This window comes from Pseudopodoces humilis, chromosome 9 (genome assembly GCF_049639895.1).
Source record: "Pseudopodoces humilis isolate 2021_Gansu_Grassland_sample_001 chromosome 9, ASM4963989v1, whole genome shotgun sequence".
Taxonomy (NCBI): Eukaryota; Metazoa; Chordata; class Aves; order Passeriformes; family Paridae; genus Pseudopodoces; species Pseudopodoces humilis.
In genome coordinates, this window is record NC_142208.1 from 32,530,359 (window position 1) to 32,667,315 (window position 136,957).

The window sequence follows — 136,957 nt, forward strand, 5'->3', positions numbered from 1 at the left end:
GAAAAGCTGCCAGTGAAAAAAGCCTTATAAAATCTTGTCAATATATCAGAGGTCCAAGGGAATCACAACCCCAAAAGAGCTGTTACCGGGACATAACTTAAGCCTTTAATAGACTGCTTTGCCATAAGGCTTTTAGCCTCTGAGAGAATGAACTGGATGTCTCCTTCCCTGAGCTAGAATAACATTAATGAGCTTTCCAGTATATTTAAATTAGTTGTGCAGAATTTGCAGGTGACACACAAAGAGTTAAGCCCTCAAGTCCAAAATCCCAGCAGAGTAAGGGAGGTGAAACAAAACCAAGCTCTGCAAAAAATATGTATGCTCATGGAAATTCAATGTATTTTTGAACCCAAACTCTTCTGCCCAGCCTGCGGTGAAGATCCAAATATCCTTCGTTAATAAAACAGACATATTTGGTTAGATCATCCCCATATGTATCATAACCTCCTCCCCTGCAGAACTTATTAGAAAGAGCAGAAATGCTACTCTGCTCAGTTTAAAAAAAAAACAAAACTGAACAAACCAAACCCCAAACCGAGCAAGATGCAAAAATCAAATATTGCAATCACAAGATAACAGGATTAATAATGGACATGAATACAACCAGACAAGAATATCCACATAAAATTGCTATAGTAGAGGAAATTATGAAAGATAAAATACTTAGCTAATTGCTAAATGGAAGTTTACAGGGGTGAATGCTCATGTATGACTTTTTATATAGAAGCAGGCACTGACATCTACGTATCATTTTGAAAGCCTTCTGTTCAAGCCTCTATTTTCATCTTTGCTGAGTGAGAAGGAGCCAGCCCAGTTTAAAACAAGAGGAAATTGAAATACCACACATCTAAAAAGAGCAAGTGTGACAAAAGTGATTTCTGCTCTGACATTTTGAAGGAGTACAGGGTAAAGCGAACTAGTTCTATCTAGAGCAGTGTAGATGTGACAGGTGTCACTTATATCACTTATATAGGACCAATATAAAATGTAACATCTAGCAAATTCATCTGCCTTTCCCCCTAAAAATTTGGGAATTAATTTGTTTTACCTGTCTTCAGACAGCCAAGAATATTTGGGGTCTGTAAATTAGTAACTGTCTTCCTTCTTCCTCTGCATTTCAAATATCCAGCGCATTGCCCAGGACAGTTTAAATTCCAGAGTGACAGCACATCATAGATGACATCATAAGAGGTCACCCCGAGGTTAATTCCTTTCTCTGAATAAAAGCCTTCCAGTTCCATCCCCTTCCCACTTGGATACAGGTCCCTAAATCTCCTCAAGAGCTTTCCAAGTCCCCTGAGGAAGAGCAAATTTCCCAAGGCAAAGCAAAGCTCAGGCTTCTATCTCAATTCACAAGGCAGCTCTGATTGCAAACACAATTCTCTTTCAGCTGCTCCAAAAAGCATCCTGGAGAGAAAAGGAAATGGGAAACTGGCACAGGGTGCCCAGAGCAGCTGGGGCTGCCCCTGGATCCCTGGCAGGGTCCAAAGCCAGCTTGGACAGGGCTTGGAGCAGCCTGGGATGGTGGAAGGCGTCCCTGCCCATGGCAGGGTGGATCTGGATGATTTTAAGCTCCCTTCCAAACCAAACCACTCTAATATTCTGTAATATTTCAACAGTTCCTGGAGGCTGAAAATCATTCTTCCTAGAAAAGTTTGAAACCGAAAGGTTGGTTGCAACATTATGGACATACTAATTTAATTCCATTTAAATAAGATGGAATTTTGTTTGTTTAATTGGAGTTTTTCAACATCTCTCAAAGATGTTAATTTTCCCATTAGCTACTCATTTATTCATTAGCATTAAGCAAGAGGTGAGGAATAAAAATAGGTCGAGAAAAAAAAAATCAGGAAACCAAACCAGAAGTCTCTTATTTCTTTAAAAGCATTAAAATGTAGCTAATTAATTTCTGTTAATAAACATTTCCTGGGGTGAGAAATGGCAGTGCAATTAAAATCTAATGCCCAAGCTCTATTTTGAGGCCTCCTTTTTGTCTTTGAGGTAAACCAAATAAAGCAGGTACATCCACGCACTCCCTCCTTTAAAAGAACGCTGTTCTAACAGAGCTCCATATGAAGTGTGACTCAATATCTGCATCACTGATGGTGCTGATAGGGAGTGATTCTAAAATATGAATTGTGAACCAGAGCCCGTGCTGGAATATGTCATTTAACATCCTGCATTTGCCAGAATAACACAGAGGGACCAAGTCACTGAGCTTGCTCATCCCCTAATTGGTCCCCAGGAAGGAAGTTCTCACCTGGCTCCAAAGGAGCTCAGGGAAGGAGAGAGCTCTGCCGTCCACCTACACACACATCCACCCACAAACCTCCCTGACTCAAAGCTTCCCATGGCTTTCTGCTCTTCCCAGCTTGATTTGATTTCCTCAGCTGCCCTAAGAGTCCTTAAAAACCCATCCAGCAGGCAGAAGTGCCAGGAGCACCAGCCATGTGCTTATGGACCTGATGTTTCTTTTATTCCATGAAGCAAAGCAGCAGTGACAGAGACATGAATAATTCACCAGGAGGGCTCTGGGGAGCTGTCCTGTCACTCTCAGCTCGAGGTGGAGCAGTGGAGGGTTTCTCTCCCCACATCCCCAGAGTGGTGGCCCATGAGGAACCACCTGGCTGGCCAGGAGCTCCCAGTTAGCCCCAGTGTGCCACACATGGAACCTGCTGGAGAGGAAGGGGCCAGGCAGGAATCCACTGGCTGATGCTGGTTATCTGGGGCTAGGGGGAGCAGGGGCTGAAGTGAATTAATTTTTGGTCAGTGAAGGTGACAGGGGAGGTGTAAAGGTCACCTCTGACACCCCAAAGAGAGACAGACCTGTGGCTTTTGTCTCCATCAAGCAACGCTGCCAAGGGTTTGTGTAGCACTGGCTGAAGAGAGGCCAAAGTTAACCCCCACGAGTGCCTAAGGAGCTTCCTTGTCTTCCTTGGGCTCCATGGTCTCAGAGTCTGTCTCTGTGATTCCATCCCAGGGTTCCATCCCAGGGTTCCATCCCAGGGTTCCATCCTGGGGAATGGGGAGTGACTGAGCAGTGCTCAGTTGCCAGCTGGGGTTAACCCTCGACAGATGCCCAGCAGATTCTTCCCTGCTGATTTGTAGAAAATGAAGCCATTTCCTGGGTCCATCGTGCTCCCTTAGGTACACATGATAAATAAACCCAGAAGTGTTCAGCCAACCCCCTCTGCTGCAGGGAATAGCAACAGGGGAATTAGTTATGTAAATCACTTGGGCCTTCAGAATACAAAATACACACCGAGACTCAAATTACTCACTGAGAGAAAACTTCTGCTTCCTCCTGATGCCTACCAAGGTTTTCCCCTCGACTGTAGATTTTCCCCCAAATCTGACCTCTCATATTCCATCACAGCTTCACTGAACTCTCTCCTTCTGCCTCCCATTATTTCACATCTATCGCTTAGGGAGAATCCTCTTTTCCCAACTGTCATCCCTAATCCTTTCTCTCCGGGCATGAATTTCCTCCCCCACTGTTCACCCAGGTTTGACACTGATGCCAGACCCCTGTCACAGCAGGGAATTACTCAGGAGCAGAGCTTTTCAATCCTGGAGGCACCACAGCTCACTGGAGGGATAACAGCATGCTGTGTCAGGAAACCACCCTGATAAATCCATGGCCTCGTGCATTGAAGGCAGGGGAAAAACCTGAATTCCCCAGTCCCTGGGCAGCTGGGGGTCTTGCAGGGTTCATTTGAGCCCAGGAGAAGGCTGAGAGTGTGGGAAGAAGAGTCAGGATTCCCCTTGATGCCAAGTGGGAGTGAGATTCCCCTTTACCACTGTCAGAGTTCCTGCCTCTCATACATATATCACCAGGATTTCCCAGTTTTTCCCCCCTGTTCTTCCTAGCATTATTATTTCACACATTTTTCTTCACAGTGGCTCCCAGCACCTCCCTGTGGTCCTGCAGCTGCCTTTGCCTGCTGAGCTTTAGGGTGTTAAGCTGTCCCTGAGTGTCCCTTGGATACCCTGCTCAGGCTGCTGATGCCCTCTCAGCAGGGCTGTTGCCTCCTGCCCAAGGAGCAAACTTGCTGAGGTTCTGGTGCTGTGAAGCAGCAGAAAAACCTTCATTTTCTCCCTCATGTACTTAGTCCACCTCTTCCAAGAGGGCAACAACCCCTTGTATTTAAAGAAGGGGTCACCTTTAGGCTTCTCCCATGGAATCACTGAGGTTGGAAAACCCCTCTGAGATCCAGCCATCAACCCAACACCACCACCAGGTTCACCACTGAGCCACGTCCTCAAATGCCACATCTACACCATTTTTGGACACTTCCAGGGATGGTCAGTCCACCACTTCACTGACTTTGGCAAAGTGACAGACTGGATTTCTCTCCTCATCCCCCCAGTGTGAGGAGTCGTGTTCTGGAAACGGGGAGCTCTCAGGGCTGAGGGACAGACCTGGGCTCTGCACCCCGAGCTGCTCCTCTCACCACTCTATCAGCCCTTTAAAGCCTGGCTTTTGAAAACAAAACAAACCAAAACTGAAGTGAAAGAGGCTTTTTCTCCAAGATGCCAGGCTCTGGCAGCGTGCAGGGTGCCAGCTCTGCTCCTGAGCTGCAGTGAGCAGCTGCTGTTCGTGGAGATGCACAGCTCTGGAAGGAAAACTGCCCGGGCATCGAGCTCTCCTACACGTGCAGAAGCACTTACTAAGCCCCAGTAACTGTGCTGCAGGGTATCTTTTGCCTTCTTATTGTGCAGGGATTAAAGCTTGGCTGCCTTGATCAGAAAGCTGTCCTGATTGCTCACAAACTCTCAGCCTCCCCGGTTAAAACTGATTGAAAGGGACAGGAAAAGCAATGAGAAAACATCTCCCGCTCCGTCCTTTAAAACAAACTTAATTTTGACACCTAATTATGTGCAAGTCAGACTCATTCCTGTTTCCTTTGCCAAGATGCTTTTTAGTTTTGATCTCACAGGGTGCTCACCCCCAGAGGGAGGGAGGCTTTGATTGGGAGGAAGGAGAAACTCTTGGGGAGGAGAAAGGCTGAGTGAATAAAGGTACCTGCAGCACGATGCTGCCTCTGCCCCTCACCTGCTCTGTCACCTTGTGGCTCTGGCATCCGGGCTTTGATTTCCCTGCTTTTAGAGGAGGGGAAATAATCTGTTTCCTCCTCCTCCTCACGGTATTTGGAGACAGCGAACTGCAAAGTGCTGAACCCGAGCAGTAAAACCATTCCTGTAGCCTAATGAGGGCTCCAGAGAAGTAGCAGAATATTTCCATTTTCCCCATCTCTTTAGTCACAGCTAATGAAGAGCAGAGAAAGCTCCTGCCCTGGCTGAGTGCAAGCAGCAGCACTGCAAGTGATGCACCGAAATGTAGGGAACACGCTGGAGCGCAGGAATTCTGTTCCAGGGCTTGTCTGCAAATTAATGGCTAAATCAATTAAATGAAAGCATGGGATTTCTCTTGAGGAAAGTCTAGTCACAGTCGCAAGGAGAAGGGGAGGGGTTGTGGATGGATGACATAATCACGTTTGCGAATCACCAGCACTGTGCCTGCTTTAATCCATTAATGGGGTTTTTATCTGTGATCATAAAAAGCAGGTTACATTCAGCCTGGAAGGGAGTGAGGGTTGGAGGAGAGGGGAGGGGAGAGAAAGACAGAGAGGGAGAGAGAGGCAGAAAGCAAGGGAGAAAGAGAGCACAATTCACTCGGTGGATTGCTTGCAAGCTTGGGGCTGCTAATTAGGGATCTCAGGAGAGCAGCTTCTCAGAATAGCGTGCTCTCCTCAAAATGGACCGACGGGAGACAGTGGTTCAGTCCTGCTGATATTTTTTAAGCCCTCCTTGCAGTTTGATGGGCATTCCCAGTGCTTTTGTGCACGTCTCGGGAAGCGTTGACGTGGAAAGGAGCAGCGAGGAGGGGGAGGTTGGAGAAGAAAACTGCAGCTCCTCTAAAAATACGGAGGGCATGCACGGGAGCGAGCAGGCTGGGGAGGAGGGCGAGGTGGGGGCACCTCGCACCATGGTCCCCCGGTGCCGGCGCGGCGCAGTTTCGGAGATGTCCCTCCTGTGACTGGACGCACCATGAGCATCTGGGAGCTGCTCCTGGCTTTCGTGGTGGTGGTGCTGATGCTCGTGGCCCTGCTGGCCAACGTGCTGGTGCTGATGTGCTTCCTGTACAGCGCCGACATCCGCAAGCAGGTCCCGGGATTGTTCATCCTCAACCTCACCTTCTGCAACCTGTTGATGGCCGTCTCAAGCATGCCCCTGACCTTGGCTGGGATCATTTACAAAAGTCAGCCAGGAGGAGATCAGGTCTGCCAAGTTGTGGGCTTCCTGGAGACTTTCCTCACCACCAGCTCCATGCTGAGCATGGCGGCTCTGAGCATTGACAGGTGGATTGCTGTGGTCTTCCCGCTAAGTTATCACTCCAAAATGAGGTACCGAGACGCTGCTCTCATCCTGAGCTACACGTGGTTGCACTCAGCGTCCTTCCCCATAGTGGCAGCTTCTCTCTCCTGGCTGGGTTTCCATCACCTCTACGCCTCCTGCACGCTCTACAGCAAGAGACCAGAGGATAGGACACAGTTTGTGATTTTCACTGGGGTCTTTCACGCCCTCAGCTTCCTCCTCTCCCTCGTGGTCCTGTGTTTCACGTATCTCAAAGTGCTGAAGGTGGCACGGTTCCACTGTAAGCGCATCGACGTGATCACTATGCAGACCCTGGTGCTGCTGGTGGACATCCACCCCAGGTAAGCTTCCTGTGAGTTCAGCTCAGGTGAGGAGGGGGCTCAGTGCTGTGGTAAAGAGAGACCAAGCTGTCTGACAGCAGGGGACGGGGAGGGGGAGAAAATAAACATCCCTCAGCCAGTTTCTATTCTGCGTGTTTCTTTTCACTTGTGTTTAGTTCTCTGATCGCAGAACTCATTTTTTTTGTTGGGCTTAAGGACTTGTTTTGGGAGGGAGAGCAAATGAACGGGCAGTTCTGGCTAAGCATGCACTTCCCTTTGAGACAGTGATCAGATCACTGCCCTTTGTCTCTGAGGGTGGATTCAGTGGTCGATAGCTTTGCATATTTTGGGCACTGTCAACCCAAAACCCGTTGCTGGATCCCTGAGAGGAGAAAGCTGCACATGTCCCTGGGAGTTTGGAAGGGAGGCTGAGCACTGCCTGCAGCTCCTTTTCCCAGCAGCTTCCCCATTGCTGTGCTCTCTGTAACTTTATCATTCCTGAAGGCAGAATCCTTAAGGGAATTACATCTGCAAAATTCATGTGCTCGAATGCCTGTACTTAAACCTTAAAGTGAGAGAAAATTCAGTGGCAATGTTTATGTGACAAGCAAGGGATGTATAAAGCTCATTTCAAATGAGAGATTTTATGTAAGTCCCTTGTGCCTCGAGACAAGAGGAGAAAAGTCCCCAGGGACTGGCAGGATTGTGGGCTGGAAGGCAAGAAGCAAACAGGGAGAGGAATGTATGCAAAAGTCACGCCAGGGATTATGCACAAGCCATAAATCTTGCATGGATAATCGATGTACGGATCTAGAAGGGATGCAGGCTTGGTGTGTGATACAGGGACGAGAGGAGAGCAGAGAGCAGACGGAGAGAGCAGTCCCACACATCCCGTCTGACCATCCCTGCTCCCCTTTGCTCCAGCAGCCTCTCCCTTTGCGGGCAGCCAGGAGCAGAGCTGCAGGGCTCAGAGCACATGTGGCTGTCCTCAAACACGGGTCATGCTTTGGGGATGCCTGAGGCTAAGACAAACAAGTCTGGGCAGCACATTTTAGAAGAACAGAAACATTTGCTCAGAATTCTCCTGCTAAGCTGTTTGAGCTGTCTCTTGACCAAGAATGCAGAGCAGAACTTTGGGCAAGTCTTGTTGCCGTTCTTGAGAAATACAGGTATAAATCATCCCTTATTCACCAAGTCACACTGAGGAACAAACACTCTCTGCCCTACGTGCTGTCTGCTTGATGAACTGTGTCTCGAGTGCCTCAGTTCCTGCAGCAGGAGGAGGTGTGGTGGTTACTCCCAGGGAAGTGCCATAAACCCACCAGCGCTATTTGAAACCCCGTTCGTTTTGCCTAATGCTAAAAGTATGCCTGGACTGCACAGCAAAGTTTAGTAAAAGGGCAAAAATCTCAGTGCTGTTTCTCCTCCCCTGCATTTTTTCTGGCTGAGGTTGATTTGAGGGTGTTTGTGCATTTTGTGATCCTCTCCCTGCGGGATGGATTCAGTGGGGCTGTGGGAATGATGCTTCCTTTCTTCGGGGCAGAGTTGTGCAGGCGCTTTGCTGTGAGCAACCTGCACCGCTGCCTCTACCTCTGGCATCGGGTTATCCTGGTGCCTCTCTCTAAGAAAGGAGACTTTTCGTTTCTTTTCTACCCTACAGAACTGATTTGACCCCTGGAGGGGCTGATTTAGCCTTAAGTGACAGCTCCTGCTGCTGAAAGGGTCTCAGGCCACCTTCCCTGCTGGGAGAGCTGCACGGGGGCTGCAGCTCTGCTGGAAGAGTCAGTGATGCTCAGAAATGTCTGACATAAGGAAGGCATGGTTTGCATTATGTAACAGGCCATTTCTGGGGACTCTGGAGCACCTGGCAGCACAGCCGTGGGTGCTGGCACAGTCCAAAGGAGAGAACAAAGTTTGCAATCCCGCTTGAGACTCCTCTGGCTCTTTGCAGGGTCCAGTTTGAACGCTGGGAAATGCGAATGGACAATTTTCAGTTCCTGTGACTCAGAATCCCCCCGCAGGGGGGGTCCAGTGACAGGCACTGTGACAGATGGCTTTATTACCTGTGACTTAGAAAGACACCAGTGATCTCTCCTGAAGATCAGTCAAGCACAAAGGAAACCTCCAAATACCCTACAAATTCCTGTGAATGTTTAGGGTATGTGGCATTTCAAGTTAGCTGAGGCTTTTCTAGCGGATCCTGCTTTTTCCTTGCTCTTGAGACCAAAATATCTTGGGTATTGTGGGAGATTTGGGCAAAACTTCACTTAAGGGCTTAACCCATGTATTTCCTAATTCAAATTATCTATACTGTCTTTTTGTTGTATCCAGCTCTACACATCTTAAGGTCCAATATCCCATAAACTTTGTTTAAAATACCAAACCTTCAAAGGGATATAGCTCAGATTTCCCAGGATATTAAAATCTTTAAATGAAAGCTTAGTCAATAATCCTGTTCTATTACTGATGTCACTGCTAGAACTCACATGTGTCTTATCTTTGTGCATGAAAGTGTGTGCAAAACCAAAATATTAATCTATGTACATTGTCTGTGTGAAGGAGTGAGATAAAATACCTTCTTCTCTGATGTGGTATTTATTGGATATATCTGGAAAGTCTGAACAAAAGAAATGGGTTAAAGTCTACCAGGACAGTCATGGGCGAGCTCAAGGAGTGAGAGACAGCTTTGCATGTGCCAGAAAGGAAAAGATGTAACTGGGGAAACAGAGACCAAAATTACACCACCCTCTCCTCCCTAACAGCGCCTTAATTGAACCTGCTTTGGACATTCACTTTCCTGTATTGCCATGGGCTTGGGATATCATGAATTTAAGACCACAGGTCTTAAACAAAGCTCATGAAGCTCTCAGATCATTTTTCTGCACATAAAAATACTCCAAGTTCCCCAGCTCCTGCAGAATTGAAAGCACATAGGTTGCCTTGAAAAAGTGGATTTTTTTTCCCCCCTTAGCTGTCATTTCTAGCTGCAAATAACTCACCTCTAGAACATGTAACACCTTAAGAGAAAGACAATTTGTTAGAAGAACAAACTTTTCCTCTGGTATTTATTTTATCACATCCTGATAGCTGCTCTGGGGCCTGGTGATGCAAAACCGGATTTAGAACAGATCACAAGAAATACTTTTTCTTTAACACAACCCAAGGAACTCATTGCCACAGAGAGCACAGAAACAACTGAGATCCTCAGCACACAACATGTGTTTGGATGTTGATAAAACATTTACAGATGAAGTAAATAATGTAAGGGTATGGCCATGAGCCTCAGAGCTGTGAGAGTGTGTGAGCCTGAGAGTGAGTCATCAATTAAAAATTTACAACAAAAATGGAAAGGCCGATGTCAAACAGTCGAGTTTTAAAAAAATAATAAAATAATAATAATTTTTTTTTAAAAAAGTATATGTAAGTACAGGATTTGGGCCAGCCCCATTCAGTTTGCCTGAGAAGTGACTGTCACTGGGAGGTCTGTGCAAAGAGTCAGGGCATGGCAGCTCTGCCATGTGCACAGAGAGGGGTTCAGGATGGCAGTCTGCCTTTGCTGTGCCCTTTCCAAAGGGATTTACTGAGGTACAGCCAGTCCTGGCACCGTGGGAAATACCAGTGCTGCCCAATCCACTGCCTGGAGAAGACAGGAACTCATCAACTTCCCTCAGAAATCATAGGGAGCACAAGAGTCACTCAACCAGACAGAGGAAGAGGATGAGCTTTCACATTAATCACTGTTTTCACAAGTGAATGTGCTGATTTCAGGGATTTTTTTGCACTAAAAGCAAGGTCTCAGCCCTTTCCTCCTTGCTGGCACACCGAGGGGATTCAGAGCTCTCTGGGGGCCTGCTGAGACCACCAGCAGAAAACTCAAAGGAAAAGCTCTTGTCCTAAAATACCATAGGCAGGAAAAAACCCCAAGGTGTGGCTAATTTTCACGTGTTTAGTTAGAAAGAGGGCTGGTTTGAGGTGAGGAATGAGGATACCCCAGGACTGTGGATTTATGAAACAATTCCAGCTTTGTGGAGCATTCAGCACAGCAGCCCTGCAGATCTGATGGGATGTTTATGGCCACACAGCTCACAGCTATGGGACACAGTGACAGCTCCTGCGTTGGGCTGAAGGTTCAGAGTGTTCCTTTTCCCGTTATGATGTTGTTTTGTTGGTTTTCTTGCTGGGAAGTTTCTCCTCTCCAAGGCAGTGGTGTTGGAATTGCTGTTTCTAGGAAAGCAGCGTGCTGCCTATCCCACTCTGGATATTTTCCAAATCTCTGAGTGTCATCTTGCCTGCAAACACAGCTTACAGCGGTTCAAAAAGGAGCTGCAAACTGATTTCAAGGGTGAATTCCACCCATTTTTCTACAGATCAGTTGATATAATGGGGGTGTGTGCACATAAATACACAACCAGGTACCTGTCAGTAACTTTGTGGAGGGTGAGATGAACAGACAATTCATTCAGAGCTGGTATTGTCCCATTTAAGTGCAGCTCACCTGTTACTGGTTTGCACAATTCAAACAGCTCCTTCTCCATCATTCCATGGTGAAGCCATTGCAGATTGTTACCTGATGCTACGATTGATGTTGTTCTCTGTGTTGGATGTCACACAGCGTGCGGGAGCGTTGTCTGGAGGAGCAGAGGAGGCGGAGGCAGCGGGCAACGAAGAAAATCAGTACCTTTATTGGTACTTTCATACTTTGCTTTGCACCTTATGTAATCACAAGGTAAGTGTGAACCTACATGATGGAAAAGGCTGCTGAGATGCACTCCTGGCTCAGGGAAGTGGGGAACTCTGAGCCAGAACAGCATTCCAGTCTCCTGTGAAAATTTGTAACAGAGGTTGTGTGTTTCCTGAGCTAATAAATGATGTAAAATGTCACAGGGCTCCTCCACTCAGTCCTGATGCAGTCTGAGGTCAGACTCTGCTCACTCAGCCCAGACAAAGTGCTGCTTGCATGGGAGGGATTTAGGAAATCAGCCCATGAGGTTTTGCAGACTTTTTTTTGTTGTCACCTACTGCTCTTATTGACTTCCCTGTCCAGGGGTTGATCTCCAGGGAAAGTCTTGCCAGAATAGCTCAGACTGTAAAAATTTGGTCAACAAGATTCAGCCGAGGTGAGAACATGGTCCACAGACTTAAACAACAGTTTTGTCTGGTTGGGTAGGGTTTATTAGTCATAAATATCAAATATCAAAGCTGTGCTGGCTCAAAACTGAAAAATCTTCTCATGATTTATGGTAGATGTCTATCCACCAGCTTATCTTTGGAAATGGCTCCTGTGGGAAACACGAAATTACTCCTATGAGATAAAAAGTGTTAGAAAGTGAGTACATCCAGAAAAAAAAAAAAGTTATCTAGCTGTTGAAGGAAATTTACAGCTTGCATTCCTTATTATAAGATTTTGGGGAAACTGAGATGCTGCTATGAACAGCACAGAAAGAAAGAAAACTAAAAAATAAGGTATTTCTTATTCCAATATTATCAAGTAGAAATTAGTGGGGCTGACCTCAGTCAAACTCAGATCCACCTTGAAAAAAAATCATTGAAAAGTCTGGATTAAGAGTCAATATAATTGAACATTTGGCCAACCTTGAGCTTTTCCTATCCAGTGTAATACTCTGAATTTTCAGAATTAGAAAATCAAAGTAATTTCCTAGAATTACCTTCACTTCCACTTAGTGGCCACAAGACTCCACTGCAAGTCACACACTTACACAGTATGAAAGGACTTGTAATTAAGGACATTCAGCCTTAATTCTCAAGTCATAAGATATTAAGGCATTTGTATTTTTGCAAATGGTTAATTTTCATTTCCTGTTGGGTCTCTGAACTTAAAGAAAATCCTCCCAGTCACAGGATAGTTGGTGTTTCATCCTGAGTAACACTGAATGCTCCAACCAGAGCTGTCAGGAGTATTTTTGTGCTCTTCCAAAGACATCTCAGCACTCAGGCACCACCTCCCCACCTCCTCTTCACTCCGTTTTTGTCCCAGTAGCTTTAAGACACAGAGGAGGGAGTAGAAAAATCCTGAGCCTCCTCCCTTTATTCTGTACAAGGATCACTTTAATGTTCTCCTGCTGATCTCCAGAGGGTGATGGTGAGGAGAGGGAAGATGCAGGGTCCTGGATGCAGGAGGATGTTTTGGGGCAGGTCAGACATGTCAGGAGGGGTGAAATTTCCCACATTCCTGGCCTTTTAAATTCTGACAAATTTAAAATCCCTGCACAACAAGCTAAGGGGAATTCCCTCTTGAGCTCCCTGAGAGACCTTGCTGGACATTTTCAGGGCCCAATGTTCCAGGACACTCATCCTGACCTTCCCTGGGCCTCACACACAGAGCTGGGTGTCTGGGCATTGGGAGAATTTGATTTTAATTGTGTGAGCAAGTAGTATTTCTGGAGCACATCCAGTGCTTTGCATTCTCGAGAGAGACACAATCAATCACAGCTCAAGCAGTGGACAGCAGTCAGGAGAGGGAGTGCCTTGCTCAGTCTCCCCTAATCAGCAGTATATTTCAATTAAACATGCTTTTAAGTACTCTCTGGACTGGGGGCTGACAGCAGCAAATCACAAGGTTTTACTATAACATCTTCCTGTTCCCACACTAAAAATATTCCATGGACGAGTGAAGGGGTTGTGCTCATCACCCCAGACACATGAATGCTTCTCTGGGTAAAGCAGAGTTTTTTAGATCACACTGAGGTAAAAATCAGATCAGACACTTCATTTGTCAAGGGAACACCCTTCTAATTAGTTCAGTGGATGTCCTTAAGTGGTGTATCAGAATCTGATTGTCTTTGATCCAGTGTTTCCACTTTACCAGCATGACAGGTGTAATCCCCCACATTAAAGATTTCTTTCTTTGTAAAATAATCTACTGGTACACATCTCTTCCTTTGCTATATTTATCATTATGCAATTAAACATACTTGTTCCAAACCTCTTTTCTCCAAGGAACTTTTTCACAAGAAAAATGAAGATAAGTCATACAAGTTTCTAATATTCATTTCCAACTCCAGGCATTTCATACTGAAATACAGAACTTTGCTCATGTAAGTCAATAAGTGCTGTCAATGTGTGAGGAAATTTGCCTTAAATTAAAAATCCTGAAGTAATAGCAGGCAGAAGTTCACAGTCCCAAGCCCTCAGGTTACAGAGGAGGATGGTGGAACAGGCAGAAGATGATTAAAATTCTGTTGTATCATCTCTGGGGGATAGGGGGGTAAGCAAACCCTGGTTTTAAACTGTTGTTTGCCCTCTGCATATGCAGATCTTGCTTGGGAACACAGGAAGCTCAGAATTCTTCTGCAATTTGTGTTCTTCAGCATCCCAGCTGGGTGGGCACAGGTGCAGTAAAATATTTTAGTGTGGTGATGAACTGCACACGTAAATAAAGGATTTCCAGTGTGCATTTTGTGTGTAGAGACCAAGGTCACACTCTTCTACATGGCATTCTTGTTTATTTACTGAAGGGGAAATAAAATAATTGGATAGCCATGTCAAATGACACACTCTACAGAGTTAAAAGTTTCTAAAATATGAAGAAAATATCACAGAAAAAGAGCTTACAGCTTTGAAATAAAAAGGGTTTGAAGATCAGACAGAAGAGAGGCTTATGAAAGCAAGCCAGGGAATTATGTAGTTGATACTGTAAAATTTAATTTACAGGTAGCACTGAAATATTAATGTTCCTTCACTGAAAATGTCTTCTTTTAGGCTGAAATGTTTCATGGAAATGGAAGCTGTGCATATAATTTCCCTCAAAAATGAGAAACAAAACCTTTCAAAGGCAATAAATTCTGTGATATGCCTTGGAAGGCTGACATTTAATTGTTTGTACATGAAATGAAAATGCATAGCTCAGGGTTTGGCTACGTTTCTGTGTTTGCTGCTTGATAACAGCAAATGTAATTTACTCTAAAAAATAATACATGAGAATTGAAAAATGTGTAAATGTCAAGGAAGCTTACAGAAAGCAAGGAAAATATTTAAGATTTTGTTAATAAAAGTGTAGGCTTTTCATTTGATCAGTCAATGAAGGTAGAATTAGCAAGTCTAGGCTTGCAACCCTGAAGTGTCTGTTTGATGTGCTTTAAATTGAGATTGTTAATGGCTCATAGAACTGACTGACAGAGCCTCAGACACAAATTTGTCATATTTTGGTTATTCAAGGCATCCACTGAATTTAATTAAACATAATCAAATTCACATCTGTAAAGCACTCAGTAAAAATAAATCATCCGAGTGAAATTCAGTGTGATGAAATTCAAAACATGAAGAAGGCATCAAATAAAGGAAGTGGAAAACAACAAGGATGGCTCATGGTAGATTACAAAGCAAATATGTCCCAGCAGATGATTAATTTCCAGACTGTCAGTTCTCATTTTAGAACACCTTAACTGGATGCCATGAGTTGTATTTTATTAAAGAAGTGAGAATGCACCAGATGAGACCACCTGGAAACTCAAGCAGATGAAAAATATGTCTCAGTTCTGATCTTTGTAGGAAAGATAATGAGCATGAATTACAAGGAGAGGTTGAAAGAACATTTGTGTAGTTGAGATGAGAGAGAAATGGGACAGATGAGGGATCTTTGGGACCTCAGATCTGCTGAGCCAAGCAGCACCAGTGGAGTGGCACAAACAATTCCCAAGTATTTTCATGTGACATTCCCTGGTCACCTGAAATGTCCCTCACGTTGAATGGACTGTGACATCTGTCAGCATTATTTTTAATAATATCTTGTAGTGAAAGGTTATGGAATGGGAATAAAATAACCGAGGAGAAAAAAATCCTCCTCTCTGAACTGCTTGAAGTACCAAAATTATTGTCATTGCTGCTGCAGGAGCCACCCTTCAGAATGCTCCTTGGAAGTGGTGCTTTGTGTGGAGAAACATGAACAACTGAAATATTTCCCAGGCAGATTTAAGAACATCTGCTGCTGCAGACAGGTCCAGCAAAGATCTGATCTGCCGTGTGGGGCTCTGTGGCAGCACACGTGGCTGTTTGACCTCTATAAAAATCAATAGCTTCTGACAGCTATGGAGGCATATTGAACAGAGCTGCCCTTTGATGTTGCTCAAAGACATGGGAAGTTATCAATATTTCCCTGTCAAAAATGCTCTCTCTCAGTACATAGTGAACTATCTGGGCTAGTGTAGGTATGAGGAGTCTATGAAGCTCTTCCCTGTCCCCCTCCCCTAGTGATAAAAGTTTTGTCTTGCCAAATTTGTTGCAAATGTGAATCCTTGCCCTTTGAACTGGCCAGTTTTTTAATTCAAGGTATGATACACCATCTCTGAGTGATGGATTCTCCTTGTGAGCCTCTACAACTCAAACTGTTTAAAGGCATCAAACTGCCCCTGGGAGCTGGGCTGGCCAAGAGAGCTGGGTAACCCTGGTGGGGTGACTCAGATGCTCTAGAGGGGACTTAAAGCCGCGAGTTCAGATGGATGCTGGGGTTTTAGGTTGCTCATGGTAGAGGAATTTGAATCCCATGAGACCAAGCAATGGCATTTTGGCAAACAGGCCTCAAGCTTACATCTGCTGTCCTTAAAATTTGTAACAGGAGGACAACATACACATTTTCATGAGCAGGGCTTTCTTTAGTTTTGTTGCAATTGCCCAGCAATAATTTGAGGGTTTGGGGTGGGTTAATGTAATTTTTAATGTTCACTCTTTCACCCTCCCTCTTTCCCCAGACTTGTTGAATTGTCCTCTGTGGTCCACATCAACTCCCACTGGGGGATCATTTCCAAGTGCTTAGCTTACAGCAAAGCTGTTTCAGACCCTTTTGTGTACTCTTTGCTGCGGCACCAGTACAAGAAGACGTGGAAGGACATCATCAACAAGATCCTCAAGAGAAGCTCCATCAACTCCTCGGCGCTGGTGGGCGAGTCGCACAGCCGGAACCTTCCGCAGCTGAACGAATGAGGAGCCTGGTATGGGACGTCTAAAGTGATATTTGTGAAACAGCAGGAACTGGCCTGTCCCCAGTAGCTCTCCTCAGCTGTCCAGGTTTTGGGAGGCAGCTGTGGGCAGGGTGAAGCCCAGACCATGTCCCTCCAGTAGCCCATGAAACATCCAGGCTGCTCTGGACCGCCTCCCTCTGACTGGAAGAGCGCTATTGATCCGTGGTCCTGCAGGCTCCACAAATACAAATCTCCCATTGATTTCCATCAGCAGCTGCATCTATAGATAATAAACTAATCCTCAGCAGAGGGATTCATGAAAGTAATGGGAGCAAACTGCTGCTGGCGTAAGATTATTCTAAAAAGCTGCACAGGGATATTTGTGCTGTGTTTGTCATTGGCTGCAGGTGAAGCTCCCTCTGATGGAGCTGCCAACGTGGCTTTACAAAAACCACCCCACCCCAGTGGCTTGGGAAGGTTGTGTGTAGAAAATATCCTAATGGGAAAAGCTTAAAAAATCTAAATATTCATCCAGGGCCCAACGCAGTTCAGCCTTTTCTGGTATATATTGTAGGAAGAATCCCATGGAATTGAAGGAAGGGAAAAACCACTTTTGGAGTGTGCTGGATTCAGCCATGTCTTCTCTAAATGTTTTAAGTTATTTACATAGAATCCCACTGACATCCTCCCCATTACATTTCAGGAAAACACAAATGGTAGACAGGGTGGAAAGGTCAGGGTGCCTCCTGCCTACCTTCCATATATCTGAGCTCTGAAGAGCTGGATTTTGCCCAAAGCTGCAGATCTGGGCCCTGTGCCCAGGAGGGAAAACAGCAAATCTCTTTTTCTGAGGAGTTATTAATCATGGTGTTTTTTCCTCCTTGAAGGAAAGATGAGCCTAAATCTGAGTTCCCAGTATAATTTCCAAAGCAAGTGGAGCACAAATCATGGGCTCCCCTCTCCACCATGACAGTGGAGCCAATAATCTGAATCCACATCTGAATGTGCAGATTTCTGGAGGTTTCAGTACAAATCTTTATAGCTCTGGGTTGCAGTTCTGCATAAGAACACTATTAACATTTACCATGCACTCACATGCCTGCCCAGATTTTAAAATAGGCTTGGGTTAATTAGGCTTCATGAATGCAATGGCAGCTTCAATAACAGCTGACACAACTGGCTGTACTGCCATCCATCCCTGATCATATTCCAACTGTCCAGGCCATTCTGAGGAAATAAGGCCTCAAGTTGTAAAAAATGTGGAATTACTTTTTGGTTGCCACCTTCTCTCATGCAAGAAAAGGGCTTGGTATGTTGCAAAAAATGTCCACTGTTGAATTTTCTGGCCTCTGATTCAAAGCCCAGACTGGGGGCTCAGCAAGGGGCTTCACCCCAAAGTCAGTGAATGTGGGGTAACACCTCAGTTATTATCTGAAGATTACCAGCTACCATCTGAAGCTTAATTCTTCATTTCAGTTATAAAAAAATACCATAATTACAATAAAATCCACGAATAATCATAGCCACAAAATTTAAGAAACCCATTTTGAAACCCTGCATTCAAATGAGCTCTTTGCCAGATTAAATAGTCTACCTCATCTTAATCATTTTGCTTCTTAGGCTTAACATAATTTTCTCAGGTGCAATAGATAAAAAGACCCAGTTCAATATTTGTTTCCTAAGAAATTCAAGACACATTGATGATTGGATTGTATTAGAATACAGAATGTTAGGAAGCTGAATATTTACTGAGTTTAAAAAGATAAAAAAGCTCCATATTGAGCATGTTTGACTTAAATTGCACCAGGAAAGTCCACAGCTGTTGTAAGCTTACACATGGAGCTGATGCCAAAGTCAATGGGAGGTTTGTATGTCGATAAGGGCAGCTCCAGAAACATTTAAACCTTCAGATTCAAAGAGAATAAACTAATTTCCCAGGAGAGAAAAAAAAACATAATCCATTTAGGATGTCTAGTAAGAGATGGAGAATACAGCACTGGACTTGTCTCATTATGCTTGTGTATCACAGTCAGTCACTGGTTGATTTATATCCCACCATGAGCAATAAATCTCTCCCCTTGTATGTGTTTAAAAATTTGTCTCTCTTTCATGGTGCCTTTCTTCTATAATTAATCTTCTAACAGAGAATAGATATAATTTCCCCTTCCTTGCATCAGCTCCCTGTCATATTTTGACCATCTGAAGCAAGCAGGAGTTGTAAATGCTGGTGCTTGACAAAATGCCTCAGTACACGAAATAAAAATACCACCCCAGCATTTCCTGATGACATTTTATAGGATACTCGAAATACGATACTGTGGCTTGTTAAGTGCTAGATTTTCAGCTGAATCCTTATAGGCAACTGGCAAAATTTTCTAAAATGTGTGTCTCAGTGATGAATGTAGATATGAGTAACTATCTGTCTGCTGAGTATTATATGTACTATACAACACTCTGACTCGAGTGAGTTAAAATAATGCTGGTAAATGTAATGCACAGTATTTATTATCTCTGCTCACGAAGCAGAGCTGTTCTCTTGTCTAACACATGTGTGTGCAAGGGGGGGGGTGGGGGAATTTCCATTTGTTACTTAAATATTTTTGAAGAAGTTTGTGAAGTTTGGCTGCAACCTGTGCCCAAAAATCTGGAGCTGCATGTGCAAAATCTGGGCAGCTGCTTAGGCAATATGCAGTTTTCTGTTTGTTGTATCTGTGACCCATATGCAATATCTACTCCTCACTCGCATGTTCAATTAACATTTCCTTCATATCTTGTGAATTTGGCAGGCAGAGCACTGGCAGATGATTAAGAGAATGTAGACCACAACGTCGTTTTGTGGATTCTGAGCTTTTTCCTTTGTTCATTTTAACGGTTTTTACATCATTTCAGAGCCCTAACTGTGAACTGTGGTCCTGGTTTCTGTTGTGCTCTCCAGTTTGAATGTCAAGATCTGGGTAATTGCAATTGGCAAAAACCATGAGAGAGTGATAAGGGTGTGTTGAACAATTATTAAGTACCAGGCCCTCTCTTGACATAAATCAAAATATTGGTGGTTTCACCTGAGGATTTGGTCCACTAGATGGCTTTAAACTGGGTTTATAGATTTCTTCTCTATGTGTAGGGCCCTGTTTTTATGGTATTTACAAATGGAAGGATGTGAACAGGATTTAGTGAGTTCCTCTGATGTGCAAGTGCTCACTTCCAAGGTCAGGCAACCACATGACTAAATAAGTTCTATGCCTATTCTTACACTTTGGGTACATGACCCTAAAAACCTCTTTTCAGTAATCCTAAATCAGACTTTTTAGAACTTCTCTTGTGTTGGAAAAAAACCCAAAACCCCTAGAGATTAAACATGCTCCAGACAAATCCTTATGGAGCTTGATGACTGCTGCAGCTGTAGCCACACATATCACAGCATCCCAGACCAGCTGAGATTGGAAGGAACCTCAAAAAGCCCCCCAAAAGCCCCCAAAAGCCACATTCCTACCTCTGGCAGTGCTTTCCCCTCTGTTTTGCCAGCACCTCTGGGAAATGATCTTGGTCTGCTTCAGGTCAACAGTAAAATCTTCTGGCAAGGATATTTCTTTTAAAAATAACTTTGAGAAGATATTTTAAACTAAACTTCAAAAAAACCCCAGCTGTATCAGAACATCTTTAAGAGGTTCCAAAAGTGAGGCAGGAGTGGATGTGAATGGGAGGCTGGGAGGAACAAACTGGCTTTGCTGCAATGATTTGGGGTTCTTTGGTTGCAGTGAGCTTTTCCCAGTGGCCTGTTTCCACCCTGAGAGCTCTCCAAGTCTCTCAGACAATCACTCCTCCCAAAGAAAAAGGTGAAAATCCTGTCAAAGCTGTGCCACAGGTTGGGCTGGGGATGCAAGAGCAGCTCAGCTGCCTTAGAAGGATCCTTTAGGGCTTGGGAAGACTCCAGTGGTTTTCAGATAGTTTATATGGAAACTGCTCACTTTGAATCACCAGAGAGTCTAATTCTTAAAGTCCAAGAGGTTTAAGTCATTTGCAGAATGTGGATTTTTCTGGGCCTACATGCCTAAGGTTTCATAGCTCCCTCACCTCTCTTAATCCTAAATGAAGTAGGCTCTGAATATCTTGTCCTCTACATTTTTACGTGAGTATCTCTGGAACAACCCCTTGGAAATGGCTTTTCACTGCTGTTAGATCTGTCTCCTCCCCACACTCAGTGTTCTTCTGATTAAACAAAGCTTAAAAGCAAAGCCAGAGGCTTCACACCTCTGTCAGCTCGTGTTGACTCTAAAAATCACAGATCAGCACAGAAGGCTCAGTTAGACCCTGGTCCCAGAGTCACTGAGTGTTTGCTTTGCTGGATTGTGAGGGCAAAAAAATCCTGAGCACAGGATTTTGTGTCTGCAGAATCAGGGATTATGTCTTTGTAACCTCCCCAGACTGGAATAAGTGACACCAATGACATCACAGCCTTAAATCTATTCCTTTTTAATTTGCTTTTTATGCTTTCAGCATTCAATATAGTGAAAATTTTCAATGGGTGAAGTTTTGGGTTTTTTTTAGGAAAACCATCCTGCTCCAAAAGGCAGCTGGCCCTGTTGGGAGGGTGTAAAAGTTTACATGGAGAAAAAGAGCTGTTGCAGCCTTTGTGAAATGTCAGCTTCTCACCTGTACTGGTGTGTTTGGTGTAAATATGGATTTAGGATTGTCAGTTTTAAAGCAAATACTGCTGATCTAAAGAACTGGAGAAGTTGCTGTAGTTTATCATACATGTCTGTCTTTCTAAGGAGGAGGATTAGCCCTACAGGCTGTAAGTGCCCTTCACAAATGTGTGTGCCAAGAAGCAGAAGCATCAGGGGTGTGACAGCAGGCAATTGTGGAGTAAAATAACTTTTTTTTTTTGTTGAAGAAATGGTATTTCACATGATTTCTATATACCCAAAGGCACGAGTCCATATGGCTGATTATTTACACACAAAGTCATGTGAGGAAAAGGATTTCCAATTGCAATTATTACTGAGTCATGGAATCATAGAGGGGTGTTGGGTTGGGAGGGAGCTTAAAGCTCATCCAGTGCCACCCCTGCCATGGCAGGGACACCTTCCACTGTCCCAGCTGCTCCAAGCCCCATCCAACCCAGCCTTGGGCACTGCCAGGGATCCAGGGGCAGCCCCAGCTGCTCTGGGCACCTGTGCCAGGGCCTGCCCACCCTCACAGGAACAATTCCTTCCCCAGATCCCATCTAAATCTCTGCCAGTTTGAATCCATTTCCCCTTGTCCTGTCACCCCCTGCTCTCGTCCAAAGTTCCTCTCCATCTTTCTGGCATTAGAAAAATGTTTTCTAGTCACTGTAGTCCCACAATTAGAGCTTTAAAACAGATCTTTTTTTAAAAAGTCACACAAAGAGCAAAAAAAAATCAAAAGTCCCCACTCCCTTGGGATTTGTATCCAGTGCTTTTTAATGAAATGCCAGAGCATCCCAGTGAGATATCAGTGGGAATGCAACCTGGACTGGCTGCAGCCTTCCCCTGTCTGCCCATCCCACTGTCCTGCTCTGTGTTGCACTCCTGTTACTCTGAGCTCTTGAACAAAAACATTAAAAAGCCCTGTCAGAAACCAAAGTGTTTTAATTTACCTCCTGACCACCAAACCCTTGTGCACAGACAGGTAAATTCTCCTCCTGCTTTGCTACTGGGATCAATGACCAACAGAGGGGAAAGAAGAATGCGAAGGAAGAAATTTCATTAATTGAGTGACTTTTGTGAGGAAAAAGCCAGTGAAAAGCTCGGTGCCCTCAGGGTCACACAGCAAACATGTGACAAGGTTGGGGACAAGTTCTCTGTGCTTTGTGCCCAGCCTCATTCGAGTAAAATAAAGCTACCTGCATCAGCCAGACTAAAGAATGGGTCTTTTTATAGCAGAAACCATAGGGCTTCCCAGATAAGACATTTGAAAACTATTATCACGTATTGCCTTGGAAAATAGAAATAGGTAATTAAGAGGTGCCTTGATTAACTTTATTTATACACATTTAGGGCATTTTTCTAATCCTTAGAATTTATTTTTTTTTCCACAGTGTTTTTCTTTTTGAAGATTGTTTTAGGATCACAATTTCCATATATTTGGCAATCACTAATCATTCCCTTCTGAATTCTTGCAGGAATGTAACCTATTACCAATCCTTCCAGATACAGTTGGATATAAACATTTGTCCCAGGGTTAGACTATTAGGAGATTATTTGATTTTTTAAAAAGTTTTTAGGAACTGGTTTTACAACTCCTTGCTGCAAGGACAGTAGGGTTGCTTGGATAAGGATTGTTCATATCATGAGAGGTATAAAAAGTTTGGTCTGTGTGTTTAAAGTATTTGTTTTGTTTTGCAAATATTGAAAATAGCTGGTTTCCTATTTCTAAAAGCACCTAGAGCCAGTCTGAAGGAAGATAGTTGTGAAACAACATTAATAGCTGCTGTAGCTAGGGCATGTTTGATTATAAAATTATAAATATTCCACTATAATTTATTGCATTTAACTTTTTTGTATGACAATGGGGTGTAATTGCAGGGGCTATTTATTTAGGGGGGAATGGGAATATAAATGAAAACCTTTCTAAATTGCATGGATAAAGGGATGCACAGACCTCTTTGTAATGACAACACATTTAAAGAGTGCCATGAATTAACATGGATTTTAGGGTCCCAGGTAAGCTAAACTCTGAGAGTCTTCTAAGAGATGTCCCAGAGAAATTAATCCATTAATGCAGAGGCAGACACATAAAATCCTCTGTGTCTAGAGCATAAAGGAATACAACAAAATAAATATTATTCCCAAGTTCAGATTTTGAATAATGGGGCCTGTGCTGTCTGTTCTGTTTACAATGGCTTGTGCTTTGTGGATACATATCAAATGTTGTAATATATTTTTATTACATAGAGTTAATGGTTAATACAAAGTGACATATATAAATAAATACATACTAAATCTGTATATTGTGATTTTGTTAACTTTACTGTTAATGAAATGTGATTATGACAGATGACTTGGCATGAGCTATTTTTTCATATAAAATTAATGTTTTAAAAAGTCTGTTTTGTTTCATTGTTGCAAAAGTCAAGCCTGTGGTGTCATTGCAATGATCTGACCTGCTCAGTCCCTCCCATTTTTTGGAGAACAGCTACAAAGCCCGTTGCAATGGGAATATTGCTTCATTCCAATATGAGCAGCACAAGTGGAATAATTGGAGAATCTGAATACACAATGCTTATGTCTAGTCACGAATACAGGCTTAGCCTTAGCACACGTGATTCTACTAAAGTTTAGTTATTCCCTGACATCTCTGGCAGCCCTCAGGGTTGGTGTGAAACCAAGGTTGAGGGGATTCCTTTTCCTGCTCCCTGAACATCCTCCCCCATTCAGAATTCCCACAGAAAGGTCTTGGGTTGGAGGCTCTTCCTCAACAGCATGCAAGTGGCAAACCCTGCACAGGGCAAAACTTCTGCTCCTCCCAGAGCAGAGTCTTTCATTTTCCACAGAAAGTCCAAATTCTTGGTCCCCAAATGGTTTCTTTTTCTGTTTTTCAGGGATTGATCATTAACACTTTAATAATTAAAAATGAATTTTGTCAACAACATGGAATCACAGAATAGTTTGGATTGGAGTAGACCTTAAAGGTTATCTCATTCCACACCCTTGGACAGAGACAGCTTCCACTCACTGGAATCAGCAGCATTTTCTTCTCCCTGTGATCTCCAGACAGAGATTTGAGCTGAAGATTAAATTCCACTCCAGTGCACAGATTAGGCCTCTTAAGGGCCCTTTTGCTTCCCATACAGGTGTTAAATCTCCACTGTAGAAAAGCAGAAGAGATCCCAGAAGAGCTGAAAATTCTCAGACATCAAATCATTTCTGATTTAACCAACACGATTCCTTTGTGCTGTGCCTTTTATTCCCACTCCCCTCCATTATTTTAAATAACTATTTTCTCCACCTTTCCCTGTGCCAGGCACACATTAACACGGGTCTCCACAGGTTAACACCCTGCTCTCACACAGACAGCAGGGCTGGGTGAGGTAAATCATTTATTCACCTTCAGCCTGTAGCCACTTTTAATTTGCACTGAGAGCAAGGCACAAATCAGGCTCTGAACGCAAAGATTTCACTGTTATCTTTGAAAGGGGAGGCTGGCTCTGCAAACCTCAGCACAACAATCGTGTTCTCAACGGGGGGAAAGGCATTTCCCAGAATCACAGCTCCATCCTGGGCTCCAGGCTCAAACAAACAGGCAGAGGAAAGCTGCTAACACCATGTGAGTGATTCTGGGACGCTGTTCCCTCTCTGAATCTGTGGGAGGTTTTATTTTGCTCTGGTCTCCATTACAACTTTTTTTTTTCATCCCTCAGGAAGGACCTAAATATTGTCTTTCACAGTACAAAGGCAAATGCAAAGGAATATTAATTCCTGGAAAGTTTCGCCTGGAGATTTAACAGAGACAGAATAATTACCCTGGAAAACGCAAGGCAGCGTAGTTTCAAAGGACTTGCCATCCATACCATTATAGATCTTTTTTCTTTTGCCAGCATCATGCTAGAACCAAGTTAAAATCCTCGTGCCAGCTTCTGCTGGCCTGGCTTTGGGAGGAAAGCAGCTGCAATCCAGCAAGACAGCGGGCACCTTCCCAGCCTGGCAAGGCACCTCAAGCAATGCAAATATTTCTTTGAGTCCTTTGTAGCATGTGCAGTGTGGAAGAGGAGCCCAGCCAGAGCTGCTGGAGTCCCAACACAAAAGGAAGAGCTCAGGTGTGTCCCTGAGCCCCTCTGGTCCCCGGCCCTGGAGCAGCACCAGGGAACACAGAGGCTCTGGAGGGAAAAGTTTGGGAGACATTTATTGGCTTCTGGGACATTTGATGATGAGCTGCTGACTGAAATTGGTATTAGGTCTCTTTGTGTGGTTGCACAGAGTGCTTTCCTGTTGGTGTGCTGGAATATCCTGTGCAAACATGATGGAAATATCCATCTGGATCAGAGGGATGGAGCCCCTCTGCTCTGGGACAGGCTGGGAGAGCTGGGGGGGCTCAGCTGGAGAGGAGAAGCTCCAGAGAGAGCTCAGAGCCCCTTCCAGGGCCTGAAGGGGCCCCAGGAGAGCTGGAGAGGGACTGGGGACAAGGGATGGAGGGACAGGAGCCAGGGAATGGCTCCCAGTGCCAGAGGGCAGGGCTGGATGGGATTTTGGGAAGGAATTTCTCCCTGTGAGTGTGGTGTCAGTAAAAAAAACCATTGTCCCTTGTCCTGTCCCAAGTCTGTATGTAATGTCCCCCTCCCTCACTTTTAGAACCCCCCCTTAAGCTACAGAATAACCCAGACACAAACAGCAAACCTGGCAGGACTCTGAAGGGTCAGAACTGATCCATGCTGAGTTTTTTCTCAACTTGGACAGAAGAGTAGAGCCAGGGTTGCACTTTCCTCCATTAATATTTGCTAAGGCCTACACTTTCTCAGGGTTGCAAATTCTTGTTTTACCACTACGAGAAAAAAACCCTGAGATTCAGAGGTTTTAATACACACAAAGTCAACATTTGTTAATTTTTACAAGGCTACTTTTTCCTTCCATTTTTTCTGGTCTAAAGATTGCTTTCAGTGCTTTGTCATCTGTCCTCATTTAATCCATTTCAAAATTTATCCTTGCAGCATGAAACATTGCTGTTGATCCCATTAACTGTCTTCTAATAATTGCAGGGTTTAAGAAAGCTAAGGACAAAAACTGACTGAAATTAAGCTTGAAATGAATAAGAACATGAAAAAAAATGAGTAGGAGTATGGTAATTACATGCTTATGACTGTGACATTAGGCAAAAGAAAACAGAGCAGCAGATGGTATCTGAATCTAAAGAAAAATGTAAATTATGATGAACTCACACCATTCCCTAAATAATGGTGTGTTTAGCAGCAGGTAGATGTTCCATGTAAAGAAGTGCTGCCTGATAACTCAAGGACATACACCCAATCCATATCAGCATCCTTTATTAGAAGAGAAATTGATGAAAAATGATTATTTTATCCGTTTCTGTGTACTGCAGGGCCTGTGCCTCGCTTTCCTGGCCATCTCTACCATTGTGCTTGTCCATAAACTCACATTTGTGTTGGTATTTCTCACTGGTAGTCACATAAAACCTCATCTTCTCCTCTGACCTTGGTAGCCTTAACACAGCTATTGCAGCCTGAGTCGGTTTGTTAAAGGTATTTTTTCTCCTTCTTTGGCCCTTCTTTGCAATGTGAAAGAAAGAAGAGGAAGGGAATATATTTCTATGCACTTTTTCATATTTATATACTTCTATATTTGTAGCACCTATAAATATGCATGGGCTTTACAACCATATTCCTCCAAAGGAATACTACAAAGGCAATAAAATCTATTATCTGTTAAAAAAACGGGTCAATTAATTTTATAGAAGATATTAGTGTTTTGTAATTATAATTTCCACTTCTTCCACATCAGGAGGACTGAAAGAATATTTCTGCCTAGCAGCAAACAATGAATATACATGGGCACTGAGATCATCTCAGAAGAACTTGGAGTTACTTTGTTTTCCCCTCTATTTTTTGGCCAGCGTTCACAGACTTCTTCCAGGGACTGAGGCATGTTCTTGCTGTGGTAAAAATGAGCAGAGTAGATGGAGTTAAGTGACACAGATATTACCTGTGCCTTCGCAATTTTACTTTTTCTTCCTCCATAACCCAAATTCCATGTGTGTTCCAATAGCTCCATGGATTTTAGGAGGGAGGCAAATACCCAGTGTGGCCCCCTGTGAGCTCCATTACACCATCCCAGCTTGTCTTACACTGAATTTTCTCTTTCCCCTGTCCACCCCAGCTCCCACCAGCTCTTCCCATGCCCCACAGATGGGCTGGCAAATTCCAGCTTGTTATTCCCTATATTTTGCTCTTTTTAATGGATGCAGGTGCACACTCTGCCGCTTTCCCCGGGAGCCCACAGCTCTTAATCATCCCATTAAAGCGATTCCATACTCACCATCATTTTCACATTAAGATGATCTGCTTTAACTGCACACACAGGGATGTTCAAATTGTTTGTTGTGAGCAGCTGAGGGAGTTTAGGTCTGTTTGCTTACAAATTACCCCCTGCCTGCTTGAAGGGTTAGAGGGCTGCTGAGTCACTGGAGTCATCCAAGATATTTCAGGTGTTTGGGGCTATTTGCTGCTTACAGAGAGCTGATGTGACAAATGGTGGCTGGAATGCCAAGGGCTCTTTGCAGGGAGCTCCTCAGCTGGTGGCAATGCCTGATCTTCAGGAGGTCACCTGAGTTTTTAAACTCAGTAATTTGTGTGTGCACAGAGCCTTCTGCAGCAGCAGTGCAAGGGGAGCAGCCTCAGCGCTTCCCACAGGCTCTGTGGACAGAGCACTGAGGTATTAAACCATTAAAAAAATAATATTATTGTCCCTGCTATGGCCACAGGACCAGGGCAGTGCCTGTCCCCTGTGTCACCCTGGATCAAATCCTGTGTCCAGTTCTGGGTCCTTCATGACAAGACATGGAGAGGCTGAAGTGTGTCCAGGGAAGGGAACGGAGCTGGGAAGGGGCTGGAGAATTCCTGAGGAGCTGGGAAGGGGCTGGAGAATTCCTGAGGAGCTGGGAAGGGGCTGGAGAATTCCTGAGGAGCTGGGAAGGGGCTGGAGAATTCCTGAGGGAGCTGGGAAGGGGCTGGAGAATTCCTGAGGAGCTGGGAAGGGGCTGGAGAATTCCTGAGGAGCTGGAAAGGGGCTCAGCCTGGAGCAAAGGAGGCTCAGGGGGAATTTCTGGCTCTGCACAAGTCCCTGGCAGGAGGGGACAGCCGGGGGGATTTGGGATCTGCTCCCAGGGAACAGGGCCAGGAGGAGAGGGAACGGCCTCAGGCTGGGCCAGGGGAGGTTTAGGTTGGATATTGGGACAATTTCTTCATGGAAAGGTTTGTCCAGCCCTGGCACAGCTGCCCAGGGCAGTGCTGGAGTCCCCATCCCTGGAGGGATTTAAAAGCTGTGTGGATGTGGTACCTGGGGACATGGCAGGAGGCATGATCGGACTCAGAGATCTTACAGGGCATTTCCAGCCTGAACAATTCTATTACATGAAAGGCTCCATAAATTTAAGAATACATCTCAAATTACATTTTCACTAGTAGTTTGCTTCCACAATGTGCTGGACCTTTTATAAACATCCAGGTGTGGATGGGTCATGAACTTTGATGTAGAAAATCCTCCTACTTTCCCAGTGGGAATCAGATAAAGGGAAACTCTTGGCAAGCTTTGGGATATTGATAAGAAAGTCTATCAAATGCAGTGACAGAGGGGCTGGGCAGTTTTATCCTGACATCAGCAGGCTTTGTATGGTTTCAGCAGATGAAAACCTGTTACTTCTCTCTAAAGTCTCTTCATAACCTGGCATGAACTGCGGCCAAATTCCCAAATATTTCAAGGTAGCATTTTAAGTCACAGGAGACTCTGGGGTTTCATCATCAGGGCGGGGCTTTTGTTTTGTTTGTTTTCTTTTTCCTTCTTTTCTTTTTTTGGCTGGTGGGAGGGATGTTAGAACCCTGTTTTACATCCTGAGTTCTTAGGCTCACTGAAATCGGAGGAGATGCAATCAGGGAAGCAGATAAACACTGGGGACTCCTACACTCTGCTCTGATTGTTACTATATTAAGGCTGCATTTGTACAATTTGGGGTTTCTAATGTGGAGCAATTGGGAGCTCTGCAGTGCTGATGCCCCCTGAGGGCTGCCTGCCCTCCTCATTTCTTGTGTGCTCACACAAACACACACCCCACTGCTGCTGTGGGTCACAGAGATCCATTTCCACTTCGTTTTTAACACCCTGGTTTGCTCCTTCCTCCCCATCCATTGTTTATATTTCCCTTTCTAATAACAGGCATTTATTTTTATTTGGAAATGGGTGATTTCAACATCCTCAACATTTTAATCAACAGTTGATTGTCAAATCACAAACTCGTTGAAGGAATGCTGCTCTGACCATCCCATTTCCTGCCCTGGGTGTTTAGCAGCTTTGAGGTCCTTTGGTGTGAAAAATACCCACTCAGCTTTCTGCCAGATCCCAAATTTCAGCGTAATTTTCTGTTCTGATAAACTCCTTATCAGTGTTTGCTGAAATATGATTTGCCACCATCTGCTTCTGAACTCTCTGGCTTGGCCTGGCAGTCTTGAAATGCCACCACTTATGTGGTGTTCACCTCAGTGGCTGCTTCAGGAGCAAGGACTATTTGAAAATTCAGGAAAAGCAAATTTATTCAGGAAAAATAGGGGACTAGAAGATTTCAACTGGAATTTTCTTCTCCATCCTTCAGTTTTCCCTCTGTAATTGAAGTTCTGTTTCTCCCACCCCAATCTCACACTTTTTCTGGTCTCATTTCCCAAAAATCTACCAAGTTCCCTGCAGAAGACAGGGATGAGTTCTAGGGAGGCTCTATTGATTTATATTTCTATTAAATCAATCATGCAGCAGTCAAGGCCTTAATAATACGTCTAAAGACTGTGATAATCTGAAAAGTACCCTCTGGAGACTGGTACTGCTTTAAAAATGATACATTAATTCTGAAGCTGAGATGGAAATCAGCAATTAATTTCTGTGGACACTTTTATTAGTGAGAAACTTATTTTAAAATGCTGGATTTTCTCCAAATCAGGTATGTTCTGCACACAATGTCAAGGGTGCATTGACTGAGGGTGCTGCTGGTATCAGGACCATCAGTACCCAAATTTACAGTGACTCAGAGTCATCAAACTGGTCCTTGATTACCTTTTTAGGGCAAAAGTCACACAAAGTGTGCAAATAAAAGCAGATAAATGTCTCTGAAGAACAACTCTCGAAGTCCTAACACTCAAGGAATTTGTTTTAGTATTTAAAGATGACCACATATCAAGAAAGAGTAGCAAAGCCCTCTAGAATTAAACTGAAAAAGGAGATTTAAGAGATTATGTCTCTCTGGTGGAGCTGTTGATTGATTGTCTTGGTCCTTCAGTGCAATCATTGGGGTTTGAATGTTCCCAGAAATCATTATGCTCATTACAGTGGCTCCAGCTGCCCTTCATTAGCCTAATATTGAAAAATAAGGCAGATACAGGGTAGATCATAGAAACAGAATGTTTATCCCTTCATTTCTCACTCCTCTCCCACTTATTCTGTAAATTCACCTCTTCTGCTTGTGAGGGCAACCTTGGAGAGATGATCCCTGAGCTGAGCCAGAGCTTGGCCAACCCAAATTAATGATTCCATTCTCATGTGAGTTCCAGGGCTCACAAAACTGTAATAAATATCAATGTGATTTTAACACTTTTTACACTGAGGCCACGGAACCAGACCCAGATCCTTGTGGTAAGAAACAGATCTCAGATTTAAATCCCCCTGGTGTGGTTAAGTGAGATTCTGCTGCCATGGATCCTTATTAACCCAGGTATTGAATTTCTGTCACATCTAAACCACAAAAAGTAATTCCATTTTTCATATTTTTACTTGCTGGCAATAGGGCTGGATGAATATTTAATTTTTAAATGACAGTTTACTCTGAATGCTCTTTTTTTGTTGCTTTTGGGACAGCAGAGTTAATAAGAATGATTGGGCTGTTGACATAAGTGATGTATTGAATTTTAGGAAGCAGCTGCTGCAAATTTAGGGAGAGAGTTAATGACTAGAATAATTAAAATATCAGGTGGTTGAGATTATTTAGTGCAATAATAGGTGGGAATTGTTACTGCTTTCTCTAAACACCACCAGTATTTCTGAATACACAGGACAGTGCTCTTTTGTAGTGTTTTGGTGGAAACAAAACCAGTTTCAAAAGTGCTGCTGCTGTAATGTGAAAATCCAAGTGGTCTCTCCAGATGGGATGCTGGCACTCCAGCCATGCTCCAGGGACCCTCCCTGATGAAGCTGCACCTTCCCCTGGGAGACAGGAGTGCTTGAAAGGGGGCTGGTCTGAAGATCAGTTTAGTAAAGGGCAGGAAATCGTGGGATATTGGTTAATCCAGCCCGTGGGAATCACCAAACACCAGCGAGGGGAAGGTGGATTTAACATCTCTGAGTGTGACACCCAGCAGGTGAACAATGCCACTCAAACACCTGAAAAGGCAGATGAAGTATTAAAAACATGCACCTGTAAAGTACCTTTGTGTTCACTGCCTGGAGCTTTTTTTACAGGCTGTCAAAAATCCAATTATTGTCATTTTTTACTGATGAAAACATTAATTTACATGTTAAGTTGAAATGCCGTGCCAAAAATCGTTGAGTCAATATGGCTCCTCTGAAATTTGTGAAATGTATAAAAATATCCTTTATCTGCCCAAAGAGCAGATCATGAGCACGTGAGCAATGCTTAAAATCTTAATGGAAACTGTAATCTCCATCAAAATCAAATTGAGTCTCTTGTCAGAGGACAGAGAAGCCACAAAAGTGATCAACAAATTGTCCTGCAAATCTCAGTGTGGACTTGGTGGATCTGTAAACCTCACCTAGCTATCAAGTGACCATGAGTGCTGCAAAATGTTGATTTTATCAATGGGAGATGGCATAGAATGGTTATTTAGTGACAAGATTGCATTCACTGTGATGGCATCATTGAATGTAAATCTTTCTGTTAAAAAATATTACAACATCACAGTGAAACACAAAAATGTCATCTGAAGTTTAATGACCTTCAAGAAGAAATTAAAGACCAGTAAAGACTTCAGATTAAGTGTATAGATATGATTTAAACCTGGAATACTACAGAGATATCAGAAGAAAACACTAAAACTTTTGGATGTTAAACACTTGAAGCCAAAAGGATTCACAGCTTTTTTTTTTTTAAGGACTGGAAAGAGCCCAAAACCCTGTTTGTCTCTGATAACACAAAGCAGCACAAGCAAAAGTGGTCCTAAAAGTATCCATGAAATCAACTATAAAAATCACTGATTCTTTCTCCACATGTGCTGCAGTAGGAGAGGAAAAAAATTTGAAATTTGTGTACTTGGTGAGTGTGGAGCAGCAGAGCTTCCCTGAGCTTGGGTGTGCACAGAGCTCTTTGTCCTGCAGCAGGAGGTGATGCCACCACAATTTATACAATTTGTCCCTGCTTTTACACTTCCTCCTCAGGCTTAGGGCTGCTGCCTAAATTCACCCAGAGCCTGGTTACAAAATAAAAGGTTGAAAAGCTCCAAACTTGGGCTTTTTCAGACCCACAGCAAATGTATCTCATGGCAGTTTTTAAAGGTTAACTAGTGGAAGGCACTGGTGTGAAACCACTTGTATTCTGTTTCAAGTTTGTCCCTGTTTTGGTGTTTCTCATAAAGGTCAACCACCTGCCACAGCCTGATAAAAGAGACAAGGGAATCTGGCTGGATCACTGTCACTCACTGCTGAAATCCACACTTTGGGGAGATGTCCCAAATTCTGTGAAAATAATGAGCTGAAGTCAGAGATAAAAAACCCACAGCTATACACAGATAAGAGAAGGGAAAGTAGATGGTGATAGAAGCTGAAAATATGTGACAGGCTTAAAATATCCAGTGAAAAGATGTGTTTCCTAACCAGCATAGACAATTATTTCACTCACATTCATTTTCATCAGTGTTTTACCCAGAAAAGCTCAACCTCCTGGTAAAAGCCATACTCAGATATTCCAAAAACTCTTCTGCTGCCAGTAAATTAAACTTGGATTAGAGATTACCAAATGACACTATATTTATACCAATGTGTGTAAGCAGATATTGTTTCAGTACATTCCCAACCTGATTCACCCATCCCTGGCAGTGCCCAAGGCGAGTTTGGATGGAGCTTGGAGCAACCTGGGACAGTGGAAGGTGTCCCTGCCCATGGCAGGGGGTAGAATAAGATGGATTTTAAAATCCTTCCAACCCAAAGCAGTGTGGGATTTGCAGCTACTGAAAGCTGTCTTTAAGAGGTTACTGCACTTGTAGTTATCAGGTTGGATGAGAAAAACTCAGATGATAATTAAACCAATAAAAATGAGCAGCTGGATAACCTGACAAGGATAGTTAAGGAGAGGCCAGGCAGCTCCCATTGTGTTTTCTGATTGTCAGGGCTCTGCATGGGAGCAGATGACTGATGGTTGGTATTATCAAGCAGAGTGGAGCATCTCCTGCTTTAACCTTTCATTTGTTTCACCTTTCCTGTGTGGGTGAGGTTGTGCAGCTGAATTTCTTATTACTTGGAAGGGATTGTATTTTTCTCTTTCATATCAGGGATGATCGAGATTTAGCAAAGTTCCCACATAAGAGAACTGCTATAAGCTGTTCAAATGGATCTGTAATTACAAAAGGGCTGAATCCACCCTCCAGTTTTATTTCTTGGCATCTCTGCAGGGTTGTCTGTTTTCCTACAACACTAAAAGGAAAAGAGATTTAAAGCACAGACTTTTTTTAAAAAAAATTACCTGTTCTAAAGAGGTGGGAAAGGCAGATAAATAGAAAACATTGGTATCCAGATTTACTGGTTTGTGGTTTGGATGTGTCTGAAGGTTAAATAATGGTGCTGTGTATTTGAAAGGAAAGGAACATTTTAACTCCCAGGTGCATAACTACAGCAGCAAATAGGGCACACATCAGTTTGACATCATTACATCCAGGGCAGGCATAAACATCTCAGAGCAAGATATTCACACATCTGATATTCCTGGTAAAATTCCTTGGAGCCTGAGTGCTTTCCAGTGCTGGACAATCAGAAAATAATTGCACAGACAAATCCACTTGATAGCTATTAGGCCATTTATTTAGGAATGCCTGGACTAAAATGGAGTAAGGTCACCTGCATTGGTCCCAGTTCTGCTGTGCCCAAACTCGTGTAAGCACTAGTGACAGCCAGGAAAGAACACCAAAGCCACTGTCCCCAGCACCTGAGGCCTTCAGCAATCCAGTCTCAGCTAACAGATGTCCAAGAATTCCCCATCAAATCCATTTCTTGTCATCAAATAAAAAATAATTTCTCATAGAAAGAACCTCAGTTCTGAGAACAAAGCACAGGAACGTCGAGGTTTGTAAAGTTAAACTCTCACAGCATTATCTCAGGGTAGAGAGACCTCACCTGCCAGGACCAAAGCACTGGTTTCCACCTTTAATCCCATTTAAATTTGACTATTTTGTTCCACTGTTGTCAGTGCATTCCAACCACCTTGCAAGATGCCTTTGTGGGACTCCAGAGAGAATCCACCCAAAAAACTCCATTCATAACCCAAAAAATCTTGTGTGCTCTCGATCTATCATGATGGTAATAAAATCTACATACATCAGTGAACAATTCAAATTTAACTGCAAACAAATTGTCTGCTGTCATTACTCCATATTCCAAAATTATTTCACTTTGTTACCTGCACGAAGACTTCATTAATCTCTTCTCACCTCTCAAGAAAATTATCCCTTCTTGACAAACTGCAGTCATATTTGCTACACAAAAATATGTGGTGTACAGGATGCTGTAAGGGTGGTAAAGAGGCTTTATTAGTAAAATATAATTCCAATAATAATGAAATGATTGGATGAGTTGTTTACTTCTGTTACTTAATTGAAACGATACTGACTTGGAGGTGTTCCATAATTCAGTCACAAAGAATTAAAAGTGCACTCTTCTCTTTTATTGGAGCCTTTGCTGTTATTTAATGGTATCTGCAGAACAAGCAGGGGCTGAAATTGCCTAAGAAATTTAAGAATATGATTATTTACTATGCAAGGGCTCATGATTATATTTTTCATTCTGCAGTCTTTTACCTTTTATGCATTTCCTACATTCCTTGACAATAAAAAAATAATTAATACAGATGGCACCTGGTATTTTTATAGTAACTTTTCTACTCGTTCTTTATTTTTTCCTCGGTTTCAATGATATTTTGCTGAAAGTCTTTTCCAAGAATCCTATCAAACTGGCAAAAACTGTAAATAGCAATCAAAATGTTTAAAACAGAATTGTATTTGGAAGAGTATGCTGCAGTCTGCTACCAAGCATGTTAGGAGATGTTTATTTAGCCACAGACTGGCTAAAATCATGAAGCTGACCCTGTTTTTTTAGGTGTAATTTAGGTCAGAATATCAAAGCTAGTGGAGCAAAGTTGTATTTTCAGCACTTTTCCCAGTGTTGATTCTCTCCTAGATGTGTTCTGTGTGTTTCCTGAACCTCAATCCTGTCCTGCTGTACAATTTCATTACTCAAAAGCCACCAATAAAGCACAAATCCTGCTCCCAAAGAGGCACAAGGCCAGAAAAGCAGCAGCAAGATGAGCAGCCTGCAGAGGAACCCAGAACTGTGCATGTCACAGGAGACAGTGGCATGAGATGTGCAGGAGCACAAAAGGCACTTCAAGTCACGCCAAAAATGAAGAAAATAGATGGTATCAGTGGATTTGTGAATTAAGCACCTCCCAGTGAGTGACTAAGCCTTTCCTCTCATACTGGCTGTATCCTCAGGAAAACCTTTGTTCTGGTCCTTCTCCCATATCAGGGAGGAACTGCCACGCCACAGTGCTCCTCATCCCAAAACCTTTTTGCCAGGTTTAGTTCATGGAGTAAAATTGCAGCCTTAAAAATCCAGAGGAGAAAACACTCCTGGCATTAAACTCTGGCAGCACAAAGCATCCTTAAATCTAAACAACCCAAGCAGGAAAGCAAAAGTGGGTTATTCACTGCAGGCTTTTTTCTTGGAATAGAGTGCTTATCAAAAGGGGAATTTTCAGGGAAAGAGAGAAATTTTGACAGAAGTTTCAATCACATTAAACAGAAGTTTTCACCTCTCAGCTTTTCCTCCCGTATGAGAATAAAGCATAAAGAGTGTCAAAACTTTTTTTGAGTTGCAAAAATATACCGATTTTATACTTTAGATACATTTTTCAACTTTTCATTTAGAACACTTCTCATTTATAAGTATCTCGTTTTTTGTTGTTTTTGGTTTTAATCCTTTCTCTTCAATTTTTAAAGGAAACAGATTGACAAAGGATTAAATAACCCAACAAGCAAAACATTTAATTCCAGCTCAACTCAAAACACCTTCCTCCATTCCCCCTGTCTCTCCCCTTAACCGAGGGCTCCTTTTGGTTCGACTTGAACTTCGTTTCCGATTTTTCTTTTTCCCACCAAAAATGAGGAACCGACCCCCACCCCACCCCAGCATCCATCCAGCTCCACTAACAGAAAGGCCTCTTGCAGAGAAAAATGCATGAAGAGATGGGCTATGGAACTCTCACTACGACTACAGCCAGGCTGAGAGAAGCGGAGCTGGGGCCGAGCTCTACCGCCGCTGCCACCGCCGCGCCCGCTGCCGCAGCCGGCGCGCCGCCAGGCTGAGGGGCTGCTTCCCAAACTTCCTCATGATCTCCTTGATCCTGGCCAGGTTGGTCTTGGAGATGGTGAAGTCGCACTGGGTGGCCCCCATGTCGTAGCCCACCTCGCAGGTCTTGGTGGCGGCGGTGTAGCCCTCGGCCTTGACGCCCACCACGTACTCGCCCGGGTTGAGGAGGCGCCAGTAATCCCCGTCGGCTCCTGGTGGGGAGAAAGATGGTTTTCAGGATTTTGGTGCTTTCTCCTTGAGGAAAGTGGTGTTTGTAAAGCCACAGGATCGCTGAGCTTGGGAAACATCTCTAAGATCCTCAAGTCCAACCATCAACCATCTCCATCGTGTTCACCACCAAACCGTGTCCTCACGCGCCACATCCACAGATTTTTTTGGACACTTCCAAAGACAGGGACTCCACCACATCCCTGGGCAGCCTGCTCCAGTTCTTGAAAACCCTTCCCATGAAGAAATTTATCCTCACATCACATCAGAACCTTTCCTGGGTCCATTAAATGAGGACACAGAATCACACGGGGTAAGCTGACTTGGAAGGGACCCACAAGGAGCATCGAGTCCAGCTCCCAGCCCTGCATCATCCCCAGGAGAAGTCCTTGGCCATGGTAAGATGACACCACAGGTAGGACCCTCCATCCTCACACCAGGAGGGTGTCCAAGGGGCTGCCCCCACCACAAGTACCCCTCCTCATCCAGCCAACACTAGAGAAAAACACACCTCAATCAGGTTTTCCAAATGATGACAAAAGGCCCCAATCCAGCTGTAGATTTTCGGCAGCTGGAAAGGCCTGAGGCAAAATCTGGTGATTTCTGTGGGGTAGAAAAGACTTTTCCCAAACTAATCCTAAGTGAGGGATCCAGAGGAGCCCCAGTGGAATATCCACATCACACAACCCTGACCAGACTGTCAGGACACAGACTTTGGTGGTATTTATTAGGAAGAGTGTGTGAATACATAATATCAACTCACTTTGGGGTGTAAGTAAATATTCCCTTCTGTAAAGCCTTACATTGGCATTTATTACACCGATTTTCCTACAAAGTAAATTCACCAGGATGTTTAACCACCTGGTTAAATGTAAATGCACAAACCAAACTCCTGTAATCAACTAAACTACTCATGAAAGTGTATTTTAACACCTCATTGAATCAGGAGTTTTTGGTTTCTTCTTTTTCCCCATAAATGATCTCAGATATACCCATTCTATGTACCCATATGTGCATCAGGATCGTTTTAGGCTTCTTTTAACTATGATTTTAACCACCAAGTATTCTTAGCTGTGAATTGAAAAAGGGGAAAAACTATCACCTAAAATTAGTTTTGCACTCTGTCCTGGAGAAACTCCCTGTGAATGAAAATACATATTCAAATATGCAATTCCATGTAAAAATAGAAATGGAACATCTCCTGCATGAGGAGGGGTTGGGGTTTTTCAGCACTGATGAGACCTGACAGCCTTACTAACACCAGCCTTGGCTCACTGGCAGTGCAGAGTGTAGCAAAAACTGAAGATGATTTGCATAAAAATATTATATTTGGGGAAGGATCAGGCTGGTCAGCCTCTGTTTAAAAGAAACAGCGTTTTAATTTAGGGTTTGGTAAAATAAGAAATGTGCTTGCAAGCAGCAAGTGTTAACAAATGGCAATATTGACTGTGCCCTGATAGTGCAGCCTCTGTGTGTCAGAACTGTACCTGATCAGGTCCATTCTTACAGCCCAATACAATCAGGGGTTTTTAAAATCAATTTGACCACATTTGGGGTGATAATAAAGTCCAAATTTTCTGTTTCTCATGATTTGGGTGTTTTTGGAAAGGCTCCAAGAGAGGCTTTTTATTCAGTTCTCCCTCACCACTGGGTCTGTTGGAAGCTGAACAAAAGGCCAAACCATAAATCTGCCCAAATTCCTCCTATTTATCCCCAAGGGCTCGTTTTTAGCTGTAAATGCTCTGGCAACACCACAGGGCAGGCAAAGAGCTCTGCATCCCCCCGTGTGATCACATCCCTGCTCCCAGGCTGGCTTTAGCCCCGGGACTGCAAACCTGACCCACATTTTCCTGACACATTTAACAGTCAGTTCATCACAACCCCACACAGGGCCAGGAATAAACCTACACATTCACACCCCACTGGGAATTTATTGCAAAGCTGGGTATTAAGCCTTCAGCAGGATGCACTTTCCCTCTTTTCCATTTACAAGCAAGCAGACAGGAGTATTTCTGTCAGCTGTCAGTGCCCAGAATTTAATACCAGGCTAAAGGGTTGGGGTTTTTTCACAATCAGATTAAATCCAGTAGGTAAAAAAATAAATAAAAATATAAATTTCAGAACAAATGGCAAAAAGAAACACAATTAAAAACACAGATAAATTTAGTAAATAATAGGTTTGCTGAAATAATAGGTTCCAGTGGGAGCAGGCTGGAGGCAGACTGCATCCACATCCACCTACTGGGGCTGGGAAAGGATTGCCATGTCTGCTTAGATAAAATAACAATGCATTAAAGGACAAAGATAGCAGTGCTATGAATTTAATATGTCAAATTGCTCCATTAATTCTACAATTAAGAGAAATGTCCTTTGAGCCTGATGGGACAGACCTTAGTTACAATTAAGTAATTGTAAAAAGCAATTTTTACATTTAAATGTACAAAGCTGCAGTGATTTAAATATATTATAAAAATCTTTCTAATGCTTTTTTACCAACAAAAGACTCTCCAGGAAACCTGGCCATAGTGGTGTACACCCAGCTTAACTTTCCTGTGTGGACCAGGCAGCCAGGAGTGAGGCAGGATAGTTGCAATACCAGACTTATGCTTAGCTTAGACTAATTAAATAAATATTTTATATATAAAAATATTTAATATAATAAATATTACTGAATGCTACTTCAAAATCCTTGGGGTTTGGTATATAAGGTATGCTGAAATCACAGCACACTTGCCAAAATATTTGTAAAAATTTCTCTGGACACGTGGTGAAATTAAATTAATTATGCTTTGGTTCAAAAACCACACAGAAACATCTGCATTGGAAGTCTGGCTGTGACACAGGAATGTTTCACCAGGAAGAAACTGCACATTTGTCCATCAATATTTACTTTGTCATTTCCCAAATCACGAGAAGCAACCCCCAAAACTGCCTTGGCACCACGGGAGTGGGGAAAAGGTGCGTTTGTTCACACATCTGAACTCTCTTTCCAGAGGTTTTCTCAGAGAGTCCAGCCCATATCTGACTGTAACGACATGGAATCACTCAGACTTAATCAATAGTTACATCTGCATGGAGGGAAAATGGAATAATTTCCCACAAAGCTCTTGCTCTTGGAATCAATGCCTTCAATCAGCCCATTAATGGTGTGAGCCGAACGCCAGCATCCCGCTCGCTCCATCAGGGACACGGCATCCAGCAGAAACTCAAACCAATGTGCTTTTATTTCAGTCCACAGGAGGAAGCAAAGGAATTTTCTCAAACCTTTAAATGTTATTAGAGGGCTTTTACAGGCAACTTTTGTCTGGCTCTACAGGGCAGCTGACCACGTTAATGTAGGAGTGGAACAGCAGAGCTCAGCTCACTTGAAACAAAACTTATGTGAATAGAGATGGTGGCCATAATTCTTCTCCTGCTTGGCCTATTTTTACATCAAGGCAACTCAGAGGTTTAAATAGACACATTTTTCATTTTAAAAGGTATAAATGAAAGAAGACTGCTGACAATTTGCCTTCTCTCTCTAGAGTTATACATGTCATTTTAGCTTTTTGGCTCCAGTATAAATCCTCTCGTTTCAGGGACTAATGAGACGTGTATTGTTATCTGGATAATATGAAACAAGATAGAACTTTTATGTTCCCATATCCACAGTGATTCCAGAGTGTGAGCTTAAATGTCTCATTAAAAAGAAAAATTAAAGGGAATAAAATAAGTACTTTTATTTTTACTAACAAGTGCAGATGGCCTTGAGCCATAGAGGCTCAGCAATAATTCAAGATGCAAATAGCTGCAAGGTTCCCTGAGTGTTACAAGGTGGATTTTGGGATCTTGCACATTTATTCAACCTTATTTTTTTTTCACATGACAATCCAGAGTACAGAGAGCTGGAGATTAATCACATATTACATTAACTCAGAGCGATACATTAATTTTGTTAACAGAGTGATGCAACCCACACTTTATGGCAGACTTTCAGAACTGCCAAGGCTTCCAAGAGGAGAAAAACCAGCTGATTACTTTAATTCCCACTGTCATTTCCCAGTGGTCCCATTTTGAAATATTTAAGGCAGAATCATTATTGCCTAATTAAGTATCTGTCATTCAATGCTTTCTTTTACAGTGGAGACACAGCAGCAGTGAAATTAATCATAAACTAAGTTAGATATTCCAAAATTCATTACTGGCTCAGATCACCTCTTGTGGCAAACATTAAAGATTTGGAAATCACAAAGCTCTATGATATTCCATGGCCTGAAATCAGTTTATGTGTCCAAATCTGCCACTCTGCACCTCAGTGGCAAAGCACATGGAAGCGGCAGCAAATGAAGAACACAGAACACCAGTAAAGAGATAAAAACACATAAAATTAGCATTCAAAAAACCTGTGGGTGTGGTACTTAGGAACACGGTTCAGTGGGTTTGTTTTTAAACCACAAGTCTGTTCTTTTGCACTGATGTTTTGTATTTTTATTGGTTTTGTTTTTTTTACCTGTGCGAATGTCATGGTTAACACCTTCCACTGAAATAACAGCATTTGGGATTCCCTTTCCATGCACATCTTTCACAATCCCTTTGATGCCACGATGGACCTGTGAAGAGAAGCAAAAAAGCAAGTAAATATTGCACAGAAATGAACAGTAGTATTCCTAGGAACTTACAATGAATCATTATTTCCATAAGTGAATTACAGTTTTATGCTATATATAGTTTTATATATATATATATGTATATTATATTTATATATTATTTATATATATATTTAAATATATATGGTTTATATTTTTATACTATATATAGTCTATATTTATACTATATATATTCTATAGTTTTATACTATATATATTCTACTTTATGGCTCACAACATTGTGGAATATATATTAACCCTGCAACAGCCCTTCAGGCATTAACCTGTGCATCAGTTTGTGAATTTTGTTAGGATTCCTGAGGCATCAAATTCAAGATATAGATAAAAAGAAGAGATGAAACAACAGACACAATATTGGGGTCTTTTTTTTTTTTCCTAGCAAGCTCAGCACCCACATCAAATTTTCAGAAGCTTCATTATTTTATTCCCTGAAGTCAAACCAGCCTGGCTGAAGTGTTATGTCTATCAAAAATCCCAATAACCACGTAATCAGCCATGCAAGGAAGACAGTAAGAATTTTAATCTCTGGGTCTGGAAGGAGCTGCACTGCTGGTGAATACCTGTTCCATAAAAACAATCAGGGACTCGCGGTTGTTTTCCCACTCCTCTGGCAGCTCGCTCTCGTGGGGATATTTGTCACAGCCAACGTAGATGGAGAGCTCAAAGCAGTTGGTGTGCAGGTAGCTGAAGTCATTGATGCCTGTCAGTAGTGGGGAAAAAGGTTACAACTTTATATCCTTTTGAATCTATTGGTCAGCACTGAGCCTTTGTGGAAATTAATGTGACTTCTATAAACACAAGTTGGGTATGCATCCTGCTGGCTTAGCTGGCAGAATTGGAAGGGTAAAGTGTTTTTAGAAATGCCAAATGTTCTGTAACAAAGCGCCAGAGTGCTCGAGGCCAGGTTGGACAGGGCTTGGAGCAACCTGGGATAGTGAAAAGTTGTTCCAAGCAGAGGCTGGAACTCAAAGGGCTTTAAGGTCCCTTCCAACCCAAACCCTTCTGGGATTCTGATGAAGGAGAGGATGGGGACACAACCAGGAGGAGAAAGGTCTCTCCCCACAACAAGAATTTGTGTTTTGCTCTTAAGAAAACACTAAGCATCCCTAATCCTGGACACTGTCCATGGAGCAGCTCTCCCTTATGAGTGCCCTGGGTAGAAATGGAACTGTGTTGTGTGGCAGGGAGGTGCAGCTGTTCACCCAAGCGATGGAGCCCTGAATGCCAGGACACAGAGCTGTGTGCTCACAGGGGTTGTTATGTAAAAGTGATTTATCAGAGCAGTTGGTGAAATAGTTCCTCAGTCTGTTTTCCTCCCTGAGTAATCTAACTGAGAGAAGAGCCAGGAAAATAGAGCTAGTAACAATTATTTTATGTGGTGTCTGTGGTTTTGAAGAAATGATGGGATCTCTTTTCTCCCTATCAGGGTGTTGCAGAAGACTGGGATACTCTGCAATAGGGATTCCCATCACAAGAATGACATAATCAAGCCCCAGGAACCTCAGTGCCTCCAGTCTATGAGGAGCTGCAGTTTAATTCTGCTTTACAGAGACCACTGTAACCTTTGCAAAGGTCTGGAGCACTAAGCAGGACTGTCTTTACATGCAGAGCTACAACATTTCCATCCTCCAGGTTTCTTTCCTGCTTCTCACCATCGTTTTCCCTGCTTATTAGCTCTCCACTCTCACACAGATAACGAGATACAGAACATGAGCACTAGAGGAAGAAATGCTGTGAGTTTCATTTCGTGTTCTACCTGCATTTCTAATAAGAAAGTATTTTAAAATATGTTTGTAAATGATGTTTATTGTTGTGTTTTAAATGGCAAAGATTAGCAGGAGTTGCATTCACCGAGTGCTTCTGACCAAGAAGAGTTAAACCAAAATCTCTGTTCCCATCCAATCACCACAGAGCAGTAGTCAAGTATTTAATGAGCCCTCAGTGCCTTCTGGAAGCAGAGCAGGAGGATTATATAATACAGATGTTAAACTTTTCACTTTTGTTGAAGGGGAAAACCTAAACATCAGCCAGTGGCATATGCTACTCTGCATAAATGTGCTTCCCCTCCACTTGAGAAACAGCCACAATTATTTTCCCCTCACATACTGTATAACATCCTGATTAATCTGCTGTGAAATGTTTTGCCATACACAGTAATTGCTCAGTTTTAATACATGTATTTAAGAAAATGGCTTTGCGTTGCCAAGAGCGACTCTTTCCCAGTGCCTGAACATGCAAATCCAGCCTCAAAAACACAGGAAATAAAATTAAATCAATCTCTGTTTTGCCTCTGTGCAGTTCACCCAGTGCAGAAACTTTATATGTAAAATTGCTGAAGAACTTGCATTCAGTGCAGTCAAAATAATGTGCAGGAAATGTCACGGCTGGGTTTTAAAGGCACGAGAGGTGTTGGATATCTGTGGTGCCCATGCTTCTCTAGGGACTGAAATTCAATTGGAAAAATCCCATCTAAATTTTCCCAGTGAGAAGTTTCTGGGCAGGACCACTGCAAGGAATCAGGTGGATGAGGAGAGGGGGGACAGGCAGTTTCAAAGCGTGGCACAATGAGGAGATGCCACCACACAAAAGGATGGGTGGGAGAGCTCCTGCAAGCACTTTGTTGGAGGTCTTACCATAATGTGACAGAGCAAGACATAAATCATAATTAAAACATCATCAAGAAATAAAACAAATCAGATTAAACAAATCCAAAATGTTATTGATCCTAAGAAGTCAGGGTAATATTCAGCATCGATATTGTCCATCTTTACTTAACAGAACTCAGTGTGACAGCTGATAGTGACAAGGCCAATGCCATCTTTTCTGGATCAGTTCATAATGATGTTTCTTGTAGCACTTAGGAAAATTAAATTCATAAATTAGATAATTAAGTGGTCAAGTTAGCTGTCAGAGAACCCTTTAGAAATGCACAGGAATGTACTGTCAGACCTAAGAGTTCAAAGTTTCCCCCCAGATTCACCCAAAACTTTTTAACCTCCTGAGAAAATACCCGAAAAGCTAATTCTCGACTGCAGCCTTTAAAGGCTGGCCAGCACCAACTCCACACGGACAGACATAAAAGCCACGTCCAAAATCCGAATACATTTATGCAGTGGAAGTACCTGCAAGTTCCAAACAGGAGCCAGACTCAGCTAAACCTGGTTTTCAGAGACACTGGCCTGCAGCTGTTTGCCATTAGTGCTGTTCCTGTTGTCAGCCCACTGGTGGCAGACGCCTGTCTCATTTCCTAATTTCAGGGAATACGTTGTTTGACTGATGCACTTAGGAAAAACACAAAGGCTTTGAGCAGAACTGTGATGAATCAGCAGTGTCTGATTCCCAGCCTGCTCTGAGTGCACACCCAGAGAGGCAAACGTGCCTAATGCTGTTAAAAATGAGTTTCTAATTGGGCTTTCCTGGAAATCGAGGTTTTGGCCACGCCACAGGCCATGGCTTCCCCTCTGTGCTCCTTAATAGGGTGACAGGCTTGGGTGTGTGGAGATTGATCCAGGCTGGGATTTATCCTGGCAGCAGGAATGCCTGTGGAGCCCATGCAAAACTCAAGTGTAAGGACATCCAGGTGTTTTAGAAATAGCATGGTAGCAGGCAAACAGTAGCTTTTTATGGCATTTCATTACAATTCTGAGTGAATGTGAGTGGGGGCTGATCTGAGGCTGAGTTCAATCAGCAGGAGGCTGAAACCAGGACTTCCTTATCTCAGAGCCACCGGGGTCTCTCCCTGAAGCTGCTGTTTCAGCTCTGACGCTGGCTGTGGCACTTGGCAGCACTTTTCCCCTTGTCACCTTCTGTGGGGGTTTGGGCTGGCTCGGTTCCTTCCTGACAAACTGTGCTGGGTGCACAGACTTCTTAAAGCTAATGTTGTGCATGTGCATTTTTGGAGAACAGCAGTAATGACATCTGGAAATATTCCCCTTAGAGCACACGTTTTACCACCTCCTGCTGCTGCAGCGCACACCAGGCAGTGACGGCTTTACCCTAATTAGCGAGGCAACACTAATTGGAGTTTCTACCACTTACTTCCAGCCACGGTGTGCCACGAGGCTCCGTTCACAGTGCCATCCTCCTTCTGGAAGTCCTCAGTGTGGCAGGCTCTCCTCCTGGCATCCGTCATCAGCCGGTGCGTGGAGGCGTAGGAATAGGCCAGCCAGCGGAACACGTGGTCGTCGGGGGTGGGCGTGTAATCCTGCGTTTTCCACATGGATCTCACCATGTCGTAGGGATAGGCCACCACCAGCTCTCCCCCCTGCAAGTTGCCACCCAGCACAAAAGGGATTTTTTCCATCCAGGCGATGATCGCCCGCGTCTCCACCGCCACCTGGGAGAAAGAGTAACAGCAGCTCGGATTTAGGCTGGAAATCTGGAAATGCTGTTCCCTGAGGGGTTCCTGAGCATCAGGAGCCAGAAGAAGGCATGCTGGCAAGGAGAAGACCTTCTTTAAATTATGGTGCTTGTCAGCCACCCTTGGGAGGTCACAGAAATCCCTTAAGACCTAACAAAACCTTCACGTTCCTTCAGTAATTTATGGAATAGGAACATCTATGTCGAGTGAGGCCAAGAGCAGGAACTGACAGAGGTGTCAGGTGGTGACATTGCCGCCCCTCTTTTTGTTTCCAAAATGAGGGATGTTAAACATAGAAATAATGGCCAGAAATTAAAACACAGGAAGTTTCACCTCAACATTAGGATGAATTTTTCCATGGGGGTGGCAGAGGAGGGAGGGAAGCCATGGAGTCCCCCTCTCTGGAAAGATTCCAAACCCACCTGGACGTGTTCCAGTGTCACCTGCTCCAGGTGACCCTGCCTTGGCAGGGGGTTGGACTGTAGGAAGCCTCTTTAAACTGTGACTATTCCATGATTGTGTGATTCTAAAGTACTAAAAACTGCCACTTGTGAAGCCTGTGAAGCTGTTATTAATAGCTGCCATTATATTTAAAATTTCAGGCCAAAATAAGTTAAATTTCTGGCACTACGATCCAATAAATGACTTTAACATAAGCCCCAACACTGGGTTTGCATGTGCCTGATCTGTTGCTGTGTTGTTTGAGATGAGAATATATTTCAAGTAAGAGCAAGCAGGAAAATCCCAGGACAAATCTGTGAGTGAGTTTTTTAAAGATCTGTGCCACAAAACTCTGGAAAAGCCTGATCCACATGGCTGAGCTTATGCTGTGCTTCTCCTTGTCTACCTTGCTGTGTAAAAGTTGGGTATTGAGTCCTCCAGGTCCTTGCAAATGCTGAGGGAAAAGAAAATCCTCCAGGAAATAGTTCCTTTCTCAAGACCTGCCTCTAAAACCTGGGTGGGGATGGTCCTTTTGTGGTGAGTTTTTATTTCCACTGACTGAAAGGGAATTATTGACCTAGATCAGGTGTGGGACTTCACTCCCAGGTTATTCAGTTCTTGAGAAATGTAAATCTCACTCTCTCAGCACATCCCAGCCTTTGTGTCCCCTCTCCTGGCCTTACTCACAGTGGCATTTTCGGACAGGTACCAGTCAGGGATTGGGATGTGATGGTTTGGAACTTTTCTTTTACTCTTCTTCTGATCTTCTGACTCCCAGAGCAGCGAGTTTAAGTCAGGGAAGTTATTGTTGATGTCAATGCCATCCTGAGTCCATCGTCCTAAAGACCAGCCCCCCAATTCTGAACCCTTAGATTGAAAAAAAAAAAAAAAAAGAAGAAGAAAGAAAATAAAAATTAATGTTCATTCAGAATACGACAACCTGTGAGCCCCCTGCAGAATGTTTGGGAATGTGCCAGAGGTAATTCTATACAGAGAAAGTAAAGATTAATTATTTATTAACTGAATTAAATAATTGGTGCTTTTTTAAAAATTTTGTATGAAATCTTGAATGAGGTGAAGGAAAATCCATGAAAATTTACTTGAGGTTTTCCAAAATATACCTCTCAATGGAGACAGCACACATTCCCTCCCTTGACTATGATTCTGCCTTTCCTGTTCTGTTCTGTCTTCTGCAGACTGCTCTAGAAGATTTTCCAGTGCATTTGACCAGCCCCTACAATTTTTCCTGGTTGTCTGTCTTCACCCAGACTGAATTATTACAACACCCAACAGACTGTGCTCTCCTTAAAGGCAAACTATTAAATTTCAGCTGCGGAGGAATGCGAATTTTCACGTGCTGAGCTTGGTTTCTCGTGAGAAACAGACTGCATGGATTTTCTGTTTTCCATAATGGTGTTCCCGTGGCTCTGAACACCTGAGGATGGTTTGTTCTGGCAGTCTCTGTGACCCTCCTTTCCATGTACATTCCCCTGCTAGCCAACATCACATCCAATACTGATCCTTTCAGCTTTTTCCCAAGATGGTTTGTGTTTACTCTGACGCGCCCATCTTTTCCTATTTAAATTTCCACCGCTTGTAAAACGTGACCCCTGAAGAAAATAATGACAAGAGGAGCATTTTTGGTTCATCTACCGGAAAGGGAAAGAATTCCTTGATGTGTTCATGATCCTAATTACCGCTTTATAGGCCTTGTCATATCCGTCAGGGTTCACTGAGGGCAGCAGGTGGATCCTCGTGTCCTGGATGAGGTGCACGATGCGTGGGTTCCCAGCCAGGTATTCCTGGCACATGAACTGCATTAGCAGAAGGATCAGCTCTCGTCCCAGCACTTCATTCCCGTGAGCTCCTGCAATGTAGTGGAATTCTGGCTCCCCTGTGGGAAAAAGCACGGAGCAGAGTTGTAGTCAGAGCAGCAAATCAAATCAAATCAAATCAAACAGCATCACTGTCCATCAGCAGCGTTTCACTTAAGGAGTGTTGGAGAAATGTCTCAGCTGCACAGATGAGAGGTGAAAGTGTCACCTTGGAGAAATAAATTGCTTTCTGTTGCTATTTTAGAACAGGCTTATGTATTAGTGATACCTAAAGCCACTGTGTAAAACCTCTAAAACCCATTTTTGATTAAACATATCCTTAATTATACTCACAACTTCAGCATGTTAGAGGTAGATTTTGACAGTTTTGAAGGTCTAAAAGTAACACGAAAAATACTTTACTAGAAGAGAACTTTCCTAACAACCAATCTAAACACATTATCGGGGTATTCATGGATATAGCAAAGCACAAAATTCCTTTATTCCAACAGTCCCAGGCACTATTACAGTGAGAAGGACCAAAGACTGAATGACTTTCTGTGCTGAACAGTTATATCATGGTAGGAAATTGAACCCCAGACCTCAAAATTATTTGGAGATTTGACCTGTCCCTGCTTGCAATGCATTCACCCCACATAAAAAAGGTAAATTTCTATCTATAGCTACACCAATCCAATGGCTAAAATCCACCCTCCAGTATTAAAATTCACTTTTATTTTATTACTGTGAAGAATGCTCATTAAAGAATTCAATCCCACATTCAAAATGTCCTCTATCTGTGCTCACCCTCCTCTTCCCAATTTAGAAATACAGCGCTGAGGTTCCTCCCACATACATTTGAAACCTTTGCTGCCATGAAGATAATTCCATCAGTGATAATTAGTGCAGATACAGAGAAAGAGGAGTGGGGGGAAAAGTAAAATCCCAACACCCCTTCAACAGATTTAGGCAAGATTAAAATCCTAACCAACTTCGTGTTCTCCTGGGTTGTCAGAAATCTCAACAGCGTACAGCTTCAGCCCTTGGTTGCTTTTCCCAATATTGTAAATTCTTGTGATATTTGGGCACATTTTATTCACAGTTTTCATCAGCTGCCAACAAAAAGAAAAAAAGAGGGAAAAAAAAAAAGAACATATTTAGACAATGCAGCATCGAAATAGATCCGCTATAAATTGGTTCATTTTAAATTGGTTGTAGCACAAACTCTTCATTTGCTTCTCTGATTACTTCTTAGCTGTAAAAACTTTATGTTTAGCTCATGAATTTATATCTCTGCTATCTCATTTTTAAAGCATTATGCCATGGAGAGTAATTAAAATAACAGAGAGTAATTAAAACAATCACACTCTCTGAGGTACTATAGGTAAGGGACTTGAGGTGACCCAGGGTGCCAGTGCACAGAAATGCATTTATTTTTCAGGTTGCCACATTTTCCCCAATAGAAATATTAATGTTTTCACTCTACCAGAGAGAGAGAGATTGCATTAAAAGCAGTTCTATTTTAGCTAAAGGCTAAAACCTTACTGCATAAATGATGTTACTGACTCAGACCTGTGTTTACTAATTTCTCTCCTCACACCTTCCTCAAGTTGAAGGAAACTGAGCTGGCTGATGTTTCCCTGCATCCATGCAGCTCCACGAGCTGAGAAATAGGAGATGTGAGCCTCTGAAACCCAGCAGAGAAACTTCTGACTCTGAAACTTCCACGTGCAGAAGCTTTCCCGACGTGCCTGGCATGTATCTCACAGGATAGCAGGAACATCAATTTGGAAAAGTCGTTGAAAGTATGGAAATGCTCATTAATAGTGAGAAAAATGCCCACAGAACCAAGTTCAAAGTATATTACATTCAGTGGAAATATTTGTATTGGCCTCAGTAAACTCCCCATCATCTCTTTAATTGCAAACATGTGATTATTTTCAGAGTCAAAGAACTTTTCCTGCATTAGAGCCTTTGTAGTAACATTTACTGTGACTCTTTTGGTGAAATGTAATGCAATGGAGTTAATGGAAATACCATGCTGAAAATGAACACATTTCATTTTTGATCTTCTCATTCCCATGTCCCACAAATGGCAAAATATTTCACCTATGATCTGGGTTTGTTGTCTCAAAGACAAGGTTGTACCCAAATATCCACATCAAACATGTAACAGGTTCCTGTACCACATGAATACATATAAAAATATACACAGAAATGAACACATAATAAATATTTTGGGCTGTAAAACAATCCTGCACACAAGATACATCGAGTGTTCCCATTGATTGGAAGAAGAATATTGAATGCTCTTTTACAAGGAGAAATCTGGAGCTGTAAATTTCATCTTCCTAAACAGAGAATTCTATTTATTAAAATATCCCTCCCTCTCACAAATACTTGACTTTTTGCAATGCAATGTAATGCTTCCACAACATGGCCCAGAGAACCATCTCCTCCTCCTTCAGTGGTGATAATAAATCACTTCAAAAAAAACATTTTCTAACATGTTTGGTGGTGAGGTAGCTATGAAAAGTGACAATAATGTATATTTTGGGGGTTGGGGATGTTTTTGGTTGTTGTTGCTTGTTTGTTTTTAATAAAATATTGACTCTGGCAGTTATTATTCTATTTTGCACTGAAATTTTGAGAACAGTTTTGGGACTATAACACTTGTTGCAATGCAACCCACAATATTCTGCCCACCAGCAATTAAAATCCAATCAGCTCTAAAAAAGTTAACTATTTTTACACAGAAGAAAACAGAAACTGGGAGAGCACACAGTTCACAATTCTCAACCACAGTCACAGGTTTTCTATTGGTATGAAGAGAGCAAGAACATTCTGGTTTAAAGCTGTGGGGGTTTTTTTCCCCCAAGATATTTCTAACCTGACCAACCTGTCTTTCTGCAATGACAACATAGATACATTTTATTTTATTGTTCTTGACAGTAATTATGCCAATTGAGTTCCTACTCATCTAATCTTTGAGCTAAGAAATATAGGCCATGAAATCTCTACCAAAATAAACGTGTGACTCAGTACACAATTGCTCAATAAAACCCAGTGGTGATTCATGCAGTATAAATACACTGAAAATCCAGCACACAGCAAGTGATTCACACACATCAAGTCCAAACATATTATCTTTATATTTGAAGAGAAAGTGGGCAGAAATATTTCTTCAGGACAACCCACACTTGTGTCTGTGGTGATATGAAGCAAGATTAAAAACAATAACAAAGCCAAGAACAAGGCTGCCTGTTTGGAGCTAAAGGAACAAGATTAACAAGGCTGGTAGATTTAAAATTATACTAAATGAGGGGTTTTTTCTGCTGTTTCTAGTGAATTTTTGCTGATTTTCACAACTGTGAATATGGAATTGGACTCTAGATTTATTCTGATTATCCAAACCCACTGAAATATATGAGAAAACTGATGGTTAAATCAGAGTCAATTCTAGAAGGAGAAACCACAGTGTCATTCACCACTTAAATATAATGGAAGAAAAAGTGCAGCACATTATATGAAAATACTTCCTCTGTCACGAATTGTCACCTTTTTCAGGTTAGTTTATGTACAAATCAAGACTTTGGGAATTTTATTGGACTGCTTCTTTTAATAGATTGAATCGGGGAAAACATTTTAAAAACATATTGAAGACAGAGTTGAATAATATTTTGAAGAGGTGGAATTAGGGCTGAAAAAGCCTTCACCCATCCACCCTCCATCACACAGCAGCCTCTTTGCCTACCTGCCTCATCTCCTTGTAGTTGTGATGTTTAAAGTCCAGATTATCAGTGGTTGTCATTTCATTTCTTCTGTGGTAATAATTGTTTGGGTCTGAGAAAAGAAATAAAAGAGTTTTCAGGTGCTTGGGAATTTCAAATATAGAGGTGCTTTGACACAATGCACGTAAGGAACATGGAAATCTGAATTCCACTGTCATGTGTGAACTTAAACCAGGTTTTCAATAGCAAAACTCAGAGAAACAACTGATTTTAAACATTTCTAATCACTGCACAAATCAGTTCATGCAGATCCAAACAAAAGCAAGGAGGCATCAGCTTTCCAGACAGCTCCTCTGCACAAAACCCCAAAACTTCAACAGAAAAGCAGAAGGGCAGCCTTAGGCTGCAGAGGAGAGAAAAAGTCATTGGGAAATGATGAGTCAGATGCAAGATAAAAGAGTGGAAGAAAAATCAAATTAGAGGAAAAAGCCACAGTAAATGTTTTGTGTCCACTTGATTAATTTACTATTGCAAGGACTTTTAGTTTTCCTGATGAGTATTTTCCAAGTCTATGCACTGCTTGCAAAATATGGAAAGGAATAACTGTGCACATTAACCATTCCTAATGATCTTCCAGAAGAGTTCCTGTGGAATTCAGAGTGTTTGTTACTTAAAAATGTACATATTCACTTATTTATGGATACTGTTTATAGTTTGTTCATTTTGAAGTATCAAAGGAGGTTATGTGGTTGGGAAAGAATCTTTTGTCTCCTTGACATTCCAGGCTCCTCACCTGGAAAAAAAACCAACAAAAACAAACAGGCCAAAACTGTTCAAAAGGCTCAGTTTTGAACTTCCTGATAAATGAGCTCCAAGCCTAATCTATTATGATTTATTTTCAGAGACAAACAAGTCAATTTGGAAAACATCAGACACATTCCTTAACTTGCCACATCTGGGATGTCTGGAATTTTGAGTAATCATTTGTCAAGCCAGGGGTTGTCAGGCTTCTATGAAAAATTGTTTCCCTTCACACAAAATCATTTTCACCGGTTTAAAATTATTGGGGGAAAAGCAAAATATGAAAAACTCTAAATATCATCCTGTCTTATTGCAACACAAAGAAAGACATTGTCTCCAGAGAAAAAAGAAATGGTTTTAAACAGTATCACCTGTCAGCTGTGACTTTTCTTGGGGGGGAAAAAGAATAATTCTGAGTAGGAAAAACATGTAGTTACCACCCCACGGCAACAAATCATTAATGAAGTTATCAAAAACTCAAAACACTGCAAAATACTTTATAACATTTTAAAATTTCATATTTCTGGCATTAAAACCACTAAACATTCCCATAAAATTTTAAAATTTTGGGGGTCTTTTGCAGTGTTTAAGTTATTTATGAAATGAAACATGCATGTTCCATTAAGCTTCACAGTAACATGACCCATCCTTGTCTCCACTTCCATTTCCTAATCTACAGCAGAGATGCTGGAAGGTCAGTTGAAGGCTGCTCTACAAATATGACTGAAAAATGTCCAAAAAAAGCCTTGTTTCATCAAAACCCATGTTTTGTAGAAATTACTCATTAATATACTGATGGATAAGAAATGGAAATCAGAAAAAAACACTTCTTAAAAGAGACAATGTGTTTAATGTCCCACAGAACATCTTTATAATTGAAAAAACTATCCCCACGTTGTAAAAATGTAAAAATAAACATCATAAAACTGCCAGGATGTTGGAGGTTTTCTGTATCACCACGAGCCAAAATATACAGCAACCGATTTTTTCCCCTGATACTTTAATCCCCTTCCTTTCAAAGCCTGGCTCTTTTTCCATACATCAAACACTAATATCATGGGAATGGCTGTGAATGCTGTAGAGTTGGTGGAAACTTTTAAAAAAAAATAAAAATTGTGCAGTGAGAATGATTGTATCTCTGGCCCTCCCTCAACAACAGAGCTCAATTTGACAGTTCCCTAGGGAATTAACACTCATACTCTGCCAGGCTCTGCTGTAGCCTGCTTGGATCACTAGATTTCTGCTGCAGCAGGAATACAGATTAGAACATTAAAAGCTAAAATGTAGAAAGGCAAACAAGACTTGTGCACAGCTGGATGGGTCCACTTGGGCAAAAATTAATTTTTTTTAATAAAACGGAAAATAAGAGACTGAGAAACTCAAACAACATAAGAGTTGTAATGGAAATATACTGATTTAGTCACAGAAATTCTGGAGAAAGTCTCTCTTTCTTCCAAGGAGAAAAGATCCTGCAAAACTGTGGCACTCACATTTTTACAGAGGGATATATTAGCTTTTTCTGCCACTAATCTGTCTTTACATCACCAGTAGAGGTAATGAAGTTCGCTGGTAGAGGCACCTTGATGCCTTCATGCTTCCATCCTTTGTAAAGATGGATGAGTGACTGAAGCTGTTAAATCAGATTCACAGGGCCACAGAATGGTTTGAAAGGGACCTTAAAGATCATCCCATCCCACCCCAGCCACGGCAGGGACACCTTCCCCTGTCCCAGCTGCTCCAGCCCCAATGTCCAGCCTGGCCTTGGGCACTGCCAGGGATCCAGGGGCAGCCCCAGCTGCTCTGGGCACCTGTGCCAGGGCCTGCCCACCCTGCCAGGAACAATTCCTGCCAAATATCAAATCTAAATCAATCCTCATTCAGCTTAAAGCCATTCCCCCCTCTCCTCCCAGCTCCTTATAAATTGTCTCTTTCCATTTTTCCTGTAGGTTCCCTTCAGGTCCTGGAAGACCACAATGACATCACCCCAAAGCTTCTCCTCTCCAGGCTGGACAATCCCAGTTCTCCCAGCCTTTCCTCACAGCAGAGCTGCTCCATCCCTCTGACCATCTCTGAGGCTTCTTCTGGATTTTCTCCAACAGCTCCATGTCCTTCCTGTGCTGGGGACACCCAAACTTCAAGTGGGTCAATGCCCAATGACTCCACAGCATGAGGGCTCTGAAAACTGCCCCTAGAAAGCACCAGAAAGGACCAATTGTTTGGTTGATTAAAAAAAAGGGCATTTTCACCAATTACAGCCCTACAGCCAGTGGAGCCCCAATGCTTCCAGGAGGTTTCAGCTTCTCAGAAGTGGTGGTTCAAATGTAGGGCACAATGAAGGCAATCCAAGGGATCTGGAGACGTTTTTGATAAAAAGAATATTCTGGTCTAAATCTTTCAGACTGCCTTAAAAACCCCAAAGGGCAGTTTCTCAAATGACTGATTTTTTTTTTTTAATTTCCGCGTAATTTAAGTGAATTTGACTTGTCTTCACTAAATTGAACATCTTACAGACAGCACATGTGTAATCTTGAAATAAATCCACTGGCAGCCACATCAGGTGATCCTAAGTTTTTTTCCACATGATCTATTTCATGGCATTGCTCATGAGCATTAACATCACACACGAAACCAGCAATGAAATAATATTTTTCAACTAGAAACTGATCCTTTTCTCCTCTTACTCTCAGAAGTAGATGCTGGTTTTAGAACTGCTGCTTACATGACCATTTATAATGAAAGCTACTTGTAGAAAGTCACATTTTTATCAAGAAATGAACACAACTCTAGACTTGACCAGGTAACCTGGCACTAAGAGAGAAGTATAAAAATAAGACTGAAGCCACTGCAAAACACAGTGCTCCATTACAGAGCTGTTAAAGTTCATTTTTTTTCTTGGGTTCAAAGTAATGGCATAATCATGGTACCAGTGGTAGTTTTCTATATAAGAACTATTAAAAATTAAATTTCATCACAAATTTATTCCATTAAAATAATTGCCTCTTGCCTTGAATACCCTACAATATAAATAAATGCATGAAGAACTCAAACTAATTTTCGCTCTCCAATCTCTGGGTGCTTTGATCACATGCAATTCCATTTTGACCTTCCTTAGGTTTGAGAAAGAGAAAGCCAGGAAAGCACATCCATCCCTCTGAGGCAATTGCAAAAGACTGTGTGTGTCACTCTCCCTGTATGTAAATACCAGCATTTTTGGAAAGTGGAGAGGGAATTAAATGCTTGTGGTTTTTGTCCTCTTTTTGCCCTCTTTTTTCAGACATTGCAGCACTGATTGTTGCTATAGGTAGGATTTTCTGGCATCTTTCCTCCACGGATAAATGTCTTTCTTTGGTGAAACAGCACATCCCTTCTGTTGCCCAAAGATAGAACTGACATAGTTGGACAACACAGCTTTTATTATTTTTTTTATTTTTTTTATTTTTCTTTTTTAGAGCTACTCTTAACAGTCTAGAAAAGATTATTTGTCCAAACTAGCCTAAAATAGAAAAAAAAAATTATGTTATGGATAAAATATAAGGATTTCACTGATAAAAATTACAATTATCTTATACAGTACTGCTTAGATAAGCAGTAACTTCTCTGTTCCAGTTGTCCAAATAGTGTTTTATCACAATTTATCCAATTTTTAGTGCATCTACCACATGCAGTGGGTTTTATGGACAGAGCCCTACCCACAGGAATGGGTTCTAGCTGCCTTAAACCATTTCCCTCTCATTCTGACAGGGCTACAATCTCCCCTAGAATACCAATCTTATTCAGGCTTTTTTCTTTTTCTTTTATCCTTTCTCCTTATTCCTTTACTACCCTCCCTTGTGAGCTTGATTGATGGGAAGCTGATACAGATCACAGACTGAATGCAAATGGTTTCATATATTCAGGGATTAATAAAGGCATAAACCCTAAAATTACAAGTCCAGAAGACATGAAAAGAAATTTACAGTTATGAAAAATGGGATTCTTTCCTTCCAACCTCCTTCAGCTGTTGGGGTATTTCCCTGCGCCCCAGGCTTTGGAAAGGCTAAAGTTGTGTGAGCTAACAGAGCTCCACCTCCTGATGCTGGTGAATTTAGGAAAATTGGTTGTTTTTATGGACAAAATAAAAAGCTGTCAGAAAAGAAGAAAAGAAGAAAAGAAGAGCCCGTGATCTCCAGTCCCACACTCAACACAGAGCGTTAGAGCAGCGCTGTCCAAGTCGCTGCTCCCACGGCCAAACCACCTGGATAGTTAACTTGGAATGAGCAAAATGACACCAAAAAAAGGGTGAGGAATCCACTCAGAGGGAGCTGCAAAAGAATGTCCCGTCCTGCAGGAAGAAAACGTGCATGGAGAGGCCTCTGGAACCTGAGGAACAGCTTTGTTCCGGGTGCCTCGCGTGCGATGAACGAAATGAGCAAGGAGAAAGAAATGCCAGCTCTTTCTGAGCTAAAAAGATGGGTCAGCACTTATCAAAACCTATTAATTCTTCAGTCCAATTACATTTTGAATGAACACACCCCATTCCCATTGTGTTTCTCAATGAATGATTCTGGTATTTTCTTTCAGGAATATACTGAATCAGCCACTGCGGGCAATTAACTCAATAAATGACTACCAGGGGGATGCACTGATGCTGTTTCCATGTGAATCCGAGATCTGTGAAAAGCTGGAAGAGCACTCAGCAGGACAGTGCTGAAAGTGGAGATGTGTTCCCAGCTTCACCCACTGACACAGACCCGTGAAGTGAAGGGTAACAAACGCCAGCGCTGCCAAGCAGAATTTGGCCCTGAATGGGTGTAAAGCCAGTAAAAATCCAGGGTAAAAAACTGCTGCACTTAACAAAAATCACCTTTCCAAATACTGACATTTTTGCCTTTTCCTGTTTATATGCAGTTTTAGGGGGGAGAAAGGGATCATGAGAATTTCCCTACAATTTGCCCTACCAAACAGTTTGGGTGTCATCTCTGTTATTCCCTGGAGACCTCTGTGTGTCAGTAAAAAGTCATGGTGCTCGATAAAGGTTCCTTTTCCTTCAGCCTCACCCCCTGGTTTATAGAGAGCAGTTCCACACAGGAATTTGGGATAAATCACTGCTCTCTGAGAGTCCTTTCAAAAGCTGAGGGGAAATACTGTCTGTGGAATTGCCCATCACAATGGGAAACAAGCAACCCACAGAGGTGCAGTGTCCTAAACCCACAGCTAAAAGAAACCAGAATCCTCCTGAAAACGGAGAAATTCACATGCACAGGACACCTCTGGTCACTGCCATCAAGTCCAGGACGTACTTTTTACCCACTGGCAGCAGTTGTCTGTGTGCTGCTAAATTTCAGTGTTTCATGATAGCACATCTGAATTTTATGACAATGCTTGCCCCACACTTCTCTTTGGCAGAGAATTATCCCTTCCATGCCCCAAACAGTTTTAGTTCTGCTTTTTTCTTTTTTTTTCTTCCCCTGAGTGTTTAAACATCTAAAGGACAAAAATCAAGCTGTGTCTGCTTGGCATGTGAAGATTCTACATCACCAGAGAAACTGGAGGCAGCAAGTTCTGAACAGAGGCAGGAGCAGTAAAAGCAGTGATGAAAGGCTCTGGAAAGGCAGTTTTTTTCTGGCTCTAATATTAAAACACTACTCACAGACCTCTGCAAAAAAGAAAAAAAAAATCCCCATGGTGCCAGAATCTGAGATCAAAGAAAACAAACAAACAAAGAAAAAAAGCAGATTAGAGGTGTGGAATGAGTAGTAATTAATAAAATATTTGAGAAAACATATTTTCAAAAATATTTATATACATGTACACACAGAAATGAAAATATAAATCTACCACAAGACTATTCACAATGTGCCTGGCAGAATCATGGCTTTGGCAGAATTAACAGGACTGAATGGTTTTGGGTTTCTTTTTTTAAGTGGCCTTGCATATCATAGGACAACTTCCCTGATTTACCAGGGATGATGCTGAATTTAATAACACTTGAAATATCCTAGAAATTCTTTACAGCCCAAACTCTCCTCCTTCCTCCTGACAAGCTAAGCACTAGTTCAGCAACAGGATTTGCCTTCAAAATATTTCAGGGAAGTTCTATGGCCTATATAATGAAAAAAAACCCCAAAACCAAAAAACATTAAAAATCAGGCTATATAATTGTTATTTCTTGCCTTAGAAGCTTGAGACATCTGCAAGTGCCTGTCCCATTACACAATCCTGTTGTCTCCATTGTACATGTGCACTTAGGAAGATTTATTGCACTGCATTTAAACCCAAACAACAAAGAAAATCTTGTAAGATCATCCATGCAATCTTGTTTTATTAATAAAGGCACTTCCAGATTCTATGGGTTGCACATCAAAAGTTATCCTGGTGCTGGCTGTGGGCTTGGGCAGATATTTCTGCTTCTTTTTTGCGTAGCCCTAACTAAAGATAAATACTACACCAAAAGCAAAGATACGCAAAGGAAATGAAATTTTTGAGTATTTCCACAGGCAGCCACGCCAACATTAACTAATAAAGGCTCTTACCTGGCAAGGGACAGCCCAGGATTTCCAGCCTCATGCAGATGCTGCCTTCCTGGAACCAGGAGCGGGGGTTGATGCGGATGTAACGCGCCACCAGCGGCACCGGCAGCAGGTTCAGCACTGGGATCTCCTTCTCGCTGTTCCCCTCAAAAATCTGGGCAGCCAAACAGGGGGAAATGGCAACACCAGTGCTTCAGACTGTCTCTTGGTGGTTTGGGTAACAGAAGTGTAAAATCACCTGTCAGGCCCAGGCTGATGGTGGCACAGGCCAGAACTGCCCTTCGAGGATGGCGATCCCCCCATTCCCCCTGGACAATTCGGGGTCTGTACCTTGGGATTTGCTCTTGAAATCTACGGGACCACCGAGAGGTGCTGCCACTGACTGAACTGTGGCCAGACCCTGCTTTCCCACCTCTGCTCTTCCTCACAAAACATGTTTCACTCTACTCACCACATCTCCAGACTCGTTTCTGACAGCAGTCCACGCGTGGCTGTCATTGCTCACCAGCACTCTGTACGAGGTCACCCAGTTACTCCTTGAAAAAGAGAATAAGTTACTTTTCACAACTTAAAATGACTGCACATTATTTAATATAATCAAGCTTATAAGGCTGCTAGCAGTGGAAATCCCATTTGGCAAAGTCATGCCAATCTGGATTCAACAGACTATTCAAAAAGCCTAGCACACAGAAGCAAAATCCTGGTGAGACAGTGTTCTGGGATTCCAGGAGGTGAGAGACTTGCTGCTCTCCTCTCCTTTGATATGCAGAGTTTGGGATAAATGGCTTATCTAGAAGAGATTTATGCAGTGTTCAAAGATCATCTTTTCAGCTGCAGAACATTTATTAGTTCTGCTCTTATTATCAGAGAGGATGGGAAAAAAGTAATAAATCCTCAAGGATGAAACATCTGTGAATTTCAACCAGCAAAATTTCCATTTCTTTCAATAGAAGAATAACTGGTGCTTGCAGTTATTCTTGTATTAGCAAGAGCTAGGGACAGAGAGACAATTGATCACAGGACTACTGCACTCCTACAATATCCTGATCCATCCCCAATAGGCTGATTTTTCTAATGTGATCTGATTTACAGCAAAACCCTCTTCCATCTAAAGAAGTCAAATACTTCAGTTACGCCTTGTCTTAAGGAAGAAGATGAGGAAATGTAAAATGCTGCTCCCCATATTCTGGATTAGAGCTGTGGAGTTTGACCCTGCTCGGGCATTACCTGTGGAAATGTGTGCACAGGGGTGGAGAAGGCTGGAGGAGGCAATGCCCAACTCTCCTCTCACATTTGCTACTCAGAAAGAGCAGCAGTGACTTATTTTTTCCCTTAACACCTGGTTTCAGTAGGCAGGAACCTGGAGGAGAGCTGTGGCTTGGAGAAACATTTGTACCTTTGAACATCTGAAGTCAGTCCAGGTGGATTAAATTCTGTATTTATGTGTTCTTCCTCAGCACAGGTTCTTAGCTAAGCTACAGTCAAACGGGAGTGAAACCAGTGTTAGTAAAGCTCTTGGCACAGGGGAGAAGAAAAGGGGCCTTTGGGGCAGGTATTGGACAAGCAGCAAAGCATAAAAATTGGAGATCAGGAATACCTGGAAGGACAGACACACCTAAGAACTTGCCCTTGTACTGCTCCTGTACAAATACAACTTTGATTTGTTTTGTTTTTTCTTGTAAAATCAACTAATAATAGCAAAGTACCTATGAACACACCCAGCCACGCTGAAACCACTGTGCCTGTGTTTAAAGGGAGAAATCAGCCTTTATGGGCTCACTAAAGAGAGTCAGGCTTCTAATGAAGACCAAAGAGGGATAAGGATGGAACAGGAGTAAAACCATCAGCCTCAGTTCTCCAAGAATTGTACAAAACAGACAACTGAGTTTTTTTACACATCTGAAAACAAAAAATGAGGTAAATATTTAGTAGGATTTGAAAAATCACTTCTGGACATTCTATAGTAATGCTTCCAAAATTAAAAAAAAATGAGATTTTGAAAAAAAACCACAAAAAACGCCCAAAAAAACAAAAAAGCAACTGAACAAACCCAGCTCTGTTTTAGACACTAAACCAGTCCTTTGCAACTCTTTCACCAGCCTCCTTCAGTGAATAGATTTTGCCATTCATGTTAGATTAAACGGAAAAATCTTGACTATTGCCAAGCAGACAACTTTTTGTTATGGCAATGAAAAGAAGGGTACATCTATCACTTGTAATGCACACAACTTTAGTATTTGGTAAACAACTGTAACAAGTTAGCAGCACTCTGAAAATCCTAATTGTCTGCCTTTCAGAGGAAGGGCTCCTGGGGTAGGAGATTTACTGGAGAGCTGAGAAGTGCCGTGCTGGCGTCTCTAGAATTTGGCTGTAAAATGATAAATGACACACAACAAAATAAACAGTGACTTCAGCATGTTGGATAAGTTTCTCCTGACTCTTGCAAAGAACTTTCTTCCCTCAGCTTCTCTGTATTCTTAAGTTGAAGAAAGGCTGATTTACTTCTGTCAAATAAAGGAGCTGACAAAAAGGAAGGAGAGGGACTTGTGACAAGGACATAGAGTGCAAGGACACGGGCGATGAAAGAAAGTAGGATTGGATCAGATATTGGGAAGAAATTCTTGGTTGTGAAGGTGGGGAGGGCCTTTCACAGGGTGCCCAGGGAAGCTGGGGCTGCCCCTGGATCCCTGGAAGTGCCCAAGGCCAGGTTGGACAGGGCTTGGAGCAGCCTGGGACAGGGGAAGGTGTCCCTGCCCTGGCAGGGGTGGGAATGGGATGAGCTTTAAGGTCCCTTCCAGCCCAGACCATTCTATAAAATGGCCAACAGCAAAACTCTAAAAAGAGGAAAACAGCTTTTTTTGAATTACTAGCAAATGATAATCTTGAGAGCAGAACTCCTGGGTTTGAAGGACGGTGCTGGTGGCAGAGTACATACTCAGTGCACATAAAACTATACTGCGCATTTTGTTGGGTTTTTCTTTATTTCCTTGCTCATTTTGCTGGGGGTTTTGGATGGGTTTCGCATAAATGGTTTTTTTACTGTTCTTGGCCATTTCTCAAAATCAGGTTAAGTGACCAAAAGAGGCAAATGCCACAAACCAAATAACATCATTGCTTCTGAAGTACTGCAGAACTTTTTTCACTTCAACTGCACAGATCAGATTAGGGGGGCAAACAATACATCCATTTTCATTGCTCAACATCTGCAGAAGAAATTCAGAGTCCTAAAGTGACATAAAACCACGACAGTCGTGGACAGACTCTGTAACAGACTTTTGTAAGAAAATCATGGCACATATAGGAAGTTTTAAAAGAACAATCTCGCTTTACTGGCATGAGAAAATGGTGCTGTCACAGTAACATTTCTAAGCTGGGACTTTTATTTAAAATATTTTGATTTTCTCACTCCCTGCCATTACAAGAGTTCCAGCTTCTTCCAGAGGAAAACATATCCAAGTAGTCCTGCACATTTTTCATCTTGAGTGGCAACAAGTAACGTGCTATGGAGAGGCAGAATGCAATAAAAATCCTAATGCACTGAATCCAGTCTTGGACACTGGCAGGACAGAAGGACCTCAGAGGCTCATGGATGAGGTAAATCAGTGCAATGTATGAAGGTACACACCATACACCATTAATTGTGTTTGCCTGTAAGGAAGAAGCAGAATAAAAACATCACAGGGGATCAGATCCTTCTGTCGCTGGCACTACATGCAAAGCTGCCTCCAGGGGCTTAAATCCTTCCCCCTTTTTCCCCCAATGCCATAATAAAAACAACTTCTGATCATACTAAGAAGCCTCCTGTAAATTCAGACTCCCCTGAGAAATGGCACCTTCTCCCTAAAAGCCACATCCCCCATGCTGGGGAAGGGGAACTCTGCGTGTTCTTGTGGTCTGAGCATCTGGAAAAAAACTGGCACAGCCTAATGCTCAGGGCTTTGACTGAGTATCTGAATCCCAGACACTTCTACAGCTCCAGACCAGCACAAGAACATCCAATTCACTAAACCTTCCCAAGAGCTGCAGCTTTCCCAGCCCTGTGTGGTACGGGAGGGCTGCTAACCCCAGGAAGCAACTGGATGTGTTGCACATGCTCCAGCCTGTTTGCAGCACTTCCCAGGATCTGGGTGTTCCATAAACACCTGGTTTATTCATGTAGGCACAGAAATCTAAAGGTTTTTTGTAGCAATACATCAGAGGAACACGGCAACTGGAGCAAAGCCTTGTGCTAGGAGAAGTATTGGGGAAATTTGTCTGTGTGATTACCTGGTGACACCAAGATCCATCTCCTCGGGTTTGGGATTTGCAGACAGGGATTTCTGTCACATCCAGTCTTTTCAGGGCCCATCACCACTGAACAATAAAGCTGTCTAAGGAAGGCTGAAAGAGAGCTGTAATGTTTTCCAAGACTCAGAATGTCCCTGCTGCTGTTTCAGAGAAGCTCTTTGGGTTTCACTCTATAAAATCTCCCAGCACAATCTTACCATTGCACCCCTAAGAAAAAAATACAGATATTTGTTGGGTTTAAAGAGCTGAGGAGACAGAATTTTGGAGAAGTCCTAGGCTAGCAATAAAAAAAGAGTGCATTAATTATCGAGCTCTTTCTTGGCAGAAGGCAAGGCAATACAGAAGCCATGGCGTGACAACCCACCAGGGTTTGGGGTTACATCACCCCAAGTTCATCACCCTCTGCCACCAAGAGCCACTTCTGCCTCACAAATTTCCTCCATGCTGGAAAAAGATCACAAGGTACAGATTAGAAAGGGATCCTTTGGATTCAGGTGCATCCCTTTTAAATAATCCCTTTCAAAATTTATGGCAGCCTTATCTCCTCAGAAGCAGCCTGTCTGAAAAATCTCAGTTCCCACTGACAATATTAGGCAATTCCTTCTAGAGATAGCAAATGCAAAAATCAAAATATGACTCAAATTCACTTAATGTGGTGCATTTTTGAATTATTACTAATTACTTGATTTTTATCTGTAATGCACTGGCCTTAGACAAAGCTGATTTGAACACCTTCAATTCCAAATTCAGTTTCTTGTGATGCACGGAAATGTCCTGCTTTTCCATTTTCATCCAAAAAGAAAAGCTGAGGGATTAAATAACTTGCCCAGGGACAGAGAGAGTAAACCTGAATCAAAGCAGAGAATTAGAAGCAGATCTCCTACAGCTTTGGCAGGTTCCTGTCCCAATAATCAGCTTTTCCTTATCTAACCACGGCATCAGGCTACTGAGCACAGGCAAAAAGAGCACGGGCAGCACCAGAGCAACAAAACATCTTCCAGCTGTGCCTTCCCTGGTACAATCTCCTGATTTCTGTGTGTTGGACCCGAGGCTGAACCCCAGCTCAGGAGAGCACACAATGAATGCTGAATGGGAAGCAGTGGAGGGGTGCCAGGCTTTTTTCCTGCCCAGGCTCCAGCAGGCAGAGGATCAGCTGAGAATTGGGACTGTTTGGGTTTATTCTGTTTGAGCAGCATCTGCTGCATGGAATTTTTTAAGGCCAAGCTTCTCAACCATGGAAAGCTGAACCGGCAACAAGTGAAATAAATCTAACGCTTTGATCCTCATCTCTGAGGACGATTTTCCACATTGTGGCATTTTCCACCCACACTTTCCACATGGGATTTGAGGTAAACAGGTGATTTGAGGTGCTGGTGAGCAGAAGCTCAAGCCCAGAGATGGTCCACAATGAAGACTGACGGGATGAAGCACCTTCCTATCTGGAAAGGAGAGAACTGGGGCTTCTCAGACTGGAGAAGGCTCTGGATTGAATCTTAGAGCAACTTCCAGGGCCTGAAGGGGAGAGGAGAGCTGGAGAGGGACTGGGGACAGGGGATGGAGGGACAGGACACAGGGAATGGCTCCCACTGCCAGAGGGCAGGGCTGGATGGGATACTGGGAAGGAATTGTTCCCTGTGAGTGTGGCACAGATTTCCCAGAGCAGCTGTGGCTGCCCCTGGATCCCTGGAAGTGCCCAAGGCCAGGCTGGACATTGGGGCTGGAGCAGCCTGGGACAGGGGAAGGTGTCTATGGCAGGGGATTGGAACAGGATGACTTTTAATGTCCCTTCTAACCCAAACTATTCCATGATTCTCTGACATTCTTGGAATGAGACCAGCAAACACCAGCAGAGCTCCCATGAACATCATCTACAATGGACCTGGCTCCAACTGAGCATTTTATTCTTCTGCTGTCAGGCTAACCTGATTTATCTGCAATACAAACCCCTAAAATTAATATAAAATAGAACCAGTCAGGCAAATAAATGTGTACCCAGCTATAACAAATAAATTGACATGCCAAAATACTTGATATAGCAAAATCTCTATACCAGAAAAATGCTGGACAAGCCTTATACTAAATTGTACTCATGCAACAGAATCAGCATGCTGTCAGTTAAATGGCTTTCTACTTGAAAAATTAATTTGTACTCTCATGCAATTAAATGTAAAACCATTAATATTAATATTCTATAATAATATTTATGCTGATAAAATTTTAAATCACCCACTGCCAAACAGCTTCCAAATAAGCCAAGGCAAAAAAATGCCCAGACTAACCACAGGTAGCCCAGCAAGTTTTGCAAACTAATTAAAATAAATATGATTTAGGAGATGAAGATTGACTAGCCAGCAAGGGTACTTTTTTTAATAATTGAAATATTCGAATGCTTAATTTTTAAAATTGCTCCTAGCTGACTGAAATGAATGTAGTGCTGTGAAATCCATCTCTTTGGAGGCCCTAAGGAGAAAAGCTCAGAGCCAGAATTTCACTTGCTTGAACTGAATTCAGCACAGATTTTTCAAAGCTTTACTCAATAAACAGGAGTTGGGGTTACAAATACCTTTCCAACCCAACACCCACAACTTACAGCCAGGGTTTTACAAGAGTTTTATGACTTTCAAGAAAATCTGGTGCCAGCTGCAGATGTTTCTTTTTGCTGTTGTATATTCAGCCAGCAATGCCTACAGGTGCCAGGGTCAGAGACATCCTCTGCCCCAAACATTTTGGCCTTCACACCCCTCATTTTGGGCCACTCTTTGCAACAAGATCTGCATAAGTTTAAAATTCTTTCTGCACCAGATCCTCTATATCTGCTGAACACAACCAAGCTGTGTTGCCTTTTCTTCTGAACCTCTTCTCGTGGCATTCTTAATTTTCCATTCCTTTTTGTACCAACCTCACCTTTGTAAATCAGTCGTGTGTTTGAGGAGAAAAATCCAGACTTTACAGGCAGCGCCTCTCTTTGTGAATGTTAAAATACAGGAAAATGAAAAGCCCTGAGAGTAAGCAGCAAACAAACGCTGCCACTCGTGTCCACAGCTGAGAGAATGTTTATAGTCTGAAGGGTCTCACTGCTCACAAGACCACAGAGAGGTGGCCAAGGGAAGGGACACTGGTTTGGGAGGGGCACAAGTGGAGGGACAAGGAGCCTGATGACCCCAACATGACCCCCTCCCAACCATTCTCATTGCAATAAATCATTGTGCACGGGCCAAACACACAAACCCGAACTGTGATGAGTAAGTGTGAGTAATCTACTGCAGCAGCTGCTGAAATTCATTGGAAGTCACCTTTTCCAGAAGGATTTGGCTCATTTGATTTCAAGTCCCTTCCATGGAGGTTAAAAAGTTTTTCTTCCTCTTCTGAGCATCCCCAGTGGGCCCCACTGTGCAGGGCAGGTTGTGTCCTCCCCTCAGCACCCTCTGAGAGTGCAGAGTGAGCAGAGGAGCTGTCCCTGGGGGTGGCAGTGACCTGCTCCTCCCAGAGAGTCACAGAGGCTTGGGCAGAGGAGCCCGAGACAAACCAGACCCACAGCAGAACAGCATCAGCGCTGACACTGCTGTCAAACAAACTTGTGACAGCACCAATCTGTCCCTGGGAGAGCTGTCAGCACCCCACCCACACAGGAACACCAGAGCTGGTCACCGAGGCATGTCCCCAGAGCCAAGGGGAGCTGGGGAGTGCTCATGGGGTCACCAAGGCTGTGACAAAATCCTGGGCAGGGGACAAGAACCGAGCTGGAAAATCAGCAGGGCACAGGGACTGAAATTAAACATACAGATGGAGAGCCCTGGAGGTGCAGCTGCTAAAGGCTGGCTCATGAAAGCCCATCAGAGGGATTCACCAAGCCACAGTCAAGAGAAAATAGAACTTAATAGGTGAACTCATCATAAACATTAGTATTACATGTAACTGCTGACATAATTATCTCAAGGGAGCTTTTCCTGCTATGACTTCAGGTTGTTTTATATCTCACATACACTTGATGTGATTTCTATGGATTTGGAACAATTCACTCCATGAAGCTGACTTTGGGAAAGCAGTCCTGTCACCCAATCAGGGCAAATAAGAGTTTAAAGCACCAGAATTACTCGAGTCTGCACACAGCAGCTGCTTTTTTCGTTACATGATCTGGATAAAACATGGAGACATATCCACTGAACTTGTTGAAGTTTCACCAGGGTGTGTTTTCACAGCCTCTGTGAGAGGACAGGAGAAACTGCTCTGAAAGTCAGTGCCAACTTTGCTGTACTTGTGAGCTGGACAAGGTTTACTCTTCTCTGCTCTCACAAGCAGCATTGCACTGTTGAATTTTGACCCTTCATGTGCACAGTGAAAAATTCTGTTTTCTCAGATTGTAGTAACAGCTCAAAATACCTGTGAATCTCCACTCCACTTTCTGGAATGCTAGCACAGTGTCACTGGAAGGATTATCACGGCTCTTTCTTCTGTTACTGTTGGAATACTGAAGATGCTGATGTGATTATCTCTTCAGGAAGGCAGTGTTACTACTGACACCATGACCTCAGTACCAGGAACAGCTGAAAAGACCCTGGCAGTGTTGGACTTGATGATAGAGGCATTTTCCAACCTTAATGATCCTGTGACTCTGATTTTTACTGCCTTGCAAACAAGGAAATTACCCCCTTGCCATAGAGACTGCCTAAAAAACAAAGCTGAGCTTCTGAGAAACTGCCAGGGAGAGCAGCACTAAATGTGGGGCAACGCATTCATTTTGTGACTAAAGAGCAGAACGCTGTACCACTGAAATTAGAAGCAAGCAAGCAAATTGCACTGACCTAAATTTATCCTCAGCTGTACCTCTGGAAGGCACCCAGCTTGTTCCAGACCCACAGTTCCCTCAGGACAGTTTGTCAGAAGGGATGCTGGGGCATCATCAAGAGCTACACCACACACAGGGAGCGCTGAGGCCGAGGGTGTACTACCAAAAGAAATCACATCATTTCCCTCTTCAATCACAAGAATCTTCTCTGTAGCAAAAGCATGATCAGACACAAAATCCAATCTGCTGGGTGTTTATAATTTGCTATCCCTACAGAGCAGCACAGGGAAATGAAACAAAGTGACACAGCAGGGAGGGTGCAATGGTGTCTACACCAGGTTCCAGTTAAAATGTTCCTTCAGCACTAATGAAAATAAGTGACCATCTCAAAAGGGTGTCAGTTTAGAACCAGGCAATACATGAAAGTCATTCCTTCCAGCCAGCAACACCATTGATTTGGTGTCTCCTCAGACCTTTTAAGAGCTATTGCAATTTTGGAATACATGGAAAAACCTATAGTCAAATCAGACCTGAAAAATTAAGATGCTTCCCCTACAGGTTTTTTTTTTTTCCTAAAGACAAATATCTTGCATAAAAGTAAAAATACTTCAATATTTTCATGAAGCTGAAAGGTCTTAAAGAGAACATGCTTGAAAGTAAGTCTATTTTGATTTTTCTCTAAAAATTTCATAATTTTCCTGTGGAATTCCAACTTTCTGCACAGATAATTTCAACCCTGTTTCTTCTTATTGCTGTCATTTTGTCATTCCACAGCGTGCAGTGACAGTTCACAATTTACCGTGACTGAAAGGTTAATTTTTAGAAAATACATCTCACTCACTGCAACATTACATCCTGTCCTGAAAACCAAAACATCCTCTGCATTCACACAGCCTGAAGCTTTATTTTATTGTCAGCACACACTGACTGTTTTGATGTGAGGGTTTTCTCTTGATACAAAAGCTGATGCTGAATTATCAGAAGAGAGTTTGGTTTGTGGGAAACAAGTTTACTCTGTTTTTCAAATTCCTGCCAAACTGCTAAGAGTGATTAATAGTTTCTTTCCCTCTGTCAAGAGGGTGCATATTTTAAACTATCACATCATTGCTTTAAATCCATGGCACAATTCCACAGTGATGCTTCCAGTGTCCCCCTCCACAGCCCTGAACAGCTGTTTGAAGATTCCTGCAGTTGATTAAAGTTCCTAAAACTGGAAGATGTATTGGCAGCAATATGAAGAATTACATATATGATTTCTCCCCCAAATCAGCAGATATTCTGCTCATTTTCAAGGAGCTGGATTTTATTCCTATAAACCAGCACTTGTGGCACTCCTGATTTTTGGATATCTTCAGTGTAAAAATCAAAAAAGAAGTCCTGGTTCTTGCAGCTTGGCTCCACTTTTTCTGTGAAATTCATCATCTGCAGAACTTCTGGATGACCTAAGCAGATCTGCCCATTTATGGTGGCAAAAGAACACTTTTCCATGATTTCAGGTTTCCCAGGAATGACTGAGGTGCCTGAGCAGCAACAGCCCACGTGCTTGCTTTGACTGATAACAGGAAGGACTCCTCAAATCCAGGATTTTTTGTTCAAAGACTGTTTTTGCTTGTTGCAGGCTTAAAAAAGGAGAGGAGAAAGGTTTGATTCCCTGTGGCCATCACAGAATTCACAGCTGAGCAAAAGAAATGACTCAGAAGTGCTTTTCCTTAAAAAGGAAATGACTGAACAATCTGAGTATTCCTTACAAACCAGGCTCAGTTTCCTTCTCTCCCATCAGGTCATTTGTGTTTTCAAGAACTCAGCCTTTTCCTCCTCAGGGCTCTCCTGTCTCAAGCCTGGCATGGACAGGAGGAGCCACAATCCACCAGGGACAGACAGGGAACAGCAGGAGAGGAAGGACTTGAGGAGGAGCAGCTCCTGCCTGTGCTCAGGACATGGGAACCTCAAGCATTTCTGTGCTCTTGTCACGGTGTGAAGTGTAACCTTCAGTTCATCATTGCAGAGGAAGCACAAAGAAAGCCCCATGAGCAAAGCTGCACGTGAGCAGGTCGTGTCTGACTGGAGTGGTTGTGAACAAATCCAGGCTCCAGGTGCCAGAGCTGCTCCAAAGGAGGAAAAGGATGAGTGCAGCACCAGGGAAGGAGCTCTGGCTGCATCATCACACACAGGAGAGCAAAGGCTGCTGTGAACTCAAGTGTGGCAGCCTTGCAGTGAAGGGCAAAGATGTTTGATAGAGGATTCAGCAGGGTGTCCTTGCCTGCCCTCCCTTGGCATTTTAAATGTCCTCATTAAGTCAGCAGCAGGAAACTACAGGGACCAGGACAGGTACAAACCTGATCTGGGCAGATCTTCCATTGGAGTACAATTTTTTTCATTTTGTTAAAGATTCTTGTTCAATACAGAGTTGGTCTACTGGTTCTTTATCCCAGTATCATGGGATCACAGAATGCTTTGGTTTGAAGAGACCTTAAAGATCATCTCATTCCACCCCAGCCATGGCAGGGACACCTTCCCCTGTCCCAGGTGCTCCAAGCCCTGTCCAACCTGGCTTTGGGCACTTCCAGGATCCAGGGGCAGCCCCAGCTGCTCTGGGCACCTGTGCCAGGCCCTCCTCACCCTCCCAGGGAACAATTATCTAATATCTAATATAATCCTGCCCTCCTCCACTGCCTTGATTTTTGATTTTTAAAATATAGAGCTGGGAAAGTCTCCAAGGCTTTGGACTAAATAAAAATCTTACCTCGGCTCCCCTGCTTGGCAGGCTTTCACTTCTAATACAGCACAGATCACAGAGGTGGTTTTTTTGGCTCTCATACCTACAATAAGATTATTCTCCAACATATGTTTCCATCAGTCATGAAAGCACTCTCTTCTTGTCACACAGCCTCATAAAGCTGGGAAGGCGCCTCAGGTAACAGAAGGGCATCTTTTGGTGCAAACTTTCACAGCACAAACAATCCTCTGCTACCATCACAGCCAAAGCTGCTGAGCCTCCTTTGCTTCCTGAGCAAAACAGGCACAAAGGAACCTGCCCACCCCAACACCAGTCCTGCCCCACTCTTCCCTGTCCCTTACTGGGACTGTTTCTCCCCTGCCCCTTCCATGGGCTCGGCCCTACAGGACGTGTTTAACCTGTCCCACAGCGCAGCTGCTCCTCTTGAAACCATCTTGGCAGAAATGTGCCTGTTTTTCCTCAAATCTGAGCAGCAATCCAGAAAAGGCTGGACCTGCTCTGCCAGCACCAATCCTGCTCTTCCTGCGGACCCTCAGGGTTCTGGCCACCCATTTTTTATGGGGAGAGAGGGAAAAACCAAAACTCTTCACCCACAGTGGGGGAGCTGGAACTCAATGATCTTTAAGGCCCACTCCAACCCAAACCTTTCTGTGATTCTGTGCTACTATGGCTCAAAAAAAAAACCCCAAAACCCCAAGATGACTGTGAACACCAGCTATAAATAGAGTGTCAAGATCTGCTGTAAACTCCTAACAGAGCTGAACTAAAAATAGAAGCATGACAGGATGAAGCAGTGCAGCTCTGGCCTTGAGAGGAACAGCAGTGTCAAGAGGATGAATAAAGAAAAGAGTCAGGTTTTGCTACAGTAATTACCTCCCTACCACAGAACAATGTGGGATAAATATAGAAACCTTATTTTCAAATAAGCACCTGCTCCCACAACCACGCTAAAAGAAATTAAACCAAAAAACCACCACAGAAAATTGAACTGTTGAAAGAAAAATATTCCTTTTCTAAGATACAGTGGCATTTTTTCTGGTTTACCTTCAATTACACATCACATTCATTTTCTAAGGGGGAGTTCTGACCAGAATGGATCTGTCAGAGGGTTGTGCATCTCCTGCATACTCGTGCAGAAGGTTCAGCTGAACAGGTGGAATTACCTGTTCACATAAAAGCTCTGAGACTCAATGACAAATTAAAAGACCAAACAAACACGTAAAGAGCAGGAAAAAAACCCCAAATCCTCACCTCCAATTCCTGTTCCTGCCATCTGATTGCTGCATCCCTCATATACACTGCCAAGAGTCACAGAGGAGTAAATGCAGACAAATCTGGGCAAAACACTTATTTCTCAGTGCCATGAGCACATTCTCTAGCACAAGCAGTGGCCAGAAAGCTCAAAAAGAGTAAAATAGTAAAATAATTTATTTATTTATTTGTTTGTTTGTTTGTATATACAAAATATATATTTGCATAATTATATGAAGATATGTAATTATATAGGTTTTTTAAAATAAAATTAATTACTAATATACATAAATGTATAAATAATATATATGTATATAATATCTATGTCAATAAATAAATAAATAAAGTTTGTTTTATCTGCTCACATAAAAATCAGGTTGTTTTGGAATTCCAGCAGTTCCTTGGTGATTACTTAAGGATTAAGACGTTTCAGTGAGGCATGGTTATTCTAAACTAAATTAAAAAGGTCCCTGAAACTATAACCTAAGCTAATCTAGTTAAATATTGGGGAAAGAATGAGAGAGTTTAACACAAATATGACAAGGTGAGTGTAAAGGCCCAGATGTAGATCACAACTACAGAAGTTTGTTACCCTTAAACTTCTATTTTATGCCATTTAGAATGACTTTGCCTTTTACTGTTGCCCCATTCAATTACTTGACCTCTCCCAACATTTCCAATACTGTTGTGTTTTTTTTTCCTTGAAGAACCAAAGCACATCAGGACATGAATTCCTTGGTCTGAAAGCTCAGAATCCCATGGAGAAAATTCAGTGTGTACTTACGACCAGAGGGAGTTTCTTCCCTGTGTGATGACTCCAGTGAATTTTGTCAGCCTTCGAGCATCTACTTCAATCCACTGGTAGGGGTCATTTCTTCCTGCACACCAAGCACCATCATAAAAATCATTTTCGTTAACACCTGCCTGAAAAGAAGGCAAAGCTGACCATAAATCAGAGCTAAGAAACTGGAGGTCTTTCATGGGAAAAAGAAAGGAACACATCATTCATCCCCCTCACTCCTCTGGCACTATAAGACCCTTGAGGCCCTCACCAAAATATTTCCTTACTCAAGGCAGGGCAGGAGATTCTGGGAAGTCCTTTTGAAAACAAAGAATGTTTACATTTAAATTTAAATTTAAACCAGAAAAGGTAAACAGAGCTTCAGTCTGTTCTTGTGGCCTGACAGAGCCAGATCAAGAGCCACAGCCTTTATCCAGAACAAATTATCCACAGGATCTACAGGGTTTGGAAAGTCCTAAAAAACCAGCTCCAGCCCATGTAAATTACGGTCAGTGATTAGAAAATCTCATTTTCCCTGGAAGCAGCAAAGCAGAGTGCAGGGCATAAGGAAACATTAACACTACTTCTCACCAGAACCAGAACTATTGATTTTTATAGCAAGGGGGGCAAAGGTTAAAAATTCAGGAATGTCTGGCTGTTCCCCAACTTGAGCACCAACCTGTATCCCAGATTCTGCTGGGAAACCCACCACAAACAGCCTTCCCAGCATTTTCAAAGAAATAGGTGAAGGTATTTTGGGTAAGCCGTTTTCCAAATAAATCTGAACTAGGATTTAATGAAACATGGCATCTGAAGCCTTCAGAGATGTATTTTCCTTCTAAAGCCCAGGAAATGTTTGGCACCAAGCTGGATAATGCCACAGAGAGGACAGAAGCTTTGCCATGCACTCCTCTGAGGCTACGTGTAATTTTTGTGGTATTTCATCTGTGGTTTCTGTTGATTTATCATTGCCATCCATGCAATTCCAAGAATGGATATCATTCAATATTTCCCAAATGAAAGTGGAGAGGTTTACAGACTTTTTCTGCCCAAATGGGAGGTTCTAAATCCCTTTTCCCACTGTGGCTCTGATGGCATCTGAAGGAAGTGCTGCAAAACACAAGACACTGATTCAGCTCCTAAAACTTCTCATTTTCTCAGGTATTCATCAGGTCTGAGATCTAAGGTATCTTAAAAATGATTTGTTTTCCTACATCTACCAAAATTAAATTAAGCCCCTACTTCTGTGCATTAGCTCTGATATTTTAAGAAGTTTGTATGAAGAAAAAAAAACCCAGAGGAAAAAGCTTGTTAACAATGGGAGATAAATTCTTCAAGGAGAGCAGAACAATGGGAAAACACAAGAATACAAACACGACCACTGGCCTGAGTTATAACCCTTCACAAGGAAAGGTTTCAATGCATTTTAAAATAAGATGGAATTTGAAGTAGCCTCAGGCTTTAAACCCTTGCCAGGAAGTGTTAAGATCTACAGAACACCTCGAAGCAGCATCCTGCTAATCCCCTTCACGCTGGGGAAATTCCACCAGTTCCAGAGTCCCCTATCTCCCAATCCCTGGTCCTTAATGAGCTGAGGATATTTCCTGTTAGTGATGCTCACTGGGGAACAGACCTCTCCTCCATGCTGCCATGAGAAGTGGAAGACAGAAGAAAAAAGCGGGGGAAAAAGTGCTTATTAAAATAAAAAAACCCCTCCCACCTAAATTACGTTTCCTGAGCATCCATGGTTTCAGCTGGGTTCAAATAATGTTAAGCTTAAATTGTATATCAAATATGGGGAGTCTTAGTTATCCACAGCTTAAAATACTTTAAGCATTAAATAGGTACAAAGATATCATTAAAAAAAACCAAAAAAACACCCCAAAAACTCCCATGCTGCTACTTCTCCCTGCTCTCTTATTTTCTGATATCAGCTTCTCTGAAGCTGATAAAAAAGGGTTTTACTAAATAAAAAGAAGCAGGTGTCTATGTCTAATCAGCACAAAATACTACGTGAAAAAAGAGGAATTTAAGCAGTGAGAAGCTCTTTTTAGAAATGTTTCTGAAGGAAAAAAAATCTCAAGAAATTTATGCTACAATTTCTCTTCTCAAGCTTCAAGTCTGTATTTTTTACTCTGAATGTGCATTATTTCCCTATGACCACTTCAAAAAACTGTTTCTATAAGATAAAAATTTATAGACTCAATCAAGTATTTAGTAATTAGAATTCCTATTAAATTTCTTTGGAGAAATGATCATTCCTGAAAGATGGGTACAGTTATCACAGAGTATTCTGTCAAATAATACACATCAAGACACTTTTCCTCAGTAAGGTGTTTACTTGAATTTTAAAATTCCATTTTGAATTACTGGAAAAAGCAGATTCAAGTTATGTCATGGGTACTCAAATTATTTTCATAAGCAGGAGACTGAAGGAGCTAATGAAAATTGGAAGCCAGTGCAAAGTCTTGAGAAAATCTTTTTTCCCTTCACAGAATACTCAAGAATAACTCCAGGTCTAACCCAGTTTGTGTTTCACTTGCAGCCAAATGCAAAAATATTTCTCAGTAAGCAATGCCTTATGGAAAAAAAAAAAAAAAACCCCAAAACCTTTTGGATAGAGGAAAAGAGACTTTCTTCTGTCACTCACAAATAAATTATTCCCAAGTGTGAGAGCTGATAATTGTAATTCAGCTAAACCAAATTAGCTGCCTATGAGGTATTCAGAAAATAAGATGAAGGTTACAAATTCCTTTACAAATAATATGACTTTGCATTTTAATTCATCTTTCTCTTCCAAATTGGATGTGTGCAAGGCAGAATAAAAACTTGCTCACAATATCAGTGTTCTAAAAGCTTTATTCTATAATGAGGAGAAAGATGATACTACCAAAATGTATTCAAATAAAGAAAGAAATTCCAGTCTTCTGCCACAGATCAGCTGGGGCAGCAGTAAAAATACACCAAATATCAAACCACCTCTGCTTAAATTCTTTTCCCTTCCCAGCAGGATGATCAAAAGAATTATTTTACCATAGGAAGTTTGGGAGGGAAAAAAGCAAAAAGCATTATTTATCACAGGTATTTATAGCAACCACTGCCAGGAGGGAAGAACCAAAACACACAGGCTGAGAGCAAATCTTCAATCATTTTGTCTTTTCCTTGTGATTTGATAATGCAGCTTTTCAAAGGGAACAAAGACCTGGAAAGACAATCGTGGAATCATGGAATGGTTTGGGTTGGAAGGGACCTTAAAGCCCATCCACTTCCACCCCTGCCATGGCAGGGACACCTTCCCCTGTCCCAGGCTGCTCCCAGCCCCAGTGTCCAGCCTGGTCTTGGACACCTGCAGGGATAACCACAGCTTTTCTGAGCACCATGTGCTGGGGTCTCACCACCCTCCCAGGGAACAATTCCTTCCCAATATCCCATCCAGCCCTGCCCTCTGGCACTGGGAGCCATTCCCTGTGTTCTGTCCCTCCATCCCTCCTCCCAAATCCCTCTCCAATCTCTCCTGGAGCTCCTTTAGACCCCTTTATACACAAATGCCTGTGTTTGCAGACATGGGATTGCTTTACTTGGTTCATCTTCAGTGTTTGCATTTCTCCAACCAGGAAAATGAGGAAGGGAGAGAAACATAATTTGACAAATTATTCACCCACTCTTACTTATCATATAAGTGACAAATACGAATGAATTTTATCCCTGAAGGCAGAGAGCCTCAATTAATATTATTTTATGTCATGATTTCTCTTGATGATGTTAAATTACTCCTGGTTGTACCACTATTGCAGTTAGATCTCCAAAATATGGGGCTCCACTAACGTGGCTCATGCCCTTGAGAAATCCCACCTTAACCCCCACATTCAGGCAGGACTGGGAGGAAAATCAGGCCCAACACAATCCAAGGGTACAAGAGAAGCAGATCCAGAAAATCCTCATCCAATTCTAAGCCTGTTCTTCTCTGGAATAAAGCACACACCAACTGATTCATTTCTTGTGCTTCAGATAATTTAAGCAGAAAAAAGGGAAAAAACAAACCAAAAACCTGAAAAGCTTTTGAAAAACTTAATTATTCTGCAAATTCTCTGTGAATTGAAGCAGTGCCAGTTACCTGGGGAGAGCCCTGAGCTTCTCAGCTGACTTTGCATCAGATGATGAGGTTGGGCAGAGAGAGGATTTTGTATTCTTTTGGGGGGAACACCACAGTCCCACAAACATTGTGACAGCTCTGTGGTGATACCCAGACCTCTGGACAAGGGCAGCAGCCCATAAAATTGCCTGTCACCATACCTACAGCATAACAACTTCACAGAATTCCAGTGGCACATCAGTGTCCCTGAGCTGGGCCAAGTGTTTCCCTTCATGCAGGGTCCTGAACAGCAGGAGAACACAGCAGCTGAAATCCCAGTGCCTTTTGCCTTTCCCCAGCACGCTGCAGCCTCCTGTGCTGAGCAGCAAAGAGAAGTCACCAGGGACCTCATTACCCACCTGACACATCAGCCACCTGCAGGACCTGCCCCTGGTTAGAAGCAAATTCCCTCTAAATATGACTGAGGTTCAGAAATCTCCGTGCAGAGTAAATTGAAGCACTGAAACCCCAGTGACAGGGACCTGCAGCTTCTAGGTTTAAGGAAGTTTTGGTGCTATTCATTTTTAACTAAGCCCAAAGAAAACTGTTTTTAAAGAAAAACAAAGGCAAGCCCAATTTTTTTTAACAGTAGTAGTAGCCCTATGTGGTGAGGGGGTTTAGGGAATTACTGTATCTATAGTTTCAGTAGGGGTAAAAAATAATTGGTCTAATCCAAGCTTTGGGAAATTTCGGGAAGAGCAGAGCGGCATTTTTCTTCTGCTTTGCTCTCAGTAAAAGGCTGTGCCCTTGGCTTCCCTGGAGATAATATTTACAGGGAACATCAGCCATTGATAACACTCTATTTATTATATATATATATTATTTATTTTTTTATCATCTCTCTATTTCTTTTAACACACTACTGGTGATTGCAGGACTGGATAAACTTCCTGGTCTGCGCCATCATGGTCCTGTGATTAAATAAATTGAACTTTAACAGCAACATGAAAAATAAGTAGCCAGAACCAACAGAGAACTGAGAGGTTTGCATCACAGTCCTTGGTCTTATGTCATTATATAAACAAGACTGCAATAAAATAACTAAGCATTCCTCTAGAGCCCCCCTGAATATCATCTGCATTCCATTTTTGTGACCATGAGGGGTTTTTTCCTAGCAGAAAATATCAAATACAGAAGCAAACTCCTTCAGTGGGCTCTCAAAAGACAAGAACTGTGAAGGCTGCAGGTGAGACCTCGCCCTGCACACAACCCCTGCCCACTGGATTGGGAAGGAAGAGCCCATTCCCACCCCTGTGCTGCTGCAGCCCCCCAGCTGCCTTTCCAAAATGGTTCCTGAGCTTTCTGAACAACTGTAGGACATTAAAACAAACATTGGGAAAAAAAATAAATAAAAAATGAGGAGGGGTATGCAGGTATTTTCCCCAGAGAGAAGCTAAGGGTGATGTTTGTAAAGGGATTTTAAGCAGGGGTGATCCCTCTTCCAGAGGGAACCATGTGGAATGGCACTGCTGATTAGAGCTCATCCCTCCTCACCCCAGCCCCCTAAGCATCAAACCCCTTCAGCCAGGGAGAAACACAAATATAATGAAAGATAACAAATTAAACTTCAGAGATCTTTCACTGCTGGCTTGGCACTGATATCCTGTTTGTGACTGTAAGTGTTGTGTTCTATCATGCAGAGTAACAATTTTAGTCTGGACAGACTGTAAGTCAGAGAACAGCCCCAATAATGAAGTGGAAAACAGAAACATGAGAAATGGGAAAATGGCATTTGGTCCTGCAAAGCATCTAAACACATTTTTAATCTTGAATAAAGAAGCTAAACAGGATTGTATTTTAGAGAGATCTGAACTGAAGGATTTTTTGGATGATATAATCACTGCTTCTGAAAAAAACTGCCTTAGGGGAAGGGTTTCACTTGAAACCACATTTTCAATTAACCATTGTCATTAACTACAGGCAAACAACAAAGAAAAAAGCAACTTGCTGTGAGAGCTTCCTTGCAGGCTGGTTGTGAAGGGAGCTGGGATCTCCTGGAGCTGGGCAGGGAGCTCTGCCTGCTCACAGAGCTCTGGCTGCCTCTGCACACCAAATCTGGAGATTTCCCTAACTAGCCCACAATCCCAAAGATTATCCATCAACCTTACTCTCTTCCACAAGCCCAGTGTTTCCCCTTCATTTGAATTACATGAGCTGACAAAGCAGTCAGAACCAATAACTATCCACTGGTTCTCTTTATTCAGCAGCACAACCTGGAGCCATTCTCCCACTTGGGAGAAAAATTGATGTTACCTGAATATTGAGCCTTCCTCGGTGGGCCCCGAGGCCGTAGCGCTTTGCTGTGGAGGCATGGAGCTGGAAGTCAGTAATTTTTAATGTCTCTAGACCAAGTGGAGGGCAATCTACAAAACAAAAGATTGATTAAATTTTAATTGAACAGGGGAAAAAAAAAAAAAAACCAACCCCACACCAAACCAACAACACAACAACACAAAACAAACAAGTATTCAAAGTTTCTGGATTTCGGCAGTGCCAAGCTGGCTGGGGTCCTCCCTGGGATAAAAGAGCACAGTAGTGCTGAGGTCAGTGAGAAATGGCAGCTCTCAGAAAATCAATGAGGCAATGCATATTTACACCGCTTCCAGGGGCTCAGATAGTTATTACAGCTTGCTCTGTGCCTCAGTTTTTCACAGAGATGCACAGGATTTCCTGTCAAGTGCTTCTCAGTACAAAACACCAGTAAAACACCCTTTTTATTTCTCTTTTTGGTGTTTTATTTTTCATCTCTTGCTTGGATTTTTTTTTTCCCCCTCCCTGTACTCACTCCAAGCTACTGTATGAAGTTATGTTTCTAATTAAAATCTGTTCTGGAAACTCCACTCAGAGTCCCTCCCGTTTCACAATAGCATCTGTTCCAGAGGTCTGGGAGCCCAGAGAGCTCTGCAAAGATGGTTATTTAGCACAAAAAGACCAATTTTGAACCAAGGACCATCTCTCTAAGCCCCAATTTCTGCACATCACTGAGGACAGAAAACCAAATGCCATTCCTTCAGCAAAGCAGCGCTTGGAGCTCTGGCTTTGGAAGGTGAGAGGTTGGGGAAAATCTGTTTCATGATTATCAGACAAATGTCTGGCTTTTTATTCACTCACCAAAATGTCATGAGGTTATCAAAGCATGAAAGAATCATTTATGTTGGGAAAGCCCTCAGAAATCACCAAGTGCAACCATTCCCCCATGTTCAGCACGACTGTCCCCAAGTGCCACATCCACACTCTGTTAAACCCTCCAGGGATGGGGATTCTGCCCTGGAATGTACCTGAGAAACTCGTCCTGGTTGTGTTCAACTTTCAGGTGAAGTTTTGCATTATGAGGCACAAACTGGCAAGATTTGAGATTTCCCAGACTCTTCCTTAGTTCACAACAAACTAAAATCCCTCAGGAAAAATGTTACAGGCTGTCAATTGACTGTTTCTTTGCTCATCCTTAGGAAGTTCTCACACAAATCCAAATGCCTCCTTCAGAAGTAGTAAAGAAAAAAGCTAAAAATTAATCTATTTTCTATAGTACCAACAGTGATCTTAGTCTTACATAAGAGCTGAAAAATAGACAAGTCCTCATTTCAAAGGGCTTTCAATTCAATTATCCAAAACAGAGAAGAAACAGGATGTGTAATGAAAGCCAGAGGAAGGAATAGCTGGGAGCATTTTGGTTTGATTATCTGATTGTTTTAATTTCATTTCCTTATAGAGTGTTGCATCTTTCATCATCCTCCAAATGGGAGAAGTCTCAGGCTCTGACAGATCTCCACTGGGAGTAAATTACATCTCTGGGAAGTGCCTGCCTTTTTTAACAAGTTTGGTCCTCAAGACAGGTTTGGAAATCGATCTCATGGTGCAATCCTGAGAATGCTTTGGCACTTTGGTGCACTTCTCTGTGAACAACCTCAACATTCCCTACACTCAGAAGTTACCCAGATCTACCTGTGCAAGGTCTGAGCTGAAAACTACGGCGAGCTGAAAAATAAAAGCAAGCAGGTTTTGCGTGCTCAGTTCATAAAATATCATTTAATTCAGTGTTTATGTTGCTCCTACCAAAGCCAAGGGGAGATCCACAGGTACTGCTGGGAGTTATAAAATAAAAGTTGAAAAGTCTCTGTGTTTCACATCCTGTTTTCTGCTGCCAGACTGCAGCAAAAGTTTATGGAGCAACCCAGGTGTCACATCCATTCTCCATGGGATGCACAGTCCCTATCCAGCACTGCTCTCAGCTGTGCAAAACCCTATTTGGATGAAACCTGTAGGAAATGAACCATTTTTGAGCCTGGCAGCTGCCTGTCAGAGCAGGCTGAGGTTCCCTGCAGTGACATTCACCTACCCATGCAGGTACGAGAAGCGGGTCTGGTTTTATTCAGAATGAAATGTTATTAATTCACTTTAAAGCTGAAGAATTCCTGGGTTGCCTGTGGATTTAGGCTGCAAGATGGCTGTTTCCAGGCTGAAAAAAATTCATGAGTATTTTGGTGTTTATTTCTAGAGAAACTGAAACTTAATAATAAATGTTCATACAGATCTCAGAAAAAGACTGCTCTTTATTTTTCAAGGATGAATTACTTGTGCTGTCTGTGGATGCTTCAGATTACCAGGCCAATGTTGGGAAATGCTCAATTTAGCAGGAGCTGTCAATGAAACCAAGCCTGAGCTGTGTGAGCAGGCAGGGACCACAACAGCTGATGGGAACCCTGCAATGAATTGTTCACAACACTCTCCCAATCTGCTCAAGCCTTACAACATTCCAAGTGACATCATGAGGATCTTTACCATCAATTCAGTAGCATCCTGGAATTTATTTTTTACAGTTATCCATATAAATTAATAGGAGAACACCTGCTTCCTTCTAGACTTTAAGCTAGAAGTGACTAACCAAATCAATTTTTATCTTGCTAAGAAAAAAACTGAACATTTTGCTCCAATACTTGACTGAAAATTCATGAAAATACTTTCTTCCACTGTTGGCTCCTCTTTCTCCAGGGGACATCCCAAACTGGAAGCAGAGCAGCAGGATTTGTATTTGAAGACCTTTAGATATTTCCATCTGTGTAACCCTGCATAGGGATGATATTCTTGGGATCATCAAGACTATTGTTTGCAGTAGCTTGGATGTATGGAATTCATGCAGTTTTCCACAAGAGAAGACTTTTGATTTTGCTTTAAGATAAAATTATGTTAAATTATTATAAATATAAGTATTTATAGCCATAATATTCGAATATTAACACTTGAGGAATTTCCACATGCATATGAATTCCAATATCAATAAAGGGATGAAAGGGGATTATGTAGATCAAAACAACAATTGGTAATGTACAGAGATGGTGGGGACAAATTTTTCAACAGAGCCTCTTCTGATCACCTCAAATTTACTCATTATAATACAACAAAATCCACCTGAAGTTGTCATATCACCACTGAAAAAAAAAAAAAACCAAACTCTGAGTCACACTGTGAGTTTAACTTTGGATAAATTATTTTGTTGGGGTATGTGTCCCCTGCTTCTTAAAACTACTTGAGATAACCAGGACAGCCTAGCTTTGAAAAACATACAGGAAAAGAAACTGATTTATGGCATTCATAAAAACTTTACTTTTTAAAGTATTGCTTTAATATATTTTATTTAACTTGGAGAAATATTTCATGGGACAATGAAAATTGCCACCCAATCAGTAGGGCTAGCTTAATGATTTTGTATTCTCTGTGCCAGTTTGAAAAAAACCTTGGCCAAGCTACAGGAACTGGACAGCAGGAATGACCAGAGATGGTGTGAATCTATTGCATCACAGATTCAGCTGGAAATGTCCCAGTTATTTGGTTGTTTCTTCAACCAGCTGAAAATTGAATCATTATAAAACACAGGGAATTCAGCTGTGGCTTTGAGACATTGAAATCCACGTCCTGTGCACATAAGGACTTACTAAAATAACGCACCTACAGCATTTCTGGTTTAGAGAGACATAAAGCAAAGCTTAATCTTGAAGGGGCTGTTGTGGCCATTTCTTCCTTCCTGGCCCATATTGAACCAGGATTTTGTGTGTGATTTGCAGCCATGGATAGGGATTCACTTTGGAAATGAGCCATTAATGAGATGTCTGGATAAAATGAATTCATTCCAGGCTGTAAAAAGAGATAGGGCTTGGATTCAGAGTTAATGACATTTGTCTGTGGAAGAGTGTTCTTGTGAGGTTTTCATTCCAGAACAGCCTCCCTACAGCAGTGCTAAATGGCCACATCTCAGTGTCCATTATTGTCAATTATTCTTCTCCCAGGAGTCCCAGCCAGGGCACCAAGGCAGTTCTGCTACCTGGGCACTGTGGGAAATCCCCTGTCCCTTCAAATCAGCAGGAAAACCACTCAGGAATTAGCTCAGTCTCCACCTCATCTCTGGAAATCTGAATTTACCTCTTATTCTAGATTTGCCCATAGCAAGAACAACACCTGAATGTGCAGCTGAGCTCCCTCCTCAAGCCAGCAGGGGCCCAGTTTGTGATCTCAGCATGTGGGGGGGTATTTGAAAGCAGTTTCATCCTCATGATGGCTTTGTCCTATTGCTGCAGCATCTTCAGTTGAAGCTCTGGTCAAAACCCCACCTTTTGCAGAGCCAGCAAAGTGGTTTCCTTCACTCCTGCAGTAAAACTTCAGCTGCTGTGCTGCAGTTTTAGCTGTTCTGTATCACACAACTGCATTAGCAAGGAAAACACTTGTGTTCATCTCTATTGCCTAAATTATTCATTTCTTTTATTTCCTTCTGGTCTAAATAAAGAATGCCAGATAACTCCAGATTGCCTTTATGGCTCTTATATCTAATAAAGATTGCATTTAGGAAATCATTCTGTCCTTCCCTTTCACAGACAAAGCAGACAAACAATCCTTTTACTTATTTTTCCATCAATTTTGGAATATGTTCAAAAATGAAAAAAAAAAAAAAAATGGAACATGTTCAAAAATGAAAAAAACTTTTCTAATGGAAGGGCAGAGAGAAGCATCACATTTCCTCTTCAGTCCACATCACAAGAGCCATCCCTGTAATCCTCATCAATTCCTACAAGTCTGTGCTGCTGTGACTCCTCATGAACAGAGATACTGGGATCTGGAAATGGAGAAATATCAGCTTTATTCAGCCTGACAATCTCCTGTCCCAGGGGAGAGATGGGATTTAAGTCTTGTTTAAACAAAACACTTCAACATGCAGTTAAGAGGCAAAACTGTGGATTTACCTACAGATGCAGGTAAATTAAGCACACAAGTGTAGATTTTGTGGGAGTCAAGATTTTAATGTTCATTATACCATCCACACTATTCTTAGGTCTTTATGGTTCTTGCACAAAAAATTTTTAATGAGGCCAATACCATAAATTATGCCCTAGCAGCTAAATTTAGACGTTTTCCTACGAAAAGTGTGGTTGTTAATTCATCTTCCAGCAGCAGAAACTTTTAATGGGAACTCTGGCATTCTAATTTCTGTGGCTAAAGCTATGCTTAGGTCACAGGTATGCAAAGTACTTTAATATTGCAATGCACCTGCAAGGTGAAATCAGAGTAAAAGCACATTTCTGACAACTTTCACCTTGCTGAAAATATCTTTTGATTACTTTCCTGTGATGGACAGCCTTTGTACAGGCTGAGTCAAACAGAATGAAGTTTTCCATTTTCTAAACAATTTGTTACATATATCTACATTACATAAATAATTTATATTTATTTATGAGGGCATTGGAAGGGGGGGAGGTGCAAATTTGATCTGGAAATGTTGCTGTTTTGATGATGTGATCATGGAAGTGTGAAATTCCCACAGATGTTCATGACTCACACTCCACAGTTGCTATGGCCCAGCTTTTCCCTGGAAAAATGTCCGTGGATTTCAGTCTGGGTGCTTTTCTGACTCTGCTCATATCTGAAGTGTTGCTAGCAACAATTACAAGTTCCTTCTCTGGTCTGAATTCAGGCCACCAGCATCCCACACCCCAGATCATTTGAGGCAGCTGAAAGTTCCTCAAACACATTTTGCTTTAATTTACTTTTTCTGAAAAACTCATTCCCAGAGCAAAGCAAGAAAAATGAACTTACAGCAAATCTCTTATTTTAACAGAAGTTAAAATACTGAATTATAGTCCCAGACCAAAGATCAAATAAATTAAGGAGATGTCAACATTTCCTATCCTAAGACCACATTAATTATTATTAATTATTGGCTAATGTTGCATTGAAGCTGTATATTTTTTCCAGGGCAAGCAACAAATGCTGCATTGGGGTCCTCAACATCGGGGACTTCTCTCAGGAGGAAATATTTATCACAGCACTGCAACATACATTTGTGGTTGCTCTTGAAGATTTAAAAACAGATAAAGAATAAGTGAAGAATTATCTGGGTTCTTTAGCTCAGGTCTGACATGAAAATAAATGAGATTCCAAAAATAGACTTTTTCATTTTTGCTCATTAAGTTTTCCTGTTTCTGCTCTCTCCCAGGTTGTGGCTGGCTCAAGATGCAACAAAACATTTAGCAGGAAGAGCTTCTGTTATTCCTGGCACAGCCAGAGGCAGGAGTTTCCAGAGTGCCTGGGAGTTTTCTGGCCAAGCCTCCAGACTCAAGAGGTTCATCTAAACTCCAGACATCACATTCACTCCCTGAGCTGCCTTCTGCTGCCACCAGCCTGGCAGAGGATGGGATTCGTGATGTGGCACAAGGGACCCTCCAGTTTGTACCCACATCTGCAAAGATGTCCCCTCTCTCTACAGAGAAAGTATTTGATTTAATCACTCTGAAGAAAAAAAATGTTTTCTTTAGTGGCCAAAAGAACCCAGCCTGAAAAATATCGTATCAGTTCATAACTTTTTATTATGAGCTTTGACAAAGGCTGAATTCTGTGCTGTTGGTTTTAAAATGTCTCCCCTGATGTTTTTTTTTCTGAAGCACGGGGTGAAGACTTTCTGTAATTCCAGCTAAAGCCACAAAACTGAGTACAGCCATCAAAAATGAGAACCATCCTCTTTTTTCCAGAGCCAAACAAACAGACTTAGCCAAAAAAATGGAGAACAAAACTGAGACAGACCACTTGCACAATGGCTGGGTATAGGACAAAAATTACCATTAAAAACACATCTTTGTGCCAGAAATAGCTAAAAATACCAGGTCACTGAGGTGTACTGCAAGAGCAAAGATTCTTCACTAAGAGCATTAATTGCTGCCATCAAAAATAAACAGTAAAACTTGGAATACTATTAACAAGCATAAACTAACACAGAAATAACTCTGATCTTAAGATAGAACCCTGGTTCAATAAATGAGACATCTTAGAAGTGCTCAAATTTAACCACATTAGCAATCCAATTTGAGTGCATTTTACCAAAAATAGGATAAATATATAAGAAGTTTTATGAGTATAAAACTGGCTTGTGGTGCAATTATTCCCCCCCCCCCCATAAGAGCTGTGGTTTTTATACAGCAATAAATAGATCCAATATATCCGTGGTGGTATAGAACATTCACTGGGCAGAGTGACAGCATAGTCATGAAATTCCTTAAACATAAATAAACTGGAAAGTATCCATAACTCCTGGTCCTAGAAATACACATTTACTGAGAATTCTGGCTGATTTTTGAGGATTTTGCAACACAACCGTGCTTTTGGAAAAAAAACATGGATTTGAGGTGGTCCGAAGGAAGTATTCAAGTGGGAGGACACAGGAAAGGGGCTGTAAATGCTGCACCCTGAGAACTGGAATTGCTCACCTGGGGCTGAGATACACAAGGACAGCTCCAGAAATCCTCTGGAAATACCTTAATTCCACTGGCACCACCCTGATATCACCCAGCTTTCACCCTCTCACTCTCCCAAGCACACAGGTGAAGCCCACACACACAGAGCAGGAAAAACCTGAGGAACTGTAAAGTTCTCATTAGTAGTGATGAGCCATTAAATTTTATTCCCACTGCTACAGCCACCTCCACTCCCAAGTGCTAAATTTACACTTGTGAAAGGACTGAAATCAGCAGCTTCCCAGTCAGTTCCACTGAATGTTATTCAAATTTCAATCCAGTTAAGCTGCAGCACAGACAAAACTGTATTTTTTTTCCCCTCCTCATCAAGGTGGAAAATGATTTGAAAATGATACTGAAACAGATGCATTAACTTCCTTCAGTGACGTAGCTCAAAGCCTAACACGAGTCAAGCATGGATGTGGGTAGAATCACTTGGCTCCTCAGTTTTGGGTTCCACAGACTGTTTCCTATCCCTTTAGCTTTTCTGATGTGAGCCAGAAAACTCCAGAGCCATGCTGACAGAGCAGCACGAGCTGTGCCTTTAGGCGGCCGAGAGTCATTAGTCATCCCAGCTGAGAACCGAGATGTCATCTCTCATATCTTTATTATTAAAGTTAAAAATACTCCAATTGCCAACAGAGTGCAGACTAGCAGCAGTCTGTATCTGCAGTGAGACCTGGCTGAGGATCATCCTTCTGACCTGATCATCACTCCTCCTCTGCTGCCTTGGGAAAAACTCATCCTCACCGATGTGAGATCCTCCCGTCAATGTGCTGCTCCTCGGTGCCAACACTAAAGTTTGAACACACGGCTGCAAATGCAGCTCCATGCACAAGCAACACCCTCCAAGGTGGATGGGAATGCCAATCCAACCCTCATCCCTTGGAATTCCCCCCCCTTCTCCTCCAGCAGCACTGGGGAGCATCACTGAGGCTTGCCTCCAGCCCCAGGGTCTCTTGGAGCTCTCCCTCCCTGCCCAGCCCTCTGCCAGGCTGCACATCTGGGATAAATACTCCACCTATTTAGGGAGCCTGTGACAGGAAATACCTCAAACCAATCCAGCTTGGTTTTAGAACCTTTTATAAAGTGTAAGGTCTGAGTTTTATGGAGATCTGGCATGCCTGTTCTAGCAAGTTTAGATTTTTATACACTTTTTTAGCTTTTCCTAGCATCACATGTTGTTATTATTTCATAGGAAATAATAAGAGAAATTAATAAACCAAAACACTTCTCACAAGGCACAGAAGTTTTCACAGTGCCTGGAGCTGTTGTGCAGACAGTGATTCCAGAGGAAAGTTGTGTGGTTACAATAAACCTGAACTCAAGCTTTTTACTCCTTCCCAACCCTTCAAAAGGAATCAGGAATAAGTTCTAGAGCAGAGTAAAAGAAATAAATAAGTTTGGTTGGGCTGTCTGCTTCTCACTCAATTAATCTTTTTTATTTAACTGATTATTCATTTGATAGACTGTGTATTCTTTGAATACACAGAATTCTTTGAATACACAGAATTCTTTAATACACAGCTCTAAGACAGCACTAAAATGTCAGAAGTAACTTACACATTCAAATCCTAAACAGTGGAAAACTGCTTCAGTATCCAGGAGGGATAAAAAATTGGCCAGGTGCACACAGAAAATAACCAGAGGTTCTTTGGATATATCCAGAAATGCAGAAAAGCAAAAGATGTAGGAACTCATAACAGTGGTTTTCTTCTCTCATAAAGTGGGCTTTCTTCTTTCCTTTAAAGCCCACTATGTCCTAGCTGCTGCACCCTTGAGAAGCAGCCTGAGAGCAGAGGATTTAAGAGTCAAAGCATCAAGAAGGAACATTTCAAAAAATAACTAAATCTCTGAGATCTGAGAAAATCAAATCCAGGCCTGGATTGAAGTGTCAGTACCCTCTTTTATTAAAAAAAAAAACAAACCAACAACCAAAAAAAAAACCACACCTCAAACCAAACCCCAGAAATGAAAAAGAAAAGAGGAGTGGAATTGTAGGGGTGCATGAGAGAGGCTTCCCTTGGGAAGAGGTCTCTAATTGGTGTTTGGGCTCACTCAGGAGACACAAACCCCAGGGCAGCACAGGAATCCCACTGGAAAACGTGGAAAACATAAGGACAGAGCCCAGCTTGCAAAGGGAATCAGTTCCTCCACAAAGTAATTTTAGAGAAAAGCATGATTTTTAAGGAGCTTAGAAAGCCCCCTCTGCACCCAGGCAATCCCTTTCCCACATTCCATCAGGTGTGATTCCCTGAGTTTTTGCTCATCTTCCCAAGGATTTCAGCTCTCAGGACTTAGACTTTTTAGCTTTCATGTGCCCATTGTGAAGATGGCATTTGGACATACCAGAGTCTCTCTGTTCAGCTTCCCCCTCTCTACCTGCCTTCAAACTAACCATGGAAAAGTCACCTTATGGAAATAACTCAGTAAATAAATTTTAAAATGCCTCAAGTCCAAGCAAGCACCAGGAATCTGTGGATTTAAAAGGTTATTACTTTTTAAATGCTGAACACTCAGCATTTTTTCAAGGCTCTGAGCTTCCCATGTGCAGAAAGAGAAATGCTAAAATTGAGGAAGACATTGCTTTTGGGGATCTCTGAGAGGGTTGTAGGGAAGGTTTGGAGCTGGAGCTGGGAAGCTGGTGTGAAGCTCCAGCTCCAAGCCATGGAGCAAAAGAGATAAAGCAGCTCAAGCAAGGTTCAGACAAATATCTCCAAGGGTGGGCACCTCTCCAGCCCAAATGACTGAGTGTACAGAGCTCCTTCCTCCCTATTCCAGCTTCCTACAGTCACACAGCCTTATGCAGTCTGCAAAAGATTCCCAAACTTCATTCTGTCCAAACATCTTTTCTGCTTTGTTTAACAATTCAGCTGTGGTCCAGCTCATAATCAGGTTCCACATTTAGCACACTGGAGGCCTCACTGGCTCAAAGCAAAACGTGTCAGGAGCTCCAAATGAATTGGAATATGAGTTACTAGTGAGTGTAAAAGTGACTGCAATCATGTCTGCCTCCATGCTGAACATGTCTGCTCCAGGCTGAAAGCCCAAAAATCCAAGCTGAAGGCACCAAATTTCCCAGCCTGTGGACCCAAGGAGGAAAGCTGAGCAGTGCATTCAGAAAAACTCTGATTTTTACCAGCGAGGTTTACCATCCTTTCCCTGGAGCAAAGTGCCCACATTGTCACCTCTCCACTGCAAAACATCAATGTGTTAATATGAAAAGTTCAGGTCATGATTTGGGACTTATTAACTCCAGTGCTGCCTCGGAGAGTCCATCCTCCTTCCCATCCACAGGAGCCAAAAGTATTTGTTAAATACAAGTATTCTGCACCTGAAAAGCCATGGAACAGAGAAAGCTTCAAGGCAAGCTTCCCTGAGCATAACACTCCTTATTTTCCCACTTTCTAATTGGAAAGGAAAAAAAATCTGATTCAGGATTAATGAGCAGAAATATGGAAAGAGTCGCAGAGGGAAAGTTTTGTGCTATTTTCTGTCCACTTTTTCAAAGAGTTCTGCAGCATTTTATCTGCACTAACTCCATACTAGCACTTTTTTATCATATTTTTTTAAGTTTCCCCTTTTATTCCTCTTGTAAGACAGCAGGGGGTCTACATGTCTGATTGCCATTTGGTCTGCATTCAAGCACCAAAAAAGCCAAGTACATACTTGGAATATGGAACAAATCAGATGTGTCTGCAGGATTTTGTATTCCACATGCTACCAGCCTCAGATCCCTCAGCCCCCATTCCTAAAAATTTGGCAGCTGAGGAATTTATCCATTTTCTTCTCTGAAGCTCAAGCCTTTCATCCATCTCTTGGCTGCTGCAATACCTGGACTCACTTTGTTAGCATTTTCAAAGGTCTTTGGAAGAACACCCAGAGTTCACTCATATTTCTGATTCTGTATATGATTCCCCAATCCTTTGTTCCACTACCAGATGGAGTGGAGACTCCATTATTTATAGAATATGAGATTTTTGGGGTCCCTTTTTGTCACTTCCACGTATCTGATGAAAGGCAAAGGAAGTGAGCCACTCATCTGGGGAGTCTGCAGGGGTTCTGGACTGCAGCCCTCTGCTGGGATCCAAAATTATCCAGAGGAGGCTGAGGAGCAAAATATCCCCCAGGAGAGATGTCAGACACTTTTCCCTTTGTCTTTTGCCTGGCTACTCCTCTCCTCCTCCCTTGATTCCCCAGCAGGGTAAGAGCTCTGGGGAAGCCTCCTGCTCCAGGGACATGCACTGAAGGCTGGGACACATCCCCATGTTCTGGGGTCAGCCCCATCCTGTCACAAATCCAAATCCACTCCAGATTTACCATAGGAAATTCCAGCCTCCCTACCAGCCATCTATGGAGACCATTTATAGCCCAGATTTACTTTTAGCAGAGTTCTGGAATTTTTGGTTGGAATTTAAAGACAGTGCAGTCTACACACTCTGGGATAAAACTGAGTCTGTCCTTTGGGATAGGGTACTTCCCATCCAGCCTGTGATGACAAACACAATTCTGTTTCTGAAATGGCTTCTGTAACTTTGAATCACAGAACCACTATGGTTGGAAAAGACCTCCAGGGTCATCCAGTCCAACCTTTGACAGTATTTTTCAGTCCATGAGCAATTAAGGGAAAAAAGGAGAAAAATCATGTTGTCAAGGGTTAAAGTTCTACTTTTAGACAATCACATAGGAAAGGCTGTTTGGCTGAAGTTGCAGTTTCCATTATCAGTCAGTGAAGCATTTTTGGGAAGGCTGAGATTTGGTTTCAGATCTTGCTTTCAGACATCCTCTGTCTTGTGCATGAGGAAAATTCATTACACTATTGAAAATTATTTTGGTGGGGGGAAAAAAGAGTGTATTCAAAGGGTGGTTGTACCAGTGGTGTAGGGAGTGCTGACATCCAGGTCTGAGATCAGCCTTTCCAAAATACTTCGAACTGTTTCCTTCCCTTGACAGATGTTTTAGGAGCACCCTGAAAGTCGTGAGGAGCCATAAACCTGTCGCCATAAACCACTGTATCTCTGAAGGGGAGAACATAAAACTACTCTGTTCTCTTGGAAAGAGGGACAAAGATGGGTTTAGTTTGCCCTCACTGCAAACACCTTGTCCCAGCACTCCAGGATGGTTGATGGGCTTGGCATTTCCCATAAATCCTGGATGTGGAAAAGGAAGGGGTGCTCGGCCTCGCTCTGTGCTCCCCCTTTCAAACACAACTCCCTTGAAATGGGAGGCTGCTTTGCTTTCTAAAGCTCAAATGAGAAAACAGCTGCAAAGCAAATCTGGAGACAGAGGGGACTCCAGATCTCCTGGAATACAAGAATTTGGGCTTCACCCTCGGGGTCTCTTCTAGGTCTTAGCCAGAAGGATTAATCCCATAGAGCCAAAATGAGGGGAAGCAACAAGAAAACCACCAAATTTATGATCCATAGGAGAGTAAGGAAGAAATCATCTTCAGGAGGCACTCAAGCCCCATAACCTAAACAAGAAAATCAGATTTAGGAAGGTCTATCAGCCACTGTCTGGATGAGCTGCTGAGGCCCAAAAGAAATAATCAACATGAACAGAGGACTCTGGTGCTTTATCCAACAGAGTCCTGCTGTAGAACTGTGAAAATTCCCATAATTTTAAGTTTATAACTATAGATATACACAGAATTCTTTACTATCAGCTTCATGGAAGATCTCAGCTGGACTCAGTCTTTGGGAATCACGGTGATTACAGGAGAACAATTTGGCCAGGTACATGCCTTAAATCCAGCAGCCCCAGGCTGATGTACAGTCACACAAGAAGCCTGTCTGGCAATTCATTAAAAAAAAAAACTAAACCACAAAATAAATCTGTAAGTAATTAAACCCCTCCCTTATAAAAAGCTCAATGAATCACTTCCACTATCCACTTTGAAAGTAATATTTTCTGTGTCACTAGCTAGAAGCTGCAGAGCAGATACACCAGGTAGCAGAAAGCAAAAAGACACGTAACCATGATCTATGTTTAACTTATGTACACAATTTTTACTGTGTCCCTTGCTTGGCATGTTGGATGCAGCAGCACTTTTGCAATTACAGCATCCTGCTAATGCTTGCTTGTGTGAAAGCAGGAGCAAAACTCTATTCCTGACTGTTATTTACAGACCTGTACAGCTACAGGTAAATAACCACAAAGAAACAGAAGATTAATCCCATATCTGGGTACCTTCACTCCTAAATCAGCTACTGGAAGTCACTGTGGTCCTCTGAAGCTTGCCAGCTATTTTTTCACTTTTCTGCAATGTCAAATCCCAGCAATGCAGCCCCACAGAGCCCAGGCAGTGCAGGTTTGGGGGGTTTTCATGTGTCAGAATAGGAAATGATTCACTCTTCCTAAACCAAGAGTAAAATGAGTTTCTCCACTTCTGACAAAGCAGTATTATCTCATGTAATTCTTTGAAATGTATTGTTATAAAATATGCTTCACAGCATATTGGGGCTGTTTCCCATTTATATGACAGCTCCTTTAAACACCCCTCCAGAATCAGAAAGTCACTTTAAAGTCTTTTTTTTGTTTGCAAAAATGATGTAAATCAGTGAGTAAATAAGGAATGAAGCCCCTGTCTTTCCTTGTCTCCATTTAACCCAGAATAAGGTGGTGCAAAGCCGTGCTGGATACCACCAGGATGGGATGTTCCCCGCCAGAAGGGAAGCATTTTCTGTCCAAAAGAGGACTTTAGATGTCTATCAGCAGACTCACCAGAATATCCTCTGTAATTCAATTTGAGCAGGGATGGAGGGATTAACAGCTAAACCCAAGTGCTCTGGACGTGCCTTAAGTGATCCCCACACGCTCCCTCCGATGCCTCCACAGGCACTCTGACTCCCTGAGTCACCATCTGGCATCTCTTCATTATTCTTGTTTTTCTCACCTTTTTCCCATTGCCATTTTTAGCTATGGGTAGAAGAGAGGAACAGTTTTCCTTTTACACCTGTCAAGTTGATTTAGCACTGCCTGGCGAGTGCATGAAGAATAAAACGCCTTGCTGCTCTCTGATAGCGCTGCATCCCTCCCAGCACAGAGCAGACATCCAGAATCCCCTGCTCCTGCCCACACTGGGATGTTCAAACCGCTGGGGAATGGAATCCTAAATGTTCCTTTGCCACAAGGAAATTGTAAATGTGGTTGCACCAGAAGTAGTGAATTAACACTGCAGTGTGTTTTACTAATGGCTTCATGTAGGTGTTTCTCCTTGCTTGATTAGATAAGCAAACACCCCACCAAAGACCTTTTGAAACTGAAAATAGCCAGAAGAAGGCTCCAGAGGAGCAAGGCTTGATCCTGAAAGATGCAGCAATTTGTGGCTCAGGAATCCTCATCAGGACAATAATCAGACAGCAGCAGTGGTGGTGACCAGTCTTTGGGCTGGCCAGTTTCCTCTGAACATCCTCATTTCATTTTCCAGGCACTGAATTTAAAAGTGCATTTTAAAAGACAAGTAATTTTTACTACATCAGAGCTTTGTTTGTTCATGTTTTCTTTGAGTACTCAGTGTTAAAGGCACATATTTATTTATATTTATATTTATATTTATATTTATATTTATATTTATATTTATATTTATATTTATATTTATATTTATAATATTTACATTTATATTTATATTTATATTTATATTTATAATATTTACATTTATATTTATATTTACATTTATGATTATGTTTTTATAAGTTATATTTACCAAATAATCTCACAATACACCACCTCACCAGAGGCCTGACAAGAAGAACAAACCCAGAGCATCTTTTGCATAATGAAAATAAAATCACAGGCAACCACTCTGCGAATATGACACTTAAATCCCACCTCTGTACTCAGACCACCAGTCTTTTGGTAGTTTCCTCTTTACACAGAGAATGAATTGGGCAAGACTTAAAAATCCTAGCTCAGATATTGAAAATTCAGGAAATTACTTCTTCTACACCACAGCTTCTACTTCCACTACTTCATCTTTCTGACAGATTTGAAGCTTATGTAGCTGACAGAAATCTTCATTCCAAACCCAAAAGAAGTGAAATTTGGTTGTGAGCCATGGGATTGACCTGTCTAGCCAGTTCACTGAACAGATAATAACATTAAACCCCAAGACTAATTCAGAATTCAGCTAATGAGTATCTCATATGATGGCATTTCAGGAACAACTCTAGGCTCAGGTTGAGACTATTAAAATCTATTCAGTGAAATCATCCCCTTTTTAAAGAGGTGTTTTAAAGAGACATTTTTCTCACCTTAAACATGAGGTTGAATTCAGAGAAGGCTGCTGGAAGAATTATTTTTGAAAGTGGTTTTCTCTGGCATAATCAAATGTGTTTATTCCCATTTTTTTCTTTCTCATGTTACATTATTCATTGAAGCCATGGGTAAGGAAAGATGCTAATCAAAAAGGTTTGGCCAATTTTGAGGCTATTGCTCATTATTCATTCTTAGTCATCCAGTGTCCTCTTTTGTTGTGACATTCTTTAAAGGACGGGCTCTTAAATGGAACAGTGAACATTGCATTATTCTGCATATTTTAGAAGTGATGAGGAGAAAATAGAGGCTGGTAGATGAAAGAAAGCTCATTAAAAGCCACATTGCTTGTCACATATGGCAATTAGGATGCAATACAGGTCATATTAAAATTCATGAGATATCCACCTGTGGCCAGGAAGTTCATTCTTAAAAGTTCCTATTATGAGAAGTTAAAGGAAAAGCTTTAAAATTAAAATCTGTCTTCTAGGTCAGAGGAATGCTCCACTTTGGGCTGCTCAGAGAAGGAAGGTTTAAGAGATGGGACACCAAAGGACTGGAAATGAGCAGCACTGGTGCATTCCCAGCACATGAGAAATTCTGTGCTGGTGTATCTTGGAGAGCAGATCTCGAGTGCTTTCAGCTGTCAGTTCAATGCCTTATGTGTCACTCTGTCATTTCTTCTTTCTAGTGAACAAAATCACCACACAAATGCCAGGAACACCCCAAACCTGTCATGTTTTTAACTTCACACGCTCTTTAGAACTTCGCCCCCATTTCGCACCAAAATATCTCCAGTTTTTCCTGAATCACATCCCTGTGATTCAGCTTTCCCTCCTCATTCACTCACTGATCTCTCTCCAAGCTTTCCATTATCTTGTTAAACATCTCAATTAAAGTACTATCAGTCTGTTTTTATAAGTTCAAATTCTCTCTGCTGGATTTTTTCCATGTTTGCCTGCACTGTCCATTTTATCCTCTCCTTGCCTTCCCTTACTGACTCCTCCTCACACACATGTCCCAGAAAAGACCTGGCCCATCCTATGCACTACACGAATTAAAAAGAAATAACAAACCAAACCCCTCAAGAACTGCATTATTGAACAGGTGGCAAGACTGCAGAAAAATAAACAAATATGGGGGAAGTAAACACTGCTGCATCTGAGGAGTTTCATCAAGCCTGGGGAAAGCACCAAATGAGATGAGACAAAGGAAATCCTGATTTTGGCTAAACACAGACAAATGTTGGGCTGTGCAGAGATCCAGCACTGGGAGATCTGTGAAATACCAAACAAATGTGCTCTAAGCCCCACTCTGAGCATTGACATAAAAATAAACATCACTCCTTTATTTTCTAAATACATTCAGAATTGAGGTATGGCTCTACAAGAGCTACAAGTTTAAGTTTTGTAGATCAAATAAAAATAATTACAGATTTCATTGTGGAGGATTTGGGCTACATTGAGGAGGGTATTGGGCACCTCAGCCCCATAAATCTCATGATGATGGATTTTTGCCTGTAGTCAGACCCCCAGACTCTGAAGGGATCTGCCCCACAGATGGTAGCTGAGGCACCATATATCAAACTCTATTAAAAGCCTCATAAAGAAATACATTGATGTTAACAAGACTCTTTCCACTAATAATTTGAAGGGGCTTTGGACAGAGGCCTATACAAACAAGGATGGAATTAGAAAATGGAAATCTGTTTATATACACAAAACCTGTCAATCCAGCTGTTTGCCTTCCAAGGATGACCTAGTACCACTTAATTTCTGAGGCATTTAAAGGGCAAAGAGGCAGATTGATATTTTAACTTTCACCTGAACTATTTGCAAATATTGATTCTAATATTTTAAACAAAGAATTACAAACCCACTGGCATCAACTGGATTTCTTTCTACATTAATATTTCACTGATTGCAAATACCTATATTCTGGCCACCTTCAGTAATTAGCTGAAATAAATGGAGCGTGTGTCATCTGTTTAGTGCCATGTCCTTGAGACTGCTCCGTTTGATTTCCACTTTGATTCAAAGCTGGGGTTGATCAGGACCAGCTGCTCAGCCAAAGGGCACATCACACATTCCCATTCCTGCTCCTTCTCCATCCCAGCTCCCAGCCAGCCTATTGTTTGTTACAACTAATTAATCCCACATGTCCTGGCTGCCAGCGAGCCTCACAAACCCCAAATTTTGGTATTTACTGCATGTCCAATAAATTAATTCCACTTCTGGAGAGGTGCATAAACACAGTTGTGTACATACAAGCAAAACACACATTCTTACTCAGCCTGATTTATGGTTATTATTATTGATATCTGTTTGACAGCTGCTATTATTATTTCTAGCTGGCCTCTTAACAACCAAATGTGAGTAAATATAGGTATGTATTAGTATCCAAACATCTCTGTGAGGGTCAGATTTTCAGATCTTCATTCCAAACTGATCCCAGGTGACATGGGAACAAGGCACCAAGCATCAGAGTTACTGCCCAGGCAGGACCTTGCCCTTGCCTGCCTCTGGGTGAGGAGAAAAAAAGAAATTTAAAATATTATAGCCAGAACTTTTAACACCAGAACTTTTAACTAAAAGCAAAACTCTTTTTTGCCAGAACTTTTAACACCACAGCTGAAACTGCCTGATACTTTCTGCTGAAACCTTCCTGTTTTCACTCACACCTGTAACAAGTGGTGACCGTCCTCCTCACTGGGCCCTCACCTCAGGGATTATTGTGCCTCTTGCAGTTAAAATTGTTCAGCTGCTCCCCGGGAAATCCACTGGATTTTCCCATGTAAGTAAATCCAGCAGCCAGTTTGCTGAGCTGATGTCAATCACCCATGTCCTGGATCAAGGAGAAGTTTGGTGGAGGAGATCAGTTGCTTTTTGTACCTCTGGCGATATCTTTAAAAGCTCAGAGGCTTTGAAACCTCTTATTGCACATGGCAGGTGGAAGCTTGGAAGCTCAGCTGTGTCCAAAGAGCCCAAACTTGCTGTGGAAGGAGGGATTGAGCCATTTCCAGCTGGTTTTGGTGGTGCATCGTGAGCATCTCCCCCTGTGCTCAGTGCAGCAGATGGGGAACGAGGAAGATGCCTGTCTGTAAAGAGAAATGAATTCTGCCCTCATGCATTGGAGTCTCTTCTCATCACTGTCATGTTTGGAGCAAGTGTGAATCCCCAGGTTCTAGAAAAATTGTGAAAAAGCCAACAGGGAAGGTGAAAGCAGAGATGAACCACAGAACATCCCACCACAGGTTGGAAATCTCAATTGTCTCCAGCACAACAAAGAATCCAAAACCTAATTACAGAGCTTTAATATCCAAGTGTTTTCCACCGTCATTAATTTATAGAACGGTTTGGGTTGGAAAGGATCTTAAAACCCATCCAGTGCCACCCCTGCCATGGCAGGGACACCTTCCCCTGTCCCAGCTGCTCCAAGCCCTGTCCAACCTGGCCTTGGGCACTGCCAGGGATCCAGGGGCAGCCCCAGCTGCTCTGGGCACCTGTGCCAGGGCCTGCCCACCCTGCCAGGGTATTTATTCTTTCCAAATATCCCATCTAATCCTGCCCTCTGGCAGTGGGAAGTGGTTCCCCCTTGTCCTGTCATAACCCACCTGATCCTATCAGCAGAGGTGGAAAGTGGAGCCGTTTTTTCCTTAATTTAACAAAGAAATGACACATTGAAACAAGAACATTCTCAGATGATCTCATGTAGATTGTGATGACCTTAATGAGCTAATAAACCTGATAAGGCAGTCCTTGAGATGGTCCAAAGGCAATGTCATCCCCTTGGGAAGCTGCTGGCCCCTGAGGAGACAGGGACAGGGATGTCTCCTGTCTCTGTTCCCCAGACCAGGTGCATTTGCCACCACCCTTACCTGGAGTTATCCTGCTCCTTATACGCTGCCTGCCCCACAAATGGTTTTCCAGATGTTAGAAATTACATTTTCTTATCCCCTATCTATTAGTATAAAAGCCCATATTTTTGCTGCACCAATGCTAAATTAATTTCTATTTGTGTTAACATTAAATTTAAAATATTTTGTTGGTGCGCTGGATGTCTCTTGGACAAAGTTGAAGCCACTCTACAACCCCTGATCCCCTGTTCTGCTGTACTGATGGTTCTAAATCACAGATTTTGTGCTATATGCCCCAGTCACTAACATGAAGTTTCCTCCCGAAGTAAAGGGAAGTTCAGCTGGAGGGGAGTGAGATTTGGCCCCAAATTTTACTGCTCTAAACTTCATGGACCAAACTCACTCCAAAGTATCCCAAACCAGTGAAATACCTACCAGACAGGCAGGGAACACAGAAAGGGATTTGAAAAGAGAACACTCTTTTGGGGAGGTGCAATTAGGTGTCAATGGGAACAAGTGGGTGATAAAAGCTTATCTTGTTTCTGCAAACTTTAAAAAATGGAATTGGGGTGGCCCTTTTATTATAAGGCGTTTTTGTTGCTGTTTAATTTCTTTACTTAACTAGTCAATAATTAAATTGAGCTTGTTAGGGCTTAGTCTTTTCCAGGAAGATCTCTGTTTACATATCTTCCTCTGGAGGGCTTCAAAGTGAAATCTCAGAGAAATTCAGGGGTTTAGAAGTGAAATTAATTCAGAAACCTCTCTTAGATTAAAGTGACAAGGGATAAGGTGAGGTGTCACTACACATAATCACCTTTTACCGTGAAATCTGTCTCTGTTCTTTTGCTTATAGAACAGCAGCTTTCACACCAAGCCAGTTGCCAAGTGTAATTAAGAATAATTAAGAAGGAAAAGTCCACAGACTAGCCAGACTACAGCAGAATTAATACATTCCAAATCTTTAACTCCTTCCCTTTCAAGCAAAGAGGTTGTTTCAAAGTACGTAAAACATCTGCAGATCTGTTCTGTGGGATATTAAAATTTAATGTGTTGTCATCATCATCACCACCACAACCACATTTATTGTTATTATTACCAAGACTGCCATTAACTGGATATTCATTAATGCTAATAGTCACAGTCAGAGTGAGATTCAGCAGGCTCCAGACTCTGGAGGAAAAGCTGGAAAGTTACCTGGTGGCGTTTCAAGAATGGCTTTTCCTTTTTTGTTGTTTTTCTTCTGTTTTAACTCCTTCCTGCTCGGTTTGAACCCTGGCTGCTCCCCTGTCTCCGCAGCACGGATCGGTCCTTCCTCTCCGGGCTGCTCCGTGAAAGGAAAGAACTCTTCCCCGGGATACGGAAAGGAGTAATAATGATCCCTGTTGGTAATTTCCTGCAGGTAATAATCCTGATCGTCCATGGGGACAGCCCGGGACACATCCCCCAGCAGCGCCAGCCCGAAGGTGCAGAGAGCGAGGCAGAGCGGAGAATGGCCACGGGCGATCATCGCAGGAGCGCCGGGGCTTTATTTGGAGAGAGGACAAAGTTTGGGCAGCTGGAAAAGCGCTCCGGGAACGGCTGGGGAAGGAGCCCGAGGGGAGAGCTGCTGCGGGGAGGGGGCAGAGCAGCACAGCCGGACAGCCGGACACTCGGACAGCCGGACACTCGGACAGCCGGACAGCCGGACACTCGGACAGCGGGACAGGTGTGATCCCCCGCTGGCCGCTGCCCTGCCCGGCCGCTCTCCGAGCCCGAAGCGCTCGAGTTTCCTCTCCCTGCCGGACTCCTCGCTCCTCCTGCGCGCAGCTCATCCAAGGGAGCGCTCATTCCAAGAAAAGTCAACTTGGCAGGAAGCCTTCTCCTCCCAGCCCGTGGCCAAAGTGTTTCCCTCCCCCGGGAGATGGGGCTGGGCACAGCCCGTGCCTGGCACGGTCATGGCTGGCACCGCCACCCATGTCCTTGTCCCGCAGGGGACAAGGGGGACGGTGGCAAATAATCCTCATTCCATGGAAGTTTGTCCCTTTGGTGGTGCCTTTCAACCCTTTTCAAACACTTTTAACTTTTATAAAGTCTCAGTCTCCCTTCTTTATATTAGTTTACATACATATAACAAAAAAAAAAATCTGTATAACTTAGTTTATAGATAAAAAGCTATAGTTTATAGATACAAAACTATAGTTTATAGATATAAAACTATGTTATACATATAGTAACTTGCATATAACAAAAAATTTCAATATAACTTATAGATACAAAACTATAGTTTATAGATATAAAACGATGTTATATATATAGTTAGTTTATAGTAACTTGCATAAAACAAAAAAAATTCTATATAACTTATAGATACAAAAGTATTGTTTATAGATATAAAACTATGTTATATATATAGTTTATAGTAACTTATATATAACAAAAAAAATTCTATATAACTATAGTTTATAGATAATAAGCTATAGTTTATAGATACAAAACTATGGTTTATAGATATAAAACTATGTTATACATATAGTAACTTGCATATAACAAAAAAATTTCAATATATCTTACAGATATAAAACTATAGTTTATAGATATAAAACTATGTTATATATGTAGTTTATAGTAACTTGCATAAAACAAAAAAAATTCTATATAACTTATAGATACAAAAGTATTGTTTATAGATATAAAACTATGTTATATATATATAGTTTATAGTAACTTATATATAACAAAAAAATTCTATATAACTATAGTTTATAGATAATAAGCTATAGTTTATAGATACAAAACTATGGTTTATAGATATAAAACTATGTTATACATATAGTAACTTGCATATAACAAAAAAATTTCAATATATCTTACAGATATAAAACTATAGTTTATAGATATAAAACTATGTTATATATGTAGTTTATAGTAACTAATATATAACAAAAAAATTCTATATAACTTAGTTTATAGATAAAAAACTGTAGTTTATAGATATAAAACTGTTATATATATTTAGTTTATAGTAACTTACATATAACAAAAAAATTTCTATATAACTTAGTTTATAGATATAAAACTATACTTTATAGATATAAAATTATTATATATAGTTAGTGTGTATATATATAGTTAGTTTATAATAGCTTACATATAACAAAAAACTATATAACTTAGTTTATAGATATAAAACTATAGTTTATAGATATAAAATTATATTTTATATAGATGAATATAGTTAGTTTATAGTAACTTACATATAACAAAAAAAAATCTATATAACTTAGTTTCTAGATATAAAACTATGTTATATATATATAGTTAGTTTATAGTAACTTACAGTTTATTGTTTAAATAATATAGTTTAACTCATATAGCTTTAGATAAGCTTATACTTTGAAGTAGCTTATTATTTTATAGCAACTTATAGCAAATTATCTATAACTAATACAACTCAACACATTTGGTGTGCCAGGTTATAAGAAGCTTCTCCTGGGGTACATGGCAGCTCCCTGGATTCAGGTTCATCTGGGGCCCTTTTTCTCACTCTTTTTGGGATAATCCTGATATTTATTCTCCCTGAAACGTCTTCCCAGCAGATCAGGATGTTTTGTGCTACACACAGGCAAGCCAGTGTCGTTAATGAAATCAATTTGTCTGAGAGCAAAATCTTATCTTTCATCTATTTCATGCCTCTAAAATAACCTTCAGTGCTGAAGGAAATGTGTAACAGTTGGCTGACATGAAATATGAATTCTTACTCCTGTGTTGAAAATACCAGCTTATATTTTCATCACGTATATTGTATTTCTTGCCACGGTCCAGTCAGCTGGGAGAAAGCATTACATCTGTTACCCCAGGCTTTATTCTGGCTTTGTGCTCACATTTTTACTGTGTTTCTCATCATTTTAATATCATAATAAGCATCATTTCATGTCTTGGTACCTGTATCTTTTGATATATCTGGTTTCCAAGCTGTGGGTGATCCTGTCCCATGTATGCAATGATCATCCTTGCTTTCTTACTTGCTATCCCAAAAGGAATGTAGTGATTTTATTGTGTCTGCTTTTTTTCCTTTTATAAAAATGCAGCTGTACTTTTCATCCTGGACTTTTAATTATTTTTTTTTTCCTTTAAATCTGAAAACTACTCATCTTTATTTTTTAAATATAGAAATTTTTGGTTCTTAAAACTAGAATAAAATGTACTTTTCTTTTTCACTGCCTCGCCGAGTTATACATATATACATAAATAAACTATATTTGATGAAAATCTGCTTCCCATCAAACTTTCAGACCTTTTTATCTGTAATAAATGGCTTTGTCACCTCTGCCTCTGGGAGCAGTGTGGGAGCAGGCTGAATATCCTGGAAATCCCCTTTTAGTGATCTCGCAAATATTCTTACTTTGTTTTCCCTTTCCAGAGTAGCCAGTCCTCTCCTGCCTTGGTCCTAGAGGACAGAGCACAAGCTACAGAAAATGTGTTTAATTTGCTGCCATTTGCAGCACAGCCAGTCTTCTGAAAACATTATGAACACTCATATACCTAGAGAAGTAGTAGAAAAATAAACTTTTCCGTGACGTCATTAAGGACTTGGCTTTTTGGGAACTAAAGGAGCTTTAGCTGCAAATCATTATTTAACTCGCTGTGGTGTTTAAAGATGGATAGAGAGAAGATTATTAACATTTTCAAACATAACAAGAAACACTTCCATAAAAACAAAAAGTTGAGTGTACTTTAATTAAAGACCTGAGGAATGTGATTTGGGGAAATTTTGCATTCCACTGGGAAGAACTTTTCGGGACATCAGACAGCACTAAACCCATTGCTCCTCCTCCTGCAGTCACCACAAATAACCCCCTCTCTTCTCTCTCTCTGTAATTACCCTTCAGAAAGATTAATTAATCCAAACACTCATCAATACCTATTGCTGGCTATCAACCTGTGCAAATAACCAGCTCCCCTGTACTTCTTTTTAAGGGTTTTAACACTTTCTGTGGGTGTGGGTATGTGTCCACTGCTTCCCCTTCCACACCCACCTCTCTTTTCAGGATGTGCATGAATTCAGCCAGCTGAGACCACACAAAAGTCTGTCTCTAGGCACAGTTTTGATCTACTTCACCATAAAATGCTTTTACTACTTTTTTATCTCTCAGCATCCTGGAAACAACTTACAAGAAAGGAGGTTTTTCTTCTAAGAGTGGCACAGAAGTATTGAGATCACAGAGGGCTCAGATGTTTTGGGCCTGAGGGCTGTTTCTTTCCTTTTGCCTGGGAAGTATCACAATAGCTTGTAAAAACCTGCATTGATGTGGAAGGAGATAAAGCAAACCCAGATTTTTGTAGAAAACAGCTGTAACTAGCATCACCCTCCCCCCTGAAATGATGCCAGTGAGAGTGTAGAAGTCATTGTACACCTTGCTTTAAATGCTTGCCCTGCTGCAGTGAGACACAGCATGCTGTGGTCTGCAAATGAGCGGCTTTTCCCCCTCTGCTCCCAAGAAGGATTTATTTGGAAGGTGAGGGTTTGCTCTCTAAGCTGGGTTAACACTTCTCAGGCCATGTATTTTGAGCTGATTTCAATAACACCTCTGGGAAAAGAGGCACTCCCAGCTCTTTCTTGCCCCTTGCACAGTCCCTGCTAGGGGAGGTTTAGGGTGGATATTAGAGGAGGTTTCATCATGGAAAAGGTGACCAAGCATTGGAGCTGCCCAGAGCAGTGGTGGAGTGATCCCTGCTATGATTTAAAAGCTGTGTCCACGTGGCATTTGGGGATGTGTGTGGGTTAATGGATGGACTTAATGATCTCAGAGATATTTTTCAGCCTAAAAGACTCTGGAAAGTGCACATTCAGGAATGCATTTCACTGAGGAGAAGGTAAAGTTGGACCTGTAAGCACTGTCCTTGCTGAGGATCTTAATTTGTATTTATACCACGCAACCAGTGACCACACATTTAGGTTTAATTCAACTTTGAGCAGCTCAGATTCCTGCAACTTCTCATTTGGAAAATCATTTTTTAATTGGAGCAAAGCTTCGTGGTTGGGGAAAAAAGACAAAAAAACCAGGCATCTCTGTTTCCCTTGCCATTCCAGGGTAACCTTCTGAGGTAGCACATAAGGTTTCTATATGCTTTGGCAACAAAATGACTCTAAAAATAACTTTCCTCCTGAACACCAGTGAAGTTTCTGTTCCTTTGTACTTCAGCTCTGTAGTAAATCATGAAGCACAGAATGGAGCAAGAAAAGAGAATTACGCTTTCTAAAGTCATTTTCTCTGCCACATAAAGCATTTACCCCTGTTGTCAACAAGGTCAAACCATCTCAGAGGAAATGGAAACCTAAAACTGCCACTGGGAAGTACAAAGGAAACTGCATGGAACATTTATGTGGCTCTTGGATGCCTGTTTCTTACTCAAGTACCAGAGACAGGTACTAAGGTTCTGCTCACCTGCACACCCTGAGTATCCTGGCATTTAAAGCCCTGTTTGCACTTGTTGATAGGGCAGATCCTTAAAAGAGTGGTTCTTGCCACAGAAAAACTGACTGGAAACATAAACAAGCTCTTATATGGAGATATTTTACTCAGTTTTAAGATACACTTAGCTTTAAAAGGAATATATATTTTTTTTACCAGGTGGGGGATGCCAAATATACCCAGAATCTCAACATTTGTCTCTGAACATATCAAATAATGGTATAAAATATCCTCCTGAGAAGGCTGCTGTTCCCTTTGGGCAAACAGATTTAAAATAAACTGATGCCATTAATGAAGACAATTATTTCCTTCAGTAGTTGTTTATTTGAACTGGTTAGAAATGCAGTGTGCATCCTGGCTGGGGAATTTATCCCAGTGCATTCTCCCTAACTTTTTCTCCTAAGAACAACATGACCTTCAGATAATCATTCAGCATATTGCCTTTGTGCTTGTGTCTGGAGAAGGAGCTCGGATTGCCATGGAAACAAAAGTTCCTTGTTCTCTCATACTTCCCTGTGCTGTGATATCATTTTCACTATATGAACCCCTTTCCGAGCCAGAAATGGAACTGTGGGATTTTCCTGTTTTGAGCACCTCAAAGTGATGGATCAGTTCATGGGAGAAATGCTGTGAATGCCAAGCAGAGACTGCACCCACCACCATCATTATTTGGGGATATTTAGATCAGATCCATCTGCATCAGCCCCATTCTGCTGGAGAAATGAAAATTCTCTACCTACACTTTCCCAGAGTTTTCTTTACTTTTTCCTTCTGTGCTGAACTCATGAGAAGAAACAGATTTTAAGAAAGGCAAAGTTAACCAGTGACATAAACAAAGCCAAAAAAGGAATTTCTGACATTTTTGCAAAGCATGTAATAGTTTTTTTTTGTTTTTTGGGGTTTTTTTATTATTATGGGAACTACACTTCTACAGAATGTCTGTAGATTTTGTGTTGACAACGCATTGCCCTGGCATTTGGCAGCCACTGCTGGACCAAAGCCAGCAGGATTATCACTAGGAAAGGGACAGGAGAGGCTGCTTTGGGATTAAAAATTCTCTAATGCTAGCACTACTAAAAGGAGAACTAATTTAATTTTTTTTCTAATACTGTTTGCATTTTATTGATTCATCTGCATTGGAAAGAACTGTAGTTCTGCACTAGTCAATGGTTTAGACTTGTCTGCATTGTCCAAAAATGGACAAATTTAATGTGCAAATTTTATTTTAACTGTAAAACCGAGACAGCATCGAGACAGCAGAGATGAGTGGATGACAGTGGTTATATGGAACAGTTGGAGAAAATGGGATGAAATTCCCCTGCTGTGCTCACAGCCCGTCTGGAACGTCCCTTTTTGGTTCACTTGGATGAAAACAGCCACTTCCAGCAAGTCCCCGTGGACATCATCTACCTGCCAACATTTGAATCCCAAAAAGTAACGACTCTCACATTTCAGTCTGGTATTTCCTGGACTGAAATTGCTGCACATGTGCCATGTGGAGTGTGAGCAGCATGTTTAACACATCCCAGGCTGCAGCAGGGAAATGCAGTGTGGAGTTTGTCTGAAAGGTCATTTTTTCCTGGGTTCATTTCAATATCTGCAGTGTAGCCTAGGAAGACTTTCATGGATGAAAGTCCAGTGGGAACTGAAGATGGCACATAAATGTAGAAATATTTATTATGCTTAATGGGATAAAGTTGGCAAACACATCATTGGAGAGTAGTCCTTAAAATTCTGTATTTAAAGATGGTGTTTTAAAAACAGAAGAGCCAGGAATTATTCCTTTCAGATACAAGCAGTATTCATGGCTGGGATTACTCTGGGTGCAGAAATATTTAATGTAATGCAACATTTTCATATGATAACAATGTCTCTGCATAGCTTCATTCCAACCTCAAACTGATTAATTTAGTGATATTTAAAGCCAATATTTGAAGATCTGTTTTTATCTTCATAATCACGTATTTTTGACAATATACTGAAGGTACCTTCCACAGTGCATTCACTTATGAAAATAGTGAAAATGCTAGAATTAATGTGAAAGGCAAGCAATGAAATGAGTTTTCACTTGTCACACAGAGATTCTTGTCAGACTTGCATTACTGGATTTGTCAATATAATTTCACAGCTGCGTAATGAACTTGTTTGAACTTAACTTGTAGCCATTAAAAAAGGGCTTGTGCCAGCATGCTGGACAAGGCTATTTGAGAGGTGAAATGATAGGACTTAAAGGCACAGTGAAGTTCTAATGCTATGCAGATCAGGTGGCATAACATAAATCATAAAGTTTCACTGTTTGAAAGACACTAATATATCTTTCCACGCAGGACTTGGCACTAATTCCGCCAAAAAAAGCAGGATAGAAAAATGACCTTGCATTTTAAAATTTACCCAAAGTAATTTTGTTTCCAAAAATCATAGAATAGCTTAGGTTAGGAGAGATTTTTGGGACATCAGCATCTCCCTTTTTTAACCTTCTTTAAGTGTTTAAACTATAGAATCTCTAAGACAGAGTAAATTTCTCACAGTGTGGTTGTATATCCCACTCATTAATGGGATCAACAGTGTTAGGGATACTATTGGGTCCAACAGTTTTATCCTGAAGAGTGTCATTATCATTTAAGTTACTGAATTTGGTTTTGGAAACACTGAAATTTAGCAAAATGTTCCCCATAATGCAGTTCAGATATGGTTTTGTTTGCTTCCTACTGGTTATGGCAAACTCAGTCCAAGCAAAATACCTCGGCCTCACTTGAGTCCAGATAAGCTTGTCAGCGGAGTGGGGAGTAATTTCCAGAACCATCCATCAGGACTTAAATGGTTTTATCTTGGAAATAATGATAATATTTTTGAAAGGAAACCACTTGTGACTAACAGGAAGAAGAGCTGCTGGCTCCTTTGATCAGCACCTAGACAAGGGAGTTTCTTATTCCCTTTTTATTGCTGTAACTGGATTGATAACAAAACTGGTAGGAAGCAATGTCAGCGTTTTCCTGGCACTTTAGGAATGCTGTTATGTGCTTTCATTGCTTATGATCTTCTCTTTCTCTCCTTCCTGTGGTGCCTGCACATTTGCCTTGTGAAGAGCCTCCTCTTCTTGATATTTTATGATATTTAGTGTGTAAGGGGAGAGGCTGAGCAAGGACTAAGGTTCTCCTCCGCATGGTGAGGTGTTGTAGAGTCAAGGAGTCTCCCAGTGCCACTTTCCCAGATTTCCATACAAATATTGCTACAGAGACCTCCCCCACACTTGGGATTTTGTTGTGTTCTGTGGCTCCTCTCTGTTTCCCAGTGACCACAGGCTCAGGGCTCCACATCATGGGAGCTTTCAGATTTGCAGTGGTTTGGGGATGAGGTCAGCAGAACTCCTGCAAGGCTGGCAGCCAGGGGAACGGGACATCTGCAGAGCTGAGCCTGAGCTTGGCCTGGTGGTTCTGTAGCCCAACACCATCCCATAATTATTTTCCAATCTCATTTCACAGGTGGTTTGGAGCTGTAATAAATAGGATGTGTTTTCTAAATATAACCAAGCATTTTCAAATGTGTTCATCATCTGTATTTTATTCACTTCAGACAAAATCCCGGCAGAAACTCACCAGATCTGGAGCTTCACAAGATCATTTGCAGGGGACATTACCAAAGATGTCTTTGCTGGCAAATGAGGAAAAGTGAAAACGTGGCTCCTCTTTCTCCAGAGAACTCCATCACTGACTCTCAAATTTTTGTTATTTAATGCTCAGTGACAGCTTTAGGTTTTAAGGGTGCTTTCTATGTATTTTAGATGAGATTACTGTCATATGAGGTCAAAATGTTTTATAAATTTTAGAAGTCACTTGCGAACTGTCCTTTGAAAGCTGGTCTTAACAGAAATGCCACACCCTTCCTATACATCTGGATCATCTCCAACAAATCCAAACTGTTGCAGCAGCATCATTTTTTCATTTTTACTCCCTCAAGCCCCATGGAAGATAATTTATTTCGTAGTTTCTTTGGAAACGCCTGTCCCATTGTGTTGCCCTGTCACCAAGCTGTCTGTCCGCTCATTTTCCCAGAAGTCTGTCCATCTGCAGTGCCCTCATCTCTAGTGATGCTGGAATTCCTGATGGATTTCATTTGAACTGAATGGAAAAATCAAGATGGCAAATAAATTCCCTTCACATGTTATGAAAATTGTCTGAATAGTAAAAACACAGCCAAGTTAATAACCCCAGGGATGGAAAACTGTTGGTGAATTTAACAATTTTCTGCTTTCTTTAGCTAGCTGATTTCTCAACATACAGATAGCTGCAGACCAACCCAAGCACAGGAATTCTCTTGCAAAAATGACAATTTGAAGGTGTGGAAGAGAGCCAAAGGTACTCAGTTAGGACAGGGAAACTGGAGATATGAAGAAAAACTGAACTCAGTGTGATGAACAGCCCTAGGCATTGAGTCCCTGGAGAAGGATCATAGAATTAAAGAATGGTTTGGGTTGGAAGATACCTTAGAAATCATCTAATTGCATCCTCTGTCGTGGGCAGGGATAGCTTCCCCTGTCCCAGGTTGCTCCTTGTGCTATCCAACGTGGCCTTGGGCACTTCCAGGGATCCAGGGGCAGCCACAGCTGCTCTGGGCACCTGTGCCAGGGCCTGCCCACCCTCACAGGGAACAATTCCTTCCTAACATCTCATCTAAATCTTCGCTCTATCAGTTTGAAACTGTTCCCCCTTGTCCTATCATTACCTTTCCTTGCAAAAAGTCACTTTTTGTCTTTTTTATAAGCCTCCTTTAAGTACTGCACCAACATCTCTGGCTGTGGTTTGCACAGCCCTCCCAAGGCTGTCAGGCTGGTCAAAGAGGGCAGAAAGCCAAAAGCTCTTCCTGAGTGAGCTTCCAGCCATGAAGGCAGCACATCACCACCTGGAATGGAGCTTTATAGGCAAGTTTGATTTAAATCACATATATTCACCCCAAGTGCAAAGGGAGAAAGAAACTTCTCCCAATAACACGGCGGGGAGGAAGGATGTTATGTGCCTAGAAAGTTTTCTTCTTCTCTTCCAGAAGTATCCACACCTTGGTAGTGGAAAATGAGCTTCAAAAGTTCAGCTGGAGGATCACTTACAGCTATTTTCTACATGGTCTGCTTCTGACTGTGATCCATCACACATACCAGACTAATGGATTACAGTGCAGCAATCATAGCTTCATCTTCCTTTATCTTGGAAAATCTGGGTAATGGCATTAAGTGTATTTTTCCATAAATAATTTACAGGAGGAGACCAACCTTGTAATTGCAATGGAAAATATTTATTTCTTGTTATTTCGCCCGATCATGTGCAAATTCCTCCTGCTTACTTGTCTAAGACTGCCACAAAAGAAAAAAATACTTAAAAGGCAATGTTTAAAATACCCTGGAAAACACCACAAGCTTAAAACAAGCCAGTAGGGTAGCAAAAGGCAAAGCAAGACACAGTAAATTCCAGAGAGAGAGCCAAATTCCACAGATAAACATTAAACCGGAAAAAAAAAAAATCCTTGCAATTTCTAAGATTATTGGAAGCGGGCGTCTGTTGTCATTGATTTAAACTTCTTAAAGAAGAATTAAAAATTCGTTTTTTAGCATTTCTGCCCTTCCTGGTGCAGGAATGGCCCGGCCTTCGCTCCCCCGCCACAGCCACGGCAGAGACAGCACCAGGAGCCAGGCTTCAAACTCAGCCCCAACCTCATCCCTCGCTCGACCTGCCGGGAATGTGAAATCTGCTGGCTGCAAACATCGCTCCCAGCTCTAATTCCCAGCGATTTTCCTCTCAGAAAGCTCTAATGAGACAATGTTTACAGAGCTCCTGCGTGGCAGCAGTGTGAGCGGCCCTGCCCTGCGGTGCCGGGGCCTGCGGCCAGCTCCGGGCTCCAGCAGCCTCAAAAAGCTTCCTTCAGATCACCTCACTGGGTGATTCCCTGGATTTCTGTCTCCATCCCCTTCCAGATAACCCTGGATTTCTGTCTCCATCCCCTTCCAGACCACCCAGTTATTTTGTAGCTTGGGCCTCCAGGCCTGCACCATCATTTCATGTGGCTCCTGGTTCTGTTGGTTACGGTGTTGGTGCTCTCAGTCCAGTTTTTCCAATAGCTGTTCCTCTAAAAAAATAGAATAAACCCAGGAGGATTTATTATCAGCCCAAAGAGTCACTGCCTTTACAGACAGACATTTCTGCTTGCTCTGTCACTCTCTTTCAGTTCCTTGTCTGAAAATAAATATCTGTGCTACAAAGGAAGGTTTAAAATGGCACAGTTGTGACCATGGTCTCTCCAGAGTGGACAGTATTGTGTTTCTATAAACTATTAGAAACCATTAATTCTGGAGAGCCAGAAACATGAGTTCATCTCTCAACAGATAAGCAGCAATATTGCTGCTTAAACATCAGATTCAGGACTCAAGAGAGAAGAAAACTTTCCTTTTTCCATAAATTACTCCATAAATTTTCCTTTCTTTGCACTACAGCAACACAAGGCCCAACCACGAGCACAGAAAGATGAGGAATAGCAGAGCAGAGTGTTGCTCTGAACTCTGCCCATGTTGCTTAAACTCTCTTTTAAACTCACTTCCTCCATTTATTCTCCTTGGAAAGTGTGCACTTTAATGCAGCTGAGGAGACCTCTCAGCATTATTCACTTGTTCTTTCATGTGCATTTTTTTACTGAACACAGATAATTGGGGTTTTGTTGGGTTTTTTTTAAATTTATATTAAGAGTAACAATATGAATCATTGATTGTGATTGTGATTGTGTTCATCCCAACGAGAAGACAGAAAAATTCTTGGCATCTTCCCAAAAGTGTCACCTGCACTCACTCTGTTTTGTAATTTCTTGAAGATCCTACAACCTGTAAACTCTCAATAAGTTTTACAGGCATGTTTACAAAAGGGATTGTAAGAACCTCCTTCCTGCTGAGGCAGCTATGGAGGTCTCATCTCTGTAAATCTGGTTAAACTGGTGATAAAGCATAATCATGGTTTTCCTTTGCCACAAAAGGGAAAAAAAAAAAAAAAGAACACCTAAAATGCCACATATGTTTATAATTGATTCAAATAGAAAGGTACCTTCTGAAGAAAATGAGGTAAAAAAAGAATATTTATAGTTTTCACTGAAATGACAACATTTCAGTGAAACATTTCCCTAATGGGGAAATCCATTGCACACCATTGAAATAATGGCCTGCAAAAATTTGAGTTACACTCTAGGTATCAATTTCTTCATATAGCAAGCATGATACGTGGCTATGTTTTTAAACAAAGGTAGAGGATTAGTTACTTTTTAAAAAAGCTCCACAGCTCCTGAATTTAGGGCTGGTACCCCAAGAGCATCACATGTTGTGGATATATTCGTGGCTGTGTCAGCGCTGGTTTTTTGGTGGTGATGGCCATGAATCCCCGTGTCCTTTGGGATGTCAGAGGGATTGCCCAGGAAGCACCAGGAAGAGATGACACAGGAGCTGTGCTGGTGGGTGTGGAGCAGCCTGAACTCCTCTGCAAATGCTGCTAATGAAGGTTTAAAACTGAGGTCAGGGATTTGGGTTTGTCCAGAAAAATCATGCGGCTGGTAATGATGTGTAACTTTTTACTCCACACTTTTCATTAATTCAGGCTAATTCTGAAGAATAGGCTCATGATCTGGATGGTAAAAATTGTTATAATTGGATATTTAACTCCCTTTCCAGAAGCTCTGGGGAGCTGAATGCTCTTGGACAAAAGCAGCAGAAACTCTTTAAAATGTCTGTTGACATTCTTGAAGGCTGATGTCACCATGCAGCTTTTTTAAATAAAAGGTTGATACCTCTGTGTGTGTGTGTGTGTGTGTGCCTACAATTAATTAACTCTTCTTTCTGTGTGGCTCTGGATAGTTAATGATTATCACTTCTATTTGCATGATAGTGGTCAGAACAGATTAGCTCAAATTGCTCCTGTTTCATCTCCAGATAAATAAACAGCAGCAGCAACCAAGCTGACCTTTAAGTATAGCATGCAAATGAGCTCAGTACAAATAATGACCCTAAATTAGGAGGGTGTGAGTGTCCCTCTCTGTACAGGTAGATTCTCTCTCTGAGGGAGTTTCTTGCTTCTGGCTTGTATTGACATTAATTTTAAAAGCCATCCCTCCTGCCCAGACCTGTTTGCGTCCCCAGATCCCACCAGCACGTATCCTGTGACAAGCCAGGGAGGATGGGTTAATTTAAGCTGTAAATGGAATTTTTAGATGCCCAGAGAAATGTTACTGCATCCCCCAGACAGGCAGTGAGTGAGCCCAGGGAGCATCTTGGGAGAGTAACTGCAGGAGGGTGATTTCCCCCTGTGCTTTGAGGGCCTCTGGGTTTCCATCATTTCCTTCATTTTGTGATCTATTTTTTTCCTTTTTTTCACTCTTCTTTCTTCTCTTTGTATGTTATTGTAGGTTCATCATGTGGGCAGGGGTGATTGGGACCTTCCCAGGGACATTTGCCTCCTGATTTTCCCAAAAAATCCATGAGTATTATTGTGTAGACACCAAGAAGTAGCTGTGTTAAAATATGAAGCCAAAATCTATCTCAAAATCAGAACAGAAACTATAATATACACTACATAGTAACCCATTGCAATAAAATTTAAAATTAATAATGTTTTATGGTGACTGCACTACTTATGATCTGTCTGCCCACATAAATTCTGTATTGTCTGTTAACAAATCAATTCAATCTATGGACTGTCCCTCACCCAGAGCATCAGTAATCTGTATTTCATAATATGGGAAAAGAAATCTGTAGCAGTAATTTTAAATCTCTGTATCCTCCATATTCTCTGTCAAAATCCAATGAGCCAGGCCAGTTGAAACACAAGTTTATTAGAGAAAACACCCTCACAATATGGATATAAAAACCTAATTACCTAACAAAACAGGCTAACCAGAGAATCAAACTGGGATTTGGTAACCACATCCAGAGCACTAATAAAATTAATTACATGGCTGCAATCAACATGCTGTGGCAATTTGGGCCAAGAGACTCTGGAATCTCCTTTGAACATCAGGAAAAGGTGAGAGAGGTTGGTTCAGGTTCAGATCAACTGGGCATCAATTAGTACATGAGACCCTCTAAAGCAGAGTCCACTTTTAGAATTTTGTAGAGATTTAGAAATCTCTAAAAAAATTTGGAGAGTTTCAGAAATCTCTGACATTTCTGCAGTGCCACCAGTGACAGTGGCAGAGCCAAGGTCAGCCTCTGTCTCAGGGGAGCCTATTTACTTTCAGCTTCTTGAACATGTCTTTGAAATTATCTCCATTTCCAGGGATCCATTCACAAGGGGTTGCACAGAAATGTTCATTATAATTAATAAAAAAAGCAGCTGCCAGGACCATCCCTGTACATTTATCCAGCCCCCAAGGTGGCTCATGCTGAGCCCCATCACTGCTGCCACAGCTGAGTGCTCTGGCCCTGCTGGTTTGAACTGATCCTGCCAGCCTGGAGCACGTGCAGCTGTAAATTGCTGTAAATCTGGTGCAGACAAAATTACCATTTCATTCTGGCTGGAATAGATGACCCAGTCCTGGCTTCCACAAAGTGAATTTATTCTCCAAGGACTGGCTTTAATGATGTGTCTGCAGCCAGCTTGCCCTGTCCACTCCTCCTTCCTTTTCTTTCTTGAGGTGCCCCTAAATGCTGGTGCTGGTCAGAGGGACACTCCACCAGGAAGGATCCTCATTTCTTCACCATGGATTGCTCTGCAGGATTCAGCAGCCTTAGGAAAAACCCATGGGGATCCAGGTCCATCAGGGTGAGAAGAGCAGCAACCAGAATAGAGAAAACCCTCACAGCTAATGTTCACAGAACATTAACCCGGAGTTTCAACCAGCTCATTGCTCTCACTTTGCAGTGGCAGAGCTTTTGTTAAAGGTCTGTTCCCACATTTTTAATGAGAGTTGTGACAATCAATTGGAAAGTTTCATCCTTTGGACTGTTTCTAGCTTTGGGGGCATTTGCAGGCACTGTAATTTTACATTTTTAAGTCTTCATGTCTTTCTCCTGCTCTGAATGGTGATGCTGTGAGACACAGTCCAAAAGGGAACCAGCACACCACAGAATTTCCCTTCTCTCTGTCAAAATCCACACCTTGTGGCTGCCTGGTTCTCACTAAACACAACATTACAACCTGAGCCATTTCTCTCAATATTATTTTGAAAAATAACAAGTTCAAGGTGAAACCTGAGACTTCAAAAGATTGAGGAAGGGAGATGGGGGAAAAGGTATTTTTGAATCCCACCACAGCTGAAATGCCAGTGTTTGCAATGCCAACCCACACACTTCTTGGCAGCTTTTAGAAATGTTTCAGAACACAGCCACGAGAAGGTTGCCAGCATAAGAAATTCTGCCTTCCAAAGGCTTAAAAACTTGTTTTTCTGCACTATGCAACTGGACTCTTGGCTGTGGGTTAGAAGTCCCCTGGGTGGAAATAGGTCTCCAACAGCAGAGGGCTCTTTTGGCTCAGCAAATGATGGAATTGTCAGCCCTAGTAGCTGAAACTAACTGATAAAACAAATTAAATGCAGAACAAAAATGAGCTGTGAATTTAAACAGCAAGGCTAAACTTTATTGGAACAGCTCAGCTGCTGACAGATGTGACAGAGAAGTGAGAATGTCTTGAAAAGTGAATTTTGCTGTAGAAATAACCTAATAAAACACTACTTCTAGATGGTGTTATGTAGTAGATCAAAATGGATTATCATAACAATCCATTCCAAATTTACAGCTTCCTATTCCCCCATGAGAAATAGTAAGAGTTGAGGATTGAGGTGATTAATATGATTTTAATTCTTGCATTTTATATGTTGGTATTCTAGAAATTTGTTTTGATGCAAATGCTGTTCACAGAATTTTAACATTTTATTGAGTGAGTTTTTTATTCTCAGTTCTGAATTTGTTGCTGATATTTATTGTAGAAAACATTGCTGCATCCATCTATTCTATGGGGAAAATAGTGATTAATGTCTGCATAATCTGAGTCTGCCAAGCAGAGATTACTTAGCTCAGCATCATGAGTAAATACAGTGAAATTATTTCAGCCTACACGTGGGGTCTCTTTGTGGGACACAGGGAATATTTGAATGTAAACTGAATACAGACAGCTCTTTGAATTTCATAAATAAATACCATATGTCAAACCTTTTCACATGCCCCTGTGTAAATTGTTGGTTTGTTTGCACTCCAGATGTTGTTCTATAAAATATCTCCCATGCTGGGGGCTGTTACTGGAGACTGCAGAGAGCAAAAGAAATAGAGTTCTTGCTTTTTTTCCCTTCTAGGTACAGCACTTTATAACCTTTTATCTCTTATTCAGAATTGATCCAGTCTTGATTTACACTCCCAGAAAGCAGCAGGTGATATTTATGCAATGCCCAGTGCTGGCATTTCCATCAGCCCTTAAAACCACTCCTTCTCCCCCTCCTCCTTGGAGGTGATGCCACCTTTCAGCCCCCAGGTTCTGGGCTGAGCCTCACGCAGAACCTGCTCCTTTCCAAAAAAGAGCCCCAGGAACAGGGTCTGACTGCACATCTCTGAAAATGAACAGGTTTATGGAATCACAGAATGGTTTGTGCTGGAAGGAAACTTAATGATTATCCTGTCTTCACCCTCCTGCCATGGGCAGCTTCCACAGACCAGGCTGTTCAGAGCCCCATCCAACCCCAAAGTTTCCAGGGATGAGGGGAGCTGTTCCAGAGCTTCACCACCTTCATTGTAAAAAAACTTCATCCTTATCTAATTTTAATCATTTTATCTCATCTTAATTCACCCTCCTTTTGTTTCCAGGGCCTCCTTCATAAGCAATAAAAGGCTGAGGGGGGGAAAAAAGAAAAAAAGGGCATTTATAAGTATTTATCTCTCATAACAACTGTGGGAATTTCAGTGCCAGCAACTTCTCAGAGCTAGCTGCTCCTTTTGGAAAAAAAAAAGGTGCAGCTCTTCAAATACCAAGGCATCTGAGGCAGGATCTTCTTCAAAATCTGAATTCTGCAAAGCTTGAATCCTACTGAGAAAACCTTACAGATTAAAGGGAATGGTAGGGGGGAGCTCCCAGACTTTGCTGAGCTCTCAAAGGGGTGAGAAGGGACCATTGTCCCTCTGGGAGCAAAAGGCAGATCCAGCCACGTTTATGAGTCTTGTGACAAAGGAAAAACTTCCTTCAAATAATGTATACAGCATCTCACAACAATCTTCTGCTTTGATCTTGTCACTGCTCAAAACCTGTGTGCATCAGCTGCATCTAGAGAGGTCTGCAGCAATTAGAAGGATGTGGGAAGAGATTTTCTGCCATAAGAGCTTGGAGTTAGCTGAAATGGCCCTTGCACAATGAAGAGGCCACCAACTGCTGGGAAACTCCATCAGAAAACATAATTTCAGTGAAAAATTAGCCTGCTAAGGAGCAAGTGCAGTTCTGTTCGACTGAACAGTGTACTGAGAATGTCTCTGAGCATATGGCTCCCCTATGATCCCCATTTAAAAACAATCTGAACTGATCGATGAAGGAAATTAAAGAGTACATCTAAGCATTTTCTACAGCTGCCACAACAGAAAAATATTTAATTTCCCCCCATACAGGAATATAGAGCTAAAAATTCTGTAAGGCCCCCAGCCCTACCAGCATGTTTCCCACATCATCAGCAATAGGGGCAGAAAGCCTGGGTGATGTTTATCCCATAAATGCTGTTTTTAACCACCTACTGGCTTCACTCATGTCTGTTGTCATCTGATAGCAGAGTCTGTCTCTGGAAATAAAACCATAATGCATTTCAGGTCAGCAGTGTGTTACTATTTTTTACTCCTACTATAGATTTCCCTAAGCCAATCGTGGTAATTTCATTTCAGTAAGGGGAAGTGCTCATCTCCTGAAATTTGAACAGGTTTGGTGCTCTGTACTAGGGAATATCCCACCCAATTCTTGCTGCTGGTGTCTCCATATTTATGCAGACACTGGCACCACGTTTCCCCAGACTTCCTCCCCACAGACTCCACAGGGGCCAAGCTCCACAGCCACTCCAGGTCACCAGCATCGTAGCAGAGCTGGAGAAAGCTTTGTAATGTGCTTTGGAAGGTTCTTACAGCAAAGAGGACAGTGGGCAGGTGAAGAAATAATCTTCCAGATCACTTCCACATGAATTTTCAGGGATTGTCTGTAGGTATCTGTGTCCTGCCTCCTCATGTTCTCAGCACAGAAAAACCATGTGGAGGAAGAGACTTTGTCAGGCTCTGGGTCAGTTTGTCCGAAATGTGATGTGATGCAAATGATGATGTGATTTGAAATTAAGGGAAATGGTTTTGTTCAGCTTCAGATACTGGGGTGAAAATCAAGACCTGAAATACAATCTCCCAAATGTTTTCCTAATATTTTTTTTTCCCTGTGGCTGAACTAATAATATTTAAGAAAATAACAAAGGATCTCTGGCAAAAAAAAACAGCTGGAATTATGCATGTATATAAAATCTTCTACTCAAAGCTCAAAGATGAGCTGTTGATTTGGTTCAGGGTCTGTGGTCCAAGAGGAATCATGGAATACATTCCCCTTGGTCTTGGATCCTTCTGGGAAGCAAAGACACCACAAGAGCCCAGGTTTAAGGATCTGCCATGTCCCAAAGGTGAGATAACTCTCATTTCTGAGCTGAGCTCAATTTCATATTGCAATATTCAGTTCATTCATCCTGGAGATACAGACCTGCCTTGTGCTTGCTAAAATTGGTATTTGTCATTAGTGGAATAGCAAGGCAAGAGTTTCTATGTCTGAAGCTCCCAATGATGCCAGCAATTTGATTTGTCCTTCTGCAATGTTTTCTTGTCTGTGAGTCAGTACTGAGTCAATATTTGCTTCTCTGATATTCAGCAGTGAAATCTATTCATCTTTATAAGTACAAGGAGGCTGAGTTAGTATTTTAGGGAAAATTACTGAACTGCTCCAGAACTGAAGAATGCAGTTTCTTTGCATTTCTGTAAAAGAGCCTTTGCCTTCTACACATCCTCACTTGCAGTGTTTTAATAAGAAACAACTTTACTGACAGAGCAATGGCACAGAAAACCCACAGTAACCCATTGTTGAGCAGCAGCCATAGCAGTGATATCTTTTAATAAGCTTAACAGTTAAAAATTCAGTGAATCTCAGCCCATGAGGCAGCTGGATATTATCAAATGTGAGGTGTAAGAAGATAAAGATTATTGAAAAGAACTGTGACAATCACTGGTGAAACCTGTGAATTCTTCAGCCAGGATCTTCAGTGGTAGTTTGATGCTCTAACTTTAATGGGAATTGGCAGTAGGATAGGAAATGAAGCAGAACTTTTAAAAAGCAATACATAATTTAAAAGCCTAGAAGAGATGCCTTATAATGAGAAACTTCACATTTGTTCTGCTTAACAAAGTGAAGATTGAGAGCCTCTTGTTTGCATTGAAAACATCTTTGCAAGTTGCAGAGATAATCAAGTTCTCTCTGATCTAATCTACATTTTGAAAGGGGAGAAGTGATCTGACTGGGCTCTTCAGCTGGCAGGTCCACGGAAAAACATGCAGAGCTTTTCTCCAGAGCCTGATGGCTGTTAATGACTGTGAGAAATGCACATAATAAAACCTCCACAGAGCTGAGGAAGGCACAAGCATTTCAGAACACTTGCACTTTTCTATTGCACTTTATCACTGCCATCCCAAAGCTCTTTCTCCACTCAGTGCCTCTCTTTTACTCACCCCATCTCCTTCTTTGCCTTTCCCACCTGGCTGTGTTTCTCTGTCCAAAGGCACAGTGTTGCTGAGGATGACTTTACAAAGCATCTCTGGGAGTTTCATGGCTCTGGACTCCTGTGTAAAAGAGCACAGTGCATCATATCCCACTAATTTTTTTTTTTTTTATTTATTTTTTCAAAAGTCAGTAGACTTCTTTCTTCTTGAACTAGAAAATGTGTTGCACTACTTCTCAATCCCAGCTTGTCCAAACCTTGTCCCTGCTACTATATATTGATCAGAGCTGGTATCCTGACCTCCTGATTTCAATCAGGGAAAAGATAAATCTTAAGATGTATTACAGAATTAATGTAAACGGATTTTTTTTTCTATCAAGGTGCCTCTTTTCTGGCTCATGCAGATGATAAAATTGCTTGTGTGTTGTAACTGATTGTAAGTAGAGCTGACTTGAACCATTCATGCTGTCTTGAGTGATTAAAATTCTCCAGATGGATCCTCAAAATGCAAAGGTCATATAATTAGTCTCCCTTTAAGTGAGAAATTCTTTCTTTAGGGTCGATCTGCAAAAGAGTGGAGCACATAACATGGGTTAGTTTGGTATCTTCATGCTGTAGCACTTCCCTGGTGAGGAGAAAGGTCCCAAATTAAAACACTTTTTATACTTAATAGTGAGTGTCATGTGAGCAGCAATGACCTTTATTATGAAGTTGTTAAGTAACAAGCTTAACTTTTTATTCAGGGTTTTTAATCTCAGTTTTGTCTGCTCCTTTAGTCTGTATGAACCACAGATGTGTTTGCTACAAGAAAATATGACTTAAGGAAGATGCCAGATTTTTATTTTCTGCATTGTAAGTAGTGGAAATAAACAGTTCCTAAATTGTCAAGATAATCTCAATTGTATTATTAATTGATTCATGAAATTATTTTGAAAATATAGAAAAGTCATTGTCCTTCTGCTCTGTTTTTCAAAAAGCTTTCATTTAGATTAAATCAGCAGATGCTGTATCTCAGTGAAAATCTAAACCATGAGTTTTATCTTGTATTTTCTGCCACATTTTGCCTTTGCTGTATCTATAGGTGGTTGAGGTTTTTCTCATACACAGGAGAAGTACATACACTCTAAAGCAGAACTTGAGTGCAGCTTTTCTAATAAAGTGCTTTATTTCCACTCACTCAGAAGAATAATTTTAGTTGATGTTTCCTGGGTTGCAGAAATATTTAATTGACAAAATTTCCATTTTAAAATATAACTAAGTCTGTGCCAGTCAATGAATGGTAAAATCCTAAGGGGTTTTTCTGCAAGCTGGAGGTTGTCCCTCAACCTAATTTCTTGTTTCATTGACCTGTGAGACAGTTTAAACACAGCTGAAGGAAAAGTGTGAGCCTGCCAAAAGGGATGCCAGGAGGCAATCCATGATGGAAAATATGGAATTGTGTGTCCTCAGAAAGAGTTCCTGGCCCCAGCTGGTCTACCCACAGGAAAATGGGGAGATTTACAGCAAATCTGTGATCCTCACTCATCCTCTTAAGCCGTCTCCTCTTCAAGAGTGTGAGGAAAGCAGCAGGATGCTCTTCCCTCATTAAAGAGCAAGAAGCTGCTCCAGGTACCCCAGGGATCAGCAGCTTCTCCCCCCATGCAGAAGTGAAGTTTCCCAGATTCCAGCTGTCCCATGGCTGATTTCCCAATTCCACAGGCAGACACAAATCAAATCTCCTGTGCCAGAGCTGCTCCTGCAGGTTGAGCAGTGATCTGCCTCCTCTAGGACTTGGAAGGAAGGATTTGGTTTTCCACCTTGCCCACCTTTACACACACAGTTTTGCCCACACACCTCTCTGCTCAGTGCTGGGAAGCAACTAAATATTGTTTTCAGCCAGTTGTCAGCACAAAATAAACCTTCTGCTGCCTCTGAAATATGCTGATAAATTTCAATCAATACTGAGCCTGGAGTCTCCACTCCTCCACGAGAGCACATTTTTCATGTGGCAGGCACATTGCTGAAGCTCCAGAGGCTGAATCCATCTGGGGCATCATTTTTTAAAAGCAAACATTCTGGGGTTATTTTTGCATAAACTGCACTAATCCCCCTTGTTGAAATTTGTATTTCTAAACCATGATGCATTTGTCCTGTCACATGTTGTGGCATTCAACCAGGAGGTTAATTCATTGATTGACTTACCCCCTCTCCTCAGCCTGCTTTCCTACTAATCTTCCATACAAATGGGGTTAGGGAATATAATTTAGATTTACCAGCAGAAACAAAGCATCCAACAGCCCTGCTAGGATGGAAAGCTTAGGGAATTCAGGGGATTAGAAGAAAACAGCGAGGCTGAAGCGAAAATCAAATTAACACTAGAACTCTCGTGCTGAAAACGGTGGCAATTAGAAGGAGCAAATTGGGGGAAAGGACATTTTCTGCTTCCAGCAGCCAGGGCTGGGCACAAAGGCAGAGAGAGGGGATGGAGAAAACAGAAGTGTCCCTCACAGCTTGTCATGGGTGTTCATGAGCCCCCTTCTTGTGAGGTCTGGAATGGGGGCCCTGTGGCTGGGCTGAGGGTTCCCCTGATCCCCCTGATGTCTGTGGTGGCTTGGAGACCCCCAAATGACACTGGCATGGGTCCCAGAGTGGCTGTCACTGCTGAGCCATGTCACTGCACTGCCTGTGATGGGCAAAAATCTGTTGATTTAAAGTGCCCAAACTACAAAAAGTAAAATAAATAAATTAAATAATCCCATTTGTTGTTCTGAACACCTGCCAGCAAAACACCCCCCAGCTGAGAGATCTCATTTCCTGAGGACAAAAAAGCAAAAAAAAAAAAAAATAGAAACACTGGGTTTCTTTCTAGCTGAGTTTCTCAGCCCACCTCTCATCCTGCCCTGGCACGGAGCAATCCTGCCCCTGCAGGCTGGGAACCAGCACCACTCCACATCAACCCCTCCAAGCTGCTGTTACAGTTTCAGAGCCATTTCTGCCCTGAAGGTAAATCCTGTCAGTCTGTCTATCAGCCCAGCCACACGGAAATAAATGCTGATTATTAAAAGTATCATGAGCTCAGCAGCTTGGGGACCCAGCAGGCTACAGGGACTCTCTGGAATCAGTCAGTGTGAAAGAAAATAGCAATTTTTTGTCTAAGTGGTACAGGTTTTGAAATGTAAGGGAACAGTTCTTTATATCCATTGTCAACCTTGTGCTGCTCTGGTCATCACTATCAGCCAGCTGTGCCATGGAATGCCATGGAAATACCAGGAAATGCCTGGAAATGCCTCTCCCATGCCAAAGGGTTGAGGTGCTGCTCTGAGACTTGATTTCACCCACATGCACTCAGAGAAATTCCCAAGAATTCAAGAATTCATTTAAGAATGAACAAGACTTTTGGCTTGTTTTTGTCTCCCTGAGTGTCACAAAGGTGCAGAATAAAACCATATAAAATAAATAACCATATGAAATAAAATAAAACCAAGCAGGTTGTCCCCCAACCTGTCCCACCACAGGAGCTCTGTGGAGGTGACACTGACAGAGGAGAGGGCTCTGTGTGCTGACATTATTGGGTTGAAAGGTGCTTTGGTGTAGTTTGGGAGAAATGCTGGGATCCTGCTGAAGCTCGTGGTGGGAAGGTGGGAATTATATAGAATTATATCATCTAAATTATTATATAGAATTATATCATCACAGAATCGTTTGGGCTGGAAGGGACCTTAAAGTTTATTTAGTTTCAACCCCAGCTATGGCTGGGACACCTTCCCCTGTCCCAGCTGCTCCAGCCCCAATGTCCAGCCTGGCCTTGGGCACTGCCAGGGATCCAGGGGCAGCCCCAGCTGCTCTGGGCACCTGTGCCAGGGCCTGCTCACCCTCACAGCCAAGAATTCCTTCCCAAATCCCATCTATCCTTGTCCTCTGGCAGTGGGAGCCGTTCCCTGTGTCCTGTCCAAAGTCCCTCTCCAGCTGTTTTGGAGTCCCTTTGGGTGCTGGAAGGGGCTTTGAGGTCTCCTCAGGGTCTCCATGTGAACTGAGGAATAAAGGTTAGGAAAATTACTTTACCTCCTCTGCCTCTGTTTTCTTCGCTCTCCCATCCTCTGGTTTAAATGCTTTAATTACAGAAGTCAGGAGACTTCTCCCCTGGGCAAATGAGGGGAAAATGGATCAATCTCAGGTTCAGAAATGAGGGGAGGAATCACAGCTGCCTTTTTGGAGAGTGCTGTGTTTGATTGCAATCTCCTGCTTTCCCTGGCACTGAAAATCCCCCTCAGTAGATGGTGGCAAAGACTGCTGCTGAAAAAGGCTCAGTGAGACGCTGACTTCAATCTCTCTGCAGAACATTCAGACTTTTATGCAAAGAAACCCAACCAAAAATGAGTGTGCTTTGAAACTGCTGAATGCAAATCCTCACCATCTTAGGCTTTTACCCAGGTGGAACAGGGAGAAACTTTTCCTTTCAGTCTGGTCATTGTTCTTTAGCTTGGATAACTTGTCATCTGATTTTTTTTTTTTCTTCAGAAACATCAAAATCAAGTTCTTTTGGCCTGTCTGTACCTTATATTCTAATATAAATTCTTTGCTGGAATAATAAGCTGGCAGAACTCTGTCTTGGGACAAAGCCCATGCAGCCCACAAGCTGAGTTGCCTTTACAATCTTTGAGCCAATTGTAAAAAGAGAGAAAGAACTAAAAAAAAATTAATGGAAACACTAATTTTTAACAAAAATAATATTTTAATTGAATAAGAGATTATTCACATGATTCCACTTTCAGAGTGGATCAAAAGCATATTTTAAAATGACAGAATTTGGATAAAATTGTCAAAGGCTGATGTTCACTGGCTTTATATATCAGTTTTTAAAAAAATCTGTAGAAAATTACTATGTAACAAAATTTTCCTCTGGGTTTAAGAAGACAGTAATTCAGGGAGTTATCATGGATTGACTGTTAAAGTTGCCTTCCCTGAAAAATATTTATTCCATATTTGGCTGCTTTTCACTCTTTGCCAGATTTCATTCTCACAAAACCAAGAACACAAAGTAGAGGGATGTTGTCTGGGACTTGGACAAGAAAAATAGATGTGAGAGTGTTTTTTGATCTGCTCCAGTTAGAAATGAAATGGATTGTTCTCTGTTTATTTAAATGAATGTGTCTGAACAAATTCGATTTTCTGGGACAGCACCAAGCCAGAAGTATTCAAAATGTTCCCAAGATCCAACAGAGTAATTCAAGTTGGGGTGTCCTATTTACTGTTCTCTTGGAGGAGCTGGAATTTTCTGGCTGGTTTGACTTTTCTTTACCCTCCCCACTGAGCGGTAAAGGATGAGTCTGAAATGTGTCTGGCAGATCCCAGCCAGGATGGGGACGCAAAAATGTGGATTAGGGAGCATTTAAAGGCAAAGAAATCACAATTCACCAGGAAAATGTCACCAGTACATTAATGGCAGAGCTTTTTCCATGGAATAGGGTGGTCAGAGCAGCTGTGGCTGCCCCTGGATCTCTGGAAGTGCCCAAGGCCAGGTTGGACATTGGGGTTTGGAGCAGCCTGGGATGGTGGAAGGTGCCCATGGCAGGGGGGTGACACTAAATGAGCTTTAATGTCCCTTCCAACCCTAACATTCTGTGATTCTGTATCTAGAATTGTCACAAAAGGAAGGTTGTGTGGGAATATCTCTGAATTCAAGCACTCTTGATGTGGATACAAAAACACAACGAATCAGTAACACCCCCAGAACGCACTAAAGAGGATAAACAGTAATTAAAATTTCTTTTCTTGAAGATCCCTGTTCATATTTTAGAAGGTAAATCCATGGTGGGTTCATCACACATTATGTCCAAGGAAGGCAGAGATTTTTTTTACATTAGAAAATATATTTTGCTTACCCTGGAATTCTCAGGGTAAGGATTACCCTGGATCTGTTTGTTGTACTTTCTGCTCTACAGGCTGGTCTCTGGTGGCTTCCTGAGGAGAATGTTTTGTGAAATAAAAAGCTTTTTCTTTAAACAAACTGTGGCATGGCTTTTCATCCAGCTGACAAAACAAGACACAGAACACATTTTCAGCAGTGTGTGGGAGTGGGTTTGGGGGGCTTCTGTTTACATGCAAGAATTACTCGAGGCAATGAATCAAATTGCTGGCAACTTGTGTTGTCAGGACCCTACCATTTCTTTTTCTTTGTGTAATAATATTTACTCTCAAAGGACCTCTAACTACAGCCTCAAAATGTCAGTGTAACAGATAAATTTCACTTTCAAGATACAACAGACACTTCCTCTTTTCCTTTACCATGAGCCTGTCGTTTCTGCTTCAGATTCCTCTCCTTAATTCTCCCCCTACGTTCATCTTTCTCCAGCAACTTCCTTAGGGTTATTCCTCATATCCATCAGCATGAAAAAATGCACATTCTGAGGCAGAAATATTACTGAAAAGCTTTTTCAAATCTCAAACCTGGCTTGTTTATTTCATTTAAATCAGAACAGATTTTTCTGAATTTGCTACCATTCCTTGGTAATAACCCACGGTACATTAATAAAATATGTTTTGTTGCTTGCAGTCTGTTTAGGCTTTCCAGAGGTTATCCCAGCAACAACAAGCACATCCAGATATGTTCTTTAAGCAAAGAAAAACAAATAAGTTCAGCCCAGCAGCGAGATTTCAGTGGCATTCCTCAATCTGTGCAGGTTTGAATCCTGATCCTGATCCCCTAAAAACAGGAACCAAAACCTTCCTCAGTTTGAGCCCTGCAGTGTCTGAGGTGCCCAGCAGAAGATGCTGCTGTCTGTGGAGAACAAGCTGCATCCTGTGGTGTTACAGTGCTGCAGTCAGTGACATACATGCCACTGATTTCATCTGGATTTTCATCAAAAAGAAGTAAAATTAGTCCAATTTTCTGATTTTAAAAAAAAAAAAAACGACATTAAGATGATTAACCTTAAACACTAATAAAAATTATAAAATGCCATGTTGACTCCAGGCAAGGTAAGCAAAGTCATTATCTTGCAACCAAGGAAAGATATTCAGTTTTAAAAATTATAAAACCTGTGTTGTTGTTATTGCTATTATTGCTACCCCTGAAGGAAAGAGGGAACAAAAAGTAGAAAAGATCCTGCTATATTTCTTAATGTTCTCATGAGTCCTGAGTCACAGGATTTTTCTTCTCAGGTTAGAGCTTTAATAAGAGGGTAATTTCCAAGTTGGCTGCGTGTCAGGAATATAATCTTTATCCTGCTTTTTAGAATAATTAACACTTGGAAGGGTGTGATTATGTTATGTGCTGTTCCACAGTAACTACAGCAGGAATTCCCAAAGAAAATATGCTCAGAACCCCACTGTTCTGTTTAACTAACTCATGTTCTGTTTAACTAACTTAGAGTGAAACCATGGACTCAAAACTCAGGCCATTGCAGTTGTAGTTCTGGCCCCAAATAGTTGAAAACTTCAAGTACTTTATTTGCAGTTATTTGTGATTCTGTGATGATTTAAGTAAATAATTTCTCAATAATAAGGTCTCAGTCTATTACACTGTCAGGCATGAGGCAGGGTAGTGTCAGGCCTTAAAGTGTTTTTCATTGGAACAGAGATTTCAGTTCACATTTTAATTCAAATTTTCCATTTTTTCTAAAAAAAAATAAATATATATATTTATATCAAAAAGTCACATTGATCAGGTAACACCTTTGAAATCAATGGAACCGGTCCTATATTGAACAGCAACACAAACTGCTGTTTCTGTGCTTGTTTCCACCTGTAAAATGTCAGCTCTGCAAAGAAAGTAGATCCACAGATCATTTTGTAGAGTGTTTTGACAGTTTAACCATGAACCAGAGTGAGGAGACAGGAGATTTCAGGAGGATGTGTTCAAATGTTGATTTATTCCCTTTTTTTTTTTTTTAAATATGTGTATATTCTTCCTTTAATTTTTAAACCTAACTTTGAAATTTCTAACCATCTGACTTTATTCCTTTTATTCTTCACATAAGCTGAAGTTTAGAGAAGTATATGGCATTTTATATAGAAAATACATGGAAATGAATATTCTGAGATTATATGTACAGTACAGACCCCAAAATAAGTATGATGTAACTGATTATGGGAATTGGTGTTAAAAGGGGAGGAGAAGTGGCAACAAAACTTTGGGATAAACAAGGAAGAGTTGGAGGAAATAAGAAGAGGAGGGCAGGAACACAATGAGCTCTATTATTTTCTTAGGATACAGGAACATCCCCAAGCCTGGACCTTCAGCTGACACAGATCTGTGGCTGTCCATTGATATCAGCTCCTCAATGCCAATAATTCAGGATTTCCCTCCCAGACCCAGCACATCCCTCACCAGCTCCTCTCTTCATGGGGGACTGGGAAGGAGCAATGATATAAAGTAAGGTTTGGGGTTAAAAGTAAAGAGTAACTTTTCTTGGAATAATGAACCAAAACAATATCAGATTTTATAAAGACAGTTCCAGTCCTGCCATCCAGAAAATGATAGCTTTATGTAACTGGGCAAGGGCTAGCTTTTGAGTAGAAACTATAATAAATGAATTAAATAAAACCATGTGGTGCTAATTGATTCAAGGCCTGCTCTATTTTCCTGTGTTGGCACTTCCTCCTCCTTTAGCTCAGCATAGATTTGGTATTTCCTGAGTCTCAGGTGTTAGAACAGAAAATGCATTTTTTATTTATGTAGTGTTTGTCACGGTAAAAGCACAGAAATGTGTTGGTTTAGGGTCAAAGTGTGAGCAGAATCTTGTGAAAATAGATGAATGCAAATGCTTGGCTTTCAAGGAACTCTACCTGAGTAACCAAATCACCTGCAGCAATAAGGGGGTAAATAATGGGGCCAATCCATGGAGCTTGTTGGCTCCCAATGTTTGCCTTGAGCTGGCAGAGGGCTGGAGATCAGCCAGGCACCAGGAGAAACACCCAGCACTCCCAGGAGCCAGCCTGGACAGCAGCCCAGGCCAGCCATGGGAGACTTTAGTACAACTCACCTGGTTATGAATATTTATTTTCTTTAGGGCTCTGTCAGCTGAGCTTATTTAATGCGTAAAAGTCTCAGCTTTCTTTTAAAAAGAGGCTCATTTCTAGCCTACGTGGCTGGGAAGGAAAACATGAAAATAAAGTAAGAAGCAGGGAAATGCAAGTTTCAGGAAAAGCCCTAATGTTTTATTTTAATTAGCCTCATATTTTGTGGGTTTGGACTTTGCATTTTTCAATACATGGCATTAGCAGCAGTTCACATGTTTCACACAATATTTTTTTCATTTAATTAAACCGGAATGATCTGAAAGTATAGAATTTCCTATGTGACCAAATGCTTTTTAGAGATTTTTTTTTTTTGTCTCATAGACACACCATGGTCCAAGAACAAAGAACCTTGTGCAGGAGCGCTCAGTAAAGCTGATATTTGTGGTACCTGTGCAGAATGAAAGTCCTGCTGATGCTTTGGCTGAATCCATCCTTTGTAGAGTGGTGCAGAGCACAACCCAGTTAGAGCAGAGCTGGTGATGAACGAGATAAGGGAAGGCGGAGCTGATTCTTTGTCCTTATCAGTGAACTCAGCTGTGGTAAATTCACACATTTCCTGAAGGTGTTCCCCTCTGCTGATGGGCCATGATGGGCCACAGCCTGATGTGGCATCAGCTGTGCCACCTGAGGAGGTGTCAGTGACTCCTGAAGGGTCTGCTCCACAACATTCCATCCTCCAGCTGAAATTCCAGGGGAGGCACCTGGGTGTTCCCATTTAACCTGAGTAATACAAACCCCACAGATGCTCCTGGGGCTTCCTGCCCACTGCTTCTTTGGGGTTTCTCCCACCACCCCATGGATCCAGGCTTCATCCATGGCTTTGACCAACACCCATCAAAATTGCCACAGGTCTCGTCACGAGGCTTAGGAGTGGTGAGATCTTTCTGTTCTCATCCTTTCCTTCTTCTACATTTTCTCAAGTGATATTTTTATGCTTTTATATTGTCACATTCCTAGGATAACAACAACCAAAACAGCTCTGTAGCCATTTTCTTGTGCAACCCAATTTTTCTACGATAAACCGTTCATTGGTATATTTACAAACACTGATCCTTCAGTGTTGTTTCACTCTAATCCACCCCAGAGCATCTATTAACAGGAGCCTGGGCTTTTCTTGTCTTCTGGGCTGGGGTAACAACCCTGCAGCTGATAATGCCTTTCTTTCATTTGCTGTTAGCCCAACCAGCAGCACTGCAGGGCCATGAGAAATGGGGGAATGGGAATAATTTCAAGGATATTTGGGAAGGATGGAAAAGAGAGCAAAGGGATAAATGTAGTGTTTGAGAGGCCCTACAGAATTTCAGCAGCCCAAATCTCTCTTACTGTTTGCTTAAAAGGTTGAAATGCAGTTTGTAAAATGGAAAATGACTTTTTTTTATGGAATCACAGAATGGTTTGGGTTGTGAGGGGCATTGAAGCTCATCTTGTTCCAACCCCCTGCCATGGGCAGGCAAACCACCCACTAGATCAGGAGCTCAGGACCCCATCCAACCTGGCCTTGGACACTTCCAGGGATGGAACATTGTATAACTGGACTTTCTGTATAGCTAGACTGAAAAAAACCTCACCACAGTGATTTTTGTCTATTGCTCTTGTAAAGAGAAAACCTGTTATTTTCACTAGGGAGGTGGATGATGAGTACAAAGAGATCAAACCTTCTTTTACATTATTATGACCAATTAAAATCTTCTCCTTATTATATAAGAGCTTCATCCTAGCAATTAAGAAGAGCCCCAGAACAGCAATAATTCCTTTCACTAATTTTCTTTAATAAGGACCTGAAAAAGACCACCTGGGTCATCAACTTCCATCCCATGAAATGAAAGGTTGCCATATAAATGGATGCTCAGTTTTGAAGGGTCCCTAAAACCCCATCTGAGGTGATTTATGTCCTACAGCCCACAGAATTTATCCCAGAAACACATTCAGGAGCTCAGCTCAAAGGTCATGTTGTGAAGTACCCCAGGGAGAAAGGAGGAGTGCTGTAGGAAAATTCCCAGTAACTTTTGTTCCCTGCAAGAACATCAGTATTGCTGTTGGATAAACTCCCAAATGTGCATAGAAATGTCTATAAATTTTGAGTAAGTGCTTGATTTTTTTTTTTTTCTTTTTTGATCTACTTTTAATTTTTCCTCTGGCCAAGCAATTTGTAATATTCCAGTCTTTCCTTATTTATGCATCTGGAAAAGCCTTGTTGATGAAACACCAAGATCCCGAGGGCATATCAAATTTTGACGAGACATTTTCTTCCAGGGGTGAGAAGATTGAACATTTCACCCCAAAGTGCCTCTTTTACTAAAACTAGGCCACTCCATCCTTCTGACTCACACAGCCAAGACAGCAGCCCACACTTAGAGCTTGGATTTGGTGCTCAGAACAAATTCCTGGTGTGAGAAATGCCCCTCCAGCCTCCAGCTGGCTCCCTGCAGGTGTGTTGGACGCAGATCTGCTGAGCTGTGACCTGCCCTGGGTGGGACAAACACTGGAGAAAAGCCTCCCCCAGCTGGGACTGGCTGCTCCTGAAAAGCAGGGGTTGTGCCATCCCACCCCCACAGGTCGGTGCAGGAGAAAGGAAGTGTCTTCTCACCAAAAGTGAAACTTTTTTTTCTGTTTTGATTGTTGCACTTCTCGAACTGGGTTCCTTGGTCTCTTCTGAGCTGAGTTCCTTCGGAATTCTCCCTCACAGGGAGTCCCCCTTCTCTCAGTCCTCTGGGTCAGGAAGAAAACTCCAAAGCTCGTTATGATCCTGTTTCTTGTGTTTATTAAGATGTTATTAAAGACTTGGCAGGCCTTTCCAGACTTCCTGGACAAGTTCAGATCATTATAACCTGGCACACTTTGATTCTGATGGCACAAAAGGGCCTCGAATCACGCAGTTGTTTCATCTTTATATCCATTTTTACCCAATTAACAATAGACACGGGTATTGTTTTTATAAATTAAGTTTTCTATATCTACATATGTAACTAAAACTGTGACTAACTTTCAACCAATCACTCTTTGTGCTCTTAAAAACTGTAGAATCATGGAGAAGAAGGAGAGCTAAAAGCTCACACCTTTTTTCCCTCCATCTTTACTCCATGTATTAAACACTCTAAAATCTACATTTTTTACTTCAGTGACATTCTAAACGTTCTACTACTTTCTACTTAATTTTTTTATAAATCCTGGTTTACCCAGGGATATTTGGAAGCCTTTCTGTCAGTGACAAATAAGATTAATACCTTTTTGGAGAACAGGACAAACAGAGAAATGTCTCTCCATTTCTGGATTCCTACAAAAAGAAGCACCCAGAGGAGGCCCAGTGATGTTGTTGTTCTCTCCATGGGTGACTTTGGCATTGTCCCACCCTCTCCAGCCATCCCACGTTCCCTACAGTGCACACCTGGGTTTGTCTGAAAATAAATAAACAAATAAATATTTAAATAAATATACAAAATACAAAAACAAAGTTGTAGATGCTGGGAATTGGTGCTGCTTCCCCTTACAGTCATATTCAAATTGACTTTAAACATGTAAAATGATTTCTAAACTGCAATGAACAGCACTGCATGTACATTTTGGGCATCTGCATGTCTTGTTGTGACTCACCTAGAGATGCTGTTCTAGAATAATATTCTCAGGGCTTTGTATCTCAATGTGTGCATTTTCCTTAACATGGAGTAACTCTGAGAGATTGCAGTTCAGGGAAAAAAAGAATACTTATAGTTCAATATTCTTCCTGATGGGTTTTAAAATGCATGTGTTCATGGCAGTGATCATGGTGGGGTTTGGAATTTGATGGTTTTTGAGGTCCTTTCCACTTTGTGATTCTGTGATTCCATGAAAATCTTTGGCATTATGTGAGTGTTTGCATCTACCTGACCTGCAAACCTGAGCCTTTTGTGTTGCATCTGTTCATTAAAACTGGGCTGGGGTGGAAATGATTAACAAGGACAACCAGGAACCAGCCCAGCTTATTCTGGGAAATGGTTTCAATGGCAAAGCAGAAAATCTGCAGCATGTGTGTGGAAATTGCTGGGGAAAAGCAGGATAAATATGTTAGGAGACCCAGGCCTGGATGGGGCTAAATAACAATGTGCATGTTTCAAAGTATATACAATAATTTTATTTTAAAAAAAAATTAAATCAATATTTTCTTAGTTCTTCACCTTCATGAGAACCAGTTTTTGGCTACCCTCACAAGGCTTTGTGAACAGCTCCATGCATCAAAACAATCTCAGGATATTGTTCAAGCTCCTTATTCTAATCAGTTACATTCCACATATCCCCTTTTGCCTTGTCCTTTTCAAGCCAGCAGAAAGCAAACACTGGGCTGGTTCCTTGCAGCAGAGGAATTTCTCCCCACAACTGCATGCAAACCTGACAAAATTCTCTCCCCTGTCCTTCAGCCCTCTCACCTGGAGCCATGTGTGGGTAAGTTGGGCTGCCTAAGTTACCTTTTTATTTTTTTCCAGGTTATCTCATGAGACAAGGAAGTTTTGGTGCTATTTTACTCTCAGAATAACAATAGAATAATGTCAGTTTAGGTGTAAAGCCAAGCCAGCACAGCTGGTTTGCATCCTGAGGTTTGCCAGCCTCAAAGGGAGGACCAGGTGAGCCCAGGGCTGCTGTCAGAGGCTCCCTTGAGGTTGGACGAGGATATGGGGATGAGGAGGTCCTTAAAGCCTTCTGAATCCCAAGGAATCAGGGGATAGCTGTAAGACCATCTTCCTGTCCCTCAGGTTTGGTGACTACAGCCATGAGCTGGGTGTATTATTGTCTGTGGGAAAATCCTTGATGCAGCACTCCTGGAAGTAAAGAAAATACAGAAGACATGAAAAATGAAGAATATGTGGATCTTAAAAAAAGTCATCCTTGGATCAATAACAGATTTTTGAACACCCACAGGTGAAGGCTCTTCAAATTTTAAAGACTGACAGTCTAAAATGTCTGAGATACCTGCCAAGACAGCAGTGACCAGTGAGCAAACATCTCTTGTTAGCTGGTCTCTTTGCAGCTGAAGGATCAAATCACTCTGGCACGAGCCTCAGTTTCTCTAAAATGAATCATCTCATCCTCACCAGGGCTGCTCTTGGAGCCTTTCATCCCTCTCTGCCCTGAGTTCTTCAGTTCTCCAGCACAGCAGCTCCTCAACTTAAGTGGTAAAATTCCCAATTTTGTGGCTCTGGCAGCAGTTAAATTCAGCAAACCCTGCCTCCTGCAGTGCTGAACACCTACAGCTCCTGCCTCCTGAGGTTTTATCATGCTCACAACCATTCACTTCTGCTAGTCCAAGTGCTTTGAGCCTCCTGGCTTCAGAAGCTCAGGGCTGATTTCTTGCTGAATTGTTCTGTTTCAAACACCTGCCTTAGCTCCTGCTGTGCTGCCTTCGCCCCCCAGCCTGTAATTCCAGAGCAAGAGGTACCTCCTGGGGCGTTCATTAGGTAATATTCACTTCTCTAGCACCTACAGAAGAAAGGGAAACTGCTGAGAGCAGCCCAATGTAAATGTATAAATTCGGTTCTCAAATGCAGCAGGATAAAAGCTCAGGCATGGTTACAATGACAGGACTGCTCTGCAGCACCACCTGCCGAAGTGAAAGATTTTTTAATCCACTTTTAGGAAGGCACATTAATATTGGAACAGGCCAGGCTTCCTGCTCATTTGGCTTTGGACTGGGAACAAATGTTCCAGGATTCACCCTGGGTGCATGACACAGCACTGTCAAGGACTGACTCCTATTTGCCACTTTAGTAGGTGTTGTTTCAATTTTTTTTCAGTCCAAGAAACTTTGTTTTCATGGATTAATAGTACTACTGAAGCAAAAAATGCAGTGATAATATCACTGTGGGGCACAGAGCACTTAGGAAATGCTGTTAATAATTCAGTGAATACTGAGCTGGCTGCTGAGGGGTCACTGCCACTGTCACAGGAGGAATTTTCAGTGGGGATGAATTGTTCTTGTGTCCTTTTCCTGATATTACCTGATTATCTCATTAATCTGATTATCTCATTAATCTGGTTATTTGATTTTATAGTTATCCTGATACAGGATAACTGAATATTGCACTGAAATTATAAACTTAGAGGAGCTGGGCTTACATTTGCTACTCACAGCAAGGGAGTGGGATTTTTACTTGGCACCTTCAAAATTGCATTGAGGTTTGAGAAGGGATTTGCATTCAGCAAGGAGGATCAGAGTGAGTTTAAGTTCCTCCAGTTCTGGTTGGATCATGCTGGAGAAAGGAGAGGGATTATGATGCCAATGGCTCTGTGTGAGTAGCATCAATGCAGTGAGGGTGGATTGCATGATCTTAAAGGTTTTTTTCCCAACCTAAACAATTCCATGATCCTATAGTGTGTGTAAATTACACTGCTGAGTGTTTCAGCCCTTTTGTCCAACTCTCCCAGATTTGCAAGAGTAATGTTGAGTTACATACGAGGTATATCGTGTTATGTGTGTGTTTATGTTCCAGTGCATGGGAACCAATTTCTCTCCCCCACTTGCTGAAATCCTGGTGAAATCTCTGGGGTTTTTTTTCTCACCAGACCCACACTAGCAGACATGTCCCTCCTTTTCCCCCTTTTTCCACCTTCCAGGTGTCATTTTCTGTAGCTGTGATGCAGGACAAGGAGCTAGCTCTGGCTGTGGCACTGGATTTCCAGCTGCAGCTGAATTTCCAGCTATGCTCTGCCCTCTCGTGGAGTGCTGCTGGCCCAGTCATGTTTATTTCTTGCTGCTCTTACACCACTGGAAAACAAAAAATTACCTGGTGACCCCTCAGAGCTGCAGCTGGAGGGCTGGGGTGACAAAGTGCTGCACCCCAGCCTGCCTCTGGCAGCAGCAGCACATCCCAGCACCTAAAATCAATGGGTTTTCCCCCAGATAGAGCCCAAAATAAAAGGCATGTTATATTTTTGCCACCTGTTATATACATCCTGCTCTTTTATGGGTCCTCTCACACAAAGCCTGCACTCAGGGACAGATGATACCTGAGAAATCTCTAATGCCAATCCTTTCCTCTTTTTAGCCAGAAATGCAGCTTTTAGCCTCTCTTTCAGACTCTTAATCCAGTCAAGCACCTCTTTCTCTTCTTCTTCAGACCTTCCCTTCGATAATTGTTCCATTCCCTTTCACAGTGTTTGCTCCTTCCCAAGCTTAAATGAAGCATTTGAGTCTTTCCAAGCCAGGCAGAGGAAGTGAGGAACCCACCTTTCTATGGATCCCATCCCTGATGCTGAGTTTAAACCTCTCAGTGCAACAAACAACAAAAGCAAAGCCTGCAGTGGGCTCAGCTGATGCCTTTCCCATCAAGCCAACATACTTTCCCAGGTTATGTGATTATTTTCTTTTCCTAAGCCTTTTCAGATGGCAGAAAAAAATCTTTCCATCTTGCAGCCACACATCCCTTTCTTCTTATTTCTGTCTTATTTCTTCTGGGCTTTTTGTCTCCCTTGCTTGGCTTTACTTTCTTCCATGCAATTTTGTGTCATCAATTTGTTCTCGGCATTTCAGGATTTC

General features: G+C 41.9%; 2 protein-coding genes across 2 annotated transcripts; one reads left to right on the forward strand and one right to left on the reverse strand.

Annotated features, from left to right (window-relative positions):
- Positions 1-5,927: 5,927 nt before the first annotated feature.
- Positions 5,928-16,983, forward strand: GPR26 (G protein-coupled receptor 26). The gene is made up of 3 exons (XM_005528827.2): positions 5,928-6,719; positions 11,311-11,424; positions 16,403-16,983. The coding sequence occupies exons 1-3, from the start codon at positions 6,052-6,054 to the stop codon at positions 16,632-16,634; spliced, it is 1,014 nt and encodes a 337-aa protein (XP_005528884.2). The 5' UTR covers positions 5,928-6,051; the 3' UTR covers positions 16,635-16,983.
- An 18,080-nt stretch (positions 16,984-35,063) lies between these two features.
- CPXM2 (carboxypeptidase X, M14 family member 2) lies at positions 35,064-101,086 on the reverse strand. Its single transcript, XM_014257689.2, has 13 exons — positions 100,481-101,086; positions 79,661-79,770; positions 73,279-73,418; positions 59,885-59,969; positions 59,437-59,587; positions 52,147-52,235; positions 49,381-49,504; positions 48,276-48,472; positions 47,266-47,445; positions 45,816-46,113; positions 42,338-42,477; positions 41,621-41,720; positions 35,064-37,115 (listed from the first exon to the last, which is right to left on the reverse strand). The coding sequence occupies exons 1-13, from the start codon at positions 100,791-100,793 to the stop codon at positions 36,865-36,867; spliced, it is 2,178 nt and encodes a 725-aa protein (XP_014113164.2). The 5' UTR covers positions 100,794-101,086; the 3' UTR covers positions 35,064-36,864.
- Between the last annotated feature and the right edge of the window lie 35,871 nt (positions 101,087-136,957).

Bases quoted from the DNA above. Each gene is read 5' to 3' on its own strand.
- CPXM2 (XM_014257689.2), bottom strand. From the start codon at position 100,793: ATGATCGCCCGTGGCCATTCTCCGCTCTGCCTCGCTCTCTGCACCTTC. The intron at 48,473-49,380 runs GTTAGGATTTTA...TTTTTCCCACAG, and splicing joins CCCAGGAGAACACGAAGTTG to GGGAGCCAGAATTCCACTAC. The intron at 41,721-42,337 runs GTATTCACCAGC...TTCTCTTCACAG, and splicing joins TGATTGTTTTTATGGAACAG to GTCCATCGTGGCATCAAAGG.
- GPR26 (XM_005528827.2), top strand. From the start codon at position 6,052: ATGAGCATCTGGGAGCTGCTCCTGGCTTTCGTGGTGGTGGTGCTGATG. The intron at 6,720-11,310 runs GTAAGCTTCCTG...GATGTCACACAG, and splicing joins CTGGTGGACATCCACCCCAG to CGTGCGGGAGCGTTGTCTGG. The intron at 11,425-16,402 runs GTAAGTGTGAAC...CTCTTTCCCCAG, and splicing joins GCACCTTATGTAATCACAAG to ACTTGTTGAATTGTCCTCTG.